Here is a 144179-nt window from a genome sequence, read left to right on the forward strand (position 1 = left end):
TTGCCCAACCCCTGGATGCCAGATGAACAACAAAGTCCTCCCAACCTAACAACTGAAACAGAAAAGCCAAAGCAGACAATCTCCTTTGCACCATAGCCTTAGAGGCCCCGGCTACTTGTCACTCCCTCATCTACTTGAGCAAGTGTTCCAGCCTGTTTGACCTCTGACCCCTCACATCATTCTCTTTCAGAAAAACCCACCACTGTTTCCATACCTGCCAGTATGCCTTCCAAGTTCTTCTAGCTAATGCTCCCCTTACCAGACATGCTAGGTTGGAAACACCACTGACCACAGACTCTTTGGACATGGATCTCCTACCTCCTCTGCAGCTGGTGCCAAAGTCAGAAACGATCTCATTGTAAATGGGAAACAGCGTCAGCTATCCCATTATCGTCACCCGCCACATGAACAGCTCTAAAGCAAAAATTATTCTTCATGCACTCCAGCACAAACATCCTCAGCAGATGAACTACCGAAGGAGAACTAGCTGTCAATCTGTTGACCGCCATCACTTATACCCATATTATCAGTCTGAAAGTGACTTTTTTGTCTGCTAGCCTCTGCGGCCACACTCTCAATACCACTCATAATGGAACCAACTCTAAAAAGGTGACGTCCTTTGTGAGACCAAATTTCACCCACTCCAGCCATTGCCCCACACACCAACGTCCACCCAGGTAGGCCCCAAAACCAATCCCACCAGCCACATCTGTAAACAGTTCCAAATCAGATGCCAGCACCCTCGGCTGTAGGATCAATGATCTGCTGTTGAAACTGTCAAGAAATGACATCCATACTTTCAAGTCCTCCTTGTGATGCCTGGAGATAGGCATGTGATGGTGTGGCTCCTTCATGCCCGCCAAAGCCAGTGACAATCTCCTTGAGAAAATGATGTTTCAAGGAAGATGCTGTACTTCCTGCTGGCCCTCCTTTATGTAAATGATGCTCCGCCCCCTTTTGGATCCCACCCCTTGCTAATATTTTCCCTGAGGGTCAAAAGCCCTTATCCTCTATTCTCTTGCTCCAGGCTCTCTTAGTAATAACATGGCACAAAAAAGTGTGCTGGTATTACAAGTTAGGTGCAAAGCGAATGCAATCCAATACATGCTAATCAGAAGCCTATTTCCAATTTCAGATAACCCCTTTGGAAAGTATTCAACCCCTTAAAGGGGCAAACAGATATACTAGACTCCACCAAAGAGAGACATTTTGGATCTTTAAATTTGGAAGTCTCTTCCCGGAGGGTCTAAATGAAAATATAGACATGGCAGCGTTCCAGTAAAATATAGACATGGTAGCGTTCCAGTAAAAATATAAATTTTCCATCTTAAACTTTCGTTTGTTTTTTTGGGGGGAACATATTATTATGATTATGAGTTCTAGGTATTTCTAGCAGTATTATAATTCCCCACTTGGTCATCTGTTTCTATGTCATTCCTGCTCACATCCATATAAAATTTCAATTCTTATCATATGTCACTATTACATTCAGTACACAAAGATGACCTCTTTCTATTGATATATTTTTTTATAAATATATTTTAATTGGTTGTAACAATATTTAAGTTTATATCAACTTTACATACATCCACTGGACACAGTTTAGAATAACACTTCACCACATTTATGTGGTCATGTTTATTGGTTAGGTTAGTGGAATCCCCTATATTATAGAGGGCTCATTTTAGCCTCCACCAGTTTGTTATGTCACGTTCATATACATTTTAGTATTGGTCATACACATAGGTATCCACTAGAATATAACTCAATGTTTAGGATATATATTTATATTTTGTGTATGTTTATATTTGTTTCCATGTATACTATTTAGATTTTCATTTATGTTATCGATAAGTAGTTGCATAATCATTATCACTTCTATATACAGCAGTCAACATCTGCCATAAATGTTCTCCTTATAGAGAAAGAATATTTTATTAGTTTTAACATTCCACCTTAGATACCTTCATTACATAATTAGTGATTCTAAAAAATACACTATATGTTTTTTTTTCCTGATATATTTTAATGTAGACATCACCATTTTAGGTCTATTACACTTAGCTTATTAGTACTCTATCCTATCATAGAGCAATAATACATAATCACACCCTTTCAGGGATCACAAACTTATAATAGATCTAGTTGCCATCAAGGTACATTATAAAATTATTATATCACGCTCCCTATGTTTAGAGAGCACATTTATACATTTCTTAGCTTTTCACGTTAGATCACATTAGTATACTAATTAGTGATTCCACTCTATATCATTGCTACTTGTCCTCATTTAGTATTGAATGATAAAATCACTGTTTCAGGGGAAGCTCATATCTTTATCAATAACATTATTGGTCTGGGTCACGTATCATAGGCACATCCCCACAACTCCCCTCCGTGACTCTACCCTATCACAGAGCAGTGTTACATTATCACTCCCATGGGTTAGCACTCCCTCACAACACATTAAGTCGCCATCAAGGTATATTTATATTATCTGAGGATTAGACGCTTAGTATCACAAGACACTTATTTACTGGTAAGCAGTGATTTATTTAGGGTTATTTACATCTTAGTCTCGATCTGTATGTCTAGATTGCACCTCTATTCCACCGGATCGCCCATTCAAATTTGAGCTGTCACAGCAGTTTACAATTTATACGTATACACAGCACATTTGATATTCATTATATTATCAAAACACCATTAGAAAACAAATGAAGACATATAGGTAAAGATTATCAGTCACCATTTATAATATATAGTAGAATTGATCGATACATAGGTTTTTGGACAAAAAACTAAAATAAGGCAACATTCGGAATGATATTGTCAGTAACATTAGGGCTATGATACTGATCAACAAGGAGGGGCTTAATATGTTTATATCAACAAAAGATGTATTCCACATGCAAAGTTCTTTATCTGAAGGTTTGATAGAGCTGGTAAGCTACTTTTAAGTTATTTTATATTATTATATGAGTTTTGACAGATAAAGCAATTTTGAGAGTCATGTAAGAATTTTATATACATTGTATGATCAAATGTATTACTGTGATTCTGTTCTATACCAGTCTATTATAATATTTCACTGAACTTTTTTAATACAATGAGATATGCGTATACTATGTCTCTTTAATATGGTAGACATATTCTTTTAGGACAGGTATGAATCTGGTTATCACACCTGTGAATGGAGGGAGTGGGAGGTTCCAATTAAGGAAACATGTAGGAGAGGTATAAAAGCCAGTGTATTCATGTTATCCAAAGTACAAACAAACCTGCTCAACGGAGCGCCCCTGGGGTATACAATTATGAATCCAATGATGTGATAGGCACTGATAGAGAGAGGGTAGCAAGCAAATAAATGATGTTCTCGGGCGGCAAACAAATGTTCCCAGTGCGTCTGCACACGCACACGCACAAAAGCAACAGTTCATCCAAGGTTGGGAAAAATAAGTGCTCCAAGCCCAGAAATATATAAAAAATCACTGAGCAGTGACCAAGTGCGTGGAGCACGAAACGTTTGCTGTTTTTGCACCTGTTCCTCAACTTGTTTTTTGCACAACAGTGCTTACCACTTTTTATTCAATTTTGTATGGTTTTAATCAGTATGGAATAAAATTGATTTTTTTTATATATTTCTGGGCTTGGAGCGCTTATTTTTCCCAACCTTGGATGAACTATTCATGTTATCAACAGATGTCTGATGAAACAGCTAGGTTTAAGCTGAGAAACGCGTTGCAATCTGTTGCACTTATCATTTCAATCACTTTGGGTAATGTACATAACCTTTATTTTTTAATATTGTTTTTAATAAAAATTATACTTAACAACATGGAAGCCTGAGCTTTATTGGACCAATTCCTGGCACACTTGGGCCACTACATCCTCTTGAGGATCAGTTTGCTGGGAAACTGTTAAGATTTCAGCCTGCGCCACTTAGCACATTTGGTGCTGCTCCACCTGTGAGAATATTTTCATTCCTTGTCACTGATATTGTGGATTGCTTTTGCAGTATTACACTAGGAGGCGCCTTCTTTTTGTGATTTTCATTCACAGATTCCTTGGATTTTCTCATTCTCATGTTATAACACATAAATATATATGTATATAAGCATATACATCTGTTTTTACAGGGAACACGCATTTCCCATAAACCGCAATGTAAAGGCACTTTTCAGTGCCCCACACCCAACAATTTTAGACCCCAAAAACTTTTCAAAAGACACTACACATTTTTTGGGGGGCAGTTGGGGCACATTTTGAAAATTAACCAGAGGTTGCGGTAGCAAAAGCCAGCCATTTATAATTTGCCTGTTTAAAGGTGCAATAAATTAGCTTGTAATCTAGCCCAAAATGTTTAGTTACACATAATGAAACAATTTAGGAATATATTTTCATTATTTATTTGTCCCCCTTTTCATGCAATTTAGCCCTGAAAACTGAGCAACTGATAATTTCCAGAATTTGAATAAAGCTCAGATTGGCTCCTCCAAATAAGGCAAATGGTGGGTGGAGCTTTCACTTTTACCTAACCTTAGTTAGACAGTTTAAAGAGCTCTCCATAAATTCTAAACGAGAAATATCTTGTTTTTGTCTTTATTATTTATTTCAGTTTACTCTGTTTCTTGAAAGTATTGCAATAATACATTTTTATCAAACCTGCCACATTTTTCCCATATTCTTTAAAGGGCCATTATACTCAGTTAGCATGCCCTTTTATCACTAGTAATACAACAAACCTATCGGCTAGATTACAAGTTTTTGTCGGTAAGGCTTGCGTTGCTAACGAGCAGTTTATGCTCACCGCTCACCTACAAACAACGCTGGTATTACAGTTTTTTTAAACCCGGTGTTAGCCGCAGAAAAGTGAGTGGAGAGCAAAATTTTGCTACACATCTCACCTCAATACCAGCATTGCTTACGGTAGCAGTGAGCTGGCTAAACGTGCTCATGCACAATTTCCCCATAGGAATCAATGGGGCAGATTCGGCTGAAAAAAAACCTAACACCTGCAAAAAAGCAGCGTTCAGCTCCTAACGCATCCCCATTGATTCCTATGGGGAAATACTTTTTATGTCTACACCTAACACCCTAACATGAACCCTGAGTCTAAACACCCCTAATCTTACACTTATTAACTCCTTAACGACCAAGGACGTACGCCATACGTCCTAAAAAAAAAATACAGTTAATGACCGAGGTTGTATGGCGTACATCCTTAGTCTGGAAAGCAGCTGGAAGCGATCCTGCTCGCTTTCAGCTGCTTTCCAGTTATTGCAGTGATTGGCCATCCAATGCAGAGAGAGCCACTCTGTTGCCCTCTCTACAGCGGACATTGATGGCTGATATCGTTGATGGGTGGGAGCCAGTCTGGGATGCATGTGGGCGGCCATCGATGGGCCGTGTGGAGTGGAGGGGGGCGGGATCGTGGGCGGGACAGATGGGGGCGCACACTGGGGCGCGCATGGGAACGGGGGGGTGGCGGGTGGATGGGCGCGTGCACTGGGCGGGAGCGGTCGGGAACCGCTACACTACAGAAAAACCTGTTAATCAAAGTAAAAAAAAAAAGTTATTTTAAAATATAAATAAGCAACTAAGGGATCTGGAAGGGGTGGGGGGTTTGTCTTGGGGGGGGGGGAAGCTACACTATAGAAAAGGGCAATTTTAAAAAAAAAAGCATACTTTTTTACTAAACTGGGTACTGGCAGACAGCTGCCAGTACCCAAGATGGCGCCCATTAAGGCAGAGAGGGAGGGTTAGAGAGCTGTTTGGTGGGGGATCAGTGAGGTTGGGGGCTAAGGGGGGGATCCTACATAGCAGCATATGTAAATATGCTAAAACAAAAAAAAACAAATATAGCTTTATTTTAGTACTGGCAGAGATTCTGCCAGTACTTAAGATGGCGGGGGACAATGGTGGGGTGGGGGAGGGAAGAGAGCTGTTTGGGAGGGATCAGGGGGTCTGATATTTCAGGTGGGGATCCCAGAGAAGCATTTACAACCATTTGTGCCATAATTGCACAAGCTGTTTGTAAATAATTTCAGTGAGAAACCTAAAGTTTGTGAAAAAGTTTGTTAAAAAGGGAACGTTTTTTTTATTTGACCGCATTTGGCGGGGAAATGGTGGCATGAAATATACCAAATAGGGCCTAGATCAATACTTTGAGTTGTCTACTACACTACACTAAAGCTAAAATTAACCCTACAAGCTCCCTAATTAACCCCTGCACTGTTGGGCATAATACACGTGTGGTGCGCAGCGGCATTTAGTGGCCTTCTAATTACCAAAAAGCAATGCCAAAGCCATATATGTCTACTATTTCTGAACAAAGGGGATCCCATAGAAGCATTTACAACCATTTGTGCCATAATTGCACAAGCTGTTTGTAAATTATTTCAGTGAGAAACCTAAAATTGTGAAAAATGTAACGTTTTTTTTAATATTTGATCGCATTTGGCGGTGAAATGGTGGCATGAAATATACCAAAATTGGCCTAGATCAATACTTGGGGTTGTCTACTACACTACACTAAAGCTAAAATTACCCCAAAAAGCTCCCTACATGCTCCCTAATTAACCCCTTCACTGCTGGGCATAATACATGTGTAGTGCGCAGTGGCATTTAGCAGCCTTCTAATTACCAAAAAGTAATGCCAAATCCATATTTGTCTGCTATTTCTGAACAAAGGTGATCCCATAGAAGAATTTACAACCATTTATGCCATAATTGCACAAGCTGTTTGTAAATAATTTCAGTGAGAAACCAAAAGTTTGTGAAAAAATTTGTGAAAAAGTGAACGATTTTTTGTATTTGATCGCATTTGGCGGTGAAATTGTGGCATGAAATAAACCAAAATGGGCCTAGATCAATACTTTGGGTTGTCTTCTAAAAAAAATATATACATGTCAATGGATATTCAGGGATTCCTGAAAGATATCAGTGTCCCAATGTAACTAGCGCTAATTTAAAAAAAATGGTTTGGAAATAGCAAAGTGCTACTTGTACTTATTGCCCTATAACTTGCAAAAAAAGCAAAGAACATGTAAACATTGGGTATTTCTAAACTCAGGACAAAATTTTGAAACTATTTAGCATGGGTGTTTTTTGGTGGTTGTAGATGTGTAACAGATTTTGGGGGTCAAAGTTAGAAAAAGTGTGTTTTTTTCCATTTTTTCTCATATTTTATAATTTTTTTAGAGTAAATTATAATATATGATGAAAATAATGGTATCTTTAGAAATTCCATTTAATGGCGATAAAAACGGTATATAATATGTGTGGGTTCAGTAAATGAGTAAGAGGAAAATTACAGCTAAACACAAACACAGCAAAAATGTAAAAATAGCCTTGGTCCCAAATGGTCAGAAAATGGAAAAGTGCTCTGGTCATTAAGGGGTTAACCTCTAATCTGCCACCCCCGACATCGCCAACACCTGCATTATATCATTAACCCCTAATCTGCCGCTCCGGACACCGCCGCCACAAATATTATACTAATAAACCCCTAATCTACCGCCCCCAACGTCGCCGCAACCTAACTACATTTATTAACCCCTAATCTGCTGCTCACGTCACCACCATTATATTAAATATATTAACCCCTAAACCTAAGTCTAACCCTAACCCTAACACCCCCCTAACTTAAATATAATTTAAAATAATCTAAATAAAATTACTACAATTAACTAAATTATTCCTATTTAAAACTAAATACTTACCTATAAAATAAACCCTAAGCTAGCTACAATATAACTAATAATTACATTGTTGCTATTTCTGGGTTTATTTTTATTTTACAGGCAACTTTGTATTTATTTCAACTAGGTACAATAGTTATTAAATAGTTATTAACTATTTAATAACTACCTACCTAAAATAAAAACAAATTGACCTGTAAAATAAAACCTAACCTAAGTTACAATTACACCTAACACTACACTATAATTAAATACATTCCCTAAACTAACTACAATTAAATACAATTGAATACAATTATCTAAATTATGAAAAAAAAACCCCCACTAAATTACAGAAAAAAATAAAATAATTACAATTTTTTTAAAACTAATTACACCTAATCTAGGTGTAATTATTTTTTTCTTTTCTGTAATTTAGTGTTTTTTTTTCGTAATTTAGATAATTGTATTTAATTGTATTTCATTGTAGTTAGTTTAGGGAAATAATTTAATTATAGTCTAGTGTTAGGTGTAATTGCAATTTAGGTTAGGTTTTATTTTTCAGGTCAATTTGTATTTATTTTAGCTAGGTAGTTATTAAATAGTTAATAACTATTTAATAACTATTGTACCTAGTTAAAATAAATACAAAAAGTTGCCTGTAAAATAAAAAGTAAACCCTGAGATAATTATTAGTTATATAGTAGCTAGCTTAGGGTTCATTTTATAGGTAAGTATTTAGTTTTAAATAGGAATAATTTAGTTAATTATAGTAATTTTATTTAGATTATTTTAAATTATTTTTAAGTTAGGGGGTGTTAGGGTTAGGGTTAGACTTAGGTTTAGGGGTTAATACATTTAATATAGTTGCGGCGACGTTGGGGGCGGCAGATTAGGGGTTAATAAATGTAGGTAGGTGTCGGCGATGTTAGGGACGGCAGATTAGGGGTTAATAAAATTTAACTAATGTTTGCGAGGCGGGAGTGCGGCGGTTTAGGGGTTAATATATTTATTAATGTGGCGGCGATGTCTGGTCAGCAGATTAGGGGTTAAAAAATGTATTTAAGTGTTTGTGATGTGGGGGGGCTCGGTAGGGGTTAATAGGTAGTTTATGGGTGTTAGTGTACTTTTTAGCACTTTAGTTAAGAGTTTTATGTTACGGTGTTAGCCCATAGAACTCTTAACTACTGACTTTTAAATGCGGTAGGAGTCTTGACAGGAGAGGGTGTACCGCTTACTTTTTCCAAGACTCGTAATACCGACGTTAGGAAAATCCCATTGAAAAGATAGGATACACAATTGACATAAGGAGATTTGCGGTATGCTCGAGTCACGGAAAAAACGTGAGCGGTACACCTGTACCTGCAAGACTCGTAATACCAGCGAACGTTAAAAAGCAGCATTGGGACATCTCAACGCTGCTTTTTAAGGCTAACGCAAGACTCTTAATTTAGGCGTAAGTGTTTAACCCCTGCTAGACCCAAGCTGAAACTGTTGCTGATCCAATCAGAAGTAATAGACCCAGCTGTGTGTATGTATTTGTTTATTGATGCTTTCTGATCTTTGGATCATAATCCTTGTTATTCATGAAAGATTAGTTCTACTTATCAGTGGTATTAAATGTGTTTTGATTTTCTGCCTGTATGTTTTTGATATTTCAGACAATTTTAATTTTGAAGACATTTTTATGTTTCCAGTTTTTAGTTCTGTCAACCTCCCAAATATATTTTCCCTGGGGATATTATACTATGTTTTTATTAAAATCCTGACCTTTATATTGTGTTCCAAAAATATACATTACCCTTCAAATAATTTTAAGAATGCATTGATCTTTAAATGATTTTTTTGCAGAAGAATCCTTACTTTTTTAATAACATAGGTTATGCTGATCTTCAGATCATCTTCTCACTGAAAAATAGGCTATTCTTCCAATGATTTTAATTCTGTAGAATACTTTAAGTTTACAATAATTTTATTCCTGAATGATCTTTATATGATTTTATTTCTTTAAGATATAGGGGACTTTGGATGTTTTAATTGCTTAAGAAATAATTTGAAATATCATTGCTATTGATATCTTCACCATCAGATAGTTTATGAGAATAATTCTGTAGGATGAATAGTTTTATAATTCAGAAAACAGTTAAATAAATTTCTAAATTTAGCATTTTATATATGTATATATATATATATATATATATATATATATATATATATATATATATATATATATATATATATATAAAACACGGAAGGGAACTGCACTCTCATACCGGACCGGGTACACATCCCATGACCCTGCAACATGCTCAGCCCTGGGTGCCACTGGCACTCACAGGAAGCTGTGCTGTCCCCAGAGCCACAAGCAGTTAACCCCAGACAGGTCTGGGTGCAAGAACCATAGGGAAAATTACAAAACAAATTAATACAACACACAGAGAAAACCCAGCACTCACTTACAAGCTCTCAGCTAAGATTTAAAAGCAAAAATGGAAAGGTTAGTTACCGCATCTGGCCAAATGGGACAAGCTCAGGTACCACGTCAAGGTCCTTTCCAATACCCGAGACCCTAAAACAGCCACACAATGCAAGCTTTCAAATCCAAACAAACTGGGAACAAGGGAAGGGTGCACAGGAATATGTAATCACCCTAGACATATACAAAACACGGAAGGGAACTGCACTCTCATACCGGACCGGGTACACATCCCATGACCCTGCAACATGCTCAGCCCTGGGTGCCACTGGCACTCACAGGAAGCTGTGCTGTCCCCAGAGCCACAAGCAGTTAACCCCAGACAGGTCTGGGTGCAAGAACCATAGGGAAAATTACAAAACAAATTAATACAACACACAGAGAAAACCCAGCACTCACTTACAAGCTCTCAGCTAAGATTTAAAAGCAAAAATGGAAAGGTTAGTTACCGCATCTGGCCAAATGGGACAAGCTCAGGTACCACGTCAAGGTCCTTTCCAATACCCGAGACCCTAAAACAGCCACACAATGCAAGCTTTCAAATCCAAACAAACTGGGAACAAGGGAAGGGTGCACAGGAATATGTAATCACCCTAGACATATACAAAACACGGAAGGGAACTGCACTCTCATACCGGACCGGGTACACATCCCATGATCCTGCAACATGCTCAGCCCTGGGTGCCACTGGCACTCACAGGAAGCTGTGCTGTCCCCAGAGCCACAAGCAGTTAACCCCAGACAGGTCTGGGTGCAAGAACCATAGGGAAAATTACAAAACAAATTAATACAACACACAGAGAAAACCCAGCACTCACTTACAAGCTCTCAGCTAAGATTTAAAAGCAAAAATGGAAAGGTTAGTTACCGCATCTGGCCAAATGGGACAAGCTCAGGTACCACGTCAAGGTCCTTTCCAATACCCGAGACCCTAAAACAGCCACACAATGCAAGCTTTCAAATCCAAACAAACTGGGAACAAGGGAAGGGTGCACAGGAATATGTAATCACCCTAGACATATACAAAACATGGAAGGGAACTGCACTCTCATACCGGACCGGGTACACATCCCATGATCCTGCAACATGCTCAGCCCTGGGTGCCACTGGCACTCACAGGAAGCTGTGCTGTCCCCAGAGCCACAAGCAGTTAACCCCAGACAGGTCTGGGTGCAAGAACCATAGGGAAAATTACAAAACAAATTAATACAACACACAGAGAAAACCCAGCACTCACTTGCAAGCTCTCAGCTAAGATTTAAAAGCAAAAATGGAAAGGTTAGTTACCACATCTGGCCAAATGGGACAAGCTCAGGTACCACGTCCGGTATGAGAGTGCAGTTCCCTTCCGTGTTTTGTATATGTCTAGGGTGATTACATATTCCTGTGCACCCTTCCCTTGTATTCATTTTTTTGTAATTTTCCCTATGGTTCTTGCACCCAGACCTGTCTGGGGTTAACTGCTTGTGGCTCTGGGGACAGCACAGCTTCCTGTGAGTGCCAGTGGCACCCAGGGCTGAGCATGTTGCAGGGTCATGGGATGTGTACCCGGTCCGGTATGAGAGTGCAGTTCCCTTACGTGTTTTGTATATGTCTAGGGTGATTACATATTCCTGTGCACCCTTCCCTTGTTCCCAGTTTGTTTGGATTTGAAAGCTTGCATTGTGTGGCTGTTTTAGGCGCAGCATATAAATGTGGCACATATATTTCACCCGTTGGCTGCTATTTTCAATCCCATAAACTAAGACAGACCCGGCGTCGCAAGTCGGTTTCACATATTAAGCGTAAGGATTTATAAGGGGAAAATTGAGATATTTGACTCCATTTTCCCCTAGCCACATATAGACAGGCGCAGCAAGCCTTGCACTGAATATATAAGTACCATAACTCCCTGGAAGTCTTAACAAACACTTAATGCATGCGCAATATCTACCTCTCAACCGCCATCCCCCCTCCGCAATAACTAAATAAAAAGTACCACCAAACCCCCACATCGCAAAGTGCATAATAAAGTTATTAACCCCTAATCCGCCATTCACCCACATCGCAATCTAACTAATACAGTTATTAACCACTAAACCACCATTCACCCACAACGCAAATTAGCTAATTAAAGTATTAACCCCTAAACTCCCAAACCCCCACAATGCAATCTACCTAATTACACTATTAACCTCCTAATCCGCTACCCCCCACAACGCAAACTACTATTAACCCCTAAACCACCATCGCCCCACAACACAAACTACCTTATAAATGTATTAACCCCTAATCCACCATCCTCCCACATCGTAAAGTATCTAATTACACTATTAACCCATAAACCACCAACCACCACAACGCAATCTACCTATTGACACTTTTAACCCCTAAACTGCCACCCCCCACAATGCAAATAACTAATCCCCCTAACCTAATACCCCTAAATTAACCCCAAATCGCAAACAGCTCACCGTCAGTATATGGACTTTAGATTGAACAAAAGCCTCTTACACCATATATGTATACCTCAGTCCCACAAATGGATACTAAGGTAACACTCACAGTGATAGCCAATGGGTCTCACTATACTAATATTATATATTTATATCCAAGCGCCCAATGCTACTGATGCGTTGGTCGTTACAGTCTTGACGAACATACGATCAGCTGTGTACTATCAACAGCTAGTCTATAGAGTATATAGATCAGACTAAAGTTAGGATTCCAGCTATAAAAGTAAACTTAGTAGAGATTATTTTTTATGAATACAATGTTGTCACCGCATATATATACATGCTTATGATTGGGTAGTTACAAAGTTACATTCTTATACTTATACTTCATATATATTTAGGCAAAACATTGCTATTAATTGTATGAATATTTGTATAAATCAACTTGTTGTTTATTATTTTCTTGATGTTTTTAAGAAATAAATACATGTGAGAAATACTAACACTATGTTTTGCATTCACCTGTGAATCATGTGACCAATTAAGGTAAATGAGGGTGTGTCTGCCTAAACAAATTTTTCCATTGGTCTCACTTGTATATATCTAGTAGCAAGTATTGTATAGTTTTATCAGACTGAGGAAACAGTACTGGATACTGAGAAACGCGTTGCTGTGTTTTAATGTGTTATAATAAACACTTTTATTTATACAACTTGCTACATTGCCTCTTTTGGATATCCCTGCCTGGTATTTACCTGTAATTGCTGAAGTTGAAAATATACCTGACTCGCAAACAGCACTGCTATCCTGTGACTACCTATTGGCATTGGGGGAGACTTAGCCTGAGAGGAGAGTTTTACCGGACAACTCTGAGGTTCCGGCCTGCCCAGCTTGCATCACATCTTGGTGCTTTGCTAAACGTGAGTGCATCAGAGTTTTAATTTATTAGCTGATATATTTCACAGAATTATGCTATGTGGCGCCTTCTCTGTTTTTCTATAGCATTTATTATTTTATTGCTATTAGATAAACCCCCCTTCTATGTTCAGTCACTATATAGTTCACTATGTACTTAGTTGTATCTTAATATTGGTTATTAATATTAAAGTCTTCCGGTTGAAGGCTACACTATTTACCTATACTACTCAAACCCTTGGTGACGTATATAGGGGGATAGATGGACTTATGCTTTAAGTGTTATTAGTATGAATATTCTATATTGACTTGTATATTGTTTAGTCCAATGTCATTTAATACTCTCAAAAGTAGGTATGTCTTCATGTTTTTTCCTATATTTTATTATGCCATAGTGTTTACTCATATATTCACATGAATATTGTTCAGCTGAAGCTAAATATCACCCTCAAACAATAAGTACGTATTTGTGCCATTTCCTGTGTCTTGGGATGATATAGTGTTTCACCCCTATATTCATACAATGTACTATTTGAAAAACCTGTACTCTTTCAAATGTGTTCATGTGGTATAATAATGTCATATGTGCACTATTTTCTACTATGTAATATTTGAAAAAAACAAAAAAAATTATTTGTTTTTTTAAAAAAAAAAAAAGAGGGAATTTTAAATAATAAACGTATACTGCAAAATAAAAATAATAAAAAATAAATAAAAACAATGTATTTTCATAGAATGGCATTCATAAAAATAATGATAAACATAATAGAAACATATCAGAAATATCATTTTTATTTACAAATTATTGAACAGAGTTAAATATTTAATACAAGGCACACCAGAGAGTGTTTGTGGATTAGTGTAATGTACATATACACATATATATATATATATATATATATATATATATATATATATATATATATATATATATATACGGGCACACAAACAGAAAAGTAATAAATAGTTGATACACATTTTGCTTAATGGGATATAAAAGCCATTTTTCTTTTATGATTCAGATAGAGCAGACAATTTTAAATAGCTTTCCAAATTATTTCCAATTTATTTCTATCAAATTTGTTTTCTTCTATTTGTATCCTTTGTTAAAAAGCACTTTCTAGTTAGGTTCAGAAGCTGCTGAGTGGTAGCTGAACATATGTGTCTCTAATGATTGTCTTTCAGCTAGCTCCCAGTAGTGCATTACTACTCCTTCAATAAAGGATACCAAGATATTAAAACTAATTTGATAATACAAGTAAATTGGAAAATTGTCTAACATTGTATGATTTATCTGAATCATGACAGGAAATTTAGGGTTTTATGTCCTTTTAAACCTGCACTAAAATAAATTTTCATAGAAATATCTCATGTCTGATTTTTAAACAAAGTGTCATTACTTACAATATACAGAATTAAACAGCAGGAAAAGTTAAACAGATAAATAATTTTATAGTTTTCATCTAGTGCTTAATTTAGTGATACTACAACAAAGTGTTCAATATTTAGAGACATGGTATCTGCATAATCTTTAGAGAATGCATTAAGCTATGCTTTATTTTCTATTATATAAATCCACAAAATGGTAAATCTGCATAGATAATTTACAAACAACACAGTATTTGCTTTAACACTTGGAATATTCTGAAAATTGAATATTTGTGCAACAAGATAAACAAACATACATAAACTATATATACACACATACACATCTATGGTCTATATACTAACAATGGTTTGTTTTTTTTACAAAATATAAATAGATTTAGAGATTTTATACACAAGTGAACACAAGCACAATGTTAATGAAAATAATTATTTTAAAGATGTTATTGTCTTGCAAAATGACAGATTATAATGAATCTCATATTGTTATAACTGCCCCTGAGGCATAATTGGACAATGTCTCTACTAAAATTAAGTTTTGAAAACTTATTTATGAGGCACTTCATTTTAATTGTCAGCTCAAGTATAAAATGCAAAGCAATGTCTCATACATTAGATTATTTCAAGTATGTTGTTCTAGAACTTCCAAATAATCAGGCTCTGAACTAAGATTTGCTTTGAGCTCAAAATATTCATTTTTGGTCTGTTCAACCAACTTCCTCGGTCTTGAATACATAAGTGTCTCCATGAGTTTTATCTGTTCCCGAGTTTCAGGATAATGTACCTCAATTTCTGGTTGTACATGACCCATATTTTTCCTTAAATACTCTGTGATTCCCAGTTGTTGGATTTCTCTTTCTTTTTCAATAAGGTTTCTATATAAGTAGCTGGCATCTTGGAAAGACAGAAAATCTGAAGGCTGATTATTTGATCTGAATTTCATATTTGAACTTGTTAACGGTATAGTATTTTCTTTCTCTAAAAGTTCTTTACACAATTGCTTGGAATGATTAATAATCTTTTCAGATTCCTCCTCTTGTTCAGTATTTATATGGCTGAATGGAGGGTTCTGATACACCTGTACCACAGGACTTGTAATCCGCTGTTCATATAAGGATGAACTCGGTCGTTCTGTGTGATGTGTTGTTTTCTGCCCATACATACTATACTGGATGTGAACTGGGCTTGTTTCTCTCAGTTGTTCACTTGCATGTTTCTTTTTAGATCGTCTTCTTCTATGTACGACCAGCACAATTATTCCAGCAGAGCAGAAAATAACCATAATTAAAACAATAAAGAGTCCAAGAATTAAAACTGAAAGCGGTATAGAATCTGAAAGTGACTTAAGAATAGACTCCACATTACTTGCCGGAGGAGTATTATTGTCAAAAAATGAGCGTGTGGGAAAAACTTGGCTGTTTTTTAATTCTGGGCACAACATTTCTAAACTGAGTGACCTCAGGTCTTTGTCAGTTAGCTCTTCTGGGGATCTGCATACCATTTCACTGATAATAACATCTTTATATTGTTGTATCCAGTTTTTAAGTTCACCTATTTTACAAGTGCAGTCCCAGGGATTATCTTGAAGTTCAATTTGGCTAATTAAATTCAATTCTTCTAAAACTCCACTCACTGGCAAATTAACAAATTGATTTGATTTAAGATTTAATTTTGATAAAGGAACTTCAGAAAACACATGTTCTGGCAATGTTTGAATATGGTTGTTATGTAAATACAGAACCTTCAGTTTCTGCATTGATGAAAATGTTCCTGGTAATATTTCCTTGATTCCATTATATTCTAAGTACAAATATTCAACACTGACCAATCCAAAAAAATATTTTGGACTTAATGTTGTTAGGTGGTTTCCATTAAGGTAAAACTTTTGAAGCCTAGTCAGATTCATAAAGGAGTATTCCTCAATTGTTTCAATGCGATTGCTTCCTAAGTGAAGCATTTCTAATGTGCCATATTCTAGAAAATCCCATTTATATACTATGTGAATTAAGTTTCCTGCTAAAATAAGCTTTTTGGGGTTTTGGGGTGGTGGTCCAAGATCAGATATACTTTCAATACTCCGTTCCTGACAATGGATTAAAGAACCCGAAAGAGCAGGTGTTGAACAATAACATGGTACTGGGCAATATAACCCTGGAAGCAAAGTAGTGGATTTTGGGAAAGCAATTACAGTTTCCTTTGTTGGGCCTTTTTGCAGAAATGTTATCTTTGTAGGTAACCGTCCATCATTTATTGAACTAGTACCTAATAATGCTAATGGCCCAGAGTAATCCTCAGGGTCATTGCTGGGAGTTGTTGAACAGATCATTTCATTTTTTAATCTTCTTAGCAAAGTACCTTGTAAGCTTGAAGGACTATAGCAAACAATATCACTTATAGAGGAATGCCGGGGCATACTATCTATCCAGGTTTTGAGTTGTAGTATGTTACAATTACAATCCCATCTATTATCTTCTAACTGAAACTCTATTATTCTTCCAATGTGTTCTAAAAAGCCAATATAGGAAAGAGATTGCAGTTGGTTCCCTCTTAAATCTAAGTGTGTTAGAGGTACAAAACGAAATATATTTGCAGGCAAAGAATCAATGGCATTATCATTAAGAATGAGCACTTTCAGTTTAGTAAGTTTGCTAAATGTGTTTGGTTCAATTGTTGTGATAAAATTGTTGTCTGCTTGAAGGAACTCCAGATTTTCCAGTCCCATAAAGGTATATTCTCTGAGTATCTCTAAAGAGTTATAATTAATGTGAAGCTTTTTAAGAATAGCAAGATTATTAAATGCCCCTGGTTCAATATCTGCTATATTGTTAAACCCAAGGTGAAGAGATATTAGATTACTGAAGTTTGAAAACTCATTTATTCGTAATTTCTGTAACCCATTATTCAGCAGGTTAAGATCTAGGTACTGAAAGAATGGTAAATTGATGTCAAATAGTCTCCTGATATTCTTTTCTTCACAATTTGCAAACAGCGTGCCGTCTTTTTCATCACATGAACATACTGTTGTACAGGAACCCATCAGCAATAATTCAGAATCTGTTCTTCCATGTGATGAAATAAGAAGAAGATACAACAGAATAATAAAGGCATGCTGAAATGGAGTCATGATGTCAAACCAGATCACTTTTCTGAAATAAACAAAAAAATATATTACCTTCAAAAATACAGTATCAAAACTATTATTACTTTTTTCACTGAAATAATACAATACATTTTAAATTTGAACAAAATGGACATAGTTTTAAGTTGTAATCTGAAATAACAAAATGTACTAGGTGTTTACATTTGAATAAGTAGCAGTCAGATTTCAACTTTTAAGGCAAACACTTCATGCATTTATGAAATTCATGTGACATCCTTGATTCCTTAATAAACCCCTTCGCTACCAGGAATTTCAGAGAAAAACTTGCCAAAAAGTTTCTATCTTTTTTGTTATCACTCTGATTAAACAGAAAAAAGCTTTAGATTTTTTTGATTTACCTATGAAAACAAAATATATTCTTAAAGTAGACAACCTAAGGTATTGATCTAGGTCCATTTTGATATGTTGATGCCACTATTTGACCGTCAGATACGATCATTTTAAAATTTTGTTAACTTTTTTTTACAAACTTTGGTTGTTTCACTAAAATTATTTATACACAATTACTGCAGTCATATGACAAATGTTTATAAAAGCTTCTGAAGGATCCCCTTAGTTCAGAAACAGCAGACATGCATGGATTTGCTATTGTTTTTTTAAAATTAGAATGCTGTTAATTGCAGCTGTGCATCTTACGTTTAATTCCTGGCAGTGAAGGGGTTACGTTATCTTGTAAGTTTAATTTTTTATTCAAAGTAGAGATTACCCTTTGACCTGACACCTCCCACTCCCTGATCCCTACCTGATGCCTCCCAAACAGCTCTCTTCCTTCCCTCACCCCCACTTGTCACCACCATCTTAGGTACTGGCAGAAGGCCTGCCAGTATGCAGATAAGGGGTAGTTTTTATTGTTTTTACTATTTTTATTATTATTGTCTTCACGGTGTACAGTAGTGATCACTTCTCAACCCTCATAACACTCTGACCCCCCTAAACATCTCTTTAACCCTCCCTCTTCTTACTACTGGTGGCCATTTTAGGTACTGCCAGCTGTGTGCAAGTACCTAGTTTATTTTTTTTAATATTATTATTATTTTTATTTATTTTGTATTTTTTTTCTGTGGTGTAGTGGTGCCCCCAACCTCCCCCTACCGCATGATCATTAATTATGGTCCCCCATTCCAATTCCCCTTTTTTCCATAGTGTAGCTTTGCATCCCTACCTCTCCCTTAAAAACATTTTTGTAGCATAGGGCCCTTCCCACTTGCTCCCCTTCCACCCTCCACCTCTATGACAACCACCCGCCTCCCCCGGCACAAGAAGTTGATTGTTACATATGGTGACACAAACAGTGTCAATATCTGTAACGATCAGGTATCTGCCTTCATATGGAACTCCAGACAGATGCCTGGAGCTTAGGAACTGCAGCTCTCAGCTGTAACATTACAGCTTAAACTGCTGGAGCTTCCTGCAGCTCAGACGTATATATACATAGGGCCAGATTACAAGTGGAGTGCTAAATATCGCTTTTGCAAAAGCTATATTAGCACTCCACTGAGTAATACGAGAGCACGCTAATGTGCACTGGTATTACAAGTTGACAGCAATTGCTGGGAAGCATTGCGCTCACGAGACACCACTTCCATTGGCTCCAACATAGCTATAACCAAACACTTGTAATGGCTGGTTATTTATCTTGTGCCCGCAAACAGGCAAATTTGCCCATTTGCGGGTGTGCGATAAATTAGCGCTCCACCTGTAATCTAGCCCATTATGTGATACGATGGGCAATGTACCACATGACGTATATATATGTCTTTTTGGGTTAAATGGACATAAAGCCCTTTCTTTCTTGATTCAGATAGAGCAATTTAAAGAGTTTTTCAATTTACTTTTATTATCAAATTTGTTTCATTCTTTATTATTTTTTGTTGAAGGAGTGGCAATGCACAACTAGAAACTAGCTGAACAAATCAGGTGAGCCAATATAGAGTGCATATATGTGCTGCCACTAATCAGCAGCTAGCTCCCAGTAGTGATTTGCACTATCAAGCCTTCCTAGGTAATCTTTCAAACAAAGGATATAAAAATATGAAGCATAATAAATAATAGAAATAAAATGGAAAGTTATTTAAAATTGCATGCTCTTTCTGAATCATCAAAAATGTATTTTGACTGTCCCTTTAAACACAAATAGAAATAGCAGAGAACCTTATTTATGTTTAAAAAATTCCAAAGTTGAACAGTGTGCAATGTTTGCAAACACAAATCTTCTATTATCTGGTTGGATTATTTAATTTAATACAGGTATTGTTCAACCAAAGTTGTAAAAAATAATCTATAAACTGGAAGTAATACATGTAGAACCGTTTAAGAAGGACACCATAGTTTCTGGTATTTTCAAATATTAAATAAATACTTTAATATATATTCATAATAATCCAATTCATTGTGTGATTGAATCCAGATGTAAAAATAAATGTCCTTAAACAACTAATAAAATATGATCAATTTGCTATACCTATCACAAAATCCTTTCTTTTAAAAAAGTATATAAAATATTTTAACATGACAATTATTATTATTTTTTTTTAAAAATGTGCTTCAGTTGAAGACCAATCATTTCAGTGAGGATTTCAAATGCAGTGACAAATTTGTGTTCCTGTGCTACTTTGGATCAGGATACTGTATATATAGCTAGTGACCAAATGTGTAGCAGGCATATTTACTTCCTCATTTTGAGGAGAATTTAGGTGCTCTCTGCAATGCAACATTGACTAAAAGAAGATAATTTAGTTAAAGATGAAGGGCCAGATTACAAGTGAAGTAGTATCTAATGTTTCTGCTCACGCGCTAACTCAACTAGAAGTAAGCTTTTTGCATGAGATCGGTAGAGCTTGTATTACAATTTGAAAGTAAAACTTTGCTCGTGCGATAACCGGATGCATGCAAAAAGCCGAATTTAGGATATTGCACACACTTCCCCAATAGGATTAAATGGAGAAAGAAAAGTTAAGATTAAAAAATAACACCCTGCTCACGCGCAAACCCGATCACATATTCTCAAGTGTGCAAACCTGACATGAAATATGAATATTTCCCATTCCAATGTTCTTCACATAACAGATTTGTTTTATTTATTCATAAATACATAATTATATATATGTCTGATGTTTTTTAGTAATATATATATATATATATTGGAATATCTCTTTTAAAATACGTAGAACATATTCAGCTATGTGCAGAACATTGGACTGTGAAATATTTACAGTAAATACACAGTATAACACTTTCTTAAATATGAATATTGCATAAATATGCTTTTACATGTTTTTTTCTATCTGACTGCAAAGGGCTCCAATGCACTAATATTCATGTATGTATATATATATAATATATATATATGTATGTGTGTTTAATTGTGTATATATGTCTGTAAATACATATACAGTATGCACATATAAATATGTAAATACATATGTACACACACACATTTAGATATGTATATATATATGTGTGTTTAATTGTGTATATATGTCTGTAAATACATATACAGTATGCACATATAAATATGTAAATACATATGTACACACACACATTTAGATATGTATATGTATGTATCTCAATGTTAAAGCACTTTGCCTGCCTTTTTTTTGTCTAACTGAGACCTCATATTTTTGTGCCCTTATAACTTTTTTGTTCAATATTTTTTTAAATAATTTTATAAGATAGTGTTATTATGAGTATAACTGTACTTAGTAATGTATTTGTTATGTGTTTTGTGACACTTTTTAAAATACGAGCAATACACCCGACATACGCATACAGCCACGATAAACCCCTTATTGCTTGTGCGTAACTGTTAGCGTGTTACTCGTAATCTGGCCCAAAATGTCCTAATGGAACAGAAAATTCTATTTTTACACTAAATTGTCTCTTTAAATTTTTTTAAACAATGGACAATGGTCAACTCAGGTTCAATATAGCGTCCATATATCATCCACTATGTTTAATCAAGTATTACTTTATACTAGGATGCAGTCTCTAACTCTTTTTAAAGGGACATTAAACACTAGATTTTTCTTTGCATAAATGTTTTGTAGGTGATTCATTTATATAGCGCATCTGGGAGTGTTTTTGTAAAAATGTATAGTTTTGCTTATTTTTAAATAACATTGTGCTGATTATCAGACTCCTAACTAAGCCTCAACGTTTTAGATGTATACTGATGTTTACAGATTCCTGCTTGCTCCTATTTGTCTAATGGGTCTTTTCATCTGCACAGGATGGTCTCCTCATCCTGCTTGCTCAGCCCAGCCTAACCTCTACAACAGTGCTAAATTGGGAGCTTCTAAGTAAGTTTTTAAAAGGTTTTATATTGGATTTTTATATCAGTATCTGTACATATTTGTCTTTATTGTAGTGTCTATTGCATGCAGTTATATAAAAATTGGTATACTGTCTCTTTAAATGAATCACATTACATGTTTTAATAATAGTAATGTATTATTTTAAATGGAATATATCTAATGAAGGATAAAAAATACTTTTTCCACATGTGTATTTATTTATTTCAATTTAAAAAAAATAAATAGATATCCTTTCACCCTCAATAAAAGGTTAAATGCATATGCAAAGACCTTGTTCAGAGCAACGTTTTCAAATCCACTTAGGCCTTCAATAAAACTATAGTAAAATTGCAAAAAAACACTTATTATAACGTGCTCACCATGTCTATTTTATATCCTACTTACAAAACAAAGATAATGCAAGTTTCCTTTAATGGCATGATGATCTAAAGCTCTCCACTCAGAGATGAGATGATTTAAAAGGTCTCGTCAGTACGGCGAGGTTCCTTAAATAATTTTAAAAATGCATATTTTGGATTAATAGATGTTTATCTAGTGATACAGGACACTGGATGTGAAGGAGAGACTCCTAAATTACAACATAAAGTTTTTTTTAAAAATCCTAAATTGACTAATTTCTCTGTTATCAGGCCCTTACTGAGAATATGTGAACCAACCCTTTTTAATATTAACTGTTTTGACAAGAATTTTAATTAATAAGCAAAACAATTAAATTTACTTTATCATAATAAATTCATTCATTCATTCATTCATTTATTGTTGCAAAAAAATGGTTTTATTATTATTATTATTATTATTATTATTATTATTATTATTATTATTATTATTATTATTAAATTATTATAATTATAATGGATATTGCAGGGTGTGATATTATCACTTATGTACAATTTGTGAGTTAAATCATCCCTGTCGTCATTTAACTGGTTAAGTAAGTGCAGGGGCAGTGCTTCAAAATCAATGTTAAATGTAGGAGGCAGTTGCTGCTTCCTTACCCCTTATGAAGGTGGACAGGTTACCTAGCTGGGAACAATGTCAGCCCACAGGTTGTTAAATAGCGCTGTTAATGTCACAATATTTGCATTTCATATATAATTTATTATTATTACATTTTAAATGTAACATCAATATTGTGGTTTAATACTCAATTATTGTATTATATTTGGATTTCAGCTGTGTGCTGGCTACAAGGTCATTTTAGAAGTCTGTTTCAAAAGACTTCTGAAAGTTTAAAGTTGTTTGAAGCTGAGGACAACTCTGAATAAAAATAATGCAAGTCTACTGACAGATTGGTTAAACTCAACTCCTTTTAGTCAGCAAATGTCAGTCTCATTAATTTGACAACTTAAATTAATCTGGATAGTTGGGCTTTTGGCTGGCCTTACATAGCCAAGTTTAACCAACCTCATTTGAAATGTGAACACACACATGTCAGGTGGCTGGTTGCAGCTTTGTTGATAAACATCAAAGTGAAAGGTGTCTCCCATCTGGACTAGTTGTTGAAGTCTTTAGAATTTCATATCTTTCTATATATCATTTTGTTTCCCTTGCTTTACTCATAAGTGATCAAGAAAGCACACCCATGCCATTAGATGTTATGAACAATCATAAAAGTAAACACAAATATGCTATAAATTACACAATTAAGGCATTCAAACTACACTGATCTAAATCTTGTTGAACGGTTATCCATGGCCTGAAAACGGATAAGTGAGAAAATTCATTCTGGTAAGCTTGCCAGCATTTTCAAAAAAGATCTACTTGTATATACAAATGTAAGCTCATGATAGAATAAAGTATTGCATATTATTCAATATTTTCCACCAAATAAAACATAGAACTGTGTTTTCTGTTTGTTTATTTCTTTTGTTTTTGTTTTTGTTTTTTTTCCACAGAGTATTACACAAAAATAAAAGAGTTGAGACCCAGTTGGTATTTTTTAAAGCTCAGATCAATGTAGATAATAAAGAATAAATACAGAAATTAAATCTCTGTTATGGTTGTCCTTCAAATAAGGGTGTGGGAAGGTAATTGAAAATAAATGATTCTTTAAAATCTGTATTAGAAGCTTTATTTTCTGAGTTAAGCTGCATAATCTTTTCTGCTAATTCATGCCATTTACTGTAGCTGGTATTAATTTCAGGAAAGGTGAAACCCAAATCACACGAACAATGCAGGGATTCTTAATAGAGAATTATTTATTTAAGGCATGGCAATATACAGCTAATTCATGCCAAAATTAAAGAATGTATTACTTATATTTCTATTACAGTTTTTTACATAATGAATAACATGGTGCATATTTAATTGAGCTATTAGTCCTTGAAGGCTTTTTTTTAATACTTTAAATATGTGTCTTTAAAAATGTTTTAATAAAAAATCTAGTATTTTACATGCATGGCTGGCATTTTTATCAGGTCAATGTAGATAATAAAAAAATAGAAAAAAAGCTCTTGCTATGGCACAACTTCTTCTTATATGTATGTTGGAATCTTATTTAACGGGACATAATACCAAAATGTTGAAGCACATGAAAGTGATGCAGCATAGCTGTAAAAGGCTGATTAGAAAATATCAGCTGAACATCTCCATGTAAAAAAGGGAGATGTTTTACCTCAAAATTCCCATCCAATTGTAAATACACTGTAAGCAGCTATTTAGGATGCTAGTCCCAGGACAAGCTAGGGAGCTTGAATCTGGCATGTGCAGACACAGTCATGTTATTTTCCTCTTCAGTTTAAGGAAGTTTACTATAAAATCTCATGAGATTTAAGTGAAATTTCATGATATCACAGTAAAGAAATGCATGACCTCATCAATGCTGATGCTAGTTGGCTATTGTTTTTTTTTCCAAATTGCAGCTGGACAGCAGATGAAGTATAACTGTTCACAGAACACTTACTTTGATGAGCTGAAGAAATGTTGAGGTAAAATATGACTTTTTACATAAAGATGTTAAGGTGATATTTTCATGTTAGCTTTTTACAGGTATGCTGCATCACTTTCAAGTGATTTATCATAGAGTATTACGTCCCTTTAAATAGATCAATTTTGCTAAGCGTTTGAAGGCCACCTCTTATCACATGCTTTTTTATTTGCTTTTCACAACAGGGGAGAGCTAGTTCATGTAAACCATATAGATAACCTTGTGATCACGCCCTTGGATTGTGGCAGAAACTGCACTAATTGGCTAAAATGAAAGTCAATAGATACTAAATAAAATGTCATGTGATCAGGGGGCTATCAGAAGATGCTTAGATATAAGGTAATCACAGAGGTAAAAAGTGTATTAATATAACAGTGTTGGTTATGCAAAACTGGGGAATGGGTAATGAAGGGATTATCTATCTTTCAAAATAACAAATTCTGGTGTTGACTGTCCCTTTAACAAGACTATATTTGTTTCATATTTATATATATTGTGTGTATATATATATATATATATATATATATATATATATATTCCTCGTTTGCAAGAAGGCACTCACTGGTCTTTAGTAAAAAACAACTTTTAATTCATAGATTTAAAAAGCAATTACATCCATAACGTTTCAATGTCGTTATGACATCTTTGTCAAATGTTCTGCTAACATCACCAATATAGGACAAACATGTTTCCAAAGTAGAAAATCGCAGCGATTTTCTACTTTGGAAAACATGTAATTGCTTTTTAAATCTATGAATTAAAAGTTGTTTTTTACTAAAGACCAGTGAGTGCCTTCTTGCAAACGAGGAATGGATACAATTTATATGAAGTGCACCCTGTGCTTATCTCTCTTTGGAGGATATATATATATATATATATATATATATATATATATATATATATATTTACGTATGTGTATTGATTGATAGAAATTCCAGAACCCCCTAGGCATCATTCAATGCTATTCAAATAGGTATAACATTTATTGTGACACTTCGAGTTGATGAGCCTCTTCTTCAGACAAGAGCAGGGCTTGTCAATTATCGCAGTCAATCCTGACTAGGATAATTTAACTGCAACCTGTTTTAAGACTGCAGCTACTTAACAAGTGTTTCACTTGCACAATTTTGCGATGCTTGGGCCCTGAAACTGCATCCACAGTATTTTTATATATGGAGTTCAATAGAAAGTGCTATATTGTGCAGATAATTTCAGCATAAACCTTAAACTGTGTCCAATAGTCAAATGTTATCGCACAAAAGTTGTAGCACTTCCTTTTGCTGATAGAGTGAAGTTGGGCTCTCACAGCGGCTCAGCTCACTGGAACATCTGCCAGCTTGTCTGGACCATGCCACTCTGATGTTTATTTATTCCCCAGAAGTAAAACTTATCAGCTTCACAAAGTAATATCTATATTAAAAAATCTAGACTGGATTTACATAGGTGGCACCCTCTTATTTAGCATTGCAACATGTTTTTCATCTACTCAGGGCAGGTTCTTCACCCTTCAAGATGTTGTCTATAGACTTTTGTTGCTTAACAGCACTTAAGAACATTTCCTAATTGCTAAAGATAGTTTATACTATCTTTATTCTACACAAACTAGAGGGTATTTCTTATGAGTGGTTGTGCAATTAAACAATAAAAACAACTTTAATAGCATAGGTATACTATTGCAATACACTTTACAATGCTGTGCAAAAACTGAAAAAATAATAACTTTTCATGTCCAACTGAAAATAGTCTTGTTCAATTATTAAAGCCTAATCTGAGCCTGCAGAGTGCTTCATTTATATTACTTTACATATAGATGCTGTTTTACATACTCCCCAAGAAGCATAGAAATATAGTTTGCATCAAATCCATGTTCTAAATTTCATTTTTTTTAATAATGCACCATCCTTGATTTAAAAATTTTAGGATGTTCAATTTTATGTGACGTCATCACCTTCTTATTTAAGCAGCCTAAAAAAAGTCTTAACAAAATCTCATAATAATGTGTTTAAAAAAAACTGCTTTATTAATAACCAAGCTACATTCATTATGAGAAAATAACATAAATTAGTTCAGTTTATATAACCTATAAATGTAATTAGCAAATTAGAAGAACTTCTAATTCAATTGGAATTTAGCAAATTATCATGAAATGCTTTGTTATAAATATTGTTGTTTTAGATAAATATTTCAAAAGTGTGATGTATTTCTAGATGAATCCTTGTGTCAGGAAATTATGCTGATACAATTATGGCAATTGAACTTTTTACACCTATGTTCTTCACCATCTCCATAACCAGTAATGTTGAGTGAAATCATATAAAATATACTAGTCAGGGCGTGTCCAAGTCATGGCCATGATCGGAAGCTAAGTCTTGTAGCTCCAACGCTAATTGCAAAAATTCTTCGATTATCCCTAAACTAACTGTCCACTCTGCAATCTACTTTCCAATATTAACTGTGCAGAAGATTTGGAGTCGACTGATACCATTATTTCTATAAGCCTACTTTTGCAAGACTTGAACTGATCTGTTCTGGCCCAACTTAAAGGACTGAGACATTTCATTATCATCTCTAACCCCCCCCCCCCCGGTTCTTTCCAGCTAGCCGGGTTAAGCTGCTCTTACAAATATCCATGATGGAGGAGCCTCCTTTTAATATCCTCACTTTGCTGAAGGAGTTGGAGCGCTGAAGACAACCCTAAATCGTGGTCCTGCACAGACAGTTTACCTTTAGATGCAGATAACCTGCCGGCGATGAGTCAGACGAACACAGAAGTTAAGGTGAGACACCTCAGTTCCGGTAATCAACAGCTCCTGCAGTATTCAAGATCTTTTAAACTGCACATCAGGGTTAAGCCTTGTCCTGCTCCCATATCTATGAGCCTGCATTTGGGAGATGCGGTTGTCTCCTACAGAAGAGCTATGGAGCCTGTGGTTCTTTGGCCTCGGAGTACTGTAAGGAACAGAGACCGGGTAATTAAAAGGCTGTTCTCCCCTGAACTGTGCTACTTACTCATGGTGCAGTTTCGAAACTTTGATCTTACTTCATACAGCACCTTGGATGGTTATGGTGACATGCCGACTGTCTCTAGGTCAGGAGTAGGCTAGAGTACTTGTGTCAAGTTTCTGCATAGGTTTATTAACTTGTTTGAATTGTTTTTCTCTTTTAAGCAAATTGTATTGTAAGGTCCATTAACATTCGCTAACATGGTGAGATATGCAGTACTTCAGTTTGTTTCATGGGCTGAAACTATTAATAGCCAACAGTCTTTGGAAACTAAGCTCAGGCATTAATATGAGTTTTGGCGGCAGTTAAGCGTTCTGTATCTCAGCCTATAAGTACTGGACTCTGTGCACAGAGGGAATTTTGCTTGCTTTGATATACTGATATTTTTGCATCTTCTCTCCTGCATTATTTTGTGTATACTTGTTTTATTTCCTTTCAATATGATGTTTCTCATTGCCTTTTACCAGAATACCCACACTAAGTTTGGCATAGCATTACAAACCTTTATTAATAGTGTAAAATATGTTTTTCTAGAAATTAACTATGCCCAAACAGGTCCCAGAATGCCAGTCTCACCAGTCAGATCTAGCTTTATTGTTACACATTTATTTTGTTTGCCTAGCTCCTGTTTTTTTTTTTTTTTTTTTTTTTTTATAAGTCTGTTGTAATGTGCTTATTATATACACCATAGTTATATTTTACTTCCCTAGAGCATCCCTGCTTTTGGTGATAAGGAACAAAGATAACGTCAACATACAGTGGGCAACAATGGTATACTCTTGCACTCTAATGAAGATTGACCACATATCGCTAGTAACAATTTCTCAGCTAAACTCCCTTTGGAGAAATATGTAGCACGGTTAGCCGGTTATTCAGATAAATTGTTAGGTAATACCTTTTTACATGGTGAACTCGCCCATGCCAGAATATGCTAGGAGGCTTATCCTAATTTAGAAAAATATGTCTTTTGCAAGACTATGTTGCTCTTAGTTATTTCTGTAATACCGTCACTTGCTATGATATTAACCCCTCACTGAGTTATACCACTGACCCCCTAAGACTCTCTTCTCGTCAATTCGAGATTCAGCCTAAGTCCTAATACAACTGGGTATCATCTGAGGATACTATTTACGAAGACTTTGTCTGACACTTATAAGTCTTTATCTAATGATATAACAATATATGTAGTTAAGAATATACCAATTACTAGCGAATCACCATATGTACCATTACTTTTGCTCTTGCATTAACTTTAATCAAACTTACACTACACCATAGTGTCAAAATAATAGCTCTGATCTGGAGGACGGCATGCTTTAGGATAGTATATCCCTACACATAAAGATAAGAAAATCTAATAATAGTACGTTACACTAGCTGTATACAGTCCTCATAAATGAGCCTATGCTATTACACCAGCACTTACTACTCTCTAATTTAATTCTCTTTTTCCACATAAGGAGTTAAGCTGCCATATATTTTCATGCAGGTGTGCATAGTCACTTTTCTGAATACTAGAGAGCTGCCACACACAACATTACAATGATTAGGCGGTCAGTAGATGTGATCTTGATATAGATCTCTTTGAGACATGACAGGACTTAGTTGCATCTCAGCTTCCTAGGCTACAACTATACTGTTCGGCACAGACATACCTTAGATTGCATAACTACACCATCTCTAACTACCACAGGGCAGCTGAGTTCACAAACTTACTTAATGACTATGTTTTGTGCCTGGTTTTCTTAGTAACATGAAGCTTCTGGCAGGTATGATTTTCAACTTGCCTAGGCAAGAGTATTATATGAGCTATCATTTACCCTTGTTCTTGAAAGTATGTCCATAGAGAGACCTCCTTGTCATACTGCTTTAGACTAGATGGATATATCCAGCCCGCAGATATATTTTTATGTTATACTCGTTATTCTTGTCTGGAAATAAGATCTATGTATCATTACTAATATATATGTGGTTATATATATATGTATTTATATATATATATATATATATATATATATATATATATATATATATATATATATATATAAATGTGTGTATGTGAATCTATATTTACTGAATGCCTATCAACACCTAGTTGGAGAGTTATGTATACTTTATACTATATATTTTACTCAGTCATATTTGCAATTAACTTCCCATCAATATCTCCCTGGTCCAAGAGTTGCCACTTCAAATGCTTTCTTTCCTTTAGTCTGTTCATAAGTAAGTCCCAGAAGCGGCCTTAACTGTCTCAGGAGGAATTGATTGCAGAAAATATTGTTAGAGTCTCAAGTAGCCATCTTACGATGGCCCACTATCTTTTCGCCTATATTTAAACAGTCAGATACTGCTAACTGGACACGCCCCCTACCCCCCTATCCCCCTCCTTATACCAATCTAGAGTGGCTCTTGCCCGCTGCCTCCCCCACCCATAACCGCTACTAAGGCCCATAAGTGGCCATACAAAAGCCAATTTCCCTCACCTCTCCTCATTTGACTTTTTAGGTCCAAAAGCGAACATCAGAGCAAAGCAGGGAATCTTTATTACTATTATACAAAAACTGAGGTTTCATGTTCAGACACTTGTATTATATAACAACTACCATAGCATGGGGTCGATCCGATAAAAATTGTCGCCCGCAAAAGCCGGCGACGCCAATATTTGCGCGGGTTTGGTATCCTATATACGGCGTAACCTAGAAGTAACGCGCGTATATTTCTGCCGTCGCCCGTAGTTTTTTGGGCTATAGGCAGGTATACCAAACCCACGCAGTTTGGTATCCAATATGCAGCGTAAGGACTTACGTGGCGAAAATGGAGAAAACTTACTCCATTTTCACCTCCCCACAAAAAGCAGCCGTAAGAAGCCTTACGCTGACTATTGGAGCCCCGTAACTCCCTAAACTGGCTGCTAAAATAAACCTAACACCTAACGCATGCGCAATGTCTATCTCCCTGTCAACCGCGATCTGCTAAAATAAACCTAACACCTAACGCATGCGCAATGTCTATCTACCTGTCAACCGCGATCCCCCCCCCCGAAATCCCTAATAAAGTTATTAACCCCTAAACCGCCGCTCACGGACCCCGCCGCCATCTACATAAACTAACCCCCTACTGTGAGCCCCTAAAACCGCCGCCATATACCTTATCTATCCCCTAATCTGACCCCTTACACCGCCGCCACCTATATAAAAATTATTAACCCCTAACCTAATCCCCCTATACCGCCGCCAGCTATATTAATATTATTAACCCCTAATGTAAGCCACTTACACCGCCGCCATCTCTATTAAAATGATTAACCCCTTATTTAATCTACCTACCCCGCCGCCAGCTATATTATCTATATTAACCCTAAGTATATTATAGTTAATATAGGTATTACATTATATATATTATCTATATTAACCCTAATTATATTAGGGTTAATATAGTTAATATAGTTACTATAGTATTTATATTAACTATATTAACTCTATCTAACCCTAACACCCCTAACTAAATTTATATTAAATTAATCTAATTCATTTATAAACTAAAATGTTCCTATTTAAATCTAAATACTTACCTATAACATAAACCCTAAGATAGCTACAATATAATTAATAATTACATTGTAGCTATGTTAGGGTTAATATTTATTTTACAGGTAAATTGTTAATTATTTTAACTAGGTATAATAGCTATTAAATAGTTATTAACTATTTAATATCTACCTAGTTAAAATAATTACCCAATTACCTGTAAAATAAATCCTAACCTAAGTTACAAATACACCTACACTATCAATAAATTAAATAAACTACAAACATCTATCTAAAAATACAATTAAATTAACTAAACTAAATTACAAAAAAAAAAACAAACACTAAATTACAAAAAATAAAAAAAGATTACAAGATTTTTAAGCTAATTACACCTATTCTAAGCCCCCTAATAAAATAATAAACCCCCAAAATAAAAAAAATTCCCTGCCCTATTCTAAATTAAACAAATTTCAAAGCTCTTTACCTTACCAGCCCTTAAAAGGGCCTTTTGTGGGGCATGCCCCAAAGAATTCAGCTCTTTTGCATACAAATACAATACCCCCCCCCATTACAACCCACCACCCACATACCCCTATTCTAAAACCACCCAAACCCCCCTTAAAAAAGCCTAACACTACCCCCCCTGAAGATCTCCCTACCTTGTCTTCACCACACCGGGCCGAACTCCTGATCCGATCCGGGCGATGTCTTCCTCCAAGCGGCAAAGAAGAATTCTTCCTCCGGCGATGTCTTCCTCCAAGCGGCAAAGAAGAATTCTTCCTCTGGCGACGTCTTCCTCCAAGAGGCAGCAAAGTCTTCATTCTTCCGGTGGCATCTTCAATCTTCTTTCTTCGCTCCGCCGCCGCGGAGCATCCATCCCGGCCGACTACTGAACTTGGAATGAGGTACCTTTAAATGACGTCATCCAAGATGGCGTCCGCCGAATTCCGATTGGCTGATAGGATTCTATCAGCCAATCGGAATTAAGTTAAAAAAATCTGATTGGCTGATTGAATCAGCCAATCAGATTCAAGTTCAATCCGATTGGCTGATCCAATCAGCCAATCAGATTGAGCTCGCATTCTATTGGCTGTTCCGATCAGCCAATAGAATGCGAGCTCAATCTGATTGGCTGATTGGATCAGCCAATCGGATTGAACTTGAATCTGATTGGCTGTTTCAATCAGCCAATCAGATTTTTTTTAACTTAATTCCGATTGGCTGATAGAATCCTATCAGCCAATCGGAATTCGGCGGACGCCATCTTGGATGACGTCATTTAAAGGTACCTCATTCCAAGTTCAGTAGTCGGCCGGGATGGATGCTCCACGGCGGCGGAGCGAAGAAAGAAGATTGAAGATGCCACCGGAAGAATGAAGACTTTGCTGCCGCTTGGAGGAAGACGTCGCCGGAGGAAGAATTCTTCTTTGCCGCTTGGAGGAAGACATCGCCGGAGGAAGAATTCTTCTTTGCCGCTTGGAGGAAGACATCGCCCGGATCGGATCAGGAGTTCGGCCCGGTGTGGTGAAGACAAGGTAGGGAGATCTTCAGGGGGGGTAGTGTTAGGCTTTTTTAAGGGGGGTTTGGGTGGTTTTAGAATAGGGGTATGTGGGTGGTGGGTTGTAATGGGGGGGGGGTATTGTATTTGTATGCAAAAGAGCTGAATTCTTTGGGGCATGCCCCACAAAAGGCCCTTTTAAGGGATGGTAAGGTAAAGAGCTTTGAAATTTGTTTAATTTAGAATAGGGCAGGGAATTTTTTTTATTTTGGGGGTTTATTATTTTATTAGGGGGCTTAGAATAGGTGTAATTAGCTTAAAAATCTTGTAATCTTTTTTTATTTTTTGTAATTTAGTGTTTGGTTTTTTTTGTAATTTAGTTTAGTTAATTTAATTGTATTTTTAGATAGATGTTTGTAGTTTATTTAATTTATTGATAGTGTAGGTGTATTTGTAACTTAGGTTAGGATTTATTTTACAGGTAATTGGGTAATTATTTTAACTAGGTAGATATTAAATAGTTAATAACTATTTAATAGCTATTATACCTAGTTAAAATAATTAACAATTTACCTGTAAAATAAATATTAACCCTAACATAGCTACAATGTAATTATTAATTATATTGTAGCTATCTTAGGGTTTATGTTATAGGTAAGTATTTAGATTTAAATAGGAACATTTTAGTTTATAAATGAATTAGATTAATTTAATATAAATTTAGTTAGGGGTGTTAGGGTTAGATAGAGTTAATATAGTTAATATAAATACTATAGTAACTATATTAACTATATTAACCCTAATATAATTAGGGTTAATATAGTTAATATATATAATGTAATACCTATATTAACTATAATATACTTAGGGTTAACATAGGTAATATAGCTGGCGGCGGGGTAGGTAGATTAAATTAGGGGTTAATCATTTTAATAGAGATGGCGGCGGTGTAAGGGGCTTACATTGGGGGTTAATAATTTTAATATAGATGGCGGCGGTGTTAGGGGCTCACTTTAGGGGGTTATAGATATAATATAGCTGGCGGCGGGGTACGGGAGCGGCGGTTTAGGGCTTAATAACTTTATTAGGTTGCGGCGGGGTACGGGAGCGGCGGTTTAGGGGTTAATAGCTTTTTTATTGTTAGGATAGTGAGGGGGGATAGCGGATAGAGGGTTAGACGTGTCGGGCTATGTTAGGGAGGCGTGTTAGACAGTGCGGGTGTTTTAGACTTTAGTCAGGTTTTATAGGCGCCGGCAGTTTCTAACGTGCCGCAAGTCACTGGCGACGCCAGAAATTTGTACTTACGCAGATTTCTGGACATCGCTGGTTTGTCAGACTTACGGCACGTTAGCATCTGGCGGCGACTTATATGGGATAGCTCGAGTTGCGAGCTAAAACTGCGGGAGACGCCGGTTCCCTCGCTTGCGCCGCAAACTGCGATCTATATCGGATCGCGCCCCTTATGACTTCTTATATCCACGCATAAAGCAACACTGCCTAATGTAAAAGAAGCTTTACTTTTTTTTTTATGTTCAGTACACCTTCTATTGTGATGACAACTACTCTTTTTGTAGAGATCATTTGTACCTAATTGGTTTGCATCATTTGTATTTGCGGTAGTACTGTCTATTTTATATTGTTTGTAATCACACTCATATATAATTACATTGATTTCTGTTCAGTTGCTATTGTTAATTTTTCCAATAACCTCAATAAAAAATTATTATTCAAAAAAAATATATACTAGTCAATGTGATAAAAACATGAATTAAAATATATATATATTAAAGTAAAATATTCTAGTCGGCAAAATAAGCAGTAAAGGTTTTAAGCTATATAGTATTTAAAATTACAATTGTAACTTAAAACCAGTGTTCAGAATGTATTATTTTCTCATGCACCATCCACCACAATCTTCAACATTACTAAAAATCTTTTCACTTTCATGATGAAAATGGTTGAGAAAATGTCAAGTTGCATGAATGATTCCCCATGGTAATGTTTATCTTTGTTTCCATATTCACTCACATCAGGTTGTAATGTAAGGCACATGTCCTCTCTCTTTAGAGGCATTATTTTTTCCATTCCATTTACATTTCTATATTTTTTCTATAGCATACAACACACCATACATTTCCACACTTTTATATTCTTCCAATGTCTTGTATGTATGATTACAATTGCTGTTCGACATGTCTTAATTTTTTTTATATATATATATATATATATATATATATATATATATATATATATATTTACTTTCACCCCAATTCCATTTACAATTTGATATTCTCTTTCTAGTATACACACCATACATTTGCTGATTTAAAAAAAAAAAAAAAATATATATATATATATATATATATATATATATATATATATATAAACTTCAAAAGGTAGAAAGAAGGCTGGCAAATCTCCTTGTTGTCTTTTAAAACATTTTCTTTAATCATACATTTAAAATAACAGACAAACGGGGTTGCAAAGCTCAAAACTATGCTTTACATGTTTCGGCTTTTCAGCCTTAATCATAAGCATAGTTTAACTAAAACACTGCTAAAATAAATAGGGCTTGCCCCACGCTTAATGGATCAACAAATCATATGACTGACCATACCTAGACTAATTAGTAATTCTTAAGGTGGAGTAAAGGGAAAGAATTGAACCTTGATTTAAAAAGCTAACTATACAGAAAACTGATATATACCATAGATATCGATTGTACTCTAAAAGTACTAAAGGTATACTACTCTAATTCACTCTCCAGTATATTAATAGATAATAAATAATAATAGGATGCTTACTGCACAATATTAGTCTAGTTATTTGCCAGATTTAAGAACTAGTATACATGACCTAAATGACAACAGTTGTAAAGACCTATTGTACATAATGTTAATCAAAATTAATGTTATGAATAACTCCCTGTATATATGATTGTGTGAATGCACTATGTAAACTCAAATTTAAATTTCATTCGAAGTATATTACTACCTAAAATTATAGATTCTTGTGTTAAAAATTTTCTCAAAACTTTTGAACACACTATGAATGATGGAAAAATGCTGGAGGGGCTACTCCCAGAAGTTAATGAGGTCAAATATTGAATTATACCCTTTGGGTATTCTGGTGTCAAGATTAAAAATCCAGAATGCCTCACACTTCAAAAGCAGTTTCCCCATATTGCCTCCTCGTCTAGGCAATTTAACTGCCTCAATTACCATCCACTTGAGTGTGGTATTAACACTGTTGTGCTCTCGAATAAAATGGTTTGCAAGTTCGGAACAGCCGTCTTTCCTTTTGATATCGGAGAGGTGCTGCCTGATCCTCTCTCTCACCTCACGTATTGTACAGCCAATATATTGTTTTAAATTGCATGTGCACAAAATCATGTATACTGCATTTTTGGATCTACAGTTTACACAACTATCAATGTCATATTGTTTGCCATGAGTATGTGATTCAAAAGTGTATGAAAAATTTGCAAAGCTACATGGGATGCACTGGCTGTAGCCACATCTGTGCATACCTTTTACACGAAGCCAAGAGCTGTTTTGTCTATCACTTTTAAGCTAACTGGGTGATAATAAATTACCCAGGGTGACGCCGTTTTTGTATGAAAAATTACAGCCTTTCCGTGCCTCCTGTTGAAGTCTGTCATCAGCCAGAAGCATGGGAAAGTGCCTCTTTATCACTTTACAAATTTGGTGATACTTTGTTGAATATTGTGTTACAAAGCTTACTCGATCAGTAGAAAATTTTGTTTGTTTGTTTTTATCTGAATTATCTCTCAAAAGAGACTCTCGACTAATGCTATTAACCTCTAGTTGAGCTTTTTCTATCAAATTCCTATTGTATCCCCTTTCCAAAAATCTTTTGGTATTAGCTTTACTCTGAAAATCAAAGTCTGATTGGCTGCTGCAGTTACGTTTAGTCCTAATTAACTGTCCTTTAATGATTGAATAAGGGACATGTTTGGGATGATTGCTGCGACCATGTAGGAAGGTGTTACCCGAGATAGGTTATCTACACATAGTTGTCTCTACACGTCTGATGTCATGATTAAATAATAGAGTGATATCCAGAAAATTTATTCTGTCCCTATTATATTCGTGTGTGAAACGGAGACCACAAGGATTGTCATTAAGATAATCAATGAAGTCACCTATCACCCGGTCTTCACCTGTCCATACAAGCAACAAATCATCTATATATCGATAGTAAGATCAATATATGGAATAAAGGGGTTACGTTCACCATATAAGAAAACTGACTCCCACCAACCCATAGTCAAATTTGCAAATGAGGGGGCAAATCTCGCCCCCATTACTGTTCCACGGACTTGAAGATAATAGTTGTCCAGGAAAGAAAAATAATTGTGGGTCAGAAGGAAGTCAGTTACCTCAATCAGGTAATCAACAAAGGTCGAGGTATATTCAGTGTAATTACGTAGAAAATATTCTATTGCTCTGAGACCCACTTGATGTGGGATTGAAGAATATAAAGAAACAACGTCTATTGTGAGCCAACAGTCATTGCAATTGCACTGGAAATTCTCAAACCTCTGGAAAACTTGTTTGGTGACTTGTAAGTAACTCGGAAGCTTGAAGACCAGAGGTTGTAAGATACTGTCTAACCATTCAGTCAATTTCTCACAGAGAGAGCCAATACCCGACACAATAGGTCGGCCTCTCACATCTTCCAGAGACGTATGCACTTTGGGAAGTACATGGAATATGGGAACAATTGGCTGTTGCACATAGAGGAATTGATAGGTATCTCGATCTAGATGGCTGGCCATTAGGCCTTTATCCAAAAGGGTCTTAAGCTGCAATGTAAAGGCAATAGTGGGATTATGGCTAAGTAAAACATAATCATCCTTGTTTTCAAGCTGTCTCATGATTTCCTTAATATAGTGTGTTTTTTGCCATACTACCACACTACCGCCCTTATTGGCATTTTTGATTATTATTTCCGAATTATTTTTTAAAGACTCAATAGCCATTTTTTCTTTAAATAACAAATTGTTATTACTCTTTTCAGGATTGAGAGACAAATTCACAAGATCACATTCAATTATTTTTTGAAAATTGACCAAAATTTCACCCCTTGAATGGATTGGATAAAATCTAGATTTTGGTCTGATTCCTGTGTGTGAATTTGTCATTCCTTCCCGAAAATTACTTTCAAGTTCTAGAGTAGTTAGACTTCGAATGTCAGGGAGTTCAGAAAAAGTAAACCCTAATGTGGGACTCAAATCTGTTGATTCTACATCATTGGTCCCCTCATTTGGCTCCTGTATGGAGGGAAAAAAAATGTTTTTTTAAAGTTAACTGTCTGATCATTCTATTCACATCAATCAGAGTCTGAAACAGGTTAAATCTTGCAGTGGGTACAAAACCCAACCTCAGTCCCAACACTTTATTCTCAACATCGCTAAGTGTATAATCACTGAGGTTAATCACATTATTTCTTTTGGTGTCAACTTCTATTATACTGCATATTTGTTGTGACCCCTGCCTCTCCTCAACTGGTATCTCGTCTGATTGTATGACGTGCCTCCTCTTGATACCCCCCTCCTCGTCCTCTTACGGGATTCACTGGAGGGTTCTGAAAAACCTGATTGAATTCAGTTATCTCAGAGGCCTGCTATATATATGTGTGTGTGTATGTTTCACTCCTTGACCACAGAAATGAAGCACCATCACAGTTATGCGGTTTAAAATGTGTGTTTCCCTGACACATCTATGTGGTGTCGCAAGTCTAATTGCTGTGTTTAATACTGATGCCCATTAACCTGTTTTGACATAATGAAGAATAGATTTCAGAGTTATTCTGATGATTTATTTGTGCGAAACTGAACTGCATCTAGAAGTTCAAGTTAAAAAAATAAAGTCTTTATAATGCACAACAAACTAAAAATGGCACATTGTTTTCACTTACACAATCTAAAACTCTGGTCAGCCATCTTCTTCTAGGTTAATACCTTCATAACAAATAAAAAAATAAAAACTTTGAAAAATTAATGTGTATTCCATGTCGTTTCCATTGACATATTAAGTCTATATTTAGTTTGTCACATACTCAAAGCCCAATTTTACAAAGGATGCATTGTCTCACCTTATTAACATTCCCATTAACTTACATCACCCAAATATATAAAAAAAACATATTTATTGAATCTACTAGCTAATATGTTTCTGAACTTATCACTTGCATTTACGTTCTGTATATAGATGTAGAATGTAACTGTTTCAGCATAGCACCTTCCAATACTATAGCTTTTTCTTCTATACTGTCTATGATATATTTTATTTACCCTGCTTTGAAAGTGAACTTTCAATTGTTTATTGGATATTATTGATTCTCTAAAACTCTTCACTTGGGAGAAATTCTGTAAAAAGATCCATCACTGTACATGGTTATTCATAGGATTCTCTGAAGGCAAATATTATATTTCTGTATGTGAAAAGATGCATTACAATGTGTGTATAGTTTTCTTGGTGTTTTTAAGATCTTTTGAGTTATTTAGTTGTTTATGCAAAATAGCATAATAATCCTTAAACATAGTATGCAACTTAAATAAGGTTAAAGTGCCAATTTGAGTTATGAGCATATTATAAAAGGGTCAACTGAGGTAAAAAAAAAAGTGTAGAAAAATTGTGTAAAAAAAGATTATAAGTATTTTAATACAATTTCCAAAAATCTGCAAAATTACCTAAACTTTAGTGTTGTCAAGTGTGGACTGCTCCACCCCCCCTTATCAGTATCCAAACCTTGTGCTATCATATAACAAAGTGTGCATGTGAGGTTAATTACTTACGCAAGCAAAGGGGGGTTGAGAAGGGACAGTAGGTACTGCTATTGTTTGTTGCCAATTGACTTGCTCATTTTGAATGGGGATAATGTCACATGCTTTGTGAAAGCTTGAGCATATACAGTGCACTTCTTTAGTCAGGTGTCATGTGACTTTGCCCCCTATCATGCACGTGCACAAGTGCATTCTGCAGAAGCTATGACCTAGATAACACCTTCCATATATGGAAATGACAAGGGGGAGCTTGCTGCAAGCAAAACTATGCCTGAATTAAAGGGGTTAATGGGGGTTAAAACAAAAACCTTTTTTGCAGGTAAGCTTTGGCTGCATTATATATTTATAAACTCATGTTAGTTCATACTGTTTTATGTCCCTTTAAAGGGACAGGCTATTCCAAATTAAACTTTCATGATTCCAATAGAGCATACAATTTTAAACAACTTTCCAATTTACTTTTATCATACAATTTGCTCTGCTCTCTTGGTATTCTTTACTGAAAGCTAAACCTAGGTAGGCTCATATTCTAATTTTTAAGCCGTTGAACTGCCTCTTATCTCAGTGCATTTAGACAGTTTTTGACAGTTAGACACTGCTAGTTCATGTATGTCATATAGATAACATTGTGCTCACTCCTGTGAAGTTATTTAAGAGTCAGGACTGATTGGCTAAAATGCATGTCTGTCAAAAGAACTGTGATAATAGGGCAGTTTGCAGAGGCTTAGAAATCCAGTAATTACAGAGGTAAAAAGTATATTAATATAACAGTGTTGATTATGCAAAACTGGGGAATGGGTAATAAAAGAATGATCTATCTTTTTCAACAAACAAAATTCTGGAGTAGACTTTTGATTTAAAGTTAGATATTGTTTGTATAATTTGTATCATCATTTTAAAGGGACACTGAACCCAAATGTTTTTTTTTCGTGATTCAGATAGAGCATGCAATTTTAAGCAACTTTCTAATTTACTCCTATTATCAAATTTTCTTCATTCTCTTGGTATCTTTATTTGAAGTGCAAGAATGTAAGTTTAGATGCCGGCCTATTTTTGATGAACAGCCTGTGTTGTTCTTGCTGATTGGTGGATAAATTCATCCAATGAACAAGTGCTTTCCAGGGTTCTGAACCAAACAAATAGCTTATATGTCTTCTTTTTCAAATAAAGATAGCAAGAGAACGAAGAAAAATTGATAATAGGAGTAAAATAGAAAGTTGCTTAAAATTGCATGCTCTATCTGACTCACAAAAGAAAATAATTGGGTTCAGTGTGCCTTTAAGCAATATGCATTTTTGTTTTTAATCTATTTTATGGAGGTTCTTTCTATGAGATACTACTTGAAGACTAAAAATCTAAATTAAGGAAGTTTTGCTGGAAAGGGAAAAAATCAATGGGGAGAGTGGAACACCCTTCTTCAGCCTTTAAGCAGAGGTAGGGAAATTAATTTATAAGAAAAAATTATAAATACGAATTTCAAAATTTTTAGTGTTTCTTGCATTTGCAGTATAGTTTTATTACAATTTCTAATGTACACCTTAAATAATTTATTTCTTGCATAATTTCAATATGAATTTTAACTTCTCCATAAAATACGATTTTTGTAGAGCAATGTTGTTATGATTTTTAATGCGACTAAACAATACAATTTTTACTGCATAGTTAAATTTTAATATCTAATGTATTCATTTCATAAGATTTTTGTTATGATTTTCTGTTAGCCCTTTTGTATGTATGCATCATCTTTACATACTTAAAAGCAAGGGAGCACCCCTTTGTAAGACACACTATTTTCAAGGTAAAAAACGCCTTTATAGAATTAGGACAGGGGCTCCAAAGCACTGGTATGATTTCTTATAGAATCTCACAACCCCAGAGAGCTTTATAGCTCTCTGGGGTTGCTCTCTGGGGTTGCTCTATATACCTGCAACTCTGAATCTTAAATTATCTCCTTTATCAAAAAATAATATTTTGTAATTCAGTTATAAACTTTGATTGAAAGATTTATTTGTCCTTCAAAATTAATTCTCATGAATATATTTTGAGTAATTACATGTCAATGGGCTGTCTTGGGGCATCCATTTTGTAAGGTCTATCTGGCAAGATTTGTCATATTCAAACTGTAGGCAGAGATTCGGCCAGTACATATTACCTTAGAACCTGTAATAAAAGGGCAGCTGATGTTAAAAGTGTTCCCCCTATCATTATCACTGTAATTATATATTATATATATAATATAGAAAAACACATTTTTTTCTAAGTTATTTATATTTTTTTTAAAAAGCTAAGGGGCTTCAGGATCATGTGGTTTTGAGGGGGATGCAGGGTCAGAGTGTATGATCTGATGGATAATGTGGGTATATGAAAGTGGGTCTGCAGATCTATAGGGTCTGTTCTGAGGTCTCTTGTGTTTTCATGACAAAAAAAGGCAATGTCAACTGTCTAATCACTAGTCTCCTGTGGTATGTAGAGGTGGTCAGTATGGGCATAGGGACAGGAGTCTTTAATGTGGAGATATGGCTCTCAGAAAGGCTCCAGGGCAAGAAACGAACACACTTTTTTGGCTATAGGGCACACAAAAACTGCATAGTAATTTGAGTGTGATATGAGGTTCAGTATGAAGTGCAGCAGTGAAAATATCACCACTGAAAAGTACAAAAATGAGATGAAGAATTTGATCTGTATCGCAGTTATATGGTTACTGAAGGAAGTACTATACAGTCCAGGCCAAAAGTTTTGAGAATGACACAAATATTAATTTTCACAAAGTCTGCTGCCTCAGTTTTTATGATGGCAATTTGCATACTCCAGAATGTTATGAAGAGTGATCAGATCAATTGAAATGTATTGCAAAGTCCATCTTTGCCATGAAAATGAGCTTAATACCCAAAAAAAACATTTCCACTACATTTCAGCCTTGCCACAAAAAGACCAGTTGACATCATGTCAGTGATTCTCTTGTTAACACAGGTGTCAGTGTTGACAAGGACAAGGCTGGAGACCACTCTGTCATGCTGATTGAGTTAAAATAACAGACTGGAAGCTTTAAAAGGAGGGTGGTGCTTGAAAGCATTGTTCTTCCTCTGTTAAATATAGGTTACCTGCAAGGAAACACCTACAATCATCATTGCTTTGCACAAAATGGGATTCACAGGCAAGGATATTGCTGCTACTAAGACTGCACCTAAATCAACCATTTATCAGATCATCAAGAACTTCAAGGAGAGAGGTTCAATTGTTGTGAAGAAGGCTTCAGGATGTCCAAGAAAGTCCAGCAAGCACCAGGACCGTCTCCTAAAGTTTATTAAGCTGCGGGATCGGGGCACCACCAGTGCAGAGCTTGCTCAGGAATGGTAGCCGGCAGGTGTGAATGCATCTGCATGCACAGTGCGGCGAAGACATTTGGAGGATGGCTTGGTGTCAAAAAGGGCAGCAAAGAAGCCACTTCTCTCCAGGAAAAACACCTGGGACAGGCTGATATTCTGCAAAAGGTACAGGAATTGGACTGCTGATGACTGGGGTAAAGTCTTTTTCTCTGATGAATCCCCTATACGATTGTTTGGGGCATCCTGAAAAAACTTGTCCAGAGAAGTAAAGGTGAGTGCTACCAACAGTCCTGTGTCATACCAACAGTAAAGCATCCTGAGAACATTCATGAGTGGGCTCACTCAAAATTTTGCCTAAGAACACAGCCATGAATAAAGAATGGTACAGAAACATCCTCCAAGAGCAACTTCTCCCAACCATCCAAAAGCAGTTTAGTGATGAGCAATGCCTTTTCTAGCATGATGGAGCACCTTGCCATAAGGCAAAAGTGATAACTAAGTGGTTTGGGGAACAAAACATTGAAAGTTTGGATCCAGTCCTCAAGAGGTGGGTGAACAACACCCTCCCCAGATATTCTGACAAACTCCAAGCATTGATTATGCAAGAATGGGCTGCCATCAGTCAGGATGTGGCCCAGAAAATGATTGACAGCATGCCAGGGTGAATTGTAGAGGTCTTGACAACGAAGGTCAACACTGCAAATATTGACTCTTTGCATAAACTTAATGTAATTGTGAATAAAAACCTATGACACTTATAGAATGCTTGTAATTATACTTCAGTATACCAAAGTAAGAGCTGAATAAAACATCTAAAAACACTGAAGCATCAGACTGAAAGAGTGAAAATTAATATTTGTGTCATTCTCAAAACTTTTTGTCCAGGACTGTAGATGACTGAGTTGTACAAAATGTATCAAGGTGATCTACTTGATTTCCAGGAAGCAATCGTACATGGAAAAGTGCAGATAAAGCTCTAAAATCGATGTGAGCAGAGCCACAGAATGGAGCAATATTAGTAAATGAATAACTGTTTTAGATGTGCTGAGGGAGGGGTAGAGTTTGGTGCACTGCATAATTAGAAGGAGCTGAGTGACAGGTATGTTCTGGAGGAGTGAGGTGTGTGTGTAGAGGGTAAATGTGGATGGCAGAAGACAGGAGTTGTCAGTGGTAAGGTGATGCTGGTGTGGTTAAATCTGTTTTTTTTTTTTTTTTTTTTTAAAAGGAAGATATGCAATGTGAAAAATAAAAGTGGAATTAAAAAATGTGGCAATACTAAAAGTGTGAAATAAGTGGAACAGCACCACCTACTGGTCAACCTGAATACCACATGTGCCTCAATACTAAGAATTAAGGTAGTTTATAGTACTAATTCTTTATGTGCAAGTTTGTGAGTGTATGAGCAAACTATTCAATTAAAATGGTAGCAATCAATTTTATCACCTCATGTATTTAAATAAAAAAGTCATTTATTTATGGGAAAAATATATATTTGCAATAAGAGGGTTCCTTTAAAGCAACAGCTTCAGTTATAAACATTCCCAGCACAGCCTGATTATAACATGATTAAGACCATGCTTTATGTTCATGTACAATGCTTTATAAAACTTTTTTTTTTCACTTATTTTGTATATCATTTATTGGTTTAGCAATACTTTTTTTCTTTTTTTAATTACATCTCAATAAAAAGCAGACTAACAGCAAATTAAAGACTAACACCTTTGCGATAGACAAATTTAAACTCACCTATATATCACTATCCCTTTTCTACTCACTTAAAAGTGACGGGATGTGAAAGATGTGCAATCAGAGGTCCGGTAAGATAAAATAACACCTTAACACATAATGTCTCAAACTGCTTGAATGCATTAAATATAGGTGTAAGATCCAGCCAATTTTAAATGGGATACAACTGCATTCGGACAATCACTGGATAATAGAAAGTGGATTACAATAATAATATAAATATTGGGGTTTTCTTAACAATAACTTGTTCCTGAATAATATCTTTTCTTGGTACATCTATATTTTTTGAACATCTATATTTTTTTGAACATCTATTTTTATTACTATTCAGAGGAATCATTTTTACAAAAAACTATTTTTACAAGCTGTGCCTTTACATTATAGCAAGCTTTAAAATCTACTTACAGTACACACTTTCTAGTTTACATTTATTTTTTATATATATGGTTGTGGACATATTAGACATGAGTTTATGACTTTTTTAGACTGGGACTTTTTATACTGTGACTTTTTTGCTATATAACAATCAATGTTCCACTATATCTAACTGAATGTATTACTTTGGTTGATTGCTTTTATATTTCTGGTTGAATACATTTAAAATTATATAATTTTAACATTCCTTCCTCTTTTCGTTTTCACCCTTAGCTCTCCTTTAGAGCGGCACTCTGGTTGTGCACTAAATCCTTTGCAATGGCTACTGTACCCTTCCACTGCTGAGGCATGCAGAAACAGCAGGGTGTCCTCACTGTTGGCGAGACCAGCACTACTAAAGGGGTTTTGCCATAGGGATTTATGCAATAAAATTCTAAATTAAAATGTAGTTTAAAAAATACAAAGTTAAGATCATACAAAGTATAATATGCTTAGTTTACTTTATTGTCTTATAGTGAAATGAGTTTCGCAGCATCTGAGAGTGATCTGAACTGGATCTTATTTTGTGCATCTGACGTTTTCTCACAGGTCTTGTGGTTTATGCATGTTATGTATGCAGGTCTTGCTGTTTTATCTCAACAAATAAATGCTGATGAGTTTGGCTCTTCATACTTAATGCACTGATATAAAACATATGTAAGAAAAGCTAGCAGAAAATGCAAGTATTAAAATAATAATAATAATTTGATTACAATCAGCTAGATTACGAGTTATGCGCGCTATAGGGAAATTAACGAACGCAACAAAAGTTGAATTATTTAAGACCCTATAGCGCAGCCATTACAAGTTTTTAAAGCTCCATACCGCACATAAAACAAGCGCTGTTTTGACGTGTTCACTTGCGATCGCAGAATGAAAAGCTCCATAACGCAGCCCCATTGATGTCTATGAGGAAAAAAGCTAACGTTTAAACCTAACACCCTAACATAAACCCTGAGTCTAAACACCCCTAATCTGCCGCCAACCAACATTGCAGATACCTACATAATGTTTTTAACCCCTAATCTGCCGCCCCCGATATCACCACCACCTAAATAAAACTATTAACCCCTATTCCACCGCTCCCCAACATCGTTGCCACTAAATAAAGTTATTAACCCCTAAACCTCTGGCCTCCCACATCACTACTCCTAAATAAACCTATTAACCCCTAAACCACCAGCCCCCCCACATCACAACAACCTAAATTAAACTATATTAACCCCTAAACCTAACCCTTACGTAACCCTAACCCTAACACCCCTTAACTTTAACATAATTAAAATAGAGCTAAACTAAAATTACAATTATTAACTAAATAATACCTATTTAAAACTAAATACATACTTACCTCTGAAATAAAACCTAAGCTATCAACAATATAACTAATAGTTAGATTGTAGCTAACATTTGCCTAGATTTAGAGTTTTGTTGGTAAAGACCTGCGGCGCTAACGCTGCTTTTTTTTCCCAGCGCACCCTTAAGACAACGCTGGTTTTTAGAGTTGTCTGAATGGCTGCGTTAGCCTCAGAAAAGGGAGCGTTGAGCATAATTTAGCTCCACTTCAACCCTCAATACCAGTGTTGCTTATGGTGGCGGTAAGCTGGAAAAACGTGCTCGTGCACGATAACCCTTATAAGATACAATGGGGCTGAGCTGGCTGAAAAAAACCTAACACCTGCAAAAAAGCAGCGTTCAGCTCCTAAAGCAGCCCCATTGTTTCCTATGGGGAAACACTCTCTAAGTCTACACCTAACACCCTAACATGAACCCCAAGTCTAAACACCCTTAACCTTACACTTATAAACCCCTAATCTGCCACCCCCCACATTGTTGCAACCTACATTATATTATTAACCCCAAATCTGCCGCTCCAGACACTGCCGCAACCTACATTAGAGCTATGAACCCCTAATCTACTGACCCTAACATCGCCGACACCTATATTATATTACCCCCTAATCTGCGCCCCCAATGTCGCCGCCACCTACCTACACTTATTAACCCTTAATCTGCCGACCGGACCTCGCCGCCACTATAATAAATGTATTAACCCCTAAACCGCCGCACTCCCGCCTCGCAAACACTATAATAAATGTTATTAACCCCTAATCTGCCCCCCCCCCAAATCGCCGCCACCTACCTACAATTATTAACCCCTAATCTGCCGTCCCCAACGTCGCTGCTACTATTATAAAGTTATTAACCCCTAAACTTAAGTCTAAACCTAACCCTAACACCCCCCTAACTTAAATATAATTTAAAGAAATCTAAATAAATTTACTATAATTAAATAAATTATTCCTATTTAAAACTTAATACTTACCTATAAAATAAACCCTAATATAGCTACAATACAACTATTAGTTACATTGTAGCTATTTTAGGATTTATATTTATTTTGCAGGCAACTTTGTATTTATTTTAACTAGGTACAATAGCTATTAAATAGTTAATAACTATTTAATAGCTACCTAGTTAAAATAATTACAAAATTACCTGTAAAATAAATCCTAACCTAAGTTACAAATACACCTAACACAACACTATCAATAAATTAATTAAATAATTAACTACAATTAGCTAAACTAAAATACAATTAAATAAACTAATCTATAATACAAAAAAAACCAAACACTAAATTACAGAAAATAAAAAAAATTACAAGAAGTTTAAACTAATTACAACTAATCTAAGCCCCCTAATGAAATAAAAAAGCCCCCCAAAATAATAAAATGCCCTACCCTTATCTAAATTACAAAGTAATCAGCTCTTTTACCAGCCTTTAAAAGGGCTTTTTGCGGGGCATTAGATTAGGTGTAATTAGTTTAAACTTCTTGTAATTTTTTTTTTTTTTGTAATTTAGTGTTTTTTGTATTATAGATTAGTTTATTTAATTGTATTTTAGTTTAGCTAATTGTAGTTAATTTATTTAATTCATTTATTGATAGTTTAGTGTTAGGTGTATTTGTAACTTAGGTTAGGATTTATTTTACAGATAATTTTGTAATTATTTTAACTAGATAGCTATTAAATAGTTATTAACTATTTAATAGCTATTGCACCTAGTTAAAATAAATACTAAGTTGCCTGTAAAATATATATAAATCCTATAATAGCTACAATGTAACTAATAGTTATATTGTAGCTATATTAGGGTTTATTTTATAGGTAAGTATTTAGTTTTAAATAGGAATAATTTATTTAATTATAGTAAATTTATTTAGATTAATTTAAATTATATTTAAGTTAGGGGGTGTTAGGGTTAGGGTTAGACTTAGGTTTAGGGGTTAATAACTTTATTATAGTAGCAGCGACGTTGGGGGCGGCAGATCAGGGGTTAATAATTGTAGGTAGGTGACGGCAACGTTGGGGGGCAGATTAGGGGTTAATAACATTTATTATAGTGTTTGTGAGGCGGGAGTGCGGTGGTTTAGGGGTTAATACATTTATTATAGTGGCGGCGAGGTCCTGTCGGAAGATTAGGGGTTAATAAGTGTAGGTAGGTGGCGGAGACGTTGGGGGGGGCAGATTAGTGGGTAATAAATATAATGTAGGTGACAGCGATGTTAGGGGCAGCAGATAAGGGGTTCATAGGTATAATGTAGGTTGCGGCGGTGTCCAGAGCGGCAGATTAGGGGTTAAATAAAACTATTATAGGGTTTGCGATGTGGGGGGGCCTCGGTTTAGGGGTTCATAGGTAGTTTATGGGTGTTAGTGTACTTTATAGCACAGTAGTTAAGAGCTTTATTTTCCTGCGTTAGCCCATAAAGCTCTTAACTACTGACTTTTTTTGATGGTAGGAGTCTTGTCAGTAGAGGCTCTACCACTCACTTCTTACAAGACTTGAAATACCAGCATTAGGCAAATCCCATAGAAAAGATAGGATACGCAATTGACGTAAGAGGATCTGCGGTAGCCTCGAGTCGCGGAAAGAAAGTAAGCGGTAGAGCCATTCCTGTCTGACTCTAAATACCAGCGGGCGGTAAAAAGCAGCGTTAGGACCCCTTAATGCTGCTTTTGACGGCTAACGCCAAACTCTAAATCAAGGCCTTAGGTTTTATTTTTTTTTCACAGGTAAGTTTGTATTTATTTTAACTAGGTAGATTAGTTAGTAAATAGTTATTAACTATTTACTAACTACCTAGTTAAAATAAATACAAACTTATGTGTCAAATAAAACATAACCTGCCTTACACTAAAACCTAAAATTACAAAAAATAAAAAAAACTACCATTACAAAAAAATAACAAACAAAATTATCAAAAAAAATAAAAAAGTATTCCTATTCTAATAACCTTTGAAAAAAAAAAACACCCCAAAATGAAAAAGTCTAATCTAGAATAAACTACCAAGGGCCCTTAAAAGGGCCTTTTGTGGAACCTTATAAGGGCCTTTTGTAGGGCATTGCCCTAAAGTTAACAGTTCTTTTGCTACAAAAGAAAACAAACACCCCTTAACAGTATACAAACCAACAACCCCCAAACCCACAAAATAAATTTAAAGTAAAACCTAATCTACCCATTGCCCTGAAAAAATACCCATTTAAAAAAACACGCCAAAATAAAAAACTAAATTAAACAGCTCTTTAACCTAATTTTTTTTTTACAAAGACCCAATAACATTACAAATCACCACCCCCCAAACTCACAAAATAAAAAAGATATCTAAAAAAACCTAAGCTACCCATTTCCCTGAAAAGGGAATTTGTATAAGCATTGCCCTAAAATGGGCATTTAGCTATTTTTGCTGCCAAACTCTAATCTAAAAAAAAACACACCTAAAAACCCTTAAAAAACCTATCACTAACCCCGACGATCCACTTACAGTTTTTGAAGTCCCACTTGAATAGGCTGACCATATTGCCGCTTTAAGAAGGAACACATATGAAAAATACATATGTGAGGGTTCTTATACAAAACCATTTCTTTAAACAGCCCTGAAAACAGCCCTGACATATGTATTTTTCATATGTGTCCCTTTTTAAAGCGGCAGTATGGTCAGCCTACGCTTGAACGATCTTAATCCAGGCAGCAAAGTCTTCATCCAGGTGGCCTCTCTATCTTCATCCAGGCGGCGAAGTCCTCATCCAGGTGACGAGAAGACTTCATCCAGGCCGCCTCTTCTATCTTGATCCTGGTGGCGCAGAGGGGTCCATCCTGAAGACATCTGGCACACAGTATCCTCTTCATACGGTCGCCTCCGTACACTGGATCTTCAATGCAAGATACACGATTCAAGATGGCGTCCTTTGCATTACTATTGGCTGAAAATTTTGAATCAGCCAATAGGAATTAGAGATGCTAAAATCCTATTAGCTGTTCAAATCAGCCAGTAGGATTTAAGCAGCTCTCATTTTATTGGATGATGAATCATCCAATAGAATGAGAGCTGCTTAAAATGCCCTTTTCAGGGCAATAGGTAGCTTATGTTTTTTATTTTGGGGGTTTGGTTGGGTGGTGGGTTTTACTGTTGGGGGGTCTTTGTATTTTTTTTACAGGTAAAAGAGCTGTTTAACTTAGGGCAATGCCCTACAAAAGGCCTTTTTAAGGGCTATTGGTAGTTTATTGTAGGCTAAGGTTTTTTATATTTTGGGTGGGCTTTTTTATTTGATAGGGCTATTAGACTAGGTGTAATTCTTTTTTATTTTGGATAATTTTGTTTGTTATTTTTCGTAATTTTGTGTTTGTTATTTTTTGTAATTTTGTCTTTATTTTTTGCAATTAGATAGTTTGTAATTTTTAGAGTAATGTTAGGATTTTTTTAATGCATATTTTAGTTTAATTTAAATGGTAGTTAGTTTAATTTTAGTTTATTAATTATTTGTTTCATTGTTAGTTTAAACTTAGTTCTTTTAATTTGACAGGTAAATTTTAATTTAATTTAAGCTAGGGAACTTGTAATTTTAATATAAAGTTAGGGGTGTTAGGTTTAGGGGTTACTAGTTTAATTTAGTATATTTCGTTGTGTGGGGCTTGTGGTTTAGGGGTTAACAGGTTTATTATAGTGGCGGCGGTGTAGGGCTTAATAACTTTAGTATAGTGGGGCGTTGTGGGCAGAGGGCAGATTAGGGGTTAATTAAATTTAAATAGTGTTTGCTATGCGGGAGGGCGGCAGTTTAGGGGTTAATACATTTATTATAGTGGTGACGATGTCTGGGAGTGGTGGAATAGGGTTAATAGTTTTTTTTAGTGGTGCCGATATTGGGAGCAGCAGATTAGGGGTTAATAAATTTAATATAGTGTTTGTGATGCAGGAGGGCCTCGGTTTAGGGGTTAATAGGTAGTTTATTGGTGTTTAGTGTACTTTATAGCAGTTTATTTATGAGTTTTTTGTAACAGATTTGTAGCATAAAACTCATAACTACTGCTTTCAGATGGCGTTACGGATCTTGCCGTTTTAGGCTGTACCACAGGTTTTTTAGCCTCACCACAAAAATCGTAATGGCAGCACTATGGGAATCCTTTTACGAGTGCGGTACTGACCTTGCGTTACAGGCTAAAAGGCTTGTGGTAAATCTATACCGATAAGACTTGTCATGGCTGCGGTGCTGTTTTAATGCTGAAAATGCTATATTTTCAACATTAAAAGACGAATGCACAAACTTGTAATCTAGCTGAATGTGTTTTTAAAAAAAAAATCAGTACCAGGTGCCCTGTTGCCATCGCTCTCCCTGTGTGATTCTGAATTCCAGACAGCTTCATTACTTCCTATGGGAGGTATCTCACCATTTACTGGGACTTCCTGATTCAGCCCATATTAGAGAATTGAGTGAGTTCTGCCAATATAAGGGTTGGCAAAATAATAGTTCACTCCATGCTTGCAAAATTTAGATAATCGGCTCTTAACACCACTGATCTATACAAATCTGTGAGCCGCTCCATCAACTTTCCAAAGCTAGTGTAGATTCACAATGTAAGTTAATTATTAGGAGCCAAATGCATTTTGAGTTGAATTACCCACCATTCAAGATAGATCCAAATTAAAGTCAAGAAGAATTAAACCACTAAAATAGATTGGTTTTCATTTACATTCCCTGTTACCCAATGTATTGCAAATGATCCAAAGTATAATAATAATAATAAGATTGCATTCACTTGCTGGTGTTACCAATAACATTTCCCTTTGATTCCATGAAAATAGCTGCTATTACAATTACAGCGTGTTATCATGAAAACATCTACTTAGCATCTAAATAATACATAGATATTTTCATATACAAATGAAAATATAACATGCCTTAAAGAAGGAAGAAAAGGATAATCATCCTGTTTGAATTGGTATTAAAATATTTGCTTAAAAAGAGAGGAAACCCCAAAATTGTCTTTCATGATTTAGATAGAACATACAATTTTAAACAACTTTCCAGTTTACTTCTATTATCAAATTTTCTTCATTATCTTGTTATCCTTTGCTGAACAGTGTTACACTCCTGGCAGCAGGGGCAGAACTACAGGGGGTGCAGAGGTTCACAACTGCGACGGGGCCCTCAAGGGTGGGGGCCCAGCTTCAAAAAAATTTTTCCAATAAAAAACATTGATCTGCCACTACCTGCACTGATATCATGTGAGTGTGATGTGATGATTCACTAGTGTCTCTGTTTATGACTACAGGGGTTAATGTTTCTGTCTTACCCATTGGTGATTATGTGTGTGTGTATTTATGTAGGTGACTGTGTTTGTATTTATGCATGTATGTGAGTGTGTGTGTGTGTGCATATGTTTGTGGAACCAGCAAATTACAGACCTTGTTATTACGGCATGGGGGGGCAGGGGGTAAACACTACCACTATATACAGTACGGGGGGCTGGACCATGTCACAGACTATTGTGGTCACTTTATAAAGTACTGAGATGGGTAGGGTCAGGCCAGCCATCTCACCGGCAGATTACAGAATGTGTCACTAACTCACTATATACAGTACTGGTGGGTTAAACAGTGTCACTATATACAGTAATAGGGGGTCAGACCATCTCAAAGACTGTGGGCACAGGGTACCTCCTTTTGCAGACATGTAATCTGATTCACATTTTTTTTCTGTGTTAAATGTTAAAAAAAAAAAAAAAAAAAAAGATATGTATGGGGGGAGGAGTCCTTCTTAACCTGGGCCCTGAGGTTTCTAGTTATACCCTTGCCTGGCAGCTAGCTAAAAACATCTAGTTAGCCAATCACAAGAGGAAAAATGTATGCAGGCAACAATCAGCAGCTAGCTCCCTCTAATGTAGGATATCTGCATATTATTTTTCAACAAAGAATACCAAAAGAATGAAGCACTTAGAAAATAGAAGTAGATTTAAAAGTATCTTAAAATTACATGTTCTATCTGAATCATGCAAGTTTAACTTTAGCTTTCCTATCCCTTTCATACCAATAAAACAAGTTCTCACAGACACCCAAAATCTAAAATGCAATAGGTATTAAAATGTACTCAAATTAGTATTGTTACCAGTATTGTTGCATTTTTCCCAGAACTGCATATTAAATGAACTACTCTATGCATAAATAATAAATTATTCTCTGTTTAATTGCATGGAACAATATGCTGTTGTTATCACTGTACACAGTTTTAGTGTGATTCAGTTAATGTTGGGAGTTGAAAATTATTGTAAAATTCTACTACTCCTAGTTTACTAGTGCACTAAACATTTTGGAGTCACTATATCCTAAACGTTAATACATTTTTACGCATTTCTTTATTTTTTGGGGTTTAATAAAATGAATGTCTTTATACAGACTTCTAGCTTGTTAATGAAAATAGAAGGAGCATATAGTTTTTATTTACTATTTAGTGCCTTGTTTGCATTATAAAAGTTAATCAAAATTAATTACAAAGGAGCCATGGAAGTTATCCTATATATATAAAGCCTAAAACTGCTAACAGTTCATTAAAGTGTCAGTACATATAAAAAATAATGTTATATAATTCTGCACATAGTGCAGAATTATATAATATTATATTAGCCTTATCGTTATAAAACCTTATTTGCCCTTTGAATTTTTAAAAAAATATGACAGGTTTTCAGACCCACTCTCTGCGCTCTGCTGAGCGGGTCTGTTTTTTTTACACAGTGCATCGGGCCAGCTGTATAGTAACAGCCCGGCCCGACCGCGCCATAACACTAAGTGCAGCTCGCTCCTGCTCTGTCTGACAGCAGGAGCGAGCTGCACTTAGTGTTATGGCACGGTCGGGTCGGGCTGTGACTATACAGCTGGCCCGATGTGCTGTGGAAAAAAAACAGACCCGCTCAGCAGAGTGCAGAGAGCCTTTCAATTTTTAAAAAAATTCAAAGGGCAAATAAGGTTTTATAACGATAAGGCTAATATAATGTTATAGAAAAAGCAAAAAGGAGAAAAGTGACAGTACCTCAGCACTCAAAAAAGGTTCAATATCTGACAAGGTATAGGAACCTACAAACTAAATAGGGAGATGCCAGATAAGGATATTTAAAACTTAACTTTTACTAAATTAAGGTAATAAAAGATACACTGAAAGTGTACAAAAACAAAGTGAATGTTTAAAACTTAGAATAAAACCGTTATATACATAGTGTGTGTATGACCAAGTAGGACAAATCAAAAATGAGGGATTCTCTGATTATCTAACAGCCACACAGCCCAGCTCAAACTGCAAGAAGCCGTTTATGGATTGCAGAGGAAAACTGACTGAAAAAAGGGGATTGACCCCAACAACATGTACACTAGTCTATGCAATTCAGGAACACCGGTAGGAGCTGTTCTGAGTGGCTGTCACAAAACGTTTCTACACAATATGGGGAGGAGGCAGCCTCTAAAACAATTGACAGAGTATTCCCATGTTATTACTATTAAATGGCCAAACACACACAGAGAATACGCCTAAAATGGCCAAACACACACAGAGAATACGCCTATGTGCAGAATTATATAACATTATTTTTTACGTTTACTGTCCCTTTAACTACATTAGGCAAATATTCCTCTGTTTGTGATATTGGTAAACTATTTCAATATGTGAATAGCACTCTGCACAGAAAGTGTGAGTGGAAATCCCCATACATGGCTCATGGTTCATAGCACATACATGCACACAGCAAGGAGGCGTGACCTCATGCAAAACTTTCTGCCTTCCAGGAAGCTCACTCCCCACTACTGTACAATGCATGCTGGGAATTAGAGTCTAGAACTGCAGAGGCACAGTACTGAAATTGAAATAGTGAATTACAAATTCAAAATTGCTATGTAACTACCAGAATACTGTTTTTCTACCTCTAAAATAAAGCTACATTCAGGGGAATTTTTAAAAAAACAGACATTCAATTGTTCTTTTCTTCCTTCAGTTGGTACTTCAGGTGGGGAGGAAAATCCAGGGGTGGCATATACTCCCCTTTGCCTGCCCCCCACCATAGACAGTCATGTGTTGATAAACTTTTGGCTCATTGCCCTTAATTAAAAAGAATAAGATGTTTGTATACATTCCCCTCTAACATATCCTTTTTATTATTGTTTTATTAATTTTAAAACAAAATGTATATTCTTAACAATTCACTACTGAACTATTTACTGGAAAGGTAAACACTCAATTGCTATAAGACACCCTAAATTATATCTGTGTATCATTTGTATGTTATAATAGTATGAGTTATAAAATGTAAATATGTTTAATTTAAAATGTTACTAGAGATACTAAATGTATGGAAGGTGTTGCCTGTTCCCTGTCTTGTTTATGTACAGTTACACCCAGAATCAGCCACCTTAATGTTGATAATGGCCTATTTACTGGAATGGTGTTTTGTTTAGAACTGCACCTTATTGAAGCTATACATTATATATAATAGAGATCTAATCATGTTGCTATTTATATTGTATTTTCTTTGTGAGAAGCTGCACGTTTTCTTTAAAATGATAAAAAAGGTACAACCATATGTTTATAAAGCTAAATTAAATAAGAAGTTTGATTTATATCAATCAATGCAAGACTCCTCAGCCAGAGTTGAAGAGATTTTAATATTTGTTTAAAGGAAACGTTTCAAAGGCATTGTATACATTTCTGTAGGAAAATAAGATAATATACATTTTTTTTATTCACTTACAGTTCACATCTCCACTTACCAACATTTACAAATTAATTTTTTCATTTGTCCAGATAAACAATCATAGTAATAATAATGTCATTATTTTGTTTTCAACTACAATATAAATTAATCTTCAATAATTCTTGGATGATACAATGCATAGTATTGAGACACCTGCTTTGTATACTAAAACTGTATGTTACCAGATTTTATGCATGCAAATATATTAATATTGTTAGGACCTGTGGCTCCATGGCTACCAAGATTTGTCAATTCCAGATATATTTATAACCCTCAATTATTTAAAGTAGCCAAAAGCTACAAGACCCAGCCTTTGTTTATCAAGTCGGAGGTCAGTAAAAAATAACCAGCAACAAGTAACAAGCAGGAATATAGGTTATTACCTGATCCAAGCAACAAATCAATAATAACAATCTTAACAGAGAAGAGAAACTGGTTGGGCAAGTCAGAGGAAAACAAACGCATACAAATAGGTCAAAGGTCTGGACAATTATTATGGACAGGTCTGCAGAGCCAGTGCACAAGTAGCAGAACAAATCAAAATCTATAATGAGCAGATAGGCAATGGTCAAGTTTATGCAGGTTGTTTGCAGCGTGGTCATGTAAGCATGTTACAAGCTAGGTATCAGACCTTTCAGGTAGTCCACAAGAATTGTAGTCAAGTACAAAATAGGAAATAAAAAATGTTCAATTGGGATAGACAAAGATATAATGTCTTGGCTTATGTGATGCTGCCCACTTGTTCAAAGCACAAATAAAATTGCACATAGAATAACTATCTGGACAATTCCAGAGAGAATTTTCCCTAGGTTGCCCTATTTGATGGAACTATTATCCTTTGTAAAAGGCACATGATGAAAACAGTATTGTAGGTATGTGTGTGTGTGTATATATATATATATATATATATATATATATATATATATATATAGATAGATAGATAGATAGATAGATATATATATATATATATATATATATATATATATATATATATATATATAGATATATATATATATATATATATATATATATATATATATATATTGTATGCTTTATCTAAATCATGGATGTCTAATTTTGACTTGTGTCTTTGAAAAGGAAATATCTGCACCTCCAGGCAAATACAGGCTGAAATGTACAACTGGGTTAAAGGGACAGTATACACTGATTTTTATATAACTGCATGTAATAGACACTACTATAAAGAATAAGATGCACAGATACTGATATAAAAATCCAGTATAAAACTGTTTGAAAACTTACTTAGAAGCTCTCAGTTTAGCTCTGTTGAAAAGGTAGCTTGAAATCCCACTGCAAGTGTGAAATAAGACACCCCTCCCCCTTCTTTTGCATATGGAAAGACCCTTTACACAAACAGGAGCAAGTTGAGCTGGAGAAGGTAGCTGACGGTAATTCTCATAAAACTTTGGGGCTTGGTTAGGAGTCTGAAAATCAGAGCAATGTTATTTAAAAAATAAGCAAAACTATACATTTAAAAAAAAAAAAACCTTTATGGGCTATATAAATAGATCATTATACTACACACACAATGACAAGGGCACTATAAAGGCAAACTCCTCTAATATATTTATTCACAAGATACTTAGTATATTATTATCAGTTTAATGTTCTTTCATGAGGAGTAGTGCTAGCATTTTGTTCAAAACATGCAAACAATTGGGATTAGATTTCCCTGAAAATAAATGTTTTTGTAGCACTTTGATAAAGCCTTAGCAGGCAAAACGCGTCAGGGGGGTTGTGTGGGATGATGGGGTCCCATATGTTGTTGTAATTTTAATTTATAATCTATCTGAGCTAAATGGATGTTAAAATATGAAATAACCTGCTATACTTAAAGATCAAAATCCCTATATATGGGGATCGCTAACAACTGATATAGTAGTGCTAAAAATTATTTTACCTACCTCAGAACTTCTACATTTGTTAAGTATATAAGGGGGACAAGGATAAGTCTAACTACATAGATGGACAAGTAACGCAATAGTCGAATTTGAAATAGTTACAAAAACATTAACATCATACTGTTTGAACGCACATTTATATATTAGTTAAATCAGCAAGAATACGAGTGCCCAAAGAAACCTTTGTAATGTAAAACGGTTACGAGGTGGTGTATTATAATATCAGTACAGTCAGAGAATACTATCTGTGATACTTTAAGTAAACACAAGCTAATTTGCATGCAAGACTGTGAATGGTGGAGCGTAATTATACAAGAGTTGACGCACGCCAACCGTTAACAGCATATGACTAGCAAAATATCAGTTGCTCAGAAAGAGCGCCATTCTGTAATATATTGATTCACAATTTGTTAATTTATATGCAAGACGTTGAATGGTGGCGTGTAATAGCAGTTCAACCTAACAATAAGAGCGGTACACTAACAGCTAGTAATACCACTTTGAATTGGTGTCCCGTAGATAATAATACATAACGCTTGTGCATTTCACAAATTGTCAGTATACTTTAAATCCGCACATGAATTGATCAATGTTACCTGTATATTAACTGCCAGAGACAGGCTGCTTATGCAAAATATTGCCTCCAACTATATTATTACTATACAAGAGTTGATACACGCCAACCGGTAACAGCACATGATTAGCAATATATCAATTATATAACAACTCAAATCAATATTAATTGTAATGATAAACAACTGATAAACACATCATCTCTAGCACATGTGTTTCCTTGAAAGATCTAATGTACAGACTTGAATTCATGTTAAAAAATGGTCCATAGAGGACTTACCATTATTCAGTTATACTAGATTCACTCTGTACATTAGGAAGAGATAATACTAGTGGTGAACCAACGCGTACACATAATACAAGCACATTAATTGGATATAAACAAAACTTTCACAAATAGAACAGTAAGAAACTCATGTTGACAGTACTTACTGAAATCAGTAACAAAGGTTACAATTCATAACTAACATATCACAGTTCTAAGATAAAGGCCACTTGGAAGGAATTTTGGTTTACAGATGAACCAATCTTTACTCACACCCAATTGTGACAATTTATTCACTGATACACTGCTGTCCCATTAGACTGAATCCTTGTCAACCAACCAATATTATAAACAGAATCTGTACATACACAGGGCCTGTTCATGTGCATCAACAATCATTTCATGTATATCCAGATGATAAACAATTACTGGTGATTACACTTTATATGCACATAGAACAAGGAAGTGTATGGTACAATCCTAAATAATTCAGAGGACCATGAGATATAGGTTTCAATAACTCTTATAGCCTACTTTTACCAGAAAACCCATATATAGAGATCTGTTTACCGATATTCAGTGAGTCCTGATATGACATTTATGCAATATAGGGCTCGCTGATACTCTCACATCCCAAGTGCTCAGGATGGGGATTTTAATTTGCTTGTTTTCACCCATCTTTTACGTTGTTTAAATAAAAGTTACATTTTAAACACATTTTTGCCTCTACAATCAGTCTGGGCAAAGAGTGCTACAAAAGCATTTATTTTTAGGGAATTCTGATCCCAATTGTTTGCATATAAATAGATCATCTACAAAACATTTAAGCAAAGAAAAAATGAGTTTATAATGCCCCTTTAAGTTGTATAATGCTCTTTAAGAAGAAGTGCCTGATATGTACTGCCTTTGTGAAACACATTGCTGTGGGCAAAATATTTGCCTGTCTACATACAGTTAGGCAATGGGAATTAGGGATTTCTATCACAACATTAACTCTGCCATGTGGTTTTGCCTCAGTGGCATGGATGATAATTAATAGGACATTTTCCTCTATCAGATAAGGAATAGAATTAGGGCCCAGGATCTCCCAATAAATTAGTTATTGCTGTCTGTCTAATATTTGTTGCACGCAGTTGACACATTTGTGCATGATATAGGTCTGTCCAACTGTACAGAGCTACTTTCTCTTATATAAATGCGGGTGAATAAAATGTTTACATTAAAACATATGGGTAAATGTTTTAAAAAAAAGGTCCTTCATTTTTCTTCTTGATATAAACAAAACTATCGGCTTGGAAAACATGGCTAAGTCTGGATGGAAACTGTGCTAGCAGCGCAACAGTGAAACATTTTAGTACATATATTTATTCCTCACTATAAATACTATTAATACTGGTGGAAAAGCTGCTATAATATAGCTGCCTAATGATGTATAAAATGTAAAAATAAAATGAACATTACAATTTTTCTAAGCACATGCCAGAATATGGGAGAATGCATTCTCTGTTTAGAGTAGAAAATAATCCCGATCCCATTGAGAGTAACATTGAAATAAACAGTTATTTTGTATCCTTATTAGATTGTTGTATCTAAGAGAAAGAGACAAAGTGGCAATTCACATGCTAACTTGTAGACATGATATATTGTTCACAGTTGCATAGTTACTCAAATATCCATTTTGCTAGGGTTACATGTATAAACCAACATTAGGTTTACATTTACCTGGGGAAACAATTATAACTATACCCTTTTGTCTCATACTTTCAAAAGGTAGAATTGCTGTCTAGCCATTTCTCTTCCAAAGTCCTATGACATGCCACATAAAGAAAGGGTACTAATGTTACCATGGTTCACAGATGTCCTGTGAATAAGCAGGTTTATTAAATTGCAAGGGACAGCCATTGTGGACAAATTAAGTAGATGGTATACTAATCTCTACTAGTCTTTTCTAAAATAAAAAAATTATAATAAAAAAAGTTCTCCTATGATTGTGTATTTCATATTTTTTTTTGTCAAGTAAAGAATTTTCACTGTTTCAGTAAACATTTATCATCCACATACAACTTTTTATTTGGTGTTTGCATGTGGGTTTGTGATTATTGTTCTGTTGTTTCATATTTAGAAGAGCCAGATAATATATGTAGTTCTATCACTGTAAAGTATTATTTTTTTAATGTATTTTCATTTAAATCAAGTATGTTAAAAGATTGTATTTTGAAGCTTATTTTATGTCATACATTTGTTGAGAGAGAAAATATTTGCTACTTAAAATTGCCACCAATTCCCTGTTGCATTGGTTTCTTCAGTTAATATGAAAGAATATTCTAAAAGGTTTGCCTTTTAAATATTAATTAAAAAAATATATACATTAAAATGTTAATGAAGTGCTTGTGTGCTATTTAGAACCAGCAACACAACGCCAGTGAAGATATGGGTTGTTAAGTATTTGTTGTTGTTTTGTCCCCCTCTTGCATATAACCAACAATCATTGAATATTAACTGTTTTGCTGTACAACATGTATGTTAAATTAATTTTGGGTGATTGCAAATTATGTGTTCATTGAATAATTGAGATCACTGTGAAAAACTTTATGTAGTAAGTTTAATATATAACTGTTTACCATCTTGGGAAATAATAATGCTCAGGTGCACAAATTATATGGACTTGCAGGGTTTGGCAGCCTTGAGTCACCCATCTCCCTCAATCTTTTAGTCACACAAGTGATTGTACCTGTTTGGGGGATTAAATGGTACATACATTGACCCTTTGACAGTTGGAAACATATGTATACCTTATTTATCCCTAAATGCTACATAGTAGCTCCTTAAGGTGTAATTATGACCCAATGAGTGTACAACCACAGCAGTTGTTCCCTAAGTGCTCACAAAAGGAACACTGACAGGTGTTAAAGTATCTAATTAATTCATATATACACTTTTAGTACATTATAATAAATAAAAATCACCTATTGTTTCTCAAAAACAAAGCTTCTAAACAATTAAAAATTAAAATAAAGATAAGCCAAAATCCTTTTCCAAGACAGCCCACAAAAGAGAATGGTCCATGAGAAATTGTACTATCCATTGACTGTGATTTACTTTGCATGCTATTACAAAAGTCTAATGAGCAATCCAGCGTACACTGTGATTATTAATTTAACACAACCAGATAATGTGGTTTACCTTTGTTGCTGCTGGTTTTGGACATGAGTAAATCAATATTTAGTGCAGCGCTGGCAAAAATAATGAATGTGCTGGTACCTATGTATGATGTTTGATTATTAATTGTTATGATATATATATATATATATATATATATATATATATATATATATATATATATATATATATATATATAAAGTTCAAAGTAGACAAGCACTCCAGAAATCCAAATCACATGCCCAGGGTGCAGCAGATAGGTAAATAGAAAGTAATGAAGAGTGCACTCACCAGGACTTTTCAAATTACATAATTGGAATAAAACTTTGAAAAGTCCTGGTGAGTGCACTCTTCATTACTTTCTATATATATATATATATATATATATATATATATATATATATATATATATATATATATATATATATATAATAACAATTAATATATGCAAAGCATCATATGTAGGTACTAGCACAATTCATATATATATATATATATATATATATATATATATATATATATATATACAGGGAGTGCAGAATTATTAGGCAAATGAGTATTTTGACCACATCATCCTCTTTATTCATGTTGTCTTACTCCAAGCTTTATAGGCTCGAAAGCCTACTACCAATTAAGCATATTAGGTGATGTGCATCTCTGTAATGAGAAGGGGTGTGGTCTAATGATATCAACACCCTATATCAGGTGTGCATAATTATTAGGCAACTTCCTTTCCTTTGGCAAAATGGGTCAAAAGAAGGACTTGACAGGCTCAGAAAAGTCAAAAATAGTGAGATATCTTGCAGAGGGATGCAGCACTCTTAAAATTGCAAAGCTTCTGAAGCGTGATCATCGAACAATCAAGCGTTTCATTCAAAATAGTCAGGGTCGCAAGAAGCGTGTGGAAAAACCAAGGCGCAAAATAACTGCCCATGAACTGAGAAAAGTCAAGCGTGCAGCTGCCAAGATGCCACTTGCCACCAGTTTGGCCATATTTCAGAGCTGCAACATCACTGGAGTGCCCAAAAGCACAAGGTGTGCAATACTCAGAGACATGGCCAAGGTAAGAAAGGCTGAAAGACGACCACCACTGAACAAGACACACAAGCTGAAACGTCAAGACTGGGACAAGAAATATCTCAAGGTTTTATGGACTGATGAAATGAGAGTGAGTCTTGATGGGCCAGATGGATGGGCCCGTGGCTGGATTGGTAAAGGGCAGAGAGCTCCAGTCCGACTCAGACACCAGCAAGGTGGAGGTGGAGTACTGGTTTGGGCTGGTGTCATCAAAGATGAGCTTCTGGGGCCTTTTCGGGTTGAGGATGGAGTCAAGCTCAACTCCCAGTCCTACTGCCAGTTTCTGGAAGACACCTTCTTCAAGCAGTGGTACAGGAAGAAGTCTGCATCCTTCAAGAAAAACATGATTTTCATGCAGGACAATGCTCCATCACACGCGTCCAAGTACTCCACAGCGTGGCTGGCAAGAAAGGGTATAAAAGAAGAAAATCTAATGACATGGCCTCCTTGTTCACCTGATCTGAACCCCATTGAGAACCTGTGGTCCATCATCAAATGTGAGATTTACAAGGAGGGAAAACAGTACACCTCTCTGAACAGTGTCTGGGAGGCTGTGGTTGCTGCTGCACGCAATGTTGATGGTGAACAGATCAAAACACTGACAGAATCCATGGATGGCAGGCTTTTGGGTGTCCTTGCAAAGAAAGGTGGCTAAATTGGTCACTAATTTGTTTTTGTTTTGTTTTTGAATGTCAGAAATGTATATTTGTAAATGTTGAGATGTTATATTGGTTTCACTGGTAAAAATAAATAATTGAAATGGGTATAAATTTGTTTTTTATTAAGTTGCCTAATAATTATGCACAGTAATAGTCACCCGCACACACAGATATCCCCCTAAAATAGCTATAACTAAAAACAAATTAAAAACTACTTCCAAAACTATTCAGCTTTGATATTAATGAGTTTTTTGGGTTCATTGAGAACATGGTTGTTGTTCAATAATAAAATTAATCCTCAAAAATACAACTTGCCTAATAATTGTGCACTCCCTGTATATATATATATATATATATATATATATATATATATATATATTCACATTAAAAAGTGAGATTAAATAGCAACCGCAATTAGATTGTTATGAAGATAGACAGGGATTTCAGCACACCTTTTTTAATATAGATGCTAAGCAAATGCCAAGCTCCGCAATTAGCGGCAAGTGAAGTCTATTCTCATCCACCACAGACCAACAGGCCATTCAAAGAGACTAATATTATTAAATAAAACACATGAACCAAATAAGCAAAGGAAGCGTAGATAGATTTATGCCTTAGCACAGTTAACGCTGTAAAAAATTATTAAATATATATACATAGAACAACAAATAGATCGCTGAAACTGTGAGCGGTATGTACTGACAACACCTCCACTAGAGGGTGGTTACGTACTAGACGTAAAATCCGCCACCGTAGTGATCCTTGAGGATCTATGTCAGTGCATGTTTCTGTATAAGTAATCTAGATCAAGCAGCATGAACACATTAACAGCTGAGTCATACGTAGTGGAGTTAGAGTGTAGCTCTAAGTATTGTGCACAATACGTAATTTTGCCGGCATATTACATAGTCATCTCCAATTTACATGATAGGGAGCAGTTTAGACTGTAAGGGGTTAGGAAACAACTCCAGTAACAGCGGACACCACCAATACAGTTAGAGGTATCAGGTGTCATGTTATTGTAGATCTGGATCTATGTTTGTCATCCCCAAGTTACAGACTGACTGAATGCTAGCATAAAGGTTTAGACATTTGTTTACTTTTACAGATATATTTTTAAGACAAGAAAGACTGTGGGGGTGAGAAAAAAACAACTCCAGTATTCAGCGGACACCACCAATATGGTAAGAGGTATCAGGTGTCATGAATATACAAGTATCTGGATCTATGTTAAAACAGCCCCAAAACAAGTCGTTTTGTCTTTCACAGTAGATATAATGCAGATAGTGTTAATGCAGTATCTCGTAAAATCTATCAAACATAGTACAAGATGAATGGTTGCACACAAGTAGTTGTTGAAGCGGTGTAGTTAGAACACCCACAGACAGTCTTTGATTTGTCCAGTTAGATAGAACCATATTAACAAGTAGTGCATCAAAGCACCCTCCGGAATCTGGAGAAAAAAAAACCGGACTGAAGTATCAAAGTTTTTAAAGTTATAAGTTCAACTTATATTCAGCGAATGAACTTCCCGAATCCGTTGTTATGTAGACTGAATCAGCCTTAGGGGTTCACCATCGGACCAGTATAGAACAGCGTGAATGCCACAGCGAACTGTCCCTTCAGGCGCGTCCACCTCCACTTCCTACGTCACTGCCGATGCGCGTTTCACCCCCCACGTGACCGCCAGTGATCGCAGGGGTTTCCTCAGGGCAAAGCGGATGCTGATTTTTACCAAATTTATATCTCTACACTTAGCCAAATAAACATAGAAACATAGATATTGACGGCAGATAAGAGCCATAGGCCCAGCAAGTCTGCCCGACCTTACCTAACAGTATAAACTTATCTAGTTCGTAGGATAGCCCTATGCTTGTCCCATGCGTTTTTAAAGTCCCCCACAGTGTTTGTTGCTACTACCTCTTGAGGAAGTTTATTCCATAAATCAATCACTCTTTCTGTAAAGAAGTGCTTCCTCAAATTACTCCTGAATCTACTACCCTTTAGCTTGAGCTCATGACCCCTTGTTCTTGAATTTTCCATTTTATGTAAAATACCCACAGCCTCAGTTTTACTAAACCCTTTAAGGTACTTGAAAGTTGCTATCATATCACCTCTTTCCCTTCTCTCCTCTAAGCTATACATATTTAGGTCATTGAGCCTATCCTGGTAAGTTTTATTTTTTAGACCATGTACCATTTGTAGATAACATATCTACTATATTTTTATGTATATTTTCTCAATCTGCTAACCTTCTTAAAAAACGCTTAAAAATGTTTTGCTATTCTTTGAAGTGTAATATGTTGGTTGTATTTTCTCCTAAGATTTGTAGGAGTATTTGGATGCACCTTAACGATATCTAACAAATAAATTAAAAATGGCTTTATAATTTCAATACACATGAACCAATGTATAGATTAATTTTATGCATGGATATTTTACTGATTTAATGCTTACTTCAGGTCTTGATCTAAAAATGCCTAGTACATGTTAAAATCAAAAAGGTAACTTAATAACATTTTGTTTAGGTATTTATAATATCCTAGTTGCTTGGTCACTATTGATTTATGTACTGTAGGCTCCTTTTAAAGGATATATTTTCACCTATTCCTTCATTATACATATACGAGGGCTGTGGCTCATCTAAGGATTAAAATTGGCTACTACCTACCTTTGCATCTACTAATGAGCAGCGAGAAGGAAAGTTATAACGCGGCTGCTTTTAGAATCAGCATCCGCTTTGCCCTGAGGAATATGGTTCTATCTAACTGGACAAATCAAAGACTGTCTGTGGGTGTTCTAACTACACCGCTTCAACAACTACTTGTGTGCAACCATTCATCTTGTATTACGAGATACTGCATTAACACTATCTGCATAATATCTACTGTGAAAGACAAAACTACTTGTTTTGTGGCTGTTTTAACATAGATCCAGATACTTGTATATTCATGACACCTGATACCTCTTACCATATTGGTGGTGTCCGCTGAATACTGGAGTTGCTTTTTTCTCACCCCCACAGTCTTTCTTGTCTTAAAAATATATCTGTAAAAGTAAACAAATGTCTAAACCTTTATGCTAGCATTCAGTCAGTCTGTAGCTTGGGGTTGACAAACATAGATCCAGATCTACAATAACATGACACCTGATACCACTAACTATATTGGTGGTGTTCGCTGTTACTGGAGTTGTTTCCTAACCCCTTACAGTCTAAACTGCTCCCTATCATGTGAATTGGAGATGACTATGTAATATGCCGGCAAAATTACGTATTGTGCACAATACTTAGAGCTACACTCTAACTCCACTACGTATGATTCAGCTGTTAATGTGTTCATGCTGCTTGATCTAGATTACTTATACAGAAACCTGCACTGACATAGATCCTCAAGGATCACTACGGTGGTGGATTTTACGTCTAGTACGTAACCATCCTCTAGTGGAGGTGTTGTCAGTACATACCGCTCACAGTTTCAGCGATCTATTTGTCGTTCTATGTATATATATTTAATAATTTTTTACAGAGTTAACTGTGCTAAGGCATAAATCTATCTACGCTTCCTTTGCTTATTTGGTTCATGTGTTTTATTTAATAATATTAGTCTCTTTGAATGGCCTGTTGGTCTGTGGTGGATGAGAATAGACTTCACTTACCGCTAATTGCTGAGCTTGGCATTTGCTTAGCATCTATATTAAAAAAGGTGTGCTGAAATCCCTGTCTATCTTCATAACAATCTAATTGCGGTTGCTATTTAATCTCACTTTTTAATGTGAATATATAATTAATTTAAGGTCTGCATACCACTATATTTCCTTCATATAAGGTTTTCTATCACCTGGGCATTGCTTTACAGCTCAATGTAAAGTTATAATTCTAAGGTTTTACTAGCCTCCCTTTCTCTAACATATATATATATATATATATATATATATATATATTATATATATATATGTGTGTGTGTGTTTAAGTGTTTATATGTATGTATGTGTGCACATACATATTTAGATATATAAACACATAAATTTAAAGGTATGCCCATATATATACATATATATATATATATATATATATATATATATATATATATATATATATATATATAGTGTTCAAACGTTTGGGTCACTTAGACATTTCCTTGTTTTCAAAAGAAAAGCAAATAATATCAAATTGATCAGAAATACAGTGTAGACATTGTTACTGTTGTTAATGACTATTGTAGCTGGAAATGGCTGATTTGTAATGGAATATCTACATAGGTGTACAGGAGTCCATTATTAGCAACCATCTTGCCTGTGTTTCAGTGGCACGTTGTGTTTGTTATCATTAAAAAACACTTTTGCAATTATGTTAGCACAGATAAAATCTGTTGTGCTAATTAAACTAGCAATTAAACTGGCCTTCATTAGACTAGTTGAGTATCTGAAGCATAAGTAGTTATGGGTTAATTACAGGCTTAAAGGGACAGGAAACCCCAAAAATGTAATTCATGATTCGGATAGAACATACAATCTTAAACGACTTTCAAATGTACTTTTATTATCAAATATGCTTTATTCTCTTGTTACCATTTGCTGAAGGAACAGCATTGCACTACTGGCAGCTAGCTGAACACATCTAGATAGCCAATCACAAGAGACAAATAATGCGGCACCAATAAGCAGCTATCTCCCAATAGTGTAGGAGATGTGCGTATTCTTTTTCAACAATTAATTAATACCAAGAGAACAAAGCACATTAGAAAATAGAAGTGATTTTAAAAGTGTCTTAAAATTACATTCTCTGTCTGAATCATACAAGGTTAATTTTCACTTTCCTATCCCTTTAAGATGACCAGATACAAAGATCTTTCTTTTAAACTCAGTCAATTTTTGTTCTGAGATATAAAGGCTATTACATGCGAGAAGTTGCCAAGAAACGGAAGATCTTGTACAACACTGTGTACTACTCCCTTCCCAGAACAACACAAACTGGCTTTAATCAGAATAGAAAGAGGAGTTGGAGGCCACGGTGCACAACTGAGCAAGAGGACAAATACATTAATGTGTCTAGTTTTAGGAGAGTTTTTTGTTTATTTGGGCACTATGTTCACTTTAGGGCACTGCCCTACCAAATGCCCTTTTCAGGGCAATCTTTTTTAGGAAAGTTTTTTGTTTTTTTTTAGGATAGTTAAAAAAAAAAAGTTTTATATAGGCAATTTATTTTTTTTTTTTTGGGGGGGGGCACAAGAGCTATGTTCACTTTAGGGCACTGCCCTACTAAATGTCCTTCTAGAGGCAATGCCCAACCAAATGCACTTTTCATGGCAATTTTTAGAGTAAGCTTTTTTAGAAATGCTTTTTTGGGGTTTAGGTGTGGGGGGTTACTTTTATTTTTGAAAAAATGCTAAGTCACTTCTAAGGGTTATCGCTAAAGTTACTTATGTTGTTAGTAGAGGGTTTTTTATTTTGAAGTGTTTTTTTTTTAAGGGGACTTAGTTTTAGTATAGGCATAACTGTAGTTTTTTTTATTTTTAGTAGAACTGTTTTTTTCTGTATTTTTTTTTAAATTTTGTATAAATTGTGATTTTTTTTGTAACTTGGGGGGTGTTAGCTTAGCGGTGGGGGGTAGAAGTAGTGTAGGAGTAGTTGTTTTTGGGGCAATGTGTCAGTGTATGGGGTTAATAGTTTGGGAGGTGTTTGCATTGGGGGTTTGTGTCTGTATAGGGGTTAATAGGTTAGGGGGTGTATGCGTTGGGGGGTTGTGGCGGTATACAAGTTAATAGGTTAGGAAGTTTATTGCAGTGGGCTATTGGCGGTTTAGGGGTTAAGAGGTATGGAATTTTTTGTGGTGGGCTATTAGCAGTTTAGGGGGTTAATGGGTTAAGAAGTTTATTGCAGTGGGCTATTGGCTGTTTAGGTGTTAAATAGTGTTGTTGTTTTTTTGCGGTGGTTGGTTATGTTGGTTTAGTGGTTTAGTGGTACATAGGTACATTTTTTAGATTCTGTGCTATGTATTTGAAAGGCACCCTTTACTTTACACGTTGGTGTCAATGCCACTTGGAATATGTTGCCAGCATCGCCACCCATAGTGATGTAAAGTAAAACGCCCCTCTGCGATGCTGCATATAAAGAGCAATGTCAGCACTTTTGAATATTTTGCTGGCATTCTTGACATCACGCTGGATTTCATTTCAATATATATTGCCGCATTGCAGCACTTTCAATCATCAGGGCCAGAATAAGCTTCAATGTGAAGGATACCAGCTTTACTAAACGTCTTTAAAATGTTACAGAACAAATTAATACAAACAGAAAAAATGCCCTCAATAAAATAGTCAGCACTTACAAGTAAAAAACAAAACTTAAAAAAAAAATATGTTGTAATAGAGTTTTTACGAATTCTGAAAGACTGAGTTTAGAGTAGGTGAAGAATCCCAACCATGTCCCAGAATGTCCATGGCCAGAGCTTGGTTCTTATCTCAGAACTTTTGGTTTGAACCAGTGAGACTTCTTTCTCTTACAAAAATACACATGCAACATTTTCCAAAGCTCTGAATAATGTGCCTGTTTTTTTACCTTTGCAAGTGGTTTTCACCTTATGTGCAAGATTTTATATAAAGTTCTGAGCATGATCTCACCTTTGCAGCTAGGACTCACGTCAACCTCAAAAGTCTCTATGAATTTAGGCCTTTGGGCTCCATTTATCATACTCTGAATAGACAAAGTTTCCAGCCAGGAACCTCTTTTGCAACAATCAATGTGAGCGGGCAGCGTCTGCTGCCCATCATTTATTAATGCATTTGAAAATGCTCACACATCTGTTTTTCCTGCTTTTGTGCAATCAATCCAATGAAAGCAGGTTTGTCAACAATCCCAGTTGGATCTGAGCAGGATGATTTAACTCCACCACCCTTTGGGTAGTGGTGAGGTTAAGCAGCAAAGATCTTAAGACCACTGCTTTTTAACAAGCAATGCAGGCTTGTGCATGCCTGCACCACTGGGGTTTCAAAGCTACATCTGCAGCTTGATATATGCAGCTTGTTAAAGGGACTTAAAAACGAAAACAATTTATTTCACGATTCAGATAGAGCATACAATTATAAACAACTTTACAATGTATTCCTATTATATTTTTTTCTTACTTTAGAAAAGCAGGAAGGTAAGTTTAGGAGTATGCACGTGTCTGCAGCACAATATAGGAGCAGTTTTGTAACAATGTCATACATTAGTAAGAGCACTAGATGGCAGCACTATTCCTGTCAAGTAGTCCTTCAGACATGTGCACGATGCCTATATCTAGTTATCTTTTAAACAAAGAATAACATGAGAACAAAGCAAATTTGATAATAGAAGTAAATTAGAAACTTCTTAAAAATTGCATTCTCTATCTGAATCATAAAATAAAAATATTGGATTTCATGTCCCTTTAAGTCTTCTAAGAATTACCCAATCTAATACTGTTTCTTATGGAGCTTTTCTTTTTACTAAAGTATTTGGTATTGTTAAATGTTTTTTTAATTAAGAAGTGCCAGATTACCTATAAAACTTCAACACTCAATAAATTATTATCAACCATAATTTCCAACCATGTCTTTTACCTTTTATTCCCTTGCAGGTTCAATTAAAGGAAACAAATCTGTACTTCTATATAATAAAATCTTTGTTTTGTTTTTACAATTAAGTTCTATAAACTGAAAAAAATATCAACTTCCATGTAGGCAAACAAATGTGTAATTCTATAGCACTGTGCCAAAAACCTAAATAAATGCACAAACAGCCCAACATATACGCGTATTGAATCCAGTCAACTAAATACATACACACATGCTCAGTGGATCTAAGTTATTAAACCCCAGGGCACAAAGCAGTCCTCTAAGGTTTTTTTTTTCTCTCTCAGATATTCTTCTACATCTAATACTACTCATTTAATTAACTCCATCTGAAAAATCACTAAATGCTTATGGCTTCTGCAAATGACTAATTTTCAGGTACCCCAACCAAATTAAACTCACAAGTACCCAGTAACTGAATTATACCCCAGTGCATAGCAACTTATATTCAGCCATTTACAGAGGAGATAAACATTTTTGTCTGATTGCAAATGTTATATAATATTCAAGTTGTTATATAACACTCAAGGCTGCTACAGAAATAGGTTAAATTGTGTATGATCTCCTAATAAATGCATTATAAGGCACCTGTGGAATTTTATGTATTTTGTTGACAAATGTTTAACTACTTTGGGCCCCATCCGATATGCAGCGTCGCCCGCAAAAGCCGGTGACGCTGGTTTTTGCGCGGGTTTGGTATCCTATATACAGCGCCAATGAGGCAAGTATATTTCACCCGTCGGATGTAGTTTTTTTACTCATAGACTAACATATAAAACACGCGCAATTTGATATCCAATATCCAGCGCAAGGCCTTACGTGGCGAAAATGGAGAAATCTTACTCCATTTTCACCTCGCCATAAAATGCACCCGTAGCAGGCCTTGCGCTGAGTATTGGAGCACTGTAACTCCCTAAAATGCCTTCCAAAAAAACCTAACACCTAATGCATGCGCAATGTCTATCTACCTGTCAACCGCAATCCCTAATAAAGTGTATTAACCCCTAAACCGCCGCTCCCGGACCCTGCCGCCACCTACATTAAATATATTAACCTCTAATCTGACCCCCCTACACTCCCCTACACCACTAATCTGACCCAATTAGCAAATCAGATTTAACTTCAATCCGATTGGCTGATTAAATCAACCAATCAGATTTTTCCTACATTAATTCCGATTGGCTGATAGAATCCTATCAGCCAATCGGAATTCGAGGGACGCCATCTTGGATGACATCTTTTAAAGGAATATTCATTTGTTGTTAGTCATCGGCCTAGAAGGATGTTCCGCGCCAGAGGTCTTCAAGATGGAGCCGTTCCTCGTAGGATGGATGAATATAGAAGATGCCGCTTGGATGAAGACGTCTGCCAGTCCGGATGTCCTCTTCTGCCAGGATAGGATAAAGAATTCTGCCGGTCTGGATGTCCTCTTCTGCCCCATTGGATGAAGACTTCGGCCCGGCTGGGTGAAGACGGCTCAAGGTAGGGTGATCTTCAATGGGGTAGTGTTAGGTTTTTTTAAGGGAGGATCGGGTGGGTTTTAGAGTAGGGGTGTGTGGGTGGGTGGTGGGTTGTAATGTTGGGGGGGATTGTTCTTTTTTTTACAGGTAAAAGAGCTGATTACTTTGGGGCAATGCCCCACAAAAGGCCCTTTTAAGGGCTATTTGTAATTTAGTTTAGGATAGGGAATTTTATTATTTTGGGGGGCTTTTTTATTTTATTAGGGGGCTTAGATTAGGTGTAATTAGTTTAAACTTCTTGTAATATTTTTTTTTTATACTTTAATTTTTTTTTTGTACTATAGTTTATTTTATTTTATTGTATTTTATTTTAGATAACTGTAGTTAATTTATTTAATTAATTTATTGATAGTGTAGTGTTAGGTGTATTTGTAACTTAGGTTAGGATTTATTTTACAGGTAATTTTGTAATTATTTTAACTAGGTAGCTATTACATAGTTATTAACTATTTAATAGCTATTGTACCTAGTTAAAATAAATACAAAGTTGCCTGTAAAATAAAAATAAATCCTAAAATAGCTACAATGTAATTATTAATTATATTGTAGCTATTTTAGGGTTTATTTTATAGGTAAGTATTTAGTTTTAAATAGGAATAATTTAGTTAATAAGATTAATATTATTTAGATTTATTTAAATAATAATTTAGTTAGGGGGGTGTTAGGGTTAGACTTAGGTTTAGGGGTAATACATTTAATGTAGGTGGCGGCGGTGTAGGGGGGTCAGATTAGTGGAAAAATATTTAATGTTGGTGGCGGCGGTGTAGGGTGGTCAGATTAGATGTTAATATATTTAATGTAGGTGGCGGCAGTGTAGGCGGGTCAGATTAGAGGTTAATATATTTAATGTAGGTGGCGGCAGTGTAGGGGGGTCAGATTAGATGTTAATATATTTAATGTAGGTGAGGGCGGTGTAGGGGGGTCAGATTAGAGGTTAATATATTTGATGTAGGTGGCGGCGGCGTAGGGGGGTCAGATTAGGGGTTAATAAATTTAATGTAGGTGGCGGCGGGGTCCGGGAGCGGCAGTTTAGGGGTTAAACACTTTATTTAGGTGCGGCGGGGGCCGGGAGCAGTGGTTTAGGGGTTAATACATATAATGTAGGTGGCTGTGGGCTCCGGAAGCGGCAGTTTAGGGATTAATACTAGGATAGGTTTATTGTGGTGTGAGCTATGGAGGTTTAGGGGTTAATAATTAGGCTTATTGCATTGTGGGGGGTTGTCGGTCTAGGGGTTAATACATTTATTATTAGGAGTGAGAGGGGGGATTGAGGATATAGGGGTATATGTGTCAGGCTATTTTTGGGAGGCGTGTTAGACAGTTACGGGAGATTTAATATTTTAGTTACTTTTTTAGGCACAGGCAGTTTCTAAAGTGCCATAAGTCACTGGCGACTCCAGAAATTTGTAGTTACACTCATTTCTGGACATCGCTAGTTTATCCGACTTACGGCACTTTAGCAACTGCCGGCGGGGTATATGTAATACCCCGATGTGCGAGGTGAAACTACGGGCGGCGAGATTTCCCTCGCTTGCGCCGAAAACTACACCGTATATCGGATCACGCCCTATAAGTTAAAATGTGTGTGATTTAGATTATAGGTAAGGTTAATAGTTTTAATGTAAATGCTCTTCCTATAGATTCTAAAATTACACATTTAAGTCAACACATTTCAGATATAATTATTCCTGAGACACAATTTCCAGGAGCTTTCTTTGAGAGAAGGTGACAACAGAGTGAGGTTTTGAGCTTTCTCAGACAGCAGGTGACAAGAGTGAGGTTTTGAGCTTTCTCAGAAGGTGACATGTTTTGCCTAATCTATACACTCTGCTAAATGCTAGTGCCTAACCTGTATATATGAGGGAGGTATTTAGATGTTATTCTCTCATGCTGTCTTACTCTCTCTATTTCTCCACTTCTCTATGGTACAGTAAGACTGCTATGCAGTATCTATAGTCTCTTCTGATCCTCTCTAAGCTTCACAGTGCAATAAACAATGCTGCAGAGTTCATGTCATTGCTGTGCCATTTATAATATTTTGTAAATAGCTCTATTAAGTCAAAGCATTGCCTGATAACTCTTTCACAGAGCTGTCAAGTTACACCATAATCAAGTGTAACACACTGTTTAAGGTCTGTTCTCTGGATCAGTAAATTTCCACTAAGAAATTAAACAAATCAGATTATGCAAATCTGATACCACCTGGGATCAGAAATCTGTAACAACTTCACATTTGTCATATCTTACTGATTGGCATTAAAATGAATTCAGCTTCAATCAACAAATTGCTATATTATTGAAAATTAGATCAATTCAAATTGGAAAAAAAAATATTTAAAGGGGCAGTAAAGTGAAATTACATTTTTATGACTCAGTTAGTGAGTGTCATTTTAAAAAAGCTTCCCAATTTACTTATATTATCAAATTTGATTCATTCTCTTGGTATCCTTGAAGAGCAACAATACACTACTGGGACCTAGCTAAACAAATCTAGTGAGACAATGAAAAGAGGACTATAGTGCAGCCACCAATCATTAGCTAGTTCCCAGCAGTGCATTGTGCTCTTGAGCCTACCTAAGTATTCTCTTCAACAAAGGATACAAAGAAAACCATTCAAATTTGATAACATAAGAAAACAAGAAATTGGTTTTAAATGGTTTGCTCTATCTGAATCAGGAATGTTTAACTGTCTCTTTAAGATAAAGAAAAAAACAAATTTATTCCAATCCCTATGCAATATCTTAAAATTCAGCACCTAGTGAACTAGTAAACATTTTAGGCACTATATATGTATATGCATATGTATGTAAGCATGTATTTTCACTTTATTTTATTTTTTGATTGCTTATTTATCTATTAAGGAGGAAGAACACAGCTTTGATTATGGAAGCCTTGCATGGCTCAGTGCCATGCCTCCCATTTGTAAATTAACTGGCCGACAAGGTTACCAGCAAGAGATAAACTATCCACCCTCTTTCAGAATTATTGAGATGGCATCTACTGCCTGAATTTATTATTGGACAACTATTTACTTGTGTAGGTCCTTTCCTTGCTCTAGTGCAACCATTTACTACATGGCTTGTAAATTATCCCAGACAAATAAATCATGGAATTTTTTTGTTTACCATCACTGAGGTGGCAGATATATTTAAAAAGTAGTAGTCTTGCAGTTGCAGCTTCCTAAATGGCTGTGTGTGTTAAAATGTCTGATGACACCTCATTAGAGGGAGCCTTGGGAAGGTACATGCTAGTACAATCTCGGCCAATCTAAGGGAGACACATATAAAATGTATTCATCAGTCTTATATTACACCCGGTATCCGCGCTAGATGGGTCCCGGGGCGGAAAACATTTGTAATAAGTGTAGGTATCCATCCCCAGACTGGATTCACTTGCTGTGGGATTGTCCCAAGTTGAGAGGATTCTGGTTTAGAGTCTCTTATTGGTTGGCAAAAGTAACGAATCAACAGGGGACACTCACAGCACAACATGTGATATTTTTGATACCCAAGGACAGAATTTATAAGTTTGACATTTTCATCACCACTGTCTTAATGCTTGCCAGGATAATCATTTTAACGGGGTGGGCTAGCAACAGAGCACCTCCATTCAGGCAGCTGCATGGCAGGGTACACACCCAAATGTTGACTGAGCAGGCAGACACAAAGGGGGACCCAGAGAAAAGAGTCAGGAAATTTATACACAAGTGGGAGGCTTATCTTCTATTTATTTCACCTAGAGTGAGAGACAGTGTTATATACCCATTTAGAAATAGCCTCTTTATCTTAAGTGAGAACCTCCGAGGTAAATGGTGTCTACAGACTGATTGAGTTGTTTTGTTCATGCGTGAATATCGGAAGCCTTGACATTTGTACAATCTCTGGATACTGCTGCTAGGTCTGTGGGGGCGAGTCGGTGCGCCCAGGTAAGTGCTAATGTTATTCTTTGTGAATTGACTTACTGTTTTTTTTTTTTGTTTTGTTTTTTGTTTTGTCTTTTGGTTGTTTAAATGAAAAAAAAAACGAAAATTGTGTGCACGGTTTGGTTCCCTGCCTCTGCAGGATGAAATATTCCTTCACTCCATCAGTTGCTATGATGGACTTGGCGAATCTTACATGTGCTTTGGCATTTCCTATTGTAAACTTGTCATGTATGTGGTGGATCATTTTGTCCTTGCTATTTATAAATAAAGTTATTAAAAAAAAATGTCTGATTACGACAAAGATGCGGCCGTCTGTTACTCTGATATTCCTCAATGGCCTGCAATACTGAGTCAAATAGAAGGCATGGAAAGAGGAGGCAACCCAGTGCTTAGAAACTTTAGAATAACTAAACAAAGGTTAAGTTTTCTTGGCCGTTAATGTCTTTTGCCTTTTAATAATGGCAACTGGCTTTACATGTCCTTTTAACCCTCCATAAAGTAACATATATATATTGTAAAGCCATATTTTACAAATGTAATATGTTATTTTAGGAAGTACTTTGTTATAAAATATTAGGTATTAAAACATGATTTTAAAATTGTATGCCAAAAAGCTATTTCATATTCTTTTATGTATTTATTTTTTATTTACAAGATATGTACATTTGGCAGCATTCATACTTAAAAACTACCATATGGTTTATAAACACTATTGCTGGAAATTATCCATTTGTTTCAATCTATAACACATTTGTTGATAAATCACAAATTTAGGAACATGAGTTCAACATTTTGAAAATTGCAATTAATTATTAATGAAATATACTGTAATTTACGCCTATACACCATCTATATTTTTGTCTAAATAATCCATAAAATATATTCTTATTTTTTACAGTATGAATAATAATTTTAAATGTTATTTATATTTTCAATAGTCTATATTTAATTTTTCAATAACATGCATTGAATATAGCAATTCTTCATGGGCACTAATGTAAAATGCATATCTATCTACAGTCGTATGCAAAAGTCTAGGTATCCCTCACAATTTCCATGATTTTCATTTATAAATAATTGGGTGTTTGGATCAGTGATTTCATTTTGATCTATAAAAAAACTGAAGGACACAGTAATATTTCAGTAGTAAATTGAGGTTTATTGGATTAACAGAGAATGTGCAATATGCATCAAAACGAAATTAGACAGGTGCATAAATTTGGGCACCCCAACAGAAATATTGCATCAATATTTAGTAGAGCCTCCTTTAGCAGAAATAACAGCCTTTAGACACTTTCTATAGCCTGTAATGAGTGTCTGGATTCTGGATGAAGGTATTTTGGACCATTCCTCCTTGCAAAACATCTCCAGTTCAGTAAGGTTTGATGGTTGCCGAGCATGGACATTGCACTTCAAATCACCCCACAGATTTTCAATGATATTCAGGTCTGGGGCTTGGGATGGCTGTTCCAGAACATTGTACTTGCTCCTCTGCATAAATGCCAGAGTAGATTTTGATCAGTGTTTTGGGTCTTGTCTTGTTGAAATATCCAGTTTCGGCTTAACTTCAACTTTGTGACTGATTCCTCAGCATTATTCTCAAGTATCTGTTGATATTGAGTGGAATCCATGTGACCCTCAACTTTAAAAATATTCCCATTACTGGCACTGGCCACACAGCCCCACAGCATGATGGAACATCCACCAAATTTTACTGTGGCTAGCAAGTGTTTGTCTTGGAACGCTGTGTTCTTTTGCCACCATGAATAATGCCCCTTGTTATGACCAAATAACTCAATCTTTGTTTTATCAGTCCACAGCACCTTCTTCCAAAATGAAGCTGGCTTGTCCAAATGTGCATTTGCATACCTCAATGGACTCTGTTTGTGGTGTGTGTGCAGAAAAGGCTTCCTCCGCATCACTCTCCCATACGCTGAATTGTTGAACAATGAACAGTGACACCATCAAGATGATGTTGTAGGTCTTTGGAGGTGGTCTGTGGGCTGTTTTTGACCGTTCTCACCATCCTTTGCCTCTCCAATATTTTACTTCTGGCCTATGTTCCTCACAGTGGACACTGACAGCTTAAATCTCAGCAATAGCTTTTTGTAGCCTTCCCCTAAACCATAATGTTGAACAATCTTTGTTTTCAGGTCATTTGAGAGTTGTTTTGATGCCCCCATGTTGCCACTCTTCAGATGAGAGTCAAAGAGAACAACAACTTGCAATTGGCCACCTTAAATACCTTTTATCATGATTGGATTCACCTGTCTATGAAGGTCAAGGCTTAATGGGCTCACCAAACCAATTGTGTGTTCCAATTAATCAGTGCTATGTAGTTACAGGTATTCAAATCAACAAAATGACAAGGGTGCCCAAATGTATGCACCTGTCTAATTTCAATTTGATGTATATTGCACATTTTCTGTTAATCCAATAAACCTCATTTCACTACTGAAATATGACAGTGTCCTTCAGTTATTTGATAGATCAAAATTAAATTGCTGATCCAAACACCCATTTATTTATAAATAAAAATCATGGAAATTGTCTGGGGTGCCTAAACTTTTGCATACAACTGTATATATCTATAGACATAGATATACAGGTATTTACAATAAAAAAACACATTGTTCTATATATGAAGAAAATTGGAATGTAACATTCTCATCATTTTTGTCGGGTTAGCATGCAAGTATAGGTTGTTTTCAGTTTGCACTCTCCATTGACTTCTATGGAGAAAATATGTTAACGCAGTTCCAATATTTGGTTAGCGTGCATCAGGTTTTCTTGGACGACATGGAAAATGATTAGAAGATACTTGATATACTTTTCACACTCTTAAATATACTGGCAAAAAGGAGTTTATCACGGTTGTTTGTGCGCTTCGGTGTAGTGCTTGTATCAAGAGCGAGCTCAATTGAAGCTAATGTGTGTCGGGATAGCCTGTTCTCAGAGAATAAATAGTACATATTCTGCTATGTGAAGAAAATTGGAAAGTGAAATATTCATATTTTCATGATGGGTTAGGGCACTTGAGAATATGTGATTGGGTTTTCACGTTGGTAGGGTATGGTTTTTCCACTTTATTTGCTCCATTGACTTCTATCGGGAAATATGTTAACACATGCACAATATCCTAAGATTTGGCTAGATTACGAGTTTTGTCGTTAAGGCCGTGCATTGCTAACGCTCAGTTCCAGCTCACCGCTCACCTACAAACAACGCTGGTATTACAGGTTTTTTTTCAACCCGGCGTTAGCCTCTAAAAAGTAAGCGGAGAGCAAAATTTAGCTCCACATCTCACCTCAATACCAGCGTTGCTTACGGTAGCGGTGAGCTGGCTAAATGTGCTTGTGCACGATTTCCCCATAGGAAACAATGGGGCTGAGTCGGCTGAAAAAAAGTCTGACACCTGCAAAAAAGCAGCGTTCAGCTTCTAACGCAGCCCCATTGTTTCCTATGGGGAAACACTTTTAATGTCTACACCTAACACCCTAACATGAACCCCGAGTCTAAACACCCCTAATCTTATACTTATTAACATCTAATCTGCCGTCCCCGACATCGTCGCCACCTGCATTATATTATTATCCCCTAATCTGCCGCTTCGTACACCGCCGCCACTTACATTATACATATGAACCCCTAATCTGCTGCCCTCAACATCGCCGACACCTACATTATATTTATTAACCCCTACTCTGCCCCCCCAATGTCTCCGCAACTATATTAAATGTATTAACCCCTAATCTGGTGCCGCCAACGTCGCCGCCACTATAATAAAGTTATTAACACCTAAATCTAAGTCTAACCCTAATCCTAACACCCCCTAACTTAAATATAATTGAAATAAATCTAAATAAAATAACTACAATTAAATAAATTATTCCTATTTAAAACTAAATACTTACCTATAAAATAAACCCTAAGCTAGCTACAATATAACTGACAGTTACATTGTAGCTATCTCAGGGTTTATTTTTATTTTACAGGCTACTTTGTATTTATTTTAACTAGGTACAATAGTTATTAAATAGTTATTAACTATTTAATAACTACCTAGTTAAAATAAAGACAAATTTACCTGTAAAATAAACCCTAACCTAAGTTACAATTATACCTAACACTACACTATAATTAAATTAATTCCCTAAACTAATTACAATTAAATACAATTAAATAAACTAATAGGATTCTATCAGCCAATCGGAATTAAGGTAGGAAAAATCCTATTGGCTGATCCAATCAGCCAATAGGATTGAGCTCACATTCTATTGGCTGATTGGAACAGCCAGTAGAATGCAAGCTCAAACTTATTGGCTTATTGGATCAGCCAATAGGATTGATCTTCAATTCTATTGGCTGATGCAATCAGCCAATAGGATTTTTCCTACCTTAATTGCGATTGGCTGATAGAATCCTATCATCCAATCGGAATTCAAGGGATGCCATCTTGGATGACGTCATTTAAAGGAACCTTCATTCGTCGGGAGTCGTCGGAAGAAGAGGATGCTCCGCGTCGGCTGGCTTCAAGATGGACCCGCTCCGCTCCGGTTGGATGAAGATAGAAGATGCCGGCTGGATGAAGACTTTTGCCCGTCTGGATGCCCTCTTCTGCCCGGATCGGATGAAGACTTCTGCCCCTCTGGAGGTCCATTTGCGCCCGGCTGGGTGAAGACGTCTCAAGGTAGGGTGATCTTCAAGGGGTTACTGTTAGGTTTTATTAAGGGGGGATTGGGTGGGTTTTAGAGTAGGGTTGGGTATGTGGGTGGTGGGTTTTAATGTTGGGGGGGATTGTATTTTTTTTTGCAGGTAAAAGAGCTGATTACTTTGGGGCAATGCCCCGCAAAAGGCCCTTTTAAGGGCTATTTGTAATTTAGTATAGGGTAGGGAATTTTATTATTTTGGGGGCTTTTTTATTTTATTAGGGGGATTAGAGTAGGTTTAATTAGTTTAAAATTGTTTGTGCGCTTCGGTGTAGTGCTTGTATCAAGAGCGAGCTCAATTGAAGCTAATGTGTGTCGGGATAGCCTGTTCTCAGAGAATAAATAGTACATATTCTGCTATGTGAAGAAAATTGGAAAGTGAAATATTCATATTTTCATGATGGGTTAGGGCACTTGAGAATATGTGATTGGGTTTTCACGTTGGTAGGGTATGGTTTTTCCACTTTATTTGCTCCATTGACTTCTATCGGGAAATATGTTAACACATGCACAATATCCTAAGATTTGGCTAGATTACGAGTTTTGTCGTTAAGGCCGTGCATTGCTAACGCTCAGTTCCAGCTCACCGCTCACCTACAAACAACGCTGGTATTACAGGTTTTTTTTCAACCCGGCGTTAGCCTCTAAAAAGTAAGCGGAGAGCAAAATTTAGCTCCACATCTCACCTCAATACCAGCGTTGCTTACGGTAGCGGTGATCTGGCTAAATGTGCTTGTGCACGATTTCCCCATAGGAAACAATGGGGCTGAGTCGGCTGAAAAAAAGTCTGACACCTGCAAAAAAGCAGCGTTCAGCTTCTAACGCAGCCCCATTGTTTCCTATGGGGAAACACTTTTAATGTCTACACCTAACACCCTAACATGAACCCCGAGTCTAAACACCCCTAATCTTATACTTATTAACATCTAATCTGCCGTCCCCGACATCGTCGCCACCTGCATTATATTATTATCCCCTAATCTGCCGCTTCGTACACCGCCGCCACTTACATTATACATATGAACCCCTAATCTGCTGCCCTCAACATCGCCGACACCTACATTATATTTATTAACCCCTACTCTGCCCCCCCAATGTCTCCGCAACTATATTAAATGTATTAACCCCTAATCTGGTGCCGCCAACGTCGCCGCCACTATAATAAAGTTATTAACACCTAAATCTAAGTCTAACCCTAATCCTAACACCCCCTAACTTAAATATAATTGAAATAAATCTAAATAAAATAACTACAATTAAATAAATTATTCCTATTTAAAACTAAATACTTACCTATAAAATAAACCCTAAGCTAGCTACAATATAACTGACAGTTACATTGTAGCTATCTCAGGGTTTATTTTTATTTTACAGGCTACTTTGTATTTATTTTAACTAGGTACAATAGTTATTAAATAGTTAATAACTATTTAATAACTACCTAGTTAAAATAAAGACAAATTTACCTGTAAAATAAACCCTAACCTAAGTTACAATTATACCTAACACTACACTATAATTAAATTAATTCCCTAAACTAATTACAATTAAATACAATTAAATAAACTAATAGGATTCTATCAGCCAATCGGAATTAAGGTAGGAAAAATCCTATTGGCTGATCCAATCAGCCAATAGGATTGAGCTCACATTCTATTGGCTGATTGGAACAGCCAGTAGAATGCAAGCTCAAACTTATTGGCTTATTGGATCAGCCAATAGGATTGATCTTCAATTCTATTGGCTGATTGCATCAGCCAATAGGATTTTTCCTACCTTAATTGCGATTGGCTGATAGAATCCTATCATCCAATCGGAATTCAAGGGATGCCATCTTGGATGACGTCATTTAAAGGAACCTTCATTCGTCGGGAGTCGTCGGAAGAAGAGGATGCTCCGCGTCGGCTGGCTTCAAGATGGACCCGCTCCGCTCCGGTTGGATGAAGATAGAAGATGCCGGCTGGATGAAGACTTTTGCCCGTCTGGATGCCCTCTTCTGCCCGGATCGGATGAAGACTTCTGCCCCTCTGGAGGTCCATTTGCGCCCGGCTGGGTGAAGACGTCTCAAGGTAGGGTGATCTTCAAGGGGTTGCTGTTAGGTTTTATTAAGGGGGGATTGGGTGGGTTTTAGAGTAGGGTTGGGTATGTGGGTGGTGGGTTTTAATGTTGGGGGGGATTGTATTTTTTTTTGCAGGTAAAAGAGCTGATTACTTTGGGGCAATGCCCCGCAAAAGGCCCTTTTAAGGGCTATTTGTAATTTAGTATAGGGTAGGGAATTTTATTATTTTGGGGGCTTTTTTATTTTATTAGGGGGATTAGAGTAGGTTTAATTAGTTTAAAATTCTTGTAATTATTTTTTTATTTTTTGTAATTTAGTGGGGGGTTTTTCCGTAATTTAGTTTATTTTATTTAATTGTATTTAATTGTACTTAGTTTAGGGAATTAATTTAATTATAGTGTAGAGTTAGGTGTAATTGTAACTTAGTTTAGGTTTTATTTTACTGGTAAATTTGTATTTATTTTAGCTAGGTAGTTATTAAATAGTTAATAACTATTTTAATAACTATTGTACCTAGTTAAAATAAATACAAACTTGCATGTAAAATAAAAATAAACCCTAAGATAGCTACAATGTATCTATTAGTTATATTTTAGCTATCTTAGGGTTTATTTTATAGGTAAGTATTTAGTTTTAAATAGGAATAATTTAGTTAATTGTAGTAGTTTTATTTCGTTTTATTTAAATTATATTTAAGTTAAGGTTATTTTAAGACTTAGGTTTAGGGGTTAATAAATTTAGTAAAGTGTCGGCGACGTTGTGAGCGGCAGATTAGGGGTTAATAAATGTAGGTAGGTGTCGGCGAAGTTAGGGATGGCAGATTAGGGGTTAATAAAATTTAACTAGTGTTTGTGAGGCAGGAGTGCGGCGGTTTAGGGGCGGCGGTTTAGGGGTTAATACATTTAATTTAGTGGCGGCGATGTCCGGTCGGCAGATTAGGGGTTAAAAACTTTAGTTAAGTGTTTGCAATGTGGGGGGAGGGCCTCAGTTTAGGGGTTAATAGGTAGTTTATGGGTGTTAGTGTACTTTTCAGCACTTTAGTTAAGAGTTTTATGTTACAGCGTTAGCCCATAAAACTCTTAACTACTGACTTTTAAATGTGTTAGGGGTCTTGACAGGAGAGGGTGTACCGCTCACTTTCTCCAAGACTCGTAATTCCAACGTTAGGAAAATCCCATTAAAAAGATAGAATACGCAATTGACGTAAGGGGATTTGCAGTATGCTCGAGTCGCGAAGAAAAAGTGAGCGGTACACCCGTACCTGCCAGACTCGTAATACCAGCGGGCGTTAAAAAGCAGCGTTGAGACCCCTCAATGCTGCTTTTTAAGGCTAATGCAAGACTTGTAATCTAGGCGATTGTTTTTTTGCATGCATCAGTTAGCATGCAAAAGTAAAACGTGGGAAAGGTAAATATGTCTTACTTTTAGGACTTTGTCCAAATCACTTGGAGAACTCCTATACTGAAAATGTTTAAAGTGAAAGCGGCTGGACTTTCATAAATATGAAGTGTGAACAGTAAAAGGTAAATGATTGTTTGTGTCTATGAGAGCTTATGTGTGTCTTTTCATTGTGTACCTTCATTAAATCATTCTCTTTACTGTGGGCAAATATTGACAGGTCATACCAGTGTTTACTTTTCAAGGTAATTACAGTTTATTGTCACAATGCATTTATGGAGATCCAACCGCCTTTATTTTTAACAGTTTTGTTTGCTTTATAACATGTTTCATTATAATTAACTCATAACTGCCAACATAAATATAAAATAATTAAAGAACACTTTGTAGCAGAATAATAAGTAGATACTGGCCAGAGAAAATCATGATTCTCACAGGCCCACCAAATCTAAACCATCCAAAAGTACCCAATGTAAAGTGCACAAGATATGCATATAATAAAAAATATTGGTTTTTTTTTGTAAACTGCAAGAGATTCATTAAAACTAGTTCCCTAAGTTAGACTCATTATTTTATATAGTAAATTGAAGGAGACTCAGATGCCACAATAACAATATACAAACAAACGTCTAAATAAGACAACAGGGACGATTTATCAAGCTCCGTATGGAGCTTGATGAACCTGTTTTCGCGCAAGCCTTCAGGCTCGCCGGAAACAGAAGTTATGAAGCAGCAGTCTAAAGACCGCTGCTCCATAACTTGTCCACCTGCTCTGAGGCCGTAGACAGCGATCAACACGATCAAATGCAATTGCGCTGATTGAAACCCCCTGCTAGCAGCTGATTGGTCGAAAATCTGCAGGGGGCGGCATTGCACCAGCAGTTCACAAGAACTGCTGGTGCAATGATAAATACTGACAGTGTATGCTGTCGGCATTTATCGATGTGCAGCGGACATGATACGCTATATTGTATCATGTCCGCTAGCACTATGATAAATCTACCCCAAAGACCTCTTTTTTGATTTCCACTTTAACAGACACCCATTTAAAACAAACTTATACCTCAGGATGTATTTTCAGAATGCTGGACAAACTCCTGGGCAAGTTACAAAATGCAATAGAAAGCAAAACCAGTTTGCAAGTTTGTTAACTTTAATAGTAGGTATTGTGTAAAAAAAATAAAACCTATTTATTACAGTGTTCATCACCATAGGTAACCATGCAGTGTATATCCAATACAGAAATGTTATATAATGTACACACTGGTATAAAAATAAAGTTTGCACAGAATCCAGAAGATAAGAAGCTGAAACTCAAGTTTCATATAAGGTTCAAGCTGCTTTCCATAGAACATATTAGAAATCTCTGAAAGCCTACAAATAGGGAAGCTGTATTTTTTGTTTTAATGTTTTTTGTTTTAATTTAAAAAAAAAAACTTAATTATTTAGGGGGCTTTGGAATAAGAACTATACAGTTGTCTTAATTGCTAAGACTAAAGAGGAATTGTTCCTCAAAAATAAAATTTGAATACCATGCAGAGATTATGTGTAAAAATTTTATAGATAGAGGATATTCACATAATTTGATAAAATCGACTTTAAACAAAGTAAGAAAACTTAAGCGAAACGATCTGCTGTATTGCAGGAAAAATGTTAAGAATGAAAACTATATTAGATTCATAAACACTTACAACTGCAAATGGCAAAATATAAGAGAGATTTTGTCACACAACTGGCATTTACTTTCCCTTGATGACAAAATTGTAGAAAAAGTTGGAAGTAAACCTCTTTTGACTGCAAAGAAATCTTATAACTTAAAGGATAAGTTAGTCAAAAGTAGATTTGTGAGGTCAGAACCAGATAAATGTTGGTTGAATAGACACCAACAAGTAAAAGGTAACTTTCCCTGTGGGCATTGCGTATACTGTCCCTATATGCGCAAATGTAAAACATTTTCAGCAAATACTGGGAAACATTTTGACATTAGATGCTTCTCTAATTGTAACACCGTTGGTGTGGTATATCTCCTGAGCTGCTCCTGTCCCCTGTTCTATGTAGGTAAAACCAAACGCATGTTCAAGGACAGGATACAGGAGCACCGGGATGATATCCTTTATGAGAGAGACACTAGTGTAGCACGACATTTCAAAGATGTCCACAATAGTAATACTTCCTCCTTAAAGTTTGTAGCAATTGATCAGGGAATCATGAATGGTAGAGGTGGGGACAATAATGCTTGTCTTCTTAAAAAAGAAGCAAGATGGACATATGTGCTTCAGACAGTGTCCCCTCTTGGCCTGAATGAGAGAATAGAATATGGATCCTTCTTAAACTAAAATAGTTTTCCTAGCGAATACAGATAGCATTATATAGCTAAATACATAATTACTTCTTCATACTATTTTATTCACAATCCTTATCATTTATATAACTAATATCTATGGAATAATCAAGGTGGAAAGGAATTTCCTTAGCTTACAAGCTGCATCTCAGCCAATCCATAGGATTTAAGTACTATAAGTGGTAACAATGGTACTCCTTAAATTAAGGCATAATGCGAACAAGTCGCTATTATTTTTCTAACACTTTGTATAGTCTAATCATTAATTCACTCTAGACCTTTTGTCTAGATACACAGGAAAATAATTAGTTTCACTTTGTGTGTCCTTTTGACATAGTTTGCTTCAAGCTCTGCACACTTCGGTTTTCTTCTAAATGCCGTGATTTTTTGTTTCTTTCCTAACTTGCTACTAACCTTGCTTAACCGCCAGAGATATATCACACTGTATTTTTATCTATATCAACCCTGTGCCTGTTGATGTTCTTTATAGGTAAATATTAAAGTGAAGTAGAAGGGTAAACGAACAGCTTTTCTTAAAACTAGGGGTCACACCTTTAACAAAGATAATGGGCTGGTATAAACACACCTCTCTATACTGGCAGGTGAGCAATCAATAAAAGCAGCAAGTTCCATTCCTGATCGACAGTCCTGACGAGGCCCCGACCGCACAGCATTGTGGGGCGAAACGCGCGTCGACCTAATCATATTGAAGCAGCAGTAGATGCACCTGTAAAGATTGGCGGGTGCATTTTCGAAAGGAGCCGGAAAAGTTTCTGTGGCAGAGGCGTAAGAAATCAGCTTACCGACATACGGAGTTTCAAGTCTGACCTGTGTTCTCTGGAGCAAAGATACAGACCGTTACCTGTTGGGAGTGAAAGGACGTCAGAGGAGGAATCCCGGTCCACTTACCTGAATGCCTCTTTGCCCAGCATACCCGGATCACGCTGCAACAAACAAGGTCGTATACATTTGTTACAATTACATGTGCTGCTCAAGGATAAGGAGCTGAAAATTGCTGAGATTGGAGATATCAGGCGAAATGATATTTGAGGACGCTCTTACCTCGATAATGTCAGTTTCGACCAGCAGTGTTTAATGCCTTATCAGTGACTTAGAGACTCTAAGCAATATACTACATCAAGTCTTTTATCAGGACTTTACATAACAAGATTGATATATCTTTCAGTGTTCTCAGTCACTATTTGTTGACATTATCCGCTAACCTTTGTATCTATGTATCTCTGTTATTTTGTGGCTCATATTGTCCTACGGTAATCTGTATACACATACATACTGTGGTCTATTTATCCACTTTAGTGGGGCCCCACATGTGCTATGACAATTGCATGCTAGCTTTGTTTCTATTAGGAATAAATATCATGGCTTTTTGAGTTAACCGAGGTGTGTCAGATGTTTTTTTTGTGTCTGGATACTAATGTTTCAGCCTTTAATCTGCATATCAGATCAATTAGGAGTATTTTGTGCTGAGTGCTGTATTCCCCTTCTTTACACATAGTATTCTCATACAGCTCTGCTATGTATATATATTTTTCTTCTATAAAAATATACTGAATCTATATAATTTATTTTGGGGTCTGCACCAGGCCTATGTTCAGCTAAACACTGGCTAGGTATAAAATTCTGTTAGTTTTTTCAAATTTATAAACACTATTTACTAGGTGTTTTTGAAGAATATAGTTTCTCTCCCTATTGCTATTTTCAGTTCTAAATATATATATACATATTTAGACATGTATATGTATGCATGTCTTTGAGCCTTTATAATTTTTGTGTGCAATATTTTTTATTAATAATTATTATTAGATAGTGTTATTGTGAGTGTATTTATACTTTGTAATGTATTTTTGATGTGTTTTGTAACACTTTTATGTTTCGTGAAACAGTTAACCATAGCTAAGTAAATTGTGATTGCGCTCAAGTTATTGTGTTAACTTTCAACTCGTAATACCAGCAGTAAGCTCAACAAGCGCAAACCCTCATGATAAACCTCATCACTCGGGTGCAAATGTTTGTTCTCCACTCGTAATCTAGCCCACAATGGGTACTGACAAGGCTAACTATTTATTGAGATAGCTTTATTTGAGCAAACTATTGGTACCCATGTGTTCTGGTGAACTGCTTGTGCAATACCGCCCCATGCAGATTCGCGGACAATCGTCCGCTAGCATAGGGTGTCAATCAATCCGATCGTATAGGATTGGGGGGATTGATGTCCGCAGCCTCAGAGGCAGCGGACTAGTTAAGGATCAGCAGTCTCAATACCGCTGTTTCATAACTGCTATTTCCGGCAAGCCAAAAGGTTTGCACGGAAACAGGAGCATCAGGGGCCATTCTGCCCTTGATATATTGGCCCCCAGGTCTGTACCTCTAGAGAATCCATTTGGTCTGATAATCAGTAGTGGTGTTGCTCCCAGGTTCTATCTGTTTCCCATATGTCCCCTCTGGGTGCCCCCTGAAAAACAGGATTCACAGTATAGGGAAAGTGTTTGGATTTGCCTTTAAAAATATGATAGCAGGATTTCCAAGATGGTCACAAATAAATACGTCACCATATTTGTACAGGAAGTGCATATAATCTGGCATGGACTAAAGTGGAAGGATGACTCACAGTCACAAATAAAAAGATCCTATTGCTCCTTTGTAGCTACAGTTTAGCTTATGCTGTTTGTAAACATCCACTGCAGAATTAAGGATCCCATCACAGCCTTTGCCCAGTGGCTCAGTAAAGTCTATTTATGCCCCTAGTTACAATGTTCCTGCCATATAGCGCTTAGGACACATGCACGCTCCCAAGTCCACTTAGGTATGTTATTTAACAAAAAATACTGAGAGAACAAAGTACTTTTGAGAAACTGTAAATTGGAAAATGATTTAAAACGGCATTCTTTATTTGAATCATAAAAATTGTATTTTGACATTTTTGTCCCTCATTGGCAACTACTTCCCTCTAATAGGCAAATGTGGAGACTGTGTGTAACTGGTTAGGACCTTGATTTTGAAGTATACATTGTGTAAATATTACAGCATTTTCTTTATGCGTATGCCTGGGAAATAGCTGTTATTTTATTGAGTTTGGAAAACCTTAGCTCAGACTTTTTGCTGATTTGAAGTATGGTTACCTAACCTTTTTTTTCTGTTATACACTGAAATATACACGTGAAAAAAATGTTTCCATTAGCTGTATTTTGAAAGGAGAAACTTTCATTAATACACTTTGAGTACCTTAATTCTAAATTAGAAACATAAGGAATAGTAGGCAGTAAACTGTCCAGCACAATTTCTCCCTAAATGACTCTAAAGTTTCTTCATGATCGATGGCAGTTTACAACTTCTGAACACCAAATGTGACCAGCCTTCAAGTATCAAGTAAACACTGTTTGACAGATAAAAAAGCTGTAGGTTATAAAATACAGTTACATTACCAAAGGTCAAAGCAGAGAGAATATAAGAACATAGGTTACCCAGGATACGTGTATGTGATTATAAGTAAATATGCAGTGTGTTTAACTTATAAGTGCCTTTTTATTGTGTATATATTGTGTATGTATTACAGCATTTTGTAAGTATGTATATATAGGGAACAGTTTTCGTTTGGGGTACCTTGGAATTTTTACCTCATTATGTGTAGTATATTGAGGTTACATTATTTGTTAAGGTGGGTCATACTATCCTCTCTTCACATCTTCTGCGTAGTTATGTATACATGTATTTGGAGAAAGACAGCTGACCACAACACAACTCTGTTGCTTTTCACAGAACAAAGCCAAAGGGCTAATATAAATATTGAGGTATTTTTTTATGCCATAATGGAGGACAAAAATAAATCCTACCTTTTATTAAAGGGATCTGACAAGGAAAAACATCTGAAAAAATTATGTTGCAGGACATATCTAGTGCTTAAAGTGATAGTAAACTTTACATGTTTTTAACTCAGGTCCGGAACCTAAACAATATTTTACAGAGACCTTAACTGATTACTTCTAATAAAGTTGAGCTGTAACTTACTTTTTTATCAAGCTGTGTCATTCTAATACTCTACGCTCCAGCCGCCCATTCAAACTCATATTTAGCTTACAAAAAAAAAAAGTGGGCGCCCACAGAACGGGGTATTGGAATGGCACGGCTAGATTAAAAAGTAAGTTATAGCGCAACTTTCTTAGAAGTGATCAGTTAAGGTCCCTGTAAAATATTACTTAGATTCCAGACCAGATTTAAAACCATGTAAAGTTTACCATCACTTTAAGAGGCATATATATGTAATTTGCTCTTGATTTGCTTATTAGCTATCTCCATTTCAGTAGCAGTTAAATATTACAATAAAAATGTGTTTTTTTTTTCTTTTTGGAGTACAGTGATTATATTTAGTTTGTTATTTGGAGTCATGTCCCTTTATTGTAAATGGTTTTATTCTGACCACCTATATAGGACCTTATTCAAAATCAAGCAAAATGTCAATTCACTGCATAATTTGTTTGACCAATTGAATCCCTTTAAAAAATAAAGAAGGCCAGTCTGATACATACAGCTTGTCGTCCAATGTGCATTGTTTATGACATGTTGTAGCAAAATGTACGTGCCTGCATTATTTCACTCTTCTATTATATTGTCTTGGAATGCCATTTAAAAATAAATAGAGAACACAAACATGCTTCTATTGTCACTGCTGACGAGCACTGTAAGCAATGGAGAGAAAAGAACTACATAACTGTACATGCATAATACATCATTTTCATTTTGGCCCAATTAAAGATTTCATCTTTTTATATATTTAAGTACCTACAGGACCAAAATTAAAGGTCCATTATACACTCATTTTTTCTTTGCATAAATGTTTTGTAGATGATCTATTTATAAAGCCCATAAAGTTTTTTTTTTTTTAAAAAAATGTATAGTTTTGCTTATTTTTAAATAACATTGCTCTGATTTTCAGACTCCTAACCAAGCCCCAAAGTTTTATTTGAATACCGTCAGCTACCTTCTCCAGCTTGCTCCTGTTTGTGTAAAAGGTCTTTTCATATACAAAAGAAGGGGGAGGGGCGAGTGTCTTATTTCCCACTTGCAGTGGGCTTTCCAGCTACCTTTTCAACAGAGCTAAACTGACAGCTTCTAAGTAAGTTTTTAAACCATTTTATACTGGATTTTTATATCAGTATCTGTGCATCTTATTCTTTATAGTAGTGTCTATTACATGCAGTTACATGAAAATGAGTGTATACTGTCCCTTTAAGTTACAGGGGAAAAAAATACTGAAAAGGAAAAATAAAAAATGCTTACAATAAAAAACTGTTAAAGAAACCACCCAAAAAAACTAAAATGTAAGGAAATGTGACACAAATTAAAGCAAACACACTTTGAAAATACAATGCACGTTTTTTTAATAAAGTCCTTATATTAACAAATTTTATTAACAGACGTTTTGCCTAATGGTGCTTTTTTTTTAAACTATGACCTAGTATTCATTTCTCTTGTAAACTATGTAAACAGGTAGAAATAAGTATCCCCATTAAAGTCTAGGGAGATGTTACCACCCATTTATACAGTTTACAACAGCAATGGAAACTATGCTTATGTGTTCAACCTTTTGCATAGGTTAAAGAAACTTTGAAAAAGTGCATGCATTTTAAAACATAATACTGTAAGAAAGTAGAGAAAGTTTATATCTCAACCAAGCTGAAGATTTTTACACTTGAACATCATCTACAGGAATGGTAGGCATGCCAGGAACCTCTGATTCAATAGACATGTGCAAAGTGAAGCAGTAACCATAGCCGTAATTAGAACTCACTAGGCCCCAGGTCAAAGTCTGTGGCAAGGCCCCCCTAATTTTGTATATATATATATATACAAAACACGGTAGGGGACAGCACTCTCAGGCAGGACCGGGTGCACATCCCATGACCCTGTAACATGCACAGCCCTGGGTGCAAGACACAGCACTCTCAGGAAGCTGCACTGTCCACAGAGCCACAGGCAGTTAACCCCAGACAGGTCTGGGTGCACGGCCCAAATGGGTAAATTACAAAAAATAAATACGATAATATAGCACACAAAGAAAGTCCAGAACTCACTTTCAAGCTCACAACTAAGATAAAAAGTAACAATGGAAGAGTAAGTTACCGCATCTGGCCAAATGGGACAAACTCAGGTACCACGTCAAGGTCTCTTCCAAAACCTGGGTCCCTAAACAGCCACACAATGCAGGCTCACAGTCAAACAAACTGGGAAAAATTAAGGGTGCGTGGGTTTATGTAATCTCCCCAGACATATATATATAAATAAATTATTTAGCAAATGCACTCACCAAATCAGATAAGCAGCTACCAGGGTGCTGCGTAGAAAGATACAGCAAATTACAATTTAATTCACTGAAGAATAGGCACTGCACTCACCGGTTTTATTATGATATAAAACATCACATTTAGTTGAACAGTTTAAAACAGCTTAAAGCAGAATGTTCCCCAATGCTGCTTTAAGCTGTTTTTAACTGTTCAAATAATGTAACGTTTTATATCATACTAAAGCCGGTGAGTGCAGTGCCTATTCTTCAGTGAACGGAATAATAAATTGCTGTATCTATCTACGCAGCACCCTGGTAGCTGCTTATCTGATTTGGTGAGTGCATTTGCTTTCCAAATGTCCAACTGTCCCTGATATACAGAGTTGTCTCCTATGGGCTGATTTATCAACTTGCGGGCGAACATGATTCGCTATAGCGAATCATTTCCACTGACATTGTTAAATGCAGACAGCACATTTATCATTGCACAAGCATTTCTTTTGAAATGCTTGTGCAATGTCGCCCCCAGGGGTGTCATTTATCCCAATTGTATTAGATTGGAATGATTGCAGTCCGCCACCTCAGAGGTGGTGGACGAATTAAGGAGCAGTGTTCTTATGACCGCTGCTTCTTAAATCTTGTTTCCAGCAAGCCGAAAACATTGGGGGTAAATTGCAGCATCCACAGCTTGGTAAATCTACCCCCCTAGCGTCAACCCCTAACTCCAACAACCATTATAGATTCTGTGTTGTCACAACCTACAACATTAACACATTCTGGAGAGTCACTGCATATTAATAAAGGGACATTATACACTCAATTTTTCTTTGCATAAATGTTTTGTAGATGATCTATTTATAAAGCCCATAAAGTTTTTTTAAAAATGTATAGTTTTTTTTTAAATGTATAGTTTTGCTTACTTTTGCTCTGATTTTCAGACTCAAAACCAAGCCTTAAAGTTTTATGTGAATACCGTCAGCTACCTTCTCCAGCTTGCTCCTGTTTGGTAAAAAGGGTCTTTTCATATGCAAAAGAAGGGGGAGGGGGGAGTGTCTTATTTGCCACTTGCAGTGGGCTTTCCAACTACCTTTTCAACAGAGCCAAACTAACAGCTTCTAAGTACGTTTTTAAACAGTTTTATACTGGATTTTTATATCAGTATCTGTGCATCTTATTCTTTATAGTAGTGTCTATTACATGCAGTTATATGAAAATGAGTGTATACTGTCCCTTTAAGTACCCTTGCATTCAAATATGTGTCCCATATTCCAACTTTTCGATAACTGTCACCATCTCAGTTTACACTGGGGTATTACCCAATCAAAAAGTATATTGTGAGTTGATTGTGAGAGTTACTTTCTCTAACATGATTTAAGGACATCACACAAATTTTCTAGGAAAATATCACTTTGTTTATATTGATTTGTATGTGTGATTAAACTATATATACACACAAACATATGCACTTACACACACAAATAAACATATACACATACACACACAAACACATGCACACACACATACACACACAAACACATGCACGCACATATACATGCACACACACATATACACATGCACATATACATGCACACACACACAAACACATGCACTTACACACACAAATAAACATATACACATACACACACAAACACATGCACATGCACACATACACACACAAACACATGCATACATGCACGCACATATACATGCACACACATATAAACATGTACACATGTACACATATACACACACATACAGACACAATTACTGCCCCTAAACTGAGCTAAGAATTTAAAATAAAGAAAGCAAAAGGGAGTTGAAGCACAACCTTGCAAACACCCCTAACAAATACTAAAGCACTAAGAAAAACTAACGCCTAGATTTAGAGTTTTGTCGGTAAAGACCCGCGTAGCTAACGCTGCTTTTTTTCCCAGCGCACCTTTTAAACAACGCTGGTATTTAGAGTTGTCTGAGTGGCTGCGTTAGGCTCAGAAAAGGGAGCGTTGAGCATAATTTAACATCACTTCAACCCTCAATACCAGCATTGCTTACGGTAGCGGTAAGCTGGCAAAACGTGCTCATGCACAATATCCCCATAGGAAACAATGGGGCAGTTGGGGCTGAAAAAAACACCTGCAAAAAAGAAGCGTTAAGCTCCTAACGCAGCCCCATTGTTTCCTATGGGGATACACTTTCTAAGTCTGCACCTAACACCCTAACATGAACCCCGAGTCTAAACACCCCTGACCTTACACTTATTAACCCCTAATCTGCTGCCCCCGCTATCGCTGACACCTGCATTTTATTATTAACCCCTAATCTTCCGACCGGACACTGCCACCACCTACATTATCCCTATGAACCCCTAATCTGCTGCCCCTAACATCGCCGACACCTATATTATATTTATTACCCCTAATCTGCCCCCCCCCCCAACGTCACCGCAACCTAACTACAAGTATTAACCCCTAATCTGCTGACCGGACCTCGCCGCCACTATAATAAATGTATTAACCCCTAAACCGCCGTACTCCCACCTCGCAAACACTATAATAAATTGTATTAACCCCTAATCTGCCCTCCCTAACATCGCCACCACCTACCTGCAATTATTAACCCCAATCTCCCGTCCGCAACGTCGCCACTACTATAATAAAGTTATTAACCCCTAAACCTAAGTCTAACCCTAACACTCCCCTAACCCTAACACCCCCCTGATCAAGTAAAAGAGCTGATTACTTTGGGGCAATGCCCCGCAAAAAGCCCTTTTAAGGGCTGGTAAAAGTGCTGATTACTTTTGTAATTTAGAATAGGGTAGGGCGTTTTATTATTTTGGGGGCTTTTTTATTTTATTAGGGGGCTTAGATTAGGTGTAATTAGTTTAAACTTCTTGTAATTTTTTTTATTTTCTGTAATTTAGTGCTTGTTTTTTGTATTATAGATTAGTTTATTTAATTGTATTTTAGTTTAGCTAATTGTAGGTAATTTATTTAATTAATTTAATGATAGTGTAGTGTTAGGTGTATTTGTAACTTAGGTTAGGATTTATTTTACAGGTAATTTTGTACTTATTTTAACTAGGTAGCTATTAAATAGTTCTTAACTATTTAATAGCTATTGTACCTGGTTAAAATAAATACAAAGTTGCCTGTAAAATAAATATAAATCCTAAAATAGCTACAATGTAATTGTTATTTATATTGTAGCTATATTAGGGTTTATTTTCTAGGTAAGTATTTAGTTTTAAATAGGATTAATTTATTTAATTATAGGAATATTATTTCGTTTAATTTAAATTATATTTATGTTAGGGGGGTGTTAGGGTTAGACTTAGGTTTAGGGGTTAATACATTTATTATAGTAGTGGCGATGTTGCGGGAGGGAGATTAGGGGTTAATAATTGTAGGTAGGTGGCGGCGATGTTAGGGAGGGCAGATTAGGGGTTAATACAATTTATTATAGTGTTTGCGAGGCAGGAGTGCAGCGGTTTAGGGGTTAATACATTTATTATTGTGGCGGCGAGATCCGGTCGGCAGATTAGGGGTTAATAATTGCAGTTATGTAGTGGCGACGTGGGGGGGGGGCAGATTAGGGATTAATAAATATAATATAGGTGTCGGCGATGTTAGGGGCAGCAGATTAGGGGTTCATAGGGATAATGTAGGTTGCGGCGGTGTCCGGTCGGCAGATTAGGGGTTAAATTTTTTTATTATAGTGGCTGCGATGTGTGGGGGCCTCGGTTTAGGGGTACATAGGTAGTTTATGGGTGTTAGTGTACTTTGTAGCACAGTAGTTAGGAGCTTTATATTCCCGCGTTAGCCCATAAAGCTCTTAACTACTGACTTTTTTTGTTGGTAGGGTTCTTGTCGGTAGAGGGTCTACCGCTCACTTGTTCCAAGACTCCAAATACCAGCGTTAGGCAGATCCCATAGAAAAGATAGGATACGCAATTGACGCAAGGGGATCTGTGGTAGCCTGGAGTCACGGTAAGGAAGTGAGCGGTTGACCCTTTCCTGGCTGACTCTAAATACCAGCGGGCGGTAAAAAGCAGCGTTAGGACCCTTTAACGCTGCTTTTGACGGCTGACGCAGAACTCTAAATCTAGGTGTAAGTACTTAAAGGGATACTAAACACAATTTCTTTCATGATTCAGATAGAGCATGCAATTTTAAAAAACTTTCTATTTTACTCCTATTATCATTTTTCTTTGTTGGTATCTTTATTTCATAAAGCAGGACTGTAAGCTTAAAAGTCGTACTATTTGTGGTTCAGAACCCTGGGTATCGCTTGCTGATTGGTGGCTACATTTATCAACCAATCAGCAAGCGCTACCCAGGTGCTGAACCAAAGATGGGTAGACTTGTAAGCTTACATTCCTGCTTTTTCAAATAAAGATACCAAGAGAACAAAGAAAATGATAATAGGAGTAAATTAGAAAGTTGATTAAAATTGAATGCTCTATCTGAATCATGAAAAAAAGAAGAAAGAAATTGGGTTCAGTATCCCTTTAACAAAACTAAAACGCTTACCCCAGCAAACTGCTTGCTTTTTGGGCATAGACTACTTTCTTTTTTTTCTTCTTTTTTTTCTGTGTTTTTCACTCACCACAAGTTTAGTGGCCTGTAGTGGTGGTTAGAAAAACTGCATCTCTTTAACAAACTACGCTAAAATTTGATTCTACTTGAGCATCAGTGGGCCCTCTAAAATGTTGGGCCTGGTCGCAGTGGGGACCCCTTAAACCTTGTAGTTATGCCCCTGGCAGCAACCCATCCCCACAACCAAAAATACAAATTAGTTAACATAAAAATGCATTGTAACAAGGGCTGTGAACAAAGCATGCATGAATATCACATCACACTATTGAGACTAAAGGCATCGGAAGCTAGGAAACACCACAACTTGCATCCACATGACATCATCATGCTGATGTCATTACAATTTCCTACCTTCCTCCTTGCTTATCCTAGGAGACAAAATACAAACAATGGCAGGTTTACAGTACAAACAAAAGCAGCTATAAAACAGTGTAAGACACTATTCTGTGCAGAAAAACAGTTTAGACTTCAAAAAAGTGAATACATAAAGCATTTTAAAAGCACCACATTTGCATATGATAACAACAATTTCTTAAAATAACTTGCCAAAGCTTGAAAAGGTACAACAGAAAGAAAGGGGCATATGCATATGTATGCAGACACATTATCTTGACAATTACTAGAAATATAAGAAGCATACAATGGCAAGTTGTATTCCAGGGAAGAACTATATCATTAGCATAGGCACTACGTACAATAGAGAGAAAACATATATAATCAGTAAGCTAGAGCACCTCTAACTTAACCTTGACTACGTTCTGATGCATTAAAACACACTCTGACAAACAGTAATACTTTATACAGACACTAGTAAAATCCCAAGGTTAATCTCATGTGTGCAGGGATGACTGTATTTTGAGACCACTTTTAAAGTTAGAGGTGGTGTTCCCCGGTAATGGCCATGAAGGCTGGACTCTCTCAATTATGAGGGTACTATACAGGGCAGGGACAAGTTTTTTTTCTTCTTTTGTTCAAATCATCAAATATTCCAGGCTAGTGCAAAGTTTTATGTCAACCTAACATTCTAAATACATGGAAACTGCACTGTCTCAGTCATTATGGGGAGTGGTATAGAATGTGTCAGGATTCTAGGAATATCCACTAGTACTGATATGTTTCCATGAGAGAAAACTCTGATTTCTCCCCAATGATACACATATTGTGAGGTCCCTATGTACCAGCATCTTGAATATTATACTGTTCTCCAATAGATAAAATGAATATACACATACTGATCTTGCCAGCTGGGTGTGAATGCATAATGCTGTATGAAAGCTGTGGCCAAGGGAAATGTTGAAAAGAATGATTTTGGTTGCAAGGGTCCACAATAATAATGGGAATGTCCTTTTCTTTCTCTATTACAGACTTAATTAATTTAGGAATGTTTCTTAACTCTCAATCCTTAAATACATCTAATAAGCTACATTAAAAGAATGTCCTGTCTATGATCCATTGATCATCCCTAACTGTTACGATTTAATAAGGGTATCTGAGGACTGGACATGAGAAACATTGATCTATGGTGACTGTGTGACCCTAAAACAACCTTGCCATTAGATGTTTGGTGGAGTGTCTCAGAAGAAGGCAAAAGCTTATTTAGAAAAATATATAGATATTGAACCCTTTTGAAATGGTACCTTGCAATAAAGCACAATACTGCATGATCATAAAAGTGTGTGTGTATTGTGTGTGTGAGAAAGAGAGAGTGTGTGTTATGTGTGTGTTCAATATGTATTTCAGATTCACTGTAAACATATAAATATCTCAAGCTATCCTAAGCCAGCAGCATGGTGTGCACTTATTAATGTATTTACTAATGCTGTTGACATTTTAGTTCCTGCCAAAACAAAGAGCAGGGTCATGTTTTAACAGGACAGACTTAAGTACCTGGTTATTGAAAAGGAAAAAACCCTGCTATTATGGGTATCCAGGCTCACTAAAATCTGATGTTTGAATGTTACCTACTTATAATTAATGTAGAAAATATTCAGTAATAAATGAAAATTATAAAAAAACAAAAAACTTTTTTTAGATATATTTTTAGCAAAAGATTAACCATAAGTCATTTGTATACTTTGTTTCCTCCTTCTGCAGAACATTCAAGTTCTTACAATGTTTTTTAATTTGTAGCCATGACTACACATTTATTATATTAATAATAAACAAACTACAGATGATATATTTTAGATATTTTAGTTGTTTCATAATGGGTTGATAATATGTAACCAAAATATTTATGCAAAACATAAAAGAGAGTTATCTGTAGCCATGCAGCTTATCCCATGCAAATGCATTCTTTGCCATTTTTGTTTTAACTCTGGCAAAAGAATAAAACACTAGAGGATAATAAAAAGCTAAACAATTAACAAAAACACACGCAAAATATACTCAATAAGCAGTTCCTCAATATACTTCGTGGAGGGACAGGGTATGCTTTAAACTTGAGCCAAACATATATAATTAATTATATTGCATATGTTTTTTATAGAAGTTGTCATTAGAATTTGTCCTACAGCACTCATTCAGCTAAATGCTTTTAAAGCCAAGTGTTAGATTCTGAGGATTTTTTAATCAAAGCTTTCATCGTTTATCTTTTAATTGGCAAACTGCATAATTTCTTGGGACTAAGAAATTGTGTTGCTGCATGATAGTTTACCTGTTAATTTAGCTTTTTATTTTATACTTTGAAACTGCGGTATCTACTGTCAAAATGTCAAAATTTAAATGTTATAAACTGCAATGTATTCTTTAAATCATTCAATTACAATACAAAATAATCTGTATATAGTACGTTACCTACTTTTTTATTCTACAATTATTCTCTTTAAATTTAACAAATGAGCAATTGATAGTTTAAGCATTAGCAAAGTACAGCAATTAAGCAAAAGTAGATCAATGACATTAACTTAATGCAAACATCAATCACATTGTATAAATAAAGTCTCAATAACTAGACCATATAAATTAATGAAGTCATAACTAGAACATACAATTCTGCATTTTACTTCTACGTTAGTGCATTACAAGAGAGAAGTCTCTTACCTGTGAAGAACGAACCCCAGCTATTTCTTCATTCAAAACTAATAACTATTAGTTACAGTGACTAATATCTGGCGTCTTTTAGAGCAAATCCTTTAACAAGTAAGCACATTCTTATTCAGAATGTAGTCTTTCTGCATGCTCCAACATACTCTTTGGCCCCAGATGCATGTAATTATAACAGGGGATGAAGAATGAGGATTTCACTGTACATTTCCAAACAACATGCAGAAAAGGCCACCCAGTAATAATAATAAAAAAAAAATTCTAAATTAAATTACAGAGCTCTATTAGCTCAGCTAATATAATTTTATTCTGGCACATTTAACCACTTGCAAGCCGTTTTGCTGCAAATAAACATATTTGTGAGCTGAACTTCCTCAGAGCTCCAGATGCAATGTCTTTTGCTCTCATTCCTTTCTTTCTAGTCTTTCTTGTTAGCTCAGATTACTATTAGTCAGATTGCCAGGAGCATGGATGTAGGCGTAAACGCAGAGATTTCTTGCCTTTTTTTCAACAGCATTTCAAGCCCTTCCCCTTCAGTGAGTGCAAGTGTCAATTTACTCTACATTCAACTCCACCTTGCAGTCCGACTGCCTCACTGCTTCTGCATGTTCGTGAGAAGCACAAAAAGAGGAAAAGAACTTGTTTGTAAAAACAACTAGAAAGACCAGGAGTGGTTCATGATTCAAATACCAATTTTGCAGAAAATTACTAAGTGCTATTGTGAACATGTGGTGTTATTACTAAGTGCACTACACAAAAAAATGCAAAGTAATGACATTATGTTTTTAAAACGGATTTAGAGCTTGATAACAATCACTGCAGAAATGACATGGTATTGGTCACTGATACTGGGATTTGCTGTTGCCACATCCACAGCTTAGGCTTTTGTGTCATTATTGCTGATGGATTTGTAGCAATGGGACAAACACGGAATCAATTCTGCTTATGTGGTAACAAAAATAAATACTTTAGTCTGAACAGGTAAAAACACATTCACAAAGCTTGTATTAGACTAATATTTTGACCATTTAGATACCCAGATACATATGTGTAAAAGTAATAGATGATGATCTCACATTCCGGTGTAATTTTATATGTACTTAAAGGGACAATAAAGTCAAAATTAAAATTCCATGATTCTGATAATGCATGCAATATTTTTTTTAAAAACAAAACGTTACAACTTGCTTTTTCTCTTGTTATTCTTTTTTTAAAAGCATACCTAGGTAGGCTCAGAAGCAACAATGCATTAATGGAAGTTGGCTGCTAATTGGTGGCTGGCTGCACATATATGCCTTTTGTCATTGACTCACCTGATGTGTTCAGCTAGCACCAAAGAGTAAATGTGCTCTGACAACAAAGGATACCAAGTGAATGAAGCAAATTCAATAATAGAAGTACATTGGAAAGTTGTTTAACTTGTGCATGTTTTATCCAAATTATGAAAGAAAGAAATGTGGGTTTCATGTCCCTTTAATACATCAGCTGAAGCAACCTGTGGTTTGCTGAGCTTTAGAGGGATCTTCCTGATTTTCCTAAAGCAAGCAAAGCAGATAAATGTTTAATAAAGTATCTAGTGGGGTCACGCTGAGTGTGTGCAGCTACCTGATGGTGGATGAACAAGATATTTCCATTCCTACCTAAGGTGAAGTAACAGAAACATGCTAGGTATTGACACTGCATGAGAAAGAGAATGAGAACAGTGTCTTACGTGTAGATAAGTCACAATGAATCACCATCTGTTGTAAAATTAAAGGGACATGAAACCCAATTTTTTTATTTCATGATTCAGACAGAGCATGGAGTTTTAAGGAACCTACTAATTTACTGCTATCATCAATTTTTCTTCGTTCTCTAAGTATCTTTATTTTAAAAATAGGAATGTAAGCTTAGGAGCGGATCATTTTTGGTTCAGCACCTGGGTAGCGTTTGCTAAATGTAACCACCAATCAGCAAAACATTTTTGGGTTTAATATCCCTTTAACTTCCTATTCTTGGTATTATTTGTTGAAAAGTATAGCTAGAAAGGTTCAAGAGCAACAATGCACCACTGGGAGCTAACTGCTGATTGATGGCTTATTTTAACTATGTGTTTAATCCCTTTGAAGAGGTTAAACATGGTCATATGCAGGCAATAATGCAGTAATGAAATGCTCTAACAAATTGTAGCATTTTCTTTGCACTTTTATGTCCCTTTAAACGGTAACAGATTGAAAAGAAAATTAATTCAGTAATAAATATAACAGAGGAAATTGAAAGAGACATAGAAGAGAGACATTAAAGAGGTATAAGAGCCTCAGCATAAGCTTTTAACACTTTTTGCAATGTAAAACAGTTTAAAAATGGTCCTTTTTATTATAGGGACACTGTACTCTAGATTATTTTTTTTTGCATAAATGTTTTATAGATGATCCATTTATAAAACCCATCTGGGAGTGTTTTTGTAACAATTTATAGTTTTGCTTATTTTTATTAATAACATTGTGCTGATTTTCAGACTCCTAACCAAGTAACACAGTATCAGATGTAGGGGCATATCTATCAAGCTCTGTACGGAGCCTGAAGCCCTGTGTTTCTGGCAAGCCTTCAGGCTCGCCAGAAACACCAATTATGAAGCATTGGTCTAAAGACTGTTGCTCCATAACCTGTCCGCCTGCTCTGAGCAGGCGGACAGACATTGCCGCAATTCAACCCAATCGAGTATGATCGGGTTGATTCACACCCCCCTGCTGGTGGCCGATTGGCCGCAAATCTGCAGAGCACAAGAGCTGCTGGTGCAATGCTGAATACGGAGAGCGTATTGCTTTCTGCATTCAGCGAGGTCTGTCGGACCTGATCCGCACTGTCGGATCAGGTCCGACAGATCTTTGTTAAATAGGCCCCGTAGACTCAAGTCTACAGACCCCAGCTTGCTCCTGTTTGTTTAATGGTTCCTTTCATATACATGGGAGGGGGTGTCTGCTCTTTCTGCACTCTCAGACTCTTTCACTGGGTGTCCCAGCCTAACCTCATCAACACAGTGCTAAGCTGGGAACTTCCAAGTATGTTTTTAAAAGGTTTTATACTGGATTTTTAGATCAGTATTTGCACATATGTTTCTTTATAGTAGTGTGTTTTACATGCAATTATATGAAAATTGGTGTATACTCCAAGACCAGCAACTTTTGCACATTCTCAGAGCTGATCTGAACTGGAGCTGACTGGTGCCTACACACAGCACACTTGCTTACCTGTCAATCATCCTAATGCTTATAAATCAGATATATATTTTAAAACTGTGCATGCTGTCATATGCAATATTTTGTTTTAGCCAAAACTTTTTGCTTGCAAGTACCAGACAAAATCCCTGTATTGTTGCTCCATCCCCTTTTTATACTGCTCAAATTGTTATTCAGTTAAAGTAACAAGATGGTATAGAATCATTAAGCTGTTGTTACCAGTTCTCAGTAAAAATTTGTAATAATCTGCAGACAGACTTCTTCACAGAAAGGGTGTCTGATTCATAGAATAAAGTTCCATTAGAGAATATAAAGTGAAATACTGTGGAGAACTTCAAGAATGCCTGGGATAAGAATAGTGCTATTCTACAAATAAATTAAGCTTATACTTTATAGGATATATATATATATATATATATATATATATCTTAACTAAAATCATACAGATACATGCACAGCTCCAAACTCACAAATACTCAGACAACTGTTTCAAACTAACACACAATAGAGGCACATAACTTACAGGGAAAAAGCTTTGTACTTACTGTTATATCTCTTGTGGCAGGTGTAATGCAACCGGATATGCTTCTGAGCCTGTTATATACATTGAATTCTGGGAAAAATGTTATTCAGAAACACATCCCTAGAGCCTTTCATTTGAAAATATTGCATTGTATAGCGCACACCCCCTTAGACAATGTCCCCTCTCCCTGACACATTGTAGGACTTTCAAATAGATCATAATGACACATATGTCTTGGAACTGTCACTTAAAATACACAATATTTCAGTACCCATTCCATGAGCATTTCAATTAATTCTGTGATTCATATTTTGTTACTTCCTAATGCAACATTCTAATAAATGTTCCTTAAGATACTTTAATGGTTGTATTAAAATATGAAAGTCATAATTATGATATTCCAATGCCACTAAACTAACACTACACATTGGCTAAATGTGACAAATTATTTTGCATTCCAAATAGAAAATTATTACTTTGCTACATTGTTGTGCTTGTGAAATGTCTTCACAAACAAGCTTTATATGCAAACAATGTTCCTTACAAAGTTCTTGATATTTGCAGTATGCGGAATCATTGAAAATCTTTACCTAAAATGATTTAATTTCCAAAATATTAAATAAAAATATAGCTTACATTCTCAGAATTTTTTATATTTTCATTTGGAAGAAGAGTCATAAGGGTTAATTTATTAAAGTCTGGTGGACATGATATCCTTTAGCGTAACATGTCCGCCAGACATCGCTGAATGCGGACAGCATACGGTGCCCGTATTCAGCATTGCACAAGCAGTTCTAGTGAACTGGTTGTGCAATACCGCCCCCTGCAGTTTTGTGGCCAATTGGCCGCTAGCAGGGGGTGTCAATCAGCCAGATCGTATAGGATCGGGCAGATTGCTGTTCGCCGCCGCAGAGGTGGCTTATGAGTTAAGGAACAGCGGTCTAATGACCGCTGCTTCTTAACTCCTGTTTCCGGCGAGCCTAAAGGCTCACACGGAAACAGGGTGAATTGGCCCAATTCGGCCAATAATAAATTGACCCCATAGACTCAGAACAAGCCTATTTTTTCATTTTGCATGGTCTGTCAGTCTGTCATGGTTGCTTTCCATTCCCAGTCCGGCACTTATTGTATTGCAGAATCTTATCACCTCTCAAGTAAACTATTGACAGATATGTAGCAGAACTAGGCGTGTGAAGTCTGAAGTGTGCAATTTCACTTCTCTGAACTTAAACCCCCCACGATTTTCAGAGTTGAAGGGACAGTATGCACGATGTAATGACATTTCATGCAATCATCCAATAGATAATTTCATATCAGCAGATCATGAACATTATTAGAACATTATTAGAACCTTGTTTGCTGCAGTCCCTTTTCAATTGCTAAACTCCAGTCACCACTTTCCTTATTTGGCTGAGCCAATGCAGACTTGCATCATGTGAAAACAGGGGTACTCATTGACTTTATGTTATCCAAATCTTTATTTTTTTTAATCAGCAAAAAAGATAAGATAAAGTGAAGAGTAGGGACGTATATATGTGGCAATGCTAGGCTTCTAAAAGATAACATGCTCTTTCAGTTTTCAGGACTAGAAAATTCTCGATGTAAGGAAAGAAGGGGGGTCAAATAAATGATAAAATTGTATTGCAAAGTTATTTTACTATGTATAACTAAACCTTTTTTTATAACTATCTAAAGCCTAGATTTAGAGTTTTGTCGGTAAGGACCCGCGTAGCTAACGCCAGCTTTTTTCTGGCCGCACCATAAAAATAACTCTGGTATTGAGAGTCCACATAAAGGCTGCGTTAGGCTCCAAAAAAGGAGCGTAGAGCATTTTTAACGCAGCTTCAACTCTCGATACCAGAGTTGCTTACGCAAGCGGCCAGCCTCAAAAACGTGCTCGTGCACGATTCCCCCATAGAAAACAATGGGGCTGTTTGAGCTGAAAAAAAACCTAACACCTGCAAAAAAGCCGCGTTCAGCTCCTAACGCAGCCCCATTGTTTGCTATGGGGAAACACTTCCTACGTCTGCACCTAACACTCTAACATGTACCCCGAGTCTAAACACCCCTAACCTTACACTTATTAACCCCTATTCTGCCGCCCCCGCTATCGCTGACCCCTGCATATTATTATTAACCCCTAATCTGCCGCTCCGTAAACCGCCGCTACTTACATTATCCTTATGTACCCCTAATCTGCTGCCCTAACATCGCCGACCCCTATATTATATTTATTAACCCCTAATCTGCCCCCCACAACGTCGCCTCCACCTGCCTACACTTATTAACCCCTAATCTGCCGAGCGGACCTGAGCGCTACAATAATAAAGTTATTAACCCCTAATCCGCCTCACTAACCCTATAATAAATAGTCACAAAGATGATAATGTCCACAGCACTCCAAATGACAAATTCTTTTATTTCAGGACACAATAAAACAGCAACGTTTCGGGATTAATTTCCCTTAATCATGCATGGGTTAATACTGTGATGTGTGAACTTTTATACCCCGTGTATTGGCGCCAAATGGCAATTTTTTCATCACTTAATGCCTCTCTGACACCATCTAGTGGTGACCACATGTATAACTATACAACATTAAAACAGATATATTAAAAACAAAGAAAGAGTTACAAAGTTGTTACACTATTGGTACTGAATAATGCTACATATATAAAACATATTATGTGTGCACATACTGTGTATCTTTTTTGAAATTAACCGCATATTGAGGGTTTTCTACGTTTATCTCAATTTTACTTTTTTTTACAGGTATACAGACATATCCAACTCTTTATTTAACCCTTTAGGAATCATGGTTTCCAATTTATGTATCCACCAAGATTCTCTTTGTTTGAGAACTTTCTCCCTGTCCAGCCCGTTTCTCTGAGTTTTTACATGATCTATAACTTGCCACCTCATCTGGCTAATGTTGTGCCCCTTTGTAATAAAGTGGCTTGACACTGGTGCTTCAGTATTGCCACAATGTATATTAGAGCGATGTTGGCTCATTCTGTCTTTCACCTTGCGAGTAGTCTCACCAATATAGAACAAAGAACATGGGCATTTAATAAGATATACCACGTGAGTGGTATCACATGTATAATAGCCATTGATTTCATATTTTGTACCTTTATATGGGTGGTGACATTTTTTTCCTTTTATTATAGAACTGCAACTCATACAGTTAAGACAGGGATATGAGCCTAAGTTTTTCTTGGTGATGCAGGACTGTATACTAATTTTACTAGGGCCCACATCAGATTTTACCAAGTGGTCCCTTAAGTTTTTTACTCTCCTGTAAGCTATGAGTGGGGGGTTCTTGAATATGGATACCTTCTCATTGCAGTCCCTCAGCACATGCCAATGCTTACGTATGCTTTTTGAAACTTCTTTGCTGAGTGGACTGTATTGAGAAATGAATACCATTCTATTATCCTTGTCTTTAGGGTTACTCATTACTTGTTTTCTTTGAAAAATATCAATTTTCTTTTCTTCAATTAATTTTTTTGGATAGCCTCTATTCAAAAATTTATTGGACATCTCCTCAATCCTCAGATTGCATTTCTGTTCATTGCTCACAATTCTCTTTACTCTGAGCAATTGACTCTTTGGGAGTGATTCCACCAATGGCCTGGGATGAAAGCTGTCGAACCTTAATAGTGTGTTCTTGTCAGTATCTTTTGTGTATAAGTCAAATTCTAAAGTGTTACCTATTTTACTTATTCTAGTGTCTAGAAAAGTTATACTTTCTTCACTATAAGTAATAGTGAGTTCCAGGCCTTCAACAGACGAAATAACCTCCCTTACAAATTCTTCCAGGGATCCAATGCTGCCCCACCATATGCCAAAGACATCATCTATATATCTCCACCATACTGAACCAAATTGTTTAAATATATCATTTTCATAGATAAAACGTTCTTCAATTTCGTTCATGAATAAATTGGCATATGATGGGGCAACATTGGACCCCATGGCTGTGCCTCTCAGTTGCACATATCAATCATCTTGGAATAGGAAATAGTTCCAAAAGAGTATAAGTCTGAGTAAATCTTCAATAAATATGCCCTGTTTTCTTGTGCATATATTATTGTTCAAGAGATTTTTCATAACAATAGCGATGCCTGTCTCATGTTTGATACATGTATACAGACTTTTTACATCCATAGTATATAATATGTACCTATTGGACACAAATTCAAGAGATCTAGCCCTTTCTAGAAAATGGTTAGTATCCTTCACATAAGATGACATTTTGTTAACCTCTGGTTGAAAATTTTTGTCTAGAAAGATAGAAATGTTAGAATATGCTGATTGTATACTTGAGACAATGGGTCTGCCTGGGGGCCTTTTATTATGTTTGTGAATTTTTGGGACTGTATAAAAAATTGGAGTACGTGGATTTTGTACATATAAGTATTCCTTCAATTTCTTATCGATAACACCATATTTATATGCCTTATCCAATATGTGAGTTATTTCCTTTTGTATAGAAAAAATTGGATTATTGTTTAATTTTCTATACGTACTTTTATCCTGTAATTGGTTTTGAATCTCCCCAATATAATAACTTTTGTCCATAAGGACTGTGGCCCCTCCCTTATCGGCCCCTTTCAATATGAGGTTGGTTTGTCCCTTTAAAGATTTTAAAGCTTTTTTATCATCATATGAAAAGTTGGTATTAACGATTTTTTTATGCTTACTTGTTTCTTTCAATTTTGCAATATCGTTCTCTACCTAACTTTACATATGTGTTTACACTGTGTTCATTTACAATAGGGTTAAAGGTGCTGTTTTTCTTGCTTAGCCCCAATTTTCACCGGTCTACACGAGCACCCATTTCATAGAAAGTGCTGTTCCATTCTACTTTTTTCCTGCAATTCTATACTGCCTAGGAACGTGCACTTCTACGCAACCTGTATGACATGGAAAAGGACACTAATATGGGTACTGATGGTACTAGAACATTTGCTTATACAGAAATGGATGCAGCACGCATCACCACTTTGGTAAAAGGATCAAGAGATTTCTTGAAAATACAGCCCAGCGAGAATTTGGGCAAAGAATATGAACAATTGAAATTCAAGCACATGAGATGGGATCTCCACGCTACCACCTTGGCCGAAAACTACTGAGTAAAGAGAATACCCAGAGGACTCCGGATGAGTACCTGTCCTACTTTATTACGGGACAACAAAGAATATTGCATAAAAAAATCGTTAATACCAACTTTTCATATGATGATAAAAAAGCTTTAAAATCTTTAAAGGGACAAACCAACCTCATATTGAAAGGGGCCGATAAGGGAGGGGCCACAGTCCTTATGGACAAAAGTTATTATATTGGGGAGATTCAAAACCAATTACAGGATAAAAGTACGTATAGAAAATTAAACAATAATCCAATTTTTTCTATACAAAAGGAAATAACTCACATATTGGATAGGCATATAAATATGGTGTTATCGATAAGAAATTGAAGGAATACTTATATGTACAAAATCCACGTACTCCAATTTTTTATACAGTCCCAAAAATTCACAAACATAATAAAAGGCCCCCAGGCAGACCCATTGTCTCAAGTATACAATCAGCATATTCTAACATTTCTATCTTTCTAGACAAAATTTTTCAACCAGAGGTTAACAAAATGTCATCTTATGTGAAGGATACTAACCATTTTCTAGAAAGGGCTAGATCTCTTGAATTTGTGTCCAATAGGTACATATTATATACTATGGATGTAAAAAGTCTGTATACATGTATCAAACATGAGACAGGCATCGCTATTGTTATGAAAAATCTCTTGAACAATAATATATGCACAAGAAAACAGGGCATATTTATTGAAGATTTACTCAGACTTATACTCTTTTGGAACTATTTCCTATTCCAAGATGATTGGTATGTGCAATTGAGAGGCACAGCCATGGGGTCCAATGTTGCCCCATCATATGCCAATTTATTCATGAACGAAATTGAAGAACGTTTTATCTATGAAAATGATATATTTAAACAATTTGGTTCAGTATGGTGGAGATATATAGATGATGTCTTTGGCATATGGTGGGGCAGCATTGGATCCCTGGAAGAATTTGTAAGGGAGGTTAATTCGTCTGTTGAAGGCCTGGAACTCACTATTACTTATAGTGAAGAAAGTATAACTTTTCTAGACACTAGAATAAGTAAAATAGGTAACACTTTAGAATTTGACTTATACACAAAAGATACTGACAAGAACACACTATTAAGGTTCGACAGCTTTCATCCCAGGCCATTGGTGGAATCACTCCCAAAGAGTCAATTGCTCAGAGTAAAGAGAATTGTGAGCAATGAACAGAAATGCAATCTGAGGATTGAGGAGATGTCCAATAAATTTTTGAATAGAGGCTATCCAAAAAAATTAATTGAAGAAAAGAAAATTGATATTTTTTCAAAGAAAACAAGTAATGAGTAACCCTAAAGACAAGGATAATAGAATGGTATTCATTTCTCAATACAGTCCACTCAGCAAAGAAGTTTCAAAAAGCATACGTAAGCATTGGCATGTGCTGAGGGACTGCAATGAGAAGGTATCCATATTCAAGAACCCCCCACTCATAGCTCACAGGAGAGTAAAAAACTTAAGGGACCACTTGGTAAAATCTGATGTGGGCCCTAGTAAAATTAGTATACAGTCCTGCATCACCAAGAAAAACTTAGGCTCATATCCCTGTCTTAACTGTATGAGTTGCATTTCTATAATAAAAGGAAAACATTTTCACCACCCATATAAAGGTACAAAATATGAAATCAATGGCTATTATACATGTGATACCACTCACGTGGTATATCTTATTAAATGCCCATGTTCTTTGTTCTATATTGGCGAGACTACTCGCAAGGTGAAAGACAGAATGAGCCAACATCGCTCTAATATACGTTGTGGCAATACTGAAGCACCAGTGTCAAGCCACTTTATTACAAAGGGGCACAACATTAGCCAGATGAGGTGGCAAGTTATAGATCATGTAAAAACTCAGAGAAACGGGCAGGACAGGGAGAAAGTTCTCAAATAAAGATAATCTTGATGGATACATAAATTGGAAACCATGATTCCTAAAGGGTTAAATAAAGAGTTGGATATGTCTGTATACCTGTAAAAAAGTAAAATTGAGATAAACGTAGAAAACCCTCAATATGCGGTTAATTTAAAAAAGATACACAGTATTTGCACACATAATATGTTTTATATATGTAGCATTATTCAGTACCAATAGTGTAACAACTTTGTAACTCTTTCTTTGTTTTTAATATATCTGTTTTAATGTTGTATAGTTATACATGTGGTCACCACTAGATGGAGTCAGAGAGGCATTAAGTGATGAAAAAATTGCCATTTGGCGCCAATACACAGGGTATAAAAGTTCACACATCACAGTATTAACCCATGCATGATTAAGGGAAATTAATCCCGAAACGTTGCTGTTTTATTGTGTCCTGAAATAAAAGAATTTGTCATTTGGAGTGCTGTGGACATTATCATCTTTGTGACTCTTGATAGGTGAATAGTTAACCCCTAATCTGTCCTCCCTAACATCGCCGACACCTAACTTCAATTATTAACCCCTAATCTGCCGACCGGAGCTCACCGCTATTCTAATAAATGTATTAACCCCTAAAGTTAAGTCTAACCCTAACACTAACACCCCCCCTAAATTAAATATAATTTTAATCTAACTAAATTAATTAACTCTTATTAAATAAATTATTCCTATTTAAAGCTAAATACTTACCTGGAAAATAAATCCTAATATAGTTACAATATAAATTATAATTACATTGTAGCTATTTTAGGATTAATATTTATTTTACAGGCAACTTTGTAATTATTTTAACCAGGTACAATAGCTATTAAATAGTTAAGAACTATTTAATAGTTACCTAGTTAAAATAATTACAAAATTACCTGTAAAATAAATCCTAACCTAAGTTAAATTAAACCTAACACTACACTATCAATAAATTAATTAAATAAACTACCTACAATTTCCTACAATTAACCTAACACTACACTATCAATAAATTAATTAAATACAATTCCTACAAATAAATACAATTAAATAAACTAGCTAAAGCACAAAAAATAAAAAAGAACTAAGTTACAAAAAATAAAAAAATATCTACAAACATAAGAAAAATATTACAACAATTTTAAACTAATTACACCTACTCTAAGCCCCCTAATAAAACAACAAAGCCCCCCAAAATAAAAAAATGCCCTACCCTATTCTAAATTACTAAAGTTAAAAGCTCTTTTACCTTACCAGCCCTGAACAGGGCCCTTTGCGGGGCATGCCCCAAGAAGTTCAGCTCTTTTGCCTGTAAAAAAAACATACAATACCCCCCCCCCCAACATTACAACCCACCACCCACATACCCCTAATCTAACCCAAACCCCCCTTAAATAAACCTAACACTAAGCCCCTGAAGATCTTCCTACCTTATCTTCACCATACCAGGTTCACCGATCCGTCCTGAAGAGCTCCTCCGATGTCCTGATCCAAGCCCAAGCGGGGGGCTGAAGATGTCCATGATCCGGTAGAAGTCTTCATCCAAGCGGGGCAGAAGAGGTCTTCCATCCGATTGAAGTCTTCATCCAAGCGGGGCAGAAGAGATCTTCCATCCGATTGAAGTCTTCATCCAAGTGGCATCTTCTATCGACATCCATCTGGAGCGGAGCGGAAGCATCCTGAAGACCTCCGACACGGAACATCCATCCTGGCCGACGAATGAACGACGAATGACGGTTCCTTTAAATGACGTCATCCAAGATGGCGTCCCTCGAATTCCGATTGGCTGATAGGATTCTATCAGCCATTCGGAATTAAGGTAGGAATATTCTGATTGGCTGATGGAATCAGCCAATCAGAATCAAGTTCAATCCGATTGGCTGATCCAATCAGCCAATCAGATTGAGCTCGCATTCTATTGGCTGTTCCGATCAGCCAATAGAATGCAAGCTAAATCTGATTGGCTGATTCCATCAGCCAATCAGAATATTCCTACCTTAATTCCGATTGGCTGATAGAATCCTATCAGCCAATTGGAATTCGAGGGACGCCATCTTGGATGACGTCATTTAAAGGAACCGTCATTCGTCGTTCTGTAGTCGGCCAGGATGGATGTTCCGCGTCGGAGGTCTTCAGGATGCTGCCGCTCCGCTCCAGATGGATGTCGATAGAAGATGCCGCCTGGATGAAGACTTCAATCGGATGGAAGACCTCTTCTGCCCCGCTTGGATGAAACTTCAATCGGATTGAAGACCTCTTCTGCCCCGCTTGGATGAAGACTTCTACCGGATCATGGACATCTTCAGCCCCCCGCTTGGGCTTGGATCAGGACATCGGAGGAGCTCTTCAGGACGGATCGGTGAACCTGGTATGGTGAAGATAAGGTAGGAAGATCTTCAGGGGCTTATTGTTAGGTTTATTTAAGGGGGGTTTGGGTTAGATTAGGGGTATGTGGGTGGTGGGTTTTAATGTTGGGGGGGGTATTGTATGTTTTTTTTACAGGCAAAAGAGCTGAACTTCTTGGGGCATGCCCCGCAAAGGGCCCTGTTCAGGGCTGGTAAGTTAAAAGAGCTTTTAACTTTAGTAATTTAGAAAAGGGTAGGGCATTTTTTATTTTGGGGGGCTTTTGTTGTTTTATTAGGGGGCTTAGAGTAGGTGTAATTAGTTTAAAATTGTTGTAATATTTTTCTTATGTTTGTAGATATTTTTTTATTTTTTGTAACTTAGTTCTTTTTTATTTTTTTTAATTTAGTTAGTTTATTTCATTGTAGTTATTTGTATATATTGTATTTAATTAATGTATTGATAGTGTAGTGTTAGGTTTAATTGTAGGTAATTATAGGTATTTTATTTAATTAATTTAATGATAGTGTAGTGTTAGGTTTAATTGTAACTTAGGTTAGGATTTATTTTACAGGTAATTTTGTAATTATTTTAACTAGGTAACTATTAAATAGTTCTTAACTATTTAATAGCTATTGTACCTGGTTAAAATAATTACAAAGTTGCCTGTAAAATAAATATTAATCCTAAAATAGCTACAATGTAATTATAATTTATATTGTAGCTATATTAGGGTTTATTTTACAGGTAAGTATTTAGCTTTAAATAGAAATAATTTATTTAATAAGAGTTAATTAATTTCGTTAGATTAAAATTATATTTAATTTAGGGGGGTGTTAGTGTTAGGGTTAGACTTAGCTTTAGGGGTTAATACATTTATTAGAATAGCGGTGAGCTCCGGTCGGCAGATTAGGGGTTAATAATTGAAGTTAGGTGTCGGCGATGTTAGGGAGGGCAGATTAGGGGTTAATACTATTTATTATAGGGTTAGTGAGGCGGATAGGGGTTAATAACTTTATTATAGTAGCGCTCAGGTCCGCTCGGCAGATTAGGAGTTAATAAGTGTAGGCAGGTGGAGGTGACGTTGTGGGGGGCAGATTAGGGGTTAATAAATATAATATAGGGGTCGGCGGTGTTAGGGGCAGCAGATTAGGGGTACATAAGGATAACGTAGGTGGCGGCGCTTTGCGGTCGGCAGATTAGGGGTTAATAAGTGTAGGTAGCTGGCAGCGACGTTGTGGGGGGCAGGTTAGGGGTTAATAAATATAATATAGGGGTCGGCGGTGTTAGGGGCAGCAGATTAGGGGTACATAAGGATAACGTAGTTGGCGGTCGGCAGATTAGGGGTTAAAAAAATTTAATCGAGTGGCGGCGATGTGGGGGGACCTCGGTTTAGGGGTACATAGGTAGTTTATGGGTGTTAGTGTACTTTAGAGTACAGTAGTTAAGAGCTTTATAAACCGGCGTTAGCCCAGAAAGCTCTTAACTACTGACTTTTTTCCTGCGGCTGGAGTTTTGTCGTTAGATTTCTAACGCTCACTTCAGCCACGACTCTAAATACCGGAGTTAGAAAAATCCCATTGAAAAGATAGGATACCCAATTTACGTAAGGGGATCTGCGGTATGGAAAAGTCGCGGCTGAAAAGTGAGCGTTAGACCCTTTTTTGAGTGACTCCAAATACCAGAGTTAGCCTAAAACCAGCGTTAGGAGCCTCTAACGCTGGTTTTCACGGCTAACGCCAAACTCCAAATCTAGGCCTAAGTGTTTACTTCCTCTTTAAATTAAAGGAAAAGGGAGACAAAATAAATACTGAAAGGGCATTGCAGTTTTATTTTCTATACATAATTACACCTTTTTTTGTTGTTGCAATCTCAAAGTGTCACTTTAAAAAAAAAAAAAAAATATGGAACAGGTTTAATTAATATTTTCTAGGTTTGTAATTATTGGCTGTACCACAAATTAAATTTAGAATGATTGTGAGATGCAGACATAACAAACTAGATTTCGTATGAACCTTGTTTTAAAACTACATAAGAAAGCATAATGCATTGTGTAACAGTGCCGGCAGCAATATAATAAGTAAACAACCATGTGACTATACAAGAGATATAACACATTGTAAATAACACAAACATTAGCCACACCATGAAAACAAATCCATAGCACACTAGCCATTGTTTAACATCCTCTATAAATTCTATAAAACGTAAAATTAAAATAAAAAGTAGTATTCAGTATAACTTAAAGAGACAGTTAGGTCAAACTGAAATGTGCATGTTTTCATTTAAATTTAAATTATAAGCATTTTGGAATTTACTTCTATTAGAAAAAATGCTTCTAGTAAAAGTAATCAATGTTTCAGTGGCATACGTACATGTGCTCTGTGTGTCTTGAGGGTTCAAGCTATCGGGAAAACAACCTTTAATGTTAGTGCCCTATATCCTGTTCACTAGGCTTAAAGGGACTTAAAACAGGTTGAGATCTGTGCATAAAAAAATGTTTAAAAATTGCTGGCAAGTATTTTAAAATAATTTTCAAAAATAAGTAAAATGAATTACATAGCTAAGCTGCCTGGAGCAGCCAAATCCACCCACCCTTATCAGTGTTTAGACACAGGCATTGTATTTCAACTGAGTTCACAGCTTCTAGGTATGCTCCAGCAGATAATCTCTATGCATTTTTGCATTCTACCATAACAACAATAGATATAGATACAACCATAGAAGGAAATGCTTGGGGGGAGTTAGAGCTTTGCAATTCAGAAACTAAAAAGAAATGGTTAATGGCAAGGCACTGCAGTATAAATTTGCAGGTAAAGTAATTAAAGTACAGTACATATTATTATAGTTTGTCTCTATCCCAACTTGTTTTATGTCCCTTGAATGTGCAGGGGCAGCATTAGGTTGGGTGCATGTGCAATTTGTACACTAAACAGTGAATGTCACTCAACACTTAAACGCTATCCACTAAACTGGAGTTGGCGGATGAAAACTACCCCAGATTCATATGACCAGGGTGATTGACAAGCCCTGTCTGTTGTTTTTATTGAGAGCGGATCGTTTTTTTCTTGTTAATTGATTAGAGGTTTCAAACACCATACTTATTCACCCATGTAAATTTCATTTTAACCTTTTTTTTATCTCGTTAGTTACAACATTTTATGGATTATTTTCTTCTAAAGAAGGAATATCCTAATAAATAAAAAAAATACACTTTACTATACCATATTTTTTTTTTATCCTAGCTATGTGTTTAACTCACAAATTACATCTTAAAAACAAAATATGAACAAACAAATTAGGGGCAGCTGTTGTGCAACCAGCTATTCACCAATGATTTCCTGCTTAGAAGCTATACTGTTTGCGCATGATGTTACCTATATAATTAACCATTTTAAGTCATGGAGCTTGATTTCCAGCAGTACTTGTGATTTTAGATATTGCAAATTTTAGGGTTGGGATAATAAAAGCCAAATGTATGTGACATCTTTACTAATTATTGAGTTCCAGTGTTTAAGCCATGCCTATTACTAACAGATGCAAAAAAATCCAGCACATAGTCATGAAAACTTCATTGACAAACATTGGTAGTGCAATGGGTCATACTGTGAGCTCAGTGATTTTAAATGTGGCACTGTTATAGGAAGACACTTTTGCTAATGGTCAGTTTGTGAAATTTCTGCCCTACTAGTTCTGCCCAGGTCAACTGTAAGTGCTATTATTATGAAATGGAAGCATCTAGGACCATAGCAACAACAACCCAGCCTAACATGGTAGACGATGCAAACGCACAGAGGCTGCTGAGTGCTGAAGAGTTCCATACTGCATCTGGAAGCAACATCAGCACAAAAACTGTGCATTGGGAGCTTCATGAACTGGGTTTCCATGGATGAGCAGCTGTACATAATCAACTTGTGCAATGCCAAGTATTGGCTGAAGTGGTGTAAAGCATGCTGTGGAAACGTGGTCTCTGGAGTGATGCTTTACTATGTGGCTGTCTAATGGAAGAATCTGGGATTGGCAGATGCCAGGAAAAGGCTGCCTACTGGAATGCCTATTGCTTACTGTAAAGTTTGGTGAGGGAGTGAAAATGGTCTAGGGCTGTTTTGTTCAGGGTTTGGACTAGGCACTTAGTTCCATTGAAGAGTCAACTTAGTGCTACAGGGTTTGGGCTAGGTGCCTTTGTTCCATTGAAGGGTTACCTTAATGCTACAGTGTTTGGGCTAGGCACTTAGTTCCATTAAAGGGTCGTCTTAATTCTACATGCTACACATACCATTTTAGAAAATTGGGCACTTCCTACTTTGTGGCAACAGTTTGGGTAGGTCCCTTTCCTCTTTCAGAATGACTGTGCTCCTGTGCACAAAGCAGTGTCTATGAAGATATGGTTTGACAAGTTTGGTGTGGGGGAACTTGGGTGTCCTGCAAAGAGTCCTGACCTTCATCTCCATTGAACACCTTTGGGATGAATTGGAACGCTAATTGTGAGCCAGACCTTCTTGTCTTGCATTTGTGCCTCACCGTACAAATGGTCTTTTTGCTGAATGGTCTCAAATTCCCACATACTCACCAAATTCTTTTGGCCATATAGTGTATATATCAAGGAAAGCGAGTGGTGCTGATTAGTTTGACATTATTTGTTTATTATTGATTGTCCCCTTATCCCCAATCTACTGCTTTTCTTATGCTGTGTGGGGCAAATATATGCAATTAAAGTGCTGCCTTACAAATTTATGACTGTTGATTCCTTTGGAGACTGGTTAGGAAAGATCAGCACTTGATCAGTGATCCACACCATAATAAACTTAATGTTGGTCATTCTGTTTAATGTTTTTTATCCTTTTACTTATACACAGGTTTCTTCACAGGACTGTGTAACATGCTGTTTTATGTATTAAAATCCAAATAATTAGCCTAAAAATACGGGGGCCACATCTGGATTGTGTATACACATATAAACTGTTAGGAAAATGGTTTATAAACTAATAAGTAGAATAATAGTATTGGCAGCTGAGCCAAAACCCAGAAATGCAATGTTTAGGAAAAAAGGGATCTGCAGAAAATTACAAACTAGCTCATTACACACATGTGCAAGAAACACAATGCTGCCCAGTAGCAAAAATATTAAATCTGAAATAGAGAAGGCAAAATGAAATGTGTGAAATGTAATACAAATATAACATATTAATTAGGGGATATCATTATGAAGCAATGAGGCGCTATGTCCCTTTGTGTGGGGCAGCATAACCCTGGATGATGTGCACAACACCCACTTCAGTCTGTGTGACAGATGTCAGACAGTGCTGCTGAGCTGTCATCATGGAACAGACTGAAGTGGGCTTTTTGTGGGGGTTGGTTGCCTCAGGGTACTGCTTGAGAGGAGGGAAGATGAGATTTTTATGATGATCATAAAAAAGCCTGATACCCTGTCTTCAAGGATCTTGGAGAGAACAAGCCCTATTACAGGAAAGTGATGAGCAGGTATGAGTGATGTGGGCAGGAATAGTCTAGGGGAGGTCGCAAGCAGATATGTTTTTGAATACATTCCCAACATACTACCTTTGCCACTAAAATAAAAAAATACCAGTCCTGCTGAATCTCATATTCATATACTTACACAAAATCCCTTCCATAGTTTAAACATTTTTATAGTAGTTATTAACATATCCAAAAAAAAAAAAAATTGCCTGCATAAAATCACATATGTTTGAATAATAAAAATAATAAAAAAAATAATAAAATCAGGATCACATTTAAAATTAGTCACACAATATGGCTATACTCTCCCTAACCAGTCACCAGCTTACAAAGTATATCATTAATTGACTAGTACTAGATATGAAATAAATCTTTGTTGGCTGATTCAGGTATGCTTCTTTCTTTAAAAATAGAATAAGACTCCCTGGTGTCATATAGAGCCATAGGACACTGGTCATGAGCACCTGAGCTTGGGTGGGGTGCTGACACTAATGCAAATATGGTCAGTGTTTCTATTTTAAAAACAAATACAAATTGGTTAGCAAATCAATAAATAGCTACACAAACAGGGGAGTACTAAGCACACATCCACATACCAATATGAACAAAAACTGTTTGAAATGCTACAAATAAATAAATAAAAATGCCTGCATAAAATCATTCATTTTTTAATAATAAAAATGGGATCTCAGTCACTCAATGGCCTACCCTTCATAGCTAGTCCTCAGAGACCCAAAGATGACTGGCCCTAACACTACAAAACACTTTAAATATCTGCTTCAAATAATAGTAGTAATAATTGTCATGACATGTAGGACACATGCAGGGACACAGCAAGGATGGTACAATTATATTTTATTGTAGAGCATGGGAAACTACATCTGGTAGCATTGATCTCACTAGCTAACTGCGACACAGACAAATGTACCTAAGCCCCACCCCCAATCTGGTGACATAATTTTCCACTCTCATCACATATTCCCCCCTTTTCAAAGGACAAAGCATACAATTTTCTTTCCATTTGAATATAACAAATAACAAGGTATACAACAACAGTTTGTATAGTATATAACAAATAACAAGTTACAGAAAAAATAAACAACATTAATTATATCATGACTTAAACATAGGGGTAGACTACCCTAGTCCAAAGTGACCATGGATTATTCTGCCCATTACTTCCGGTCACTGTTGTAACTAAAGATAATCCAGATATCGGGCCGGAAGTTTCACCACTCTTCCGCTTGATGTAACTCTACATGAACTATCCTCTGATACAGAAGAAGGTGATTGAGAGTCCGCTGGAGGCAAAGACATATCCCCACTGTGATCTTGCTTAGGGGAAAGGCACCCCTTTTAAAACAGGGGATCCCATCGGCGGGTGATACTGAGGCATCCAGTTCCAAACCTCTCAGGTACAGGATGAAGATTGTTTTTGGTTACTGGCGTGTAACTGTCCTTCCATCAGTAATGACTGCATAAGACCTTAGTTCTGGAGAGCGTCCAATTACCGTAGCAGGCGTCTTCCAATTCTTTCTCATCATCAGTTTAATTCTCACACTTTGCCCCACATTCAGCTCCTGCAAGGGCCTCACTGAATGTCTCCTGTCGTAGAAGAATCGATAGCCCCCCTTTTTGCCTCTTCATCCCTCCTAAGGACTTCATCCCGAGGATAGAGCTAGGTGGCTGGGAAGACACCCACAGAAGGTAAGGTGGTGCAAATCTGGGCATCCTAGCATCAGCTGTGCCGGGCTAAACCCTGTGGCGTTGAATGGAAGTTGCCCTATAGGACAAGAGTGGCCAGGTACGGCTCAGATTGATTATAAATTAATTTTGTTGTTTGAACTGCCCTTTCAGCCATTTCGTTGGCCTGCGGGTAATGTAAACTTGATGTGGAATGTATAAAATCATATTCCCTGCTGAAAGAACTGAAAATCTGTGCAAGCGAACTGCGTTTCGTTATCACTCACCAGCTCCATTGGTATGCCCCACCAGGCGAACAAGCTCTTGAGACGAGTGATAACGACTCGACTTGTTATTTCATTCAAAGGTGCAATTTCCAAATACCTGGAATAGTAGTCGATCACGACTAAGAACTTTTTCCTGTGTAGTTTGCACAAATCAGCAGCTATTTTCTGCCACGGGCCTGCAGGCAGCGAGAGTAGAAATCAAGGGCTCCCTTCTCTGAGTAGGCTGGCGTTCCCGTCAAAAGGCACATTTAGGACACATGGCTTTCAATGTTGGAACTGATTCCAGGCCACCATAAAGCCGCTAGCTGCCCTTTCTCTGCACTTTGTAAATGCCTAAGTGGCCATCGTGAATCCTGTTTAACATCTCCTCCCGCAAGCTAACAGGAATAACAATGCGGTCCTTGGAACAGCACCAACCCATTCCAGCTCCGTGAGCTGAGACCTTTCTGAATGGTAAGAACTTAAGGACATCCAGGCTGCACGACACTCCAGGCCAACCTTCTTTATGTACTTTATAACCTTCTTGTAAGGTCTGTATCTAAAATATGTCTCCTTTCTTTTATAGTTCTATGCTTCCCTGAAATAAATGGATTTGGAGGCCAGAACGTAGTGAATCTACATACACTTGTCACCTCTGATTACCATGAAGGACTCTTTAGAAGCAGGCCAGCAGGAGCCTGGATAGTGTATCAGCCACAATCAGTTGTTTCCCCAGCACATGCAACTGAGGCTGAATATTGAATCTGAGCAGGGCTCATATTAAAATTAGAAGTCTCTGACAAACTGTGCAGCCAGGCTCTCTTCCTCAATTTGGGTAAATATTTTGACTCAGGCAGCCATCAGTGTACGGGACAGTAGCGGGTGGGCTATAGTTTGTTTTCATTCAGCTGCAGGAAGGGTGGCCCCTACCCATACTGCTCACATCAGCACTAACCACAGTCTTTTTGGAAGGGTTGTAGAACCCCAACACTGGGGCAGACCCCAGCAGGGACTTGACCTGCATAAAAGATTCTTCCTGTGAAGGTCCCCAGACCCAGGCAACATCTTTTTTTAGCAACTCTGTGATAAGGTGTAGTTTATTGTGGATGAATCTGGAAGGAACCTGCCCACATAATTTACAAGGCCCAATATTTGTCTCAGCTCATGTACATCAGAAGGATTTTTCATCTGTTCAATAGCACACATTTTCTCGGGTCTGGCTTTATGCCATCCCCATTGATGATATGCCTAAAGTAACATAACTCAGCTTTCCCAAAATGGCATTTCTCTTTGTTTAGCCTTCAGCCCGGACTCTATTGATAGTCTGCAGCACACAGCTCAATCACTTATCATGTTCCTCCAATGTAGACCCATACACTAAGATGTTGTCCATGACGACTGCCGAGCCCACGTGGTCTCTTAGGAGAGAACTCATTTCTCTTTGGAAGATTTCAGGAGCAGAGGATATCCCGAAGGGGAGTCTGCAAAAAACAAAACCGACCTACTGGTGTAATGAAGGTAGTCAGTTTGCCGGCACTTTGGATCTAGAGTTATCTGCCAGAAGCCGCTAGAAGCATCCAATGTAGAGAAGAACTTTGCCCCCGCCAATTTTGGAGCTATGTCTTCAAGTTTTGGCAGCACATATCTCTCCTCTTCACTGCCTCATTCAGCCTTTTCAAGTCTACGCAGATGCGTACCTTCCCGTTTTTCTTCGCAACGGGCACAATGGGGGCACACCAGTCAGTTGATTCAACAACCTCTTCAATAACCCCCATATTCTTCATATACAGAAGCTCCTTCTCCACTTGTGGCGTGAGCGTGAATGGAATTCTACGGGGAGTGGTAATGCTGTATGGGACGCGTCACCTTTAAGTGATATATGGACTGGCTTGAAATTCAGTAGGCCCAATTCACCAAACATATCTTCTGAGATCTCATTCACTCTGGCCACTAGGCCCAAACCACAGGCTGTTTTTCTGCTCAATAAATTGTTAACACACTGACCTCTAATCATATGCACCCTCATGGTGAATTTCCTTTGCTTTGTACTCGCAGCTGGCAAGAAATTTCCCCGCACAATCAATGCGGCCACCAGGACTATGGACTTTTTTTTTGCAACTTTTGCCAGGCTGGGGCTGTCAAGGCAGTTTTATGAACCTGCAAGAGACATTACAGTGATGTCTGCTTCTGTGTCAATCTTAAAGGCAACTTTGGCTCCCATTACAGTAACGGGTAACCCTCCAATCATCTTCTGAACCCGGCCGTTCAACAACAGACACCACAAGAACACTTCTTGACACTCCTGGTCGCTATCCACCTGCATCTCCTTAATATATTTAGTCTTACACAGCACCATCCTGTTACATTTTCTACATCTTTGTCTTTAGCAGGGTATATGACACTCTGATCATGGGCAACCGGTTGCACCGTGTGCATCGGGCATGCTGCACCCATCCACTTCTGGGACTATCTGTTGCCCTAGGTCTACCCTCACACTGTGCCTTTCACTAGCAGCTCTCCTGAGCTGCTGCACTTCATCCACAATACTCTCAGACCTCAGATCAGCACTTTGCTTTTTCACCAGTTCACTCAGGCGGGCCATCCTAATAGCCCCATCTAGTGTTAAATCAGACTCTAACTGTAGCTTCAGTTAGACTTCAGCATCTGCAATACATCAATAAAAACATCAATAAAAACGTATCTTGTTTCTATTTCTAAAATATTGAAATGACACCAGTGTCTATTTGATTATGGTATACTAAGATACAACATAGGATACACATAATTCTGATACTTGGCTTATCCTTTTTCACTAGATAGAATGAATAGTAAATGTGATACAATGTACATACATATTCCACAATATTTGACAGATTTGCAGTTATCGTTCTGTATTTCAATACTCTTATTTTTCTAATGGGTAGTGCAACACCCTTGTGTTAGTAAATAGAAATATTCCTTCTTTATAGACTATTTTAAATGTAACTCTTCTGGCACATATTCTGAATAGCGTTTTTTTGGTGAATTTGCAACTTAAGTGTTTAAGGTATAGGAAGTTCTTTGTTTTAACACAGTATGTCTGTAGTAGCTGATTTGTGGTGTTAAGATCCTAATTACATACGTTTTTTTGGCGTCCCCTTTAGGTATTGTGTCTTTACCGGATGATCTTTCTCCTTGTAGTCTCAGCGTGCAAGTTCTGATTTTTCTTTCAGGTTTCTATGCGTTTCGGGCTGTAAGCCTTTCTCAAGATACCTGAAATGATCAATCTTCAGCCTTTTAAAGCCTTATTTCTTACCGCCTTCACATTAACTTTTTCGTTGCCATAACCTTTTTGTACCAGCCTTTATGAGTTGCATTTTTCTGTTTTCTTTATTTCGTTTCATGGGTTCTTCTTTTAACACATTTACTTAGATATATTTCTATTATTACAAATATACTTAAGATAATGTGTCCCAATACTCCTTTCTCTTTATAGATGCTTTTGAATATGACATGTATCTTAACATAATCTATACTCAGACTGCTTCAGTATTTGCCATTCCTTTCTTAAACAAATAGTACCTTGATGTTTTTAATCTTGGATGCTCTTGCAGATATTACTTATTGACTTTTTTGTGTATTTTATCAGTCTGTTTTAACTTACCACACTTAATCGTTCTAACTGTCATGCTTGCATATTACGGTATTTCTTATTTATATCATATTTTCTAATGATCTTGGTCTTATATATACTTCTCTATCTATATCAGCATAACCCCTTTTTTCTTAGATGATTATGGTGTATTTTGGTTATTCTTTATATATGTATGTGTATTATATATTGTACATGTGTATTTGTTTGACATGAGCTCTCACTCCCTGTTATTATCTTCAAATTATTGAGTTCAGATCTAATTTGTTATTGAGTCCTTTAGGAAATAGTGTGCCCATTGTATAAATAAGGTCTGCTTCTTGTGGAGTAGTTTCTTTTCTATATTACCACCCCTCCCATCTGTATTTACTTTTTAAACCCCCCAGTATGTTTCTGTTAATTGACTTTCTTTGAAATGTGTGTATAATCTAGTGTTATCTTCACCTAGTTCAATGCCACCATACGACACACATTCTCACAGAAATAGATACCAATCAAATGACTGGGAGAAAAACATACACAATAAGAAGCACTCTGATGAATGGGAACTGAAAACACACAATAGATTAATGAAAGATAAACCACAACCAAACCACAAAAGCAAGCACCTCCAACACCCACTTTTTTAGAGGAAGGTCCACAAAAACATACAATACTCAGAAGGGAAAAAGAAGGTTAGAGGACGTAGAGGAAGGGGAAACTGAAACAGAAGGGAAGAAAGCAATAAAAAAAAAATCAAAGTAAAATCAAAAAGTCAAATGACCCTTAGTGAGGAACAAACAGAAATTTTAGGCAAAGGACTATCATTTGCACCTGCAAATAAAACTAAATACGTTTTGAGACACTAATAAGTAAATCAATTCACCCGAAAATTAGCCCTCAAAAAATACTTTATGAAAAATCCAATACAGAGTAAATATCTGAGCGAATCCACTTATCTACACACCAATTTTAAAACAAAAATCTAGTTTTTTTCCAACACAAGAAATAGGAAGTGCCATAGAAATGTTTGAAAGAAAGTAAAGGAAGATATAGATAAGCTAGACACTAACAAGAAAATTAAATGGAATATGACAAAAAAAGAAAATCAGATTTAAAAGAACTAAAAGAGAATAAAAACATCATGATAAACAAGCAGATAAAGGGGTTGTAATAATGGACACTGAGAAATACCTTAAGGAAGTCCCATTAGATTGCTGGGAGACTTGAAAACATATAAGAAACTTGCCAAAAATCCCATTCAAAGGATGAAAAATGATTTAGACAACATAATAATAGAAGTGGAAAGAAAGGGTAATACAGTAATTAAAATCAGGAATCCAAATTTCTCACAGTAGAATACCCTAGGACACCAATGTTCTATTTTATTCCGAAATCCACAAAGACATTAACCCACCAGGCCATCCTATAATTTCCGGCATTGACTCATTAACCTCAAATCTCTCACAATATGTGGATTTCTTTCTTCAGAAATATGTAAAGGAAATACCATCAATATAAGAGAACCAAAACATTTTCTAAACATAATAAATAAAGTAGACTGAAAAGAAAGTTATATACTCACAACATGCAATGTAAGCTCCCTCTATACTTGTTAGAACACACCAAAGGATTAGAAGCCACAGAAAGATACATAAAGGAAGATGTGGATATGTCTAATATAACAACGTAGATTTATTTTAGACTGTATGTCTTTTATTCTACGAAATACTACTTTAAATTTTGATGGTAAATACTACCTACAAATGAGGGGAACAGCCATCGGCATCAGATTCGCACCCAGTTATGCAAACTATTTGTTGGGAACTTTGAGGATAAATTTTGTCCACAACACCATGGGGTGCGAATCTCATGCTCTATAAGTGCTTTATAGATGATGTATTCATCATCTGGAGGGGAGACCAAGAACTATTTGACCAATTTATGGAAGATTTAAATAACAATGATTCAGGGCTTAGGTTTACCCATGGATTTAGCAAAAAACAGTATCAGTTTCTTAGATATAGAGATTAAGATATTGGATAACAAATCACCACTACTACATTTTTAAAAAAAGTAGATGCCAATAATTACATTTGACTATAAGAGCTGTCACCATGAAAAATGGAAAAGAAATATACCGAAAGGGCAATTCTCTAGAATCAGAAGGACTGTACAGACAATCAGGCTATGATAAACAATCACTAAATCCTACAAGAAAGATTTGAGGAAAAAGGATATAATCCAATTAAAATAACGGATATAAAGAATAAGATGAGGGAAATAGATAGAGAAGAATTATTACAGGAAAGTCATAAAGAAACAAAACGTGAGAGAGATGGGGACACATTTAATATCCCTTTCATAACAACCTTCTCTTCACAACATAATACAAGATCCAAAGAATTATCAAAAAACATTGGCTCCTAGCAAAAAAGTGACCCACTGATTGGAAAGACTAAAACACCAACCAGATATAATTTTCAAAAAAGCAAGAAATTTAAAAAATATACTTTCACCTAGTGAATATAAACCTAAATCATCAAATAAACAATATAATTTGAGGGGTGAAAAATAGCAGTTTTTTTTCCTTGCCACGACTGCATGTCCTGTAAATTTAGCACTAAGACTGACAATGTGAAATCCACAACCACAAACAACATATTAAAAATTGAGGATCTAATTAGATGTACGGACAGTAACATAATATATTTATTACAATGCTCATGTTAATTATAGTACTTAGGACAACAAGCAGAAGTCTCAAGGACAGAATTAGAGAACACATCAGAAGCATTGAACTAGGTAAAGATAACACTAGATTATACAAATATTTCAAAGAAGTCATAAAGGGAACACGAAAGAAATGACATACTGGGGGGTTAAAAAAGTAAATACAGATGGGAGGGGTGGTAATATAGAAAGAATTTACTCCACCAAGAAGCGGACCTTATTTATCAATGGGCATGCTATTTCCTAAAGGACTCAAAAGAGAATTAGATCTGAACTCAATAATTGAAGATAATAACAGGGAGTTGAGTTCATGTCAAACAGATACACATATACAATATATAATACATTATAACATATTATAATATAAAGGCGGTTCCATTGTGATACAAAATAAAGGAGATTATATCAGCAGAAGCAAATAGATTACAGTCTGACAAGGAGACCTATGGAAGTATTACCAAAGGACCCTACCAGTCAATTCTCAGATGAATACGATCTATTAATAAGAAATGCAAAAAAACCAGAAGATCCTAAATGAAGATCAATACATAATTTTTATCATAGATACAATAAGAACAGCTGTGTTCTACCATTTACCAAAAGTGCACAAGGACACTAAAAATCCCCCAGGATGTCTAATTATCTCTGGTATAAATAGTCTAACCTGCAATTTGTCAGAATATGTAGATGATTTTCTACAGCCCGTGGTACCAACAATCAGGTCATACTTAAGGGACACTCCAACATCTACTCTCAATACTGAAAGACATCTGTTGGGAGAGCAACTACTCACTTGCAAACACTAGATTAACTGCGCTCTATACATCCCATCCCACACAACAAAAGGTATAAGTGCAGTGGATCAAATTTCTGACAACGGAAACAAACACCAAAAAAGAACAAATACTCTTTCATTGGGGAAGCAATTAATTTTATTCTTACAAGAATTATTTTACATTTGAAAATAAAATATTCCTCCAAAAATTTGGCACCACAATGGGCATTAAATTTGCCCTGAGTTTTGCCAATATGTACATGGGAGCATTTGAGGAACAATACATATGGAAAAATAATAAATTTCTGAAAAACATCATCATATGGAAGAGGTTTATTGATGATATTATAATTATTTGGAATGAGGATGAGAATCACTTTGAAGAATTTGTCCGTTCTCTTAATCAGAATGACTGGAATTTGAAATTTACTAACACATGCGCGTAAGAGAGAATACATTTTCTAGATATTACCATCTTTTATTGAAAATGAACAGATAGAAACAAAAATTTTTACTAAGGATACTGATACAAAATGGCTATATGCATGCCACCAGCATCCACCACAAGAAGTGGATTAATAATATTCCGTATGGCCAATTTCAGCGGATAAAAAGAAATGCTCAAGAAACCAAGATTTTGAGGAAACAGCAGTAACTCTTAAACAAAAGTTCTATAATAAAAAGTATAACAGAAAAACAGTAGATAAGGCTTATGAAAGGGTAAGCAAAAATAGATCGAGAGGATCTATTAAAACCCAAAAAAGCAAGAAAATACAAATAACACTGAAGGGGACTATACTATTTGCCCCAGGTTTATCACCACATACAATAGTGGGGCCAAAGATATTGAAAAAAATATTAAATTAACATTTGCATCTGCTTTAGAAGGGACCCCCTCTTAAAGGAGACACTACCGGAAAAAAAAAAATCACTTACAAGAAGAACATCAATCTTATTACATTATTGTATAAATATTTATCCTCAAATTATCAACTTTTTTTACATCACTTTGTATCCATTTACACCCCCTAAAAATTTTTTAACCATTGATTGTTACTATATATATATTTTTTTTTATTCCTCATATATTTTATATATTATATATTTTTTTTAAAAACATTATACATATAATAATTAATATTCCCTCTTTTTTACCTGTTTGCATTTTTGTTTTTTGTTTTTTAACCCATGACTATATCCATTTTTGAATATTAAAAATAAAAGTGTACTTTTTTATCTTTCTGGATCTCAGCTCATATTAATTAGGAATTTCCATACCATCTACCCTCTGTCCAATCATACAGAGTGGTAAGAGTAGGAAAGTCCTACAAACACTCCTTGCTGTCTCCCGGTCAAGATTACCAATAATATATATCAACACATATATATTTTTGTCATATTGTTTTCATCATTTTCCATCCCCAATTGTGTACTCTTTGTTGCCTATTTTGTGATTACTAGTATTAATATAGGTCACACAACGCTGATAACTAGACCCTGTGAATCAACAGGTGAGCATTTATAAGCATTTATTTGATCCACTTGAATCTATCAATATTTGGGATATTTGTATCTTTTTGTACCCTTCCCCATCACATGCATATGAGGAACGTCTTCTGCAAGTGCTATTAGAACAAACCCTGTTCACAACATATATAATATATATATATATAGAATAACCAAAAATGCACAATAATCATCTAAGAAAAATGGGGTTATGCTGATATAGATAGAGAAGTATATATAGACCAAGATCATTAGAAAATATGATATAAATAACAAATACCGTAATATGCAAGCATGACAGTTAGAACCATTAAGTGTGGTCAGTTAAAACAGACTGATAAAAATACACAAAATAGTCAATAAGTAATATCTGCAAGGGCATCCAAGATTAAAAACATCAAGGTACTATTGCTTTAAGAGAGGAATGGCAAATACTGAAGCCAACTGAGTATAGATTATGTTAAGATATATGTCATATTCAAAAGAATTTATAAAGAGAAAGGAGCATTAGGACACATTATCTTTAGTATATCTGTAATAATAGAAATGTATCTAAGTAAATGTGTTAAAAGCAGAACCCATGAAACGAAAATAAAGAAAAAAGAAAAATGCAACTCATAAAGGCTGCCAACGAAAAGGTTAATGTGAAAGCGGTAAGAAATAAGGCTTTAAAAGGCTGAAGATCAATCATTTCAGGTATCTTGAGAAAGGCTTACAGCCGAAACGCGTAGAAAACCTGAAGAAAAATCAGCACTTGCACGCTGAGACTACAAGGAGAAAGATTATCCGGTAAAGACACAATACCTAAAGGGACGCCCACCCCGTTACGGTTACCTTGCCAGTTGCAAAGATCTTTATAGGATTGAATATACTGACAAGAAGTCCGTAAGTTTTACTTTCAAGTGAATATAAACTGGCGGAATCAGACCAGCATTATCTACACAGGGATTGAAGCAATCCTATGTCGGTCAATGGAGGGATCAATAAAAGTCACTCCACCTGAACTATCCAGCTACGAGGAGGAATTCAGCAAAACAGTGCACTGTTTACACAAAGAAAGGAGAAGGAAGAAATAACAGCCAAAAAAAACATATGTAATTAGGATCTACCACAAATCAGCTACTACAGACACACTGTGTTAAAACAAAGAACTTCCTATACCTTAGAAACTTAAGTTGCAAATTCACAGAAAAAAAACACTATTCTGAATATGTGACAGGAGAGTTACATTTAAAATAGTCTATAAAGAGGAACATTTCTATCTACTAATACGAGGGTGTTGCACTACTCATTAGAAAAATAAGAGTATTGAAATACAGAACGATAAACTGCAAATCTTGTCAAATATTGTGGAATATGTATGTACATTGTATCACATTTACTATTCATTCTATCTAGTGAAAAAGGATAAGCCAAGTATCAGAATTATTTTATCCTATTTTTGTATCTTAGTAATACCATAATCAAATAGACGTGTTATTTTAGTATTTTAGAAATAGAAATGATACGTTTTTTATTGATGTTTTATTGATGTTTTATTTGATGTTCTAACGATTGATTTTTAAAAAAAGTCAAGCAAAATAAATTCTATATTTAAACAATTTGAGTTTTAAAGGTTCATAAACGTCTAAGGAGAATCAATGGAAATGAGAAAATATTAGATTAAAAATACATCCACACTATTCACATATACATATATACATATATGTGCACATACATCTTTATATAAATATTATAATTTACTGGCACCACTGGAATCAGCATTTTTGCGCCACCTTATTTTTGTATTTAGCAATGATTTTAATGACACCGTCATAAAAATAATATTAAGTGAGGTAAACCGTAGTTTTACCACGGTATAGGAAATGCCTCAAGCTTATCTCTCTATCACATCATATGAACAATCAGTCATCGAGTATAGTAGTTAAAGTATAACCATTTTTTTATATACAAAATGATTATATCTGATTTTATTTAGCTAGCTGTATAACTAAAAAGGGAGTATTAATGGTTCTAGCCTCATATAAAGTGATACTTGTCAATCAACCTCTTAGGTTATTTTCATAGTTTAAAACCATCACCTTCATATCTTGTGCGCCAAAAGGTTTATCCCCAATCTAAGACTACCCGATTATAAATTCATATATCAGGAAAAATAACTTCAGAAATTATATCTGATTATATACAAGCAAAAATAGAATCTAGTATTATCTTATACAGGGATAATATATGTAAATTTATTTCATACATTCAATAGATAGACGCCCCAAAAATTACATAGCTAATGGGTTTAGTATACAGTATCTCACAAAAGTGAGTGCACCCTCACATTCTTGTAAATATTTTATTATATCTTTTCATGTGACAAACTGAAGAAATGACACTTTGCTACAATGTAAAGTTGTGAGTTGTACAGCCTGTATAACAGTGAAAATTTGCTGTCCCATCAAAATAACTAAACACACAGTCATTAATGTCTAAAAAACCGTTGGCAACAAAAGTGAGTACACCCCCTAGTGGAAATGTCCAAAATGGGCCCAATTAGCCATTTTCCCTCTCCGGTTTCATGTGACTCATTAGTGTTACAAGGTCTCAGGTGTGAATGGGGAGCAGGTTGTTAAATTGGTGTTATTGCTCTCACCTCTCTCATACCTGGTCACTGAAAGTTCAACATGGCACCTCATGGCAAAGATCTCTCTTAGAATCTGGAAAAAAGAATTGTTGCTCTACATAAAGATGGCCTAGGCTATAAGAAGATTGCCAATACCCTGAAACTGAACTGCAGCACAGATGGCAAGACCATACAGTGGTTTCACAGGACAGATTCCACTCAGAACAGGCCTCGCCATGCTCGACCAAAGAAGTTGAGTGCATGTGCTCAGCATCATATCCAGAGGTTGTCTTCGGGAAATAGACGTATGAGTGCTGCCAGCATTGCTGCAGATGTTGAAGGGGTGGGGGGTCAGCCTATCAGTGCTCAGACGATACGCCACACACGCATCAAATTGGTCTGCATGGCTGTAGTCCCAGAAGGAAGCCTCTTCTAAAGATGGTGCACAAGAAAGCCCACAAACAGTTTGCTGAAGACAAGCAGACTAAGGACATGGATTACTGGAACCATGTCCTGTGCTCCGATGAGACCAAGATAAACTTATTTGGTTCAGATGGTGTCAAGCGTGTGTGGTGGCAACCAGGTAAGGAGTTCAAAGACAAGTGTGTCTTGCCTACAGTCAAGCATGGTGGTGGGAGTGTCATGGTCTGGGCCTGCATTAGTGCTGCCGGCACTGGGGAGCTACAGTTCATTGATGGAACCATGAATGCCAACATGTACTATGACATACTGAAGCAGAGCATGATCCCCTCCCTTCAGAGACTGGGCCTCAGGGCAGTATTCTAACATGATAACGACCCCCAAACACACCTCCAAGATGACCACTGCCTTGCTAAAGAAGCTGAGGGTAAAGGTGATGGACTGGCCAAGCATTTCTCCAAACCTAAACCCTATTGAGCATCTGTGGGGCATCCTCAAATGGAAGGTGGGGGAGTGCAAGGTCTTTAACATCCACCAGCTCCATAATGTCGTCATGGAGGAGTGGAAGAGGACTCCGGTGGCAACCTGTGAAGCTCTGGTGGACTCCATGCCCAAGAGGGTTAAGGCAGTACTGGAAAATAACGGTGGCCACACAAAAGATTGACACTTTGGGCACAATTTGGACATTTCCACTTAGGGGTGTACTCACTTTTGTTGCCAATGGTTTAGACATTAATGACTGTGTGTTCAGTTATTTTGAGGGGACAGCAAATTTACACTGTTATACAGACTGTTCACTCACTACTTTACATTGTAGCAAAGTGTAATTTCTTTAGTGTTGTCACATGAAAAGAAGATAATAAAATATTTACAAAAATGTGAGGGGTGTACTCATTTTTGTGAGATACTGTATGTTACGAATATTTATATCATTACCACTTAGGGGGTTAGAACCTAAGTAAGAATAAGAGATAACCGTACAGTAGTCACTATTCTACACCTAGAGTTCTATATATCCCTCTCTATGGAAACCTAAGGAAGTGGGTATTAAAAGTCAAAACTCAAAATCCAAAATTGCCAGAGATGTCAGAGTTGTATACCAAAAGTCTACCAGTTCTTTTTAATATCTCAATTATTCCCAGTAATTAATGATGTCATTTTCCGAATTATAACCTTTTGGTATTTGGGTCTTAAGCTTAAAAATCCAATAGACTTCTTGTCTCTTTAAAATATATATATAATCTATTTCCTCCTCTATTGGGTTTATTTATCTGTTCAATGGCAGTCCATTTAAAGGTATTAAGACTTTTGATTGTGCTCTTCTATTAAAATCCAAGAATAAAACTAGAAAGGATAATAGACCTACCTTTGTAACAAGCTATCCAAACCAATTCTATGATATATGTGGAATAATTAAAACATATCTACCTATAATGCATGGAGATATAGCACTGAAGGATACTATTGAGAAAGGTTGGAAGTTTGTCTACTCAAGAGGAAAAACACTAGGAAATACCTTATCTCCCAGTATGTTAAAGGATAACAAACAGAGATCAAAAAGCTCTTGGTTATCTACATTTGGTACCTATAAATGCAGCAGCAGATGCCGTCGAGCGTGTAGTTATAGTAACATTACCAAAACCTTTTCTTCACACATTACAAATGAAGAGTTTAATGTGAGGTGATGCATTAATTGTTCATCAGAATATATTATCTATCTAATTGAATGTACTAAACATAAGGGACAATATATTAGCATGACAACCAGAGATGTCAGAACACGCATCAGAGAACATATGTCATATATTGAAAATAATAATGCGTGCTCAGCACTGGCTAAACATTTTATAGAAGAGCACGATCAAAGTCTTAAGACCTTTAAATGGAATGCCATTGAACAGAAAAATAAACCCCATAGAGGAGGAAATAGATTAAATATTTTAAAGAGACAAGAAATCTATTGGATTTTTAAGCTTAAGACCCAAAAACCAAAAGGTTATAATTCAGAACATGACATCATTAATTACTGGGAATAATTGAGATATTAAAAAGAACTGGTAGACTTTTGGTATACAACTCTGACATCTCTGGCAATTTTGGATTTTGAGTTTTGACTTTTAATATCCACTTCCTTAGGTTTCCATAGAGAGGGATATATAGAACTCTAGGTGTAGAATAGTGACTACTGTACGGTTATCTCTTATTCTTACTCAGGTTCTAACCCCCTAAGTGGTAATGTATATAGATATTCATAACATATACTAAACCCATTAGCTATGTAATTTTGGGGCGTCTATCTAGTGAAATGTATGAAAAATATACATATTTTATCCTATATAGCTAATACTAGATTCTATTTTTGCTTGTATATAATCAGATATAATTTCTGAAGTGTTTTTCCCGATATATGAATTTATTGGGTAGTCTAAGACTGGGGAAAAAACTTTTGGAGCACAAGATATGAAGGTGATAGTTTTAAACTATGAAATAACCTAAAAGTTGATTGACAAATATCACTTTATATGAGGCTAGAACCATTACTCCCTTTTCAGTTATACAGCCAGCTGAATAAAATCAGATATCATCATTTTGTATATGAAACAAATGGTTATACTTTAACTACTATACTCATGACTGATCGTTCATATGATGTGATAGAGAGATAAGCTTGAGGCATTTCCCTATACAGTAATAGTAACTATGGTTAACTCACTTAATATTATTTTTATGAGGGTGTCATTAAAATCATTGCTGGCTGCTCTATAACATATAAAATACATAGATCAAATTTAACACTACTGATTTTAGGGGAACTCATGTAAATATATATGTAATCCGGTTTGTTTATTGTTTCCATGACAACTAGGGTGTATATAACCCCTTGACCTGGTAGTAGTCAAATATGGTCTATGAGTATGGCATAACACTGTGAGCCGAAATGCGTCAGACTGACCGATACACTGGTTCAAGTTTTACTTTTATTGGAATAAATAATTATTTGCATTTTAAACTCCTGGACTGCTTTCTACTTTTTTCATACCTATTTGGGGGTTAGACTTTTAAATTTTTTTTTTTAGATTAGGGTTTTAGTAGGCGCTCTTAAAAGAGCTGAATGCCCCTTTAAGCACAGTAAAAGAGCTGAATGTCCTTTTAAGGGCAATGCCCATACAAATGTCCCTTTAGGGGCAATGGGTAGTTTAGGTTTTTTTAGTGTTAGTTTTATTTCTTTGGGGGGGTTTGGTGGGTGGTGGGTTTTACAGTTAGGGGGGACTTAGAATTTTTTTTAAATGCAAAAGAGCTGATTAACTTAGGGCAATGCCCTACAAAAAGCCCTTTTAAGGGCTATTGGTAGTTTAACATTAGATTAGGGGGTTTATTTATTTTGGGGGGGCTTTTTATTTTCATAGGGATTAGGTTTATTTTTTTATTTTGGATAATTTTGTTTATTATTTTCTGTAATGTTAGACATTTTTATTTTTACAATCTTAAATTAATTTAATCTTAGGTTTTTTATTTTTAAGTAATGTTAGCTTTTTTATTTTAATTGTTTATAATTAGAATTTTTAATTTAGGTAATTTGGGTTAATTTAGGGGGTATTAGGTTATGGGGTGTTAGGTTAGGGCGCTTAGTAATTTAATTACTTATTTGCATTGTGTGGGTTTGGCGGTTCAGGGGTTAATAGTTTCATTAAGATTATTGTGTTGTGTGGGTTTGGCGGATTAGGGTACTTGTGTTGTGGGTGAATGGCGGATTAGGGGTTAACATTTCTATTAGGTATATTTTGCCATGTGGGGATTGGCGGATTAGGGGTTAATACATTTATTTAGTTATTGCATTGGGAATTGGCGGTTGACAGGTAGATAGATATTGTGCATGCGTTAGGTGTTTTCAGGGGTTAGAGTGCTCACATACTCAGCGCAAGTCTTGATGTGCCTGCCTATGTGTGGCAAGGTGAAAATGAAGTAAAATGTGTCCTTTTTCGCCGCGTAAGTCCTGGCGCGGAATATGTGATACCGATATGCGACATGGTTCTATGTTAGCTTATGGGAGTAAAAATTGCGGCCAACGGGTGAAATATACGTGCCACATTTCTATGCAGTGGTGTATATGTGATACCAACACCGCGTAAAAACTGGCGTCACCGGCTTTTGCGGACAACGCTGCATATGTAATCTTGCCCTAGGAATGAACACTGATCTAAATCCTATAAAATATCTGTGAGACAATATAGAATGCAAATCTGATTTTGGTTGGTAAGATCTTCCACTGTAGCAGGTCTGAACGAGGAAAAGTTTGGTATGGACCTATTGACATCTCATGTAAATTATGCATTGAAATTATGTCTAGAAATTGAGTTGAAGGCAATGTGAAGACCAGGAGGAAATTGCAGAGAGACATTTGATAACCTAGTTGAGTAAAGAGGAAGAAAAAACCAGAGAAGATATACTTGTGTATCATTAGCATAGAAAAGCATCTTGAGCAACATATGAGACCCAATATAGAGCATTAATGGTAGCCCCTACTGAGAGAAGCAAAATATATGCTTTTGAAACTTCACTGTAAATGAGCAGTTGGAGATAAGGAAGTGAACTAGGAGAGGGGCCGTGTCTCAGATGCCAAAAGAATGGAGAATATGCAAGCGAAAAATAATGGTTGCTGTGTCATAAGTGGCAAATAGATCGAGAAAAATGTAATTACATTTTGCTTTAGTAGAAAGTAAATCATTAATTAATTTAGTGAATGCAATGATCTCTTGAGTGTGTTTAACGGCAAGAAACCAGATTGAAGAAGATCAAGTAAATTGTTTAGTTAAGAGAAAGTATGTTAAAAATGACAAAGGGCTACATGTTATAGAATAGCAAATCAGTACGTGCTAACTGCACTGGTGAGAAGTTAGTGTTAGTCGGGGAGCGAGTGAAAGGAGACGGGAGCGATGACTCGTGGGAACCAGCGAGAACTTGCCCGGGCAAAGAATATGAAGAAGAATCAGGAGAAGCAAAAAAGCAGAAGATGGCTTGTCTGCAGCTGCTCGCAAGGAGAGAGATGCTCAGATAATGCAGGAGAAACAAAAGAAGGCGAGTGAGAAAAAAGAACCAAAATAGCGATGTGGAATATCATACGACTAAAGGCAAAAAGATGACTAGAAGGCATCACTCCCTCCCAATATCTGAACAAATGGTGTTTACCCAGCTGCAAAGTCTTTGCTTTGAGTTGTTTCCAGATTTTTCTTCTTCTTTCAGTTAATTAACAAGTAGTATAGTTGAATTCTGCCTCATGTACATAATATAAATATACCACTTTATCCTACTACTAAGGAGTTCTTTCACTTGCATTTTTTTTTCCCATGACTTATTTTTTCTGCATGCTGATCTATCTTTGGTTAATTCAGCTCTTGCAAATACACATTCTAAGGACAAACTAGATGGGTTAGGTCCTTTATCAAATGGAAGTAACCTGTCTTTTTGTATTCACGGTGAATCCCGGTGAATATTAAAGTAACTTTTTCTGTGAATTGTACTTTTTCAGTTTGTTACTATAAAGCTTCTTTTTCAGGGCTCGATGGGATCTACAGCTCTCTGTTCTGGAGAGATGATCTTAAATTTCTTGTCAGTACTGCGAGGTCCCTCAAAGAATCTTTGAACAGCAAATTTTATCTTTATAGCTGTTCATCTTGCTATATGCTGTTTTCCGGATGTGAAGGGGAGGCACCTACATTGCACTATAATGCTAAAAAAAAAAGCCCCCCAAGGTTTTCTGAGATGTCTCTCCACCCAGACACTACAAAAGCTTTATATTGACTTGACTAAAACACTGCAAAAATATATTAAGATCCCCCCCCCCCCCATTTCTCCTGTTCTAAAGAGAAGGCCATAAAAAGGAAGGCACTTGTTGAAGGTTGCTTACTCATCATTTTACTACAATGTACATTGTGCACAATCTAGAATGCCAGTTGGTTTGCAACTTATGTGCAAGTGAGCTTTTTGCAAAAAAACATTTTTTTTTAATCTGATTTAAAACTTGTTTGGGGATTCTGTAATTGGCTGAAAGAAAGCTAACATTGTTCTGTTATCCCCAAAGCTGTAGTTTATCCATTTATTTATATATTGCAATGCAGTAAGCCATTGCAGATTTACATTGTGTTTTTTAAAGGAATTGTAAATTGCAAATTAAACATAAATGAATTGGAAAAAAAAAAAAAAAAAAAGGAGAAAGGAAAAAAGGAAAAAAAAAAAAAGGGAAAAAAAAAAAAAAAATGACAAAGGGCTGGGGTTTAAAACAGAATGATAGGGAAGAAGATATAAAGGAATAAGGTTAAGGGGATAGGTTGTGAAATGAGAAAAAAAAGAGGAGTGTGAAGTCCCTTCTTCTGTTAGGAGATGGGTATAAGGGAATAGTTTTAGGGATGGGAGGAAGATTTTTTGCTATAATGGTATGAATTTATTTTGTGATCAGCAATACTCTGAGTTTTAAATTTGGTAATTGGTGGCGGTAATGGCAATTTGGTGTGGTGAATACGAGTGCAGAATTGTATGAGCTAAGGATGTATTTGTAACAAAGGAAATCAGCAGAGGTGCATAGCTTTCTCTACTAACCTTCAGAAGCCTTTGAACATCTTTTGAGACACTTTTTGGTTTCAAGAACACATTCCTTGCAATGTTCAGATGTTTTGGGGTCAGTATCCTGTTTAGATTTCTTGTGTTGAATTTTTATTAGAAGAAGACGGTTATCTAAAACTTTTAAAAACTTCTAGCGTTTAAGGTTTTCTTTTATTCCCTTTTTGACCCTCAAAAATGTTCCACCATATGAATATTTTAATGCCAGCTAGTGGAATAAATTTGCTTTATACAAACCTCAGAAATATATAAATATATTATGTATATTAAGTATCAAAGATGCTCCCAGATAAAATATCTTCAGAAAATAATTTGATCAGTTATTCATACTTTTTATATTTTCTAAACTCTTGAAGGGTGCATATTTGCATATCCCTCTTGAATAAATTAATTATTAGCTTGAGGTTCTTGGTAGACATTCAGCATTATATTTGTGTATAACTTTTTGCTTTCTTTAACTTATGACTTTATTTTTTTATAAAGTTTCGTTGCTCTCTTAAAAGAACATTATTCAGATCTTCCATTATTTGAAAAATGCTCTGATCATGGCATACTGGCAAACCTACAAAATGATACATACATGGTGTTGAGCTATTTCCAGTTCCATGAATGGCTTAACTGTTTGCAGAAAACATTTGTCTTAAAGGGACATAGTAGGATATAAAACAGTAGCAGTTTAACATTTAAAAAATATTCTTTGTTTTTTTTGCAAGCAAGCAAGTTTAAATAAAAGTAATTTAAATTTAAAGTGCAGAAAGTATAATTAATATGTATTACTCACTGTTCAAATTAAAAGCTGGTTTATTTAGCTTGCACACAAACATCGCCAAAAGTAAACTTTTAACGCACATGTGTTATTGTGCGTATTACAAAATGAAAGTAAATAGTTTCCATGTAAGCGAAACCCACAATGTGTGCTTACTTCTACTCCACATAGATTTCAGTGGAGCGCATTATTAAAAAAAAAAAAAAACTTACACAACAAAGTGCGGTCAAGTTATGCATATTTTACAGTCCAATGTTCTGCACATAGAATTTTTTTTTCTTTATGTATATATTTATATATTAATTGAAAAAATATATAAAAAAAATTTATATATATATATATATATATATTTATAAATATACCTATATACCTATACAAATGCATTAAGTTCTCTCTCTCTCTTTCTCTCTCTCTCTCTCTCTCTCTCTCTCTCTCTCTCTCTCTCTCTCTTCTCTCTCCTCTCTCTCTCTCTCTCTCTCTCTCTATATATATATAATATATATATATATATATAATATATATATATATAAATATTTTATATACAGTAAATATTAAATACAAAGAACATTTTCTCCTATGTGAAGACCATTGTAATTATAATATTTACATTAAATACACAGTAAAACACATTATAAAATATTAAAATATTTAAAAATTATTATTCATGTTTTATGGTTTTAAGTGGAAAGGCCTCCAAAGTATATATCTATATATGTATATCTGTGTATACGTGTGTATATATGTGCATATATGTATGTATAATGTTAAATACCTTTTAACTCTTATAAAAAGGTTTTAGTAATATTTATACAAACATTTTTTTTTTATTGGAAAGTGTATATACAGGGAGTGCAGAATTATTAGGCAAGCTGTATTTTTGAGGATTAATTTTATTATTGAACAACAACCATTTTTCTCAATGAACCCAAAAAACTCATTAATATCAAAGCTGAATAGTTTTGGAAGTAGTTTTTAGTTTGTTTTTAGTTTTAGCTATTTTAGGGGGATATCTGTGTGTGCAGGTGACTATTACTGTGCATAATTATTAGGCAACTTAACAAAAAACAAATATATACCCATTTCAATCATTTATTTTTACCAGTGAAACCAATATAACATCTCAACATTCACAAATATACATTTCTGACATTCAAAAACAAAACAAAAACAAATAAGTGACCAATATAGCCACCTTTCTTTGCAAGGACACTCAAAAGCCTGCCATCCATGGATTCTGTCAGTGTTTTGATCTGTTGACCATCAACAATGCGTGCAGCAGCAACCACAGCCTCCCAGACACTGTTCAGAGAGGGGTACTGTTTTCCCTCCTTGTAAATCTCACATTTGATGATTGACCACAGGTTCTCAATGGGGTTCAGATCAGGTGAACAAGGAGGCCATGTCATTAGATTTTCTTCTTTTATACCCTTTCTTGCCAGCCACGCTGTGGAGTACTTGGACGCGTGTGATGGAGCAATTGTCCTGCATGAAAATCATGTTTTTCTTGAAGGATGCAGACTTCTTCCTGTACCACTGCTTGAAGAAGGTGTCCTTCCAGAAACTGGCAGTAGGACTGGGAGTTGAGCTTGACTCCATCCTCAACCCGAATAGGCCCCACAAGCTCATCTTTGATGATACCAGCCCAAACCAGTACTCCACCTCACACCTTGCTGGCGTCTGAGTCGGACTGGAGCTCTCTGCCCTTTACCAATCCAGCCACAGGCCCATCCATCTGGCCCATCAAGACTCACTCTCATTTCATCAGTCCATAAAACCTTAGAAAAATCAGTCTTGAGATATTTCTTGGCCCAGTCTTGACATTTCAGCTTGTGTGTCTTGTTCAGTGGTCATGTCTCTGAGTATTGCACACCTTGTGCTTTTGGGCACTCCAGTGATGTTGCAGCTCTGAAATATGGCCAAACTGGTGGCAAGTGGCATCTTGGCAGCTGCACGCTTGACTTTTCTCAGTTCATGGGCAGTTATTTTGTGCCTTGGTTTTTCCACACGCTTCTTGCAACCCTGTTGACTATTTTGAATGAAACGCTTGATTGTTCGATGCACCACACTTCAGAAGCTTTGCAATTTTAAGAGTGCTGCATCCCTCTGCAAGATATCTCACTATTTTGACTTTTCTGAGCCTGTCAAGTCCTTCTTTTTGACCCATTTTGCCAAAGGAAAGGAAGTTGCCTAATAATTATGCACACCTGATATAGGGTGTTGATGTCATTAGACCACACCCCTTCTCATTACAGAGATGCACATCACCTAATATGCTTAATTGGTAGTAGGCTTTCGAGCCTATACAGCTTGGAGTAAGACAACATGCATAAAGAGGATGATGTGGTCAAAATACTCATTTGCCTAATAATTCTGCACTCACTGTATGAGTATAACAGTTTATTTTAATGTATTTATATTGTATTTGATGCACATTTGTTTTTAGCCCTAACCCTTTATGCAAGGTCTTCAGTTGTGCTAACCTGACAAGTGCAAATGTATTCTTTCAACTTGTAATATGTGTGCAAGTTAGAGCTAACATTAGGGCCCCCATTTATCAATACTTTTGCATCAAATTAGATGCAAAGTTGATCCACTGTATTTAATAAAGTTTCAACATCGTCAACTGTTGGAATGTTCGACGCAATATACAGTCCTGTGAGATCAATACGACGCATATTGATGCTCGCGGTCTTCGATCGTAATATAGATGATCCGCCTTCTTATTTCCCGGAATTGTAGCGTAATCTGATG

At 36.0% G+C, this 144179-nt stretch overlaps 2 protein-coding genes across 3 annotated transcripts; one reads left to right on the forward strand and one right to left on the reverse strand.

The window, feature by feature from the left end:
* Positions 1 to 14282: 14282 nt before the first annotated feature.
* On the reverse strand, positions 14283 to 102224 carry SLITRK6 (SLIT and NTRK like family member 6). Of its 2 annotated transcripts, none has more exons than XM_053707846.1 (2): positions 101825 to 102224; positions 14283 to 18040 (listed from the first exon to the last, which is right to left on the reverse strand). In XM_053707846.1, exon 2 carries the CDS (start codon positions 18016 to 18018, stop codon positions 15517 to 15519), a length of 2502 nt encoding a protein of 833 aa, XP_053563821.1. In that variant the 5' UTR covers positions 18019 to 18040; positions 101825 to 102224; the 3' UTR covers positions 14283 to 15516. The 2 variants fall into 2 exon arrangements, with proteins under 2 accessions (XP_053563821.1, XP_053563822.1); XM_053707847.1 differs by lacking the exon at positions 101825 to 102224 and adding an exon at positions 92434 to 92467.
* A 36668-nt stretch (positions 102225 to 138892) lies between these two features.
* On the forward strand, positions 138893 to 139358 carry LOC128651965 (small EDRK-rich factor 2-like). Its single transcript, XM_053704922.1, is given in 2 exon segments — positions 138893 to 139037; positions 139039 to 139358. Coding segments are annotated over 2 exon segments (168 nt in total). The 5' UTR covers positions 138893 to 138981; the 3' UTR covers positions 139151 to 139358.
* The last annotated feature ends 4821 nt before the right edge of the window (positions 139359 to 144179 follow it).

The sequence above is a fragment of the Bombina bombina genome, chromosome 3 (assembly GCF_027579735.1).
Source record: "Bombina bombina isolate aBomBom1 chromosome 3, aBomBom1.pri, whole genome shotgun sequence".
In the NCBI taxonomy this organism is placed as follows: domain Eukaryota; kingdom Metazoa; phylum Chordata; class Amphibia; order Anura; family Bombinatoridae; genus Bombina; species Bombina bombina.

Bases quoted from the DNA above. Each gene is read 5' to 3' on its own strand.
- SLITRK6 (XM_053707846.1), bottom strand. From the start codon at position 18,018: ATGACTCCATTTCAGCATGCCTTTATTATTCTGTTGTATCTTCTTCTT.